Source organism: Syngnathus acus, chromosome 21 (genome assembly GCF_901709675.1).
Source record: "Syngnathus acus chromosome 21, fSynAcu1.2, whole genome shotgun sequence".
In the NCBI taxonomy this organism is placed as follows: Eukaryota; Metazoa; Chordata; class Actinopteri; order Syngnathiformes; family Syngnathidae; genus Syngnathus; species Syngnathus acus.
In genome coordinates, this window is record NC_051105.1 from 12,936,935 (window position 1) to 13,081,113 (window position 144,179).

Here is a 144,179-nt window from a genome sequence, read left to right on the forward strand (position 1 = left end):
TGAATAACTAGTATGTGTGAATAAATTATTCAGAGTATTTACACATTGATTGACATGATAAAATATAGAAATTAAAAGGAATATGTACACATTGGTTGACATAAATATAACAGTATAAAAGTATGAAAAGTATATAAGTTTGTATAAATTAACAAAAATCTGCTGTTGCTCTCTCTTCACTAGTAATATAAATGATGAAATGCCTGCGCCCTGCTGCCCCCTTGACAAACACAGACAGAAATTCAGTTAAAAAAAATTAATCTTTCAATCGTTAGTTGATTGAAGATTCCATTATTTTGCCCAGAAGAATAAGTGTATAATTATTAAAGACAGTAGGATCTCCTTCTTTAAACAGAGGGAGAACAAAAGCAGATTTTCCCACATATGGGAAGATAAAAAATGCATGTCAGGGGTGGAGAACTGATGTCTGCTGCCAGCTTCAAAAAGTATGAATTCAATGTACCAGCAGTTTGAAAATAAAGGCTGTGAGCTTTGCATGAAGAAACTAGAAGTTTGCCCTAATGAAGGCTATTCCTGTAGCCAGATTGGTGGAGGAGTGTCATTTGTTGGATTGAAAGATTAAATTACTAGAGGTTTGCTTTGTTTAAACAGTCAAGCATGTTGGCCCTCTCAGAAAATGTAAAGGAACACTTGTATATTATATTCTAATATTGTGGTGGACCACAGGACCAGGCCTCACACCCAACAGGCCTGCAAGTTAGGGGTGAAGTGAGATGCTTGTCCTTTGTGACGTTATGCTGTCTTTGTTGTTTTGATGATAGCCATGGAATAAAGACGTATTCCTCACATCGGTGCCACATTGGTGAGACGCTGACATAATGTCGGCCCACCACGGTGTAAAGACGACAGATTAATTCCTGCCATTCGCCAAGGATGGCTGCAGCGCACCTTTGCAAGGACCAGCTGCGCAGTTTCCCCACTGGATCCTCTCCCTCCACGGCTGCCTACTCCGCCACGGTCGTCCACTCACAGGGTGACGGTGAGCCAGGCTCAAAACGCCACAAGCATTCCTGCCCGTCCACTCAGCGCCGCCCGGATCCTTCAGCCTGCCAGGGCTGCGCGCTACGGTCAGGACCGTCCCAAGCCAGTCATCCATCCCTTCAACTCTGCGCCACCTGGGCCCTACTGCCTGCACCTCAGTGTGTGCTTCCTGAGCCTGGCCTGAGCCATCAGGATAGCTGCACACCTTGGTCAGGACTGACACAAACCAGCTGTCCTGCTCATCCAGTAAGTGCCGCCTTGGACCCACTGCCCGCATCTCAACCTTCTACAACCCACCGGGCTTTTCTGGCCAGCGCTGCTGCCTGTGTTGGATGCAGGTGATCATCTGGCCGATGTCTGCAGTTCCTCATCGGGTTTTCCGGTCAGCTCTGCCAACATAAATGAACAGTTTTCCCTTGCTTGGACGCAGGTCACCAGAGCCCCCCTCAAATGACCCGTGATGAGAAAAATAAATGGGCTTGGCATTGCCTTGCCACCGGGGCCTCCTTCTGGAGCCAGGCCTGGAGGTGGGGCTTGATGGCGGGCCTGCACCCATGGCCTGGCACAGCCCGAAAAGGCATCGTGGGTCCTCTTCCCATGGGCTCAACACCGGTGGGAAGGGTCAATGGGGTTGGGTGCTTTGTGAGCGGGGCGTCTGCCAAAGGCGGTGTTGACCTTAGTGGTCCGATCCCCAGCTACAGAAGCTAGCTCTAGGGACATGGAATGTCACCTCTCTGGCAAGGAAGGAGCCTGAGTGGGTGTGTGAGGCAGAGCGGTTCTGACTAGACATAGTCGGGTTCGCCCACACACACATCTTGGGCTCTGGTACCAGTCCTCTCGAGAGGGGTTGGACTCTCTTCCACTCTGGAGTTGCCCACAGTAGGAGACTCCAAGTAGGGGTGGGCACACTTTTTACCCCCCCCGGCTGTAAATTGCGGTTCACCCCAGTGGACGGGAGGGTAACTTCCTTCTGCCTTCGGATGGGAAACGGGTCCTTACTGCTAATGCACTAAACAGCAGTTCAGAGTTCCCACAAATTTTGTGTAAGCTTGGAGGGTGTGCTGGAGAGCGCTCCCCCTGGGGACTATAGTTCTGCTCGGAGACTTTAATTCTCACTTGGGTAAAGATCGGAGACCCTTGATCACGCTTTGCAGTTGTCAGGATTTGAGGCCACCTGTTTTAGACACTCAGGTAAAGAAAGGGGCGGAGCTATCAACTAATCACTACCTGGATGTGTGTTGGCTCAGATGGTGGGGGAAGATTATTCAGACCCAAATATATTGTGAGGGTTTATTAGGAACGGCTGGTAGAATCTCCTGTCAGAAAGCGCTTTAACTTCTACCTTTGGCTGAACTGTAGCCACGTCCCGGGGGAGGCGCCGGACATTGAGTCTGAGTGGAACATGTTTCGGCCTCCATTTTTGAGGTGGGCCAGCAGAGCTGTGGCTGTAAGGTGGTCCCTTTGTACCCTTTGTGGCAGCAGTCCCCGAATCCGCCGGTGGACACTAGCGGTAAGGGATGCCGTCAAGCTGAAGAGTCCTATCGGGCCTTTTTGGCCTGTGGGACTCTGGAAGAAATTGACAATCATCGGTTGGCAAACTGGAATGCAGCATCGGTGGTCGCTAAAGCAAAAACACGGTCATAGGAGTAGTTTGGTGAGACCTATGGAAAATGACTTCCAGACAACTTTGAGAAAATTTTGGTTCAACATCCGGCGTCTTATAAAGGAAAACAGTGCCCCATTAACACTATAGTGGAGATGGAGCTCTGCTGACTTCGACTCGGTATGTTGTGAGCCGATGGGGAGAATACTTTGGGAGAAGACGTCACTTCCACCAACACTCCTTCCTTTTAGGAAGGGGGCCTCTGAAGTGGGCTCACCTATCTTTGGTGTTGAAAAGGAAGCTGATTGGATGATGCGAGGCATAGCGCGTCAAACGTTGACTCACTTCATATCTCGCTAAGAGGTAGAATGAGCGTCACCAGGAACACGAGGAAAGAAATTGGGTGTGAAGCACTATAAGTTGCTTGCCACACCTCACTGTGAATAATGGTAACAGTGTTATAACAATTAACATAGTAATTGAGTAGATCATCCGTTTCGGGAAAACTACCGTATTGGCCCGAATATAAGACGATGTTATTTTTGCATTGAAATAAGGCTGAAAAAGTGGGGGTCGTCTTACATTAGGGGTCTAGACATTATACCCATTTTCACTTGTGCGCAGCGGTAAGTTAAAGGTTGCTGGTATCGGTGTTGTCCGATCGCGGTTTGCTTCGTGTGCGCGCCGTTTGATTGACAGCTCCAGCACGCTCATAATCGACTGAGTATGTTGCTGTGATCGTGTGCGTCTTTGACACAAAGTTAGTATATACATTTCATTACTACTGTGCACTGTTGTGCCGTTTGTCCGATCGCGGTTTGCTTCGTGTGCACGCCGTTTGATTGACAGCTCCGGCGCGCTCCTTTAAGTTTGCCTCGCATCGTACGAGTAGCCGTTGCGCAGCGCCACGGCGACTAACGGTCGCCAGCAAATATATTTTGTTGCCTCGATCGATGTTTTGTGTTGCCGAGAGTATTTCATTTATGGTTATTCCTTATTATTTTTTGCCAATAATTCAGTAAAGCAATCAAAACTGAATCACGTCTTCCCTCCTGTGTTCTGACCGACACCCGGGGGCGAAAAGAGCATAACCATCCGAGCCAACCATATACAGTCCTCAGGTTCCCCAACAATAGCGGTAGCAGTTTGCATTATTTTATTGCAATGTTTTTCCTTATCCAGATTTGTTTCAAGACTACAGTTACAGTTAGACTTCACTTTGATGGTTAATGCAGTTATTGCAATTTTGTTGTTTTATCACAGTAGATTGATTTATTTACATTTCAAAAACCAGAAGCCATTCATTTACAAATGTGATTGCACTTTAGTTTACATATTTAAATGTTCAGATATTAAGATGTGATAGACATCCATCCATTTTCTGAACCGCTTAGTCCCCACGGGGGTCGCGGGAGTGCTGGAGCCTATCCCAGCCGTCAACGGGCAGTAGGCGGGGGACACCCTGAACCGGTTGCCAGCCGATCGCAGGGTACACAGAGACAAACAACCATTTGCACTCGCACTCACACCTAGGGACAATTTGGAGTCTTCAATCGGCCTACCAAGCATGTTTTTGGGATGTGGGAGGAAACCGGAGTGCCCGGAGAAAACCCACGCGGGCCCGGGGAGAACATGCAAACTCCACACAGGGAGGGCCGGAGGTGGAATCGAACCCGCACCCTCCTAACTGTGAGGCGGACGTGCTACCCAGTGCGCCACCGAGCCGCCTTATGTGATAGACAGTTTTTGTATAATTTGAATGAGGCTAAACTATCATGCTTTTCAGATGTACTGTAATTATTTTCTGTATAAAAAATTAAATTTGGTGTTCAAAAAGTATTTTTTCAAACTTGAGTCAAAAAGTCATTTTTCAAACTTGAGTCTTGAAAAAGAGGGGGTCGTCTTATAATAGGGGTCGTCTTATATGTTTTCACTGTGCCTGCATGGGTTTTCCTTCGATTGCATAAACTGGTTTCCTCCCACATTCCAAAGACATGCATCATAACTGACCACAATAAATTATAAGTAGGTGTGAGTCTATGTCAGGGGTGTCCAAACGTTTTTGCAAAGCGGGCCAGATTTGGTTAGATGAAAATGTATAGGGGCCGGCCATTCGCACCGACATCCCTTGAACCATTACCATTGTAAATGAACTTGTAAATATGTAACTATATCCTTTGCTGTCTGCAGTTAGGTTGATATTGCAAATGAGAATCTGTTGTCAATTGCACGACTAGAAAAGTTAAAGATTAAAATAATAATAAATTAAATACAAATGAAGAATTTTATGAAATTTGAATGATTTTTTATTAGATGTATTATGTTTGTCTTATTATTGTTATTGTTGTATTAATAAGAAGGGTGATATTGGTCTTTGTGACTGCTGTTAACAGGCCAGGTTTCATCATATCAGATTTTTAATCCAAAGTAAAACATTCTCCATTTTATCTTTTTTATTTCAACTTCATACGCAACAAATTACTTCATAATCACAAAATAATAATCCATAGTCTTTTTGTTGTTTGCGATCACTGTGAGTGGGCGGCGCGGACGCGTAGTAGTGTGTAGAGTTAGTACGAAGTAGACAGCTCTGACCAGTAGTCAGTGTTTTTTTTTTTTTTACCTTTCCCTGTGCAGCGTCACTTGCAGCATCTCTGATTTTAGCATTGCCTTAGTCCTTGGTGTGTGGCCATTTGAATGAGGTAGTGTCTGTGTCACTGATTATCTTGCAAACGGACACTTGTGTGCGCGTGAACTGTCTAGCAACCGATCATGAGCACTCATGTGCGCATTCCTGTTAGGACAAGTTTCATTTCTGTGGCTCGCTCTGGGGCGCGCAGGTCCCCGTGACTTATTATTGATTTTATGACAATGCCGATTCGGCTGGAGTTTGTGACTTCCAATCTGTATATTACGAATTATGAACTGATATTATGATATGAATTATGAGTGGATTACATCACAATTGAAAGCCAAAAGACCCCCCTTACAGTTTTTTGTAACACGTCATGAGTAAAAGAGAGACCATAACATCCGAAATTTTCACAAACACTGATTTGAAGCTTTATCATTCTTATTTAAGGTCGTATGTGGCTTTATTTTAATTCTCTGTCCTTAATAGCGAAGATTTCCATTGAGCAAATGGGGAACTGCCCATTCGGTGTTCCACAGTCATCTTTTGCATTCAGGGTTTTTAGTTCCTCAAGGATTGAAGCCAAAGTTTCCACAATTTTTTTCTGAAACTCTGAGATACACAGAAACAGAAATAACATTAATAAATAAGTTGTATACCCTTCCAGCTGTCAAAGAATGAAACAAAAACAAAGAAATATCAGTAAAAATTTAAAATTTCCTGATTATAAAAAACTGCCTTGTTTGTAAAAGTATGAATCATCCCATTGGTGCCTTTGGATACGTTGTATTTGTATTTGGTAGTTGTACATATCAAATAACATTTTTCAAAGTTAGAAATAGTATTGCATATAAACAACATTGTTCTAGAAGTCGTTCTCAGGATGATCAAAATGCACTGGGTAAACCTGTTTTTTTACACTTTGACTTCTGGCTCGGTTTCTTGAGTGAACGACAAGGCAACAACATGTCATAAATGCAACATCAATATTGAAATACAACCAAACAACCAATAAAATATGACTGTGTGCATGTGTGTGAATGTGAGACCGCACCAAAACGGCTTGCTCTGAGCCTAACTCTAACCCTCAGAACAAGTATAAAAGGGACCTGTGATGCTATTATGTTTAAATGTTTAAGCAGGCGGCCACTTGCAATGATCAGACGGACATAGAGGAGTATACTGACTCTGTTTCCTCTTATATCGCGAAGTGCATTGATGATGTGACCCACTCGAAATACATCGTCACTCGGGCTAACTGGAATCCATGGCTGACAGGGGCTGTCCTCAGGCTGCTGAGGGCCAGGGACAAAGCCTTCAGAGCGGGGGATGAGGCTGGCTTGAGGACAGCGAGGGCCGACCTGTCCTGGGGCATCAAGGAGGCGAAAAGGGCGTTCTCTTGCAAGATTACCGCCCACTTCAAGGACAGCAAGGACGCACGGAGCCTTTGGCAGGGCATTCAGACCATCACGGACTACAAGCCTGCGCTGCAGAGCTGTGAGGGCGACATCCGTCTGCTCAACGATCTCAACCGCTTCTTTGCTCGCTTCGACGCTCAGAACAGCACTTGCCCGCTGAAGACCCCTCCCCCTCCCCAAGAGCAGCCCCTGTGCCTCTCTGCTGATAGCATGAGGAGGGCGCTTGCCGCTATCAACACCCGTAAGGCGGCGGGCCCTGACAACATCCCAGGTCGAGCGCTGAAGGACTGCGCTGGGGAGCTGACGGGTGTCTTCACGGACATCTTTAACATTTCCCTGCAGCAGGCCATCGTCCCTTCGTGTTTCAAGGCTGCCACCATCGTACCTGTGCCGAAGAAACCTACTCCGTCCTGCTTCAATGACTACCGCCCCGTGGCACTGACGCCCATCATCATGAAGTGCTTTGAGCGGCTTGTCAAGGAGCACATCAGATCCATTCTCCCCCCACCATAGACCCCTTCCAGTTTGCGTACCGAGCCAAACGGTCCTCTGAGGATGCCATCTGCTCTGCCCTCCACTCGGCCCTCACCCACCTGGAGAGAAGGGACTCGTATGTGAGATTGCTGTTTGTGGACTTCAGTTCTGCCTTCAACACCATTGTGCCACAACGACTCATCTGCAAACTCGACAAGCTGGGCCTCAGTACCTACCTCTGAAACTGGCTACTAGACTTCCTCTGTCAGAGGCCTCAGGTGGTACATGTTGGCGACAAAATCTCCGCCAGCATCACGCTGAGCACGGGGGCCCCCCAAGGCTGCGTGCTCAGTCCGCTGCTCTTCACCCTGCTGACGCATGACTGCGCTGCAACCTACAGCAACAACCGCATAGTGAAATTTGCTGACACGACTCTGGTGGGTCTCATCACCGAGGGCGACGAGACTCAATACAGGTTGGAGGTTGACCTTCTGACCACGTGGTGCAAGGACAACAACCTCCTGCTGAACGTCAACAAGACCAAGGAGATTGTTGTTGACTTCCGGAAGGGTCACACCCAACACCTGCCGCTGACCATCGACGGTGCTGTGGTGGAGAGAGTTAGCAGCACCAGGTTCCTGGGGGTGCACATCAGTGAGGATCTCTCCTGGTCCACCAACACCGCATCACTGGCGAAGAAGGCCCAGCGCCGCCTGTACTTCCTGCGGAAACTCAGGCGAGCAAGTGCTCCTCCGGCCGTCATGACTACATTTTACCGTGGCACCATTGAGAGCGTCCTCTCCAGTTGTATCACTGTTTGGGGTGGTAGCTGCACTGAATACAACATGAAGGCCCTGCAGCGCATCGTGAACACGGCTGGTAAGGTTATTGGTGCTTCACTCCCCTCCTTGAAGGACATTTACACCTCCCATCTCACCCGCAAGGCGACCACGATTGTGAGTGATGTGAGTCACCCCGCTCACTCTTTGTTCGATCTTCTGCCCTCTGGGAAGAGGTACAGGAGCCTGCGCTCCCGCACCACCAGACTCACCAACAGCTTCATTCTCCAGGCTGTTAGGATCCTGAACTCTCTCCCCCTTCTGCGTAGCGTCCTGTACTTTTGCGCTGTATTCTGACTGTCTGCTGTATGCACACTTGCTCCATTTTTGCTCCTCTTATTTATTGTGTTATTTGTTTATTTATTATTTATTCATCACTCTTATTTATTCATTGTTTGTGCCTTCTTGTTTTTATTTTTTTGTGTTGTTTACTTGTATGTATATTGTGTACTATGTCTTGTCACCGTGGGACAGTGGGAACGTAATTTCGATTTCTTTGTGTCTTGGCATGTGAAGAAATTGACAATAAAGCAGACTTTGACTTTGATTAAAACGAGGAATTCAGACAAAAGCATCGCTGTTCCACTTCATATAGACCGCAACTGAATGATTAAAACGGAAGAATTTACGAACGTGATATGTAAGCTTTAAAGTCACTTAGGGTTGGATGCATCGCCAGAGACTGTTGCTGTCTTTGTTGGGATTAAAAAGTGTAGTTTTCCCAATGCATTTGCATATCCATGTTTTGATTTGGAATATGTGTACAATGTGCATTATTCTCAATGCAATTGCAATGCAATGTATAGAATGATTTTGAGCTGGACTTACTTTATTAAACACACGGCTATTGCTCTGAAAACAACCGAATGTGCATCCTGTTATATTTGACTAATCTAGGATGTTTTGCCCCTTGCCACCTGAGAAAGTCTCTAGCTTTCCTGCAAACCTTAACACAATGAAGGCAGAGGGATGAAAAATAATCCCTTGAATATTTTCAATAAAAAAAGTGTATGGGTTACAAGTTCGTTTATTTTTAAACATGTGTTGCATTCACTACAAACTGTACTCAATTGTAATTGCAAGGATGGTGCTCAGGGGCTAGGAATGCAGACCTTGGGCAGGTTAGGGGATTACACAGCTGTGTGACCAGGCAGAAAAACTCAGCTCAGTGGTGTTTCTCATTTAGTCAGTATTGGATAATGTGGCCACCTGTAGAGCTGGTGCTTTGCCTGGTCTGGCTTTGCGGAAGGTCAGCTTATCCATCCTGGTTGGAGCTTTGTCAACAATTCACTCAAATTCCCTTAGAAAAGATGGAATCCCACGAGTTAAAATTTCTGCACGGGCGCGCATGTGTGTGTGTGTGTGTGTGTGTGTTGGAGCCACTATCTTTGAAGGGAATTTAATTACTGTAAATCACTTATTCTCGCTTATTTTGTCTGTGGAATAAAAGGTAAAACACTTGCTTTAGTGGAAGAGCAGCGGCTATTTTTATTTTTAACTTTTATTTCACTTTATTTTTTGGAATTTCGGGTTCAAATCCCAAAGTTTTTTTTTTAAGTTGTTTTGTGTATTCAAACCAAGGGCGTCACGGTGCAGGTTTGGTTAGCACTTCCTCACAGTTCAAAAGTGCGGGGTTCGATTCCAGCCTATATATATTAATTACATCTCCTAACATTAATTTACTTACACATTTAATTAATAAATGAATAATTTAATCAACAATGGTGCATTTATTTATTTGTTTGATTTAATTAATTAAATGTATTTATTTAATTAATAAAACTTTTATTAATTTTTGACATTTTGAATTAATCATTTCATGATGGCATTGTCGGTCCTCCATAGTTTAATGGGTTCCTCATAAAATTTAAACAGTCCATATTTAAAGCATATTTAAAGGAGCAAGTGCTGAACTGGATGGATACAGTTTTGTGTTGCCTGAAATTGATGCGTCAGAACAGACAGAAAGATATGGCTGCTTCTGGCTGTTAAGGAGACATTTTTAATTAAGGCCACTTTTGTTGTTATTCCACATAACATTTTTGTGGCAATAGTTGAATCATTAAAGATCTTTGCATTTTATTTCTAGTCTGTTCCACTCCCTTTTACACGCTGCCACTGCAATCTTGTCTTCTTCTGGAGAACCTTTATTGGTTAAAAGGTTGTAATGGCTGGCTCTTTTTGCTCGTTTGATACCACAATTTGTTGCATAGTTTTCCAAACCATTTTTTCTCAAAACGTAAGTGTCGTAAAAATGCTCTTCCTGGGTTGGCTATACCCATTCAAACTGTGAAGATTTCGCCCAGCGAGGACTGAAACGAGTATGTACCGTATTGGCCTGAATATTAGACGACCCTGATTATAAGACGACCCCCTCCTTTTCAAGACTCGTTTGAAAAAAGATTTTTTTGAACACCAAATCTAATTTTTATACAGAAAATAATCACAGTACATCTGAAACAAATTATTATAACAACATATTCGAGAGAAAAAGCATGTTATTTTGCCTCATTCAAATCATGCAAAAACTAGCTATCACATCTTAATATCTGAACATTTAATTATGTAAACTAAAGTACAATCGCATTTGTAAATGAATGGCTTCTGGTTTTTGAAATGTAAATAAACCAATCTACTGTGATAAACCAACAAAATTGCAATAACGGCATTAACCATCAAAGTGAAGTCTAACTGTAACTGTAGTCTTGAAACAAATCTGAATAAGGAAAAACATTGCAATAAAATAATGCAAACTGCTACCGCTATTGTTGGGGAGCCTGAGGACTGTATAGGGCAGGGGTGTCCAACTAGTCAGAGACTAAGAGCCACATTTTTACTGTGTTACCGCAAAGAGCCACATCATACACATGAGCACACATGAACATAACCCCATCCCTTCCTCTTACACACACGATGCTTTCTTTTTTTTGGCTCTACTGTTGTTCCCCATCATGGTAATCTACATGCTTTTACCTGTGTTTCCCTGCTCCTCCATAGTGGTCAAGGGTGAAGTAGTATCGTCGGAAGATATTGACTCAGAATCCACATTACAAATCCTGTGGCATGCTAATCCTCTCTGGAATAGACCTTGATGAAAGATTCACGGAATATTAGCCTTCTGTCATCGTAGCGATTCATCGTCTGGCGGCTATCTTTTGGGCTGTTGTAGCTTTTATTAGTGACCTGAAATTCAGACGTAATGGTGTTATGTAGAGTGTGTGTGACAGTGGTACATGCTGCTGCCTCTCGCGCCGATGCATGTTAGCTTCCTGGTCAGTCCCCCAGTAAGCGGAGATTGCCTATTCCTAGGTAGGAAAAAAAGTGTGAGTTGCATTAGGAATGAAAATTATGACTGAAAAATTATGCAAGCAACTGGCTGTTACAGTGGTCTTGTCCAGAGGCGTAGCCAAGCCGGGGCGAGCCGGGGCGGCGCCCCGGTTAGGACTCCCTGCGCCCCGGTTGAAAAAAAAAAAAAAAAAAAATCGACCTTTTTCGATTCTTCATTTTCATGCTGTTTTTTTCTTTCGGTCTTGCGCGAGTGTGCTTGCGCTATTCTATGTGCGCGATGTTATCCATTCACCGTTTGCCTCCCGGACATTTTAGCAATCAGCGAACGGCGTGGGTGATGTTCGATTTTTTTTCCTGTGGGCGTGCGCCCCTACTGGAAAAATTCCTGGCTACGCCTCTGGTCTTGTCTCTGACCAGCTAAAATGTTTCCTAGCTGGAAAGTATACTAGCTCACTTTGAAGGAAAGGATGGGTAATGACAATAGTATGTTCATATTGAGTGATAGAAGTTAAGAGGTGTTTCCACATATCAGATTTCTGAGGTATTTATGGGATTGTTTTTAGTACGTGTATGAGTGTATGTACAAACCGGATTCGGTTGAAAATGGGAAATTGTGTAAAATGTAAATAAAAACAAAATACGACATTTTGAAAATCCTTCTCAACCCATATTCAATTGAATACACTACAAAGACAACATACTTAATGTTCAAACTGATAAACTTAATTGTTTTTTGCCAAATAATAATTAACTTAGAATTTCATGGCTGCAACACGTCCAGTAGAAGTTGGGAAAGGTGGCAAAAAATACTGAGAAAGCTGAGAAAAGCTCATCAAACACCTTTTTGGAACATCCCACATGTGATCAGGCTAATTGGGAACAGGTGGGTGCCATGATTGGGTATAAAAGGAGCCTCCCCTAACATGCTCAGTCATTCACAAGCAAGGATGGGGCGAGGTTCACCACTTTGTCCACAACTGCGTGACAAAATAGTTGAACAGTTTAAGAACAACATTTCTCACAGCAAAATTGCAAGGAATTTAGGGATTTCAACATCTACGGTCCATAATATCATCAAAAGGTTCAGAGAATCTGGTGAAATCACTGCACGTAAGCGCCACGGCCGGAAACCAAGACTGAATGACCGTGACCTTCGATCTCTCAGACGGCACTGCCTTAAAAACTGACATGAGTGTGTAAAGCAGGGGTCACCAACACGGTGCCCGCGGGCACCAGGTCGCCCGTGAGGACCGCATCAGTCGCCTGCAGGACTGTTCTAAAATTAGCTCAAATAGCGGCACTTGTCAGTGAGCTGCATCTATTTATTTTACAGTCAAACCTCGGTTTTCGAACGTCCTGCTTTCTCAAACAAATCGGAATTCGAACAAAAAATTCTAGATTTTTTTGCTTCGGTTGTCGAACACAATTTGGAGGTCGAACCTCGCGAGATGAGCCGGGAGGACCAGAGAAAACCCGACCGCGTGGCCCGGATGCCGACTTACTCCGTTGTTATTGTATTTTCGTTACTTTGAGGATTGTATTAACCCCTATTCATGCCTCCAAAGAAAGCAAGTGGGAGCAGTAAAGCCATCCTGAAACACAAAGACGCTCTTAAAGCAATGCGACAGTGAGCGCGGACCAAATTAAGCTCCCTGTGCACTGAGGTCCACTTAAATTTTGGAAAGTGCATCAGGACTTTAAAGATATTTTCTAAATTTTAGCGACGGCTCTGTCACATTAATGCGACCAGCGCGGTGCAGTTGCGCGGTCGGCGACGCGCTACGGTTGCGCGTTCAACGGTGCGCTGCAGTTGCGTGATCGGACAAAATTAAGCTCCCTGCGCACTTAGGTCCACTTAATTTTTGGAAAGTACATCAGGACTTTAAAAATATTTTCTAAATTTCAGCGACGGCTCTGTCACAATAATGCGACAAGCGCGGTGCAGTTGCGCGGTCGGCGGCGCGCTACGGTTGCGCGTTCGGCGGTGCGCCGCAGTTGCGCGATCGGACAAAAATGCACAAATGAAAAAATGCTTGAAAAAAGGCGTTTTTTTTGCTTGGAACGGAGTAATTTTTTTCCCATTATTTGTAATGGGAAAATATGATTCGGAATTCGAACGATTCACTTCTCGAACAGCCTTCTGGAACGGTTTGTGGTCGAAAACCGAGGCTCCACTGTACTTTTGGTAAACACAGACAGGTGCTGGACATCTGCTGGTGGTGACTCAGCTGAATCCTGTTAAAGCACTTTGGGTGGCAAACACATTGTTTCGTTGCAAAATGTTTACAAGAAAAGGGGAAACTGAGGGGCCTGTGGTGAAAAAGAAGAAACCATGACTGACGTTGGAGCAGATGGCAAAATGAGATGAAGAGCGGGATTGAGTATAGTTGAGTATAGTTGAGTACTATTGAGTATAGTTGGATGGTGTGTGAAACCATAGAATGTTAATGAAAATCAAACGTGGAATACTACAGTTGTACAGGAGAATACTAAATATGTTAGAATCTGTATCATTCAAGCAATCGTCTTTTAACTAAAAAAATCGATTTGTGCACATGGCAGCAAGGTGTGTAGTGACCAAGAACATACAGGTGCGGCTGAGTTAAGTCAAATTAATCACAAAAACCTCTCTGTGTCAGTAGCTGAGAGGTTCCTGTGTGGAGTTTTCAAGTTCTCCCCGTGGCTTTCCTCGGGGTACTCTTGTTTTCTCCCACATTTCCATGGTAGGCCAATTCACCATTCCAAATTGCCAGTAGGTGTGAGTGTGAATGTTCGTCTCTGTGTGCCCTGCGATTGGTTGGCGACCAGCTCAGGGTGTCCCCCCACCCAAGACAGATGGGATAGGCTCCAGCATGCTCGTGACCCCAATGAGGATCAGAAGTTCAGAAAACGGATGGATGAAAGTCTTCCCGTGCCCTCAGTGGATAATATTAAAAAGTAGTGGAAAATATTAACGACATCTCCTGATTTTAACCCCAGGAGGGCAAGGAAAAACTATAAAAAATTGGTAGGGGCCACAAGATCATCATTTTGAGGATTTAACAGAGCTGAGGTGAGCCAGTACACTGGGCAATGGGGCAATGGTTTTCTTCACATTCCAAGGAATTAAACATCACATGCATGGGTAATGCATACGGGGTATATTTATTCAATATTTCACAATGGATTGATGACACGCGAAGATCTCTCTCTCCTTATCTCTCACACGCTCACTTGCTCTCTTAATCGTTCTCTCACATGCTCTCTCGCTCACTCCCAGTTTGCTGTTATGTACAATATTAATTTATTAAATGAAATTTGCTAATTAAAAGAAAAGCAATTGTCCATTTAAATTTTTTTTTTTTTATGAATCCCTGGGATCTGCAAAAATCTGCTTCTCAAAATTTGAGTGTTGCTCCTTAAAATAAATCATTGATTAACAAAACTGCTCTGCAAAGGAGGGGTGTACTTTTGAGCCTTACATTGATACACTACACATGCAATGAACCAAAGTGCACTGCAATGAATGCAAACAGAGCAAGATTCCTGTTTCAACTTTCATTCTTTTATACAAAGGGCTCTGAAGAAAGGGCATACACATTTTTAGGTGCAGGTCTTCTTTCCCCTTATTTACAGTAAGAGTGGGTACTTTTTTGGATTGCTACAAGACACACCCATACATTGTATGAGTATTGAATGTTAGGGAGATTTTCCTTGCACTTTCAGCTGATCTTTTTTTCACCCCAAGGAGTCTGGGAGTTGTAGATGTTTGTTTGGGAAAGTACCCAATGGGAGTGTTCTGAAAGTAATGTGCTCTATGTGTGCTAATAAGAAGTGTATTTCCTGTCAGATTAAGTCAATGGTAATAGGTTAACCTTATCTGAGGTGTTAAAGTAATGAGCCCGACTCCCTTATTGGCACGTGAATCATTGTCTCATAAATACATACATAGTCCCTGCTGTGATAATATAATTGAGGCATGTTAGCCCATGGGAGATTTTTTTCCCCCACACTCACCCTCACAAGCACGAGTGATCAGAAAGTGAACACAAGCACACAGACTGCACTCAGCAAAATAAAAATCTCATTATGCTCATGAACCTGAAGGTATGAGAGCAGTCTCTCATCTCAACCCATGGTCTGGAATATTAAATGGCTTTCTGCTTCTCTGGAACTCCCTGGCTCCCCTCTCTCTCTTCCCCTCTGCATACATATGCCTGCAACCCTCCTTCTCCCCACTCACTTGCCTTTGGGATCAAACACACTCAGCACCCCAGGGGCCCAGGCTGGAAATGAATTGAAATTACAGCACTCGTTTTCCCAGGCATACATTATTATTCCTTTGGTGTCTTTGTTTCGGGGGTGGGGTGGGGGTGTTTTAGTCTCTTTATTGCTGCCTAGCGGTTTCTTCAATAGCCACGTAGATGGTGGACTGCAGTTGACTTGCTCAATGTAACGATGAAAAAATAAACAAATGGACAACAGAGAGAAATACATGAAAGGGATGGGATGCTATGGATTGTAAATTAACATGACAGTATCCTTTTGATTGAGTAGTCTTTTTATTCCAAGAAATGACTCGTTTGTTTCATTATGTGCAAAGATTCTTTCTGTTTTATTCCTTCACATCTTTATAGACAGAAAACCTTTTACTAATTACCCCTCTTTTTCCTATTCATAGCTCCAGACTGTTTAGGCAGCTTTTTTGTTCTTTGCTTCATGGTGCTTATGGAGCACAAACGACATGTTTTTCACTGATAAACTGTAATTTAGCTAACTAATAAATTATAAATTTGATGTTTTTATTCATTAGAATTTGCATCAGTGAACATCAATGAGGTTGGAGTATTGATCTTAAATTATAACAGCCGTGTCTCTGATCTCAGTTGGACCCATTGCTACCCTATTAGCACAATCTGCAGCCATGACCAGTCTCCATGGCAACCAGTGTAGTGTACGCGTTTCATGCTGTGTGTGTAGTATTGGGATAGGGTGGGTCCTGCAATGTGTCTGTGGAGTTATCATAAAACACTCTCCTGGCTGCTCCTCCTTAAACCTTCATCTGCAGCTCTAAATTCTCACCATTGACTATGTAGGCATTTATAAGTCACGGTTCACAGAACTGTTGACTTTGTCCAATTCAAGAAATTTAATTATATAACAGTAAGAAAATATCGTATATATATACACTACCGTTCAAAAGTTTGGGGTCACAAAATTGTTTGGGTGACCCCAAACTTTTGAACGGTAGTGTATATATTTAGATAATTATTTATAGATTATATATATAATCTTCTGTGTAAAAAATCTTATAATATATATGTATACTTATATTCGTAGATTATATATAATCTTATACACATATAAGATATAATTTATAATATTTAATTCATAATATTTTATTATAATAATATTTACACTACCGTTCAAAAGTTTGGGGTCACCCAAACAATTTTGTGACCCCAAACTTTTGAAATAAATAAATAAATATATATATATATATATATATATATACACAGTGGAGCCTCGGTTTTCGAACGTCCCGGTTCTCGAACAAATCGGTATTCGAACAAAAAATTCGAGATTTTTTTTGCTTCGGATGTCGCGAGATGAGCCGAGAGGACCCGCATGCCAACTGACTCCGTTCGTTATTACGTTCTCGTTACTCTGAGGATTGCATCAACTCTATTCATGCCTCCAAAGGAAGCAAGTGGGAGCAGTAAAGCCATCCTAAAACACAAAGACGCTCCTAAAGCAATGCGACAATGAGCACCCGGCGCGCTGCAGTTGCGCAATCGGACCAAATTAAGCTCCCTGCGCACTGAGGTCCATTTAAATTTTGGACAGTACATTAGGACTTTAAAAATATTTTCTAAATTTTAGCGACCGCTCTGTCACAATAATGCGACCAGCGCGGTGCAGTTGCGCGGTCGGCGGCGCGCAACGGTTGCGCGTTCGGCGGTGCGCTGCAGTTGCGCGATCGGACAAAATGAAGCTCCCTGCGCACTGAGGTCCACTTGAATTTTGGAAAGTACAGCAGGACTTTAAAAATATTTTCTAAATTTCAGTGACGGCTCTGTCACAATAATGCGACCAGCGCGGTGCAGTTGCGCGATGCGCTACGGTTGCGCGTTCGGCGGTGCGCTGCAGTTGCGCGATTGGACAAAAATGCGCAAATGAAATTAATGCTTAAAAAAAGGGCGGTTTTTTGTGAGGGGCTTGGAACGGATTAATTTTTTTTCTATTACCGTTTTTTTCCATGTATAATGCGCAAAATTTAACTACTTTATTGCCCTAAAATCTGGGGTGCGCATTATACATGGGTACAATTTTTTTAAATTTCTTATTTTTTTATATATTTTTTTTTTTGTGAAGAAAATCATGGTACAACAATTTTTGAAGAAAATCTTGTCACGGATGGTTCTTTACAACGTCACTTTCCTCTCTTTTCATTTTAACCTAACTGATCGCGGTGGTGCCTTTCTGGGCAGTCGGAGAAATCAACGGCAACAAAAAAAATACATCCAGCCTAGTTAAGAAATCACCAGAAAGATCACCATGACAATTGTGAATAATAAATAAATAATAATTATATATATTATTATTATAATAATAAATAATTGTGATAAATAACTGGAACATCACTCAAATATTGGTGATCCCGTTGAGAGTCTCACATATTTCTTCGCTATCGAGTTTGCTACTGCATGCGCAGTGATACTGACCGGCAGAATAACATCCGGTTGTTCCCAAAGATGATCTTTTTTCTGAAATAATTTTATGTTTACGGACTTAAGTAACCCGGCCGGGTCATACCAAAGACTATAAAAATGGGACCCATTGCCTCCCTGCTTGGCACTCAGCATTAAGGGTTGGAATTGGGGGGTTAGATCACCAAATGATTCCCGAGCGCGGCGCCGCTGCTGCTCACTGCTCCCCTCTCATCCAGGGGATGGATCAAAATCACACGGGGATGGGTCAAATGCAGAGGACAAATTTCACCACACACGCGTGGGATCATTGGGACTTTAAAAAAAAAAAAAAAGTCAAAATTTGGGTGCGTATTATACATGGGTACAGGCTTTTTTCCAGCATCGACATGCCATTTTTAGGGTGCGTATTATACATGGGGGCGCATTATACATGGAAAAAACGGTATTTGTAATGGGAAATATGATTTGGCATTCGAACGATTCACTTCTCGAACAGCCTTCTGGAACGGTTTGTGTTCGAAAACCGAGGCTCCACTGTACAGTCTAAACACAATGTAAAAAGGTTTAACGTTGCTCAATGTTAAACACCACTATAATTTTGGATGTGAGGAACGTTTGCTTTTATTCTAAAGTGAACTCCTTAGAAAAAGGCAAAGTGCAAGTCAAGAATAGCAAAAATTTACTTACCTTATTATTTATCAACAACTAATAAAGATTGAAGTAACCACCGCTCTTTTTTGGCAAGCCTTAGATCATACAGCTGTGTTCTTAGTTTATCCGCTTACATAGGAAGGCTCATTTATAGTGTTTACATTAGTTTTCTCCTGTAAATCTGACAAACCTGGCACTCATGAATGAAAATGAACTTAAAAAAAACATTCAGAGATGCCACAATGAGTATGTTCACCAAAAAGAAAACATCAGGCAGAAATACACTATGTTCAATTCAGGTTCTCCCAAAATATGAATGAGTTAATGAACCTATAAATATAAATGTAAATATGTTCCATGTTTTGGGAATGTGGAAGGAAACGAGTATCTGAAGAAAACCCACGTACACAAACAAAGGATTTAAGACCTCTGAACTGCGAGGCAGGTAACCAGTCGCTAACTGTGACTGCTGTGACTGCGTTCAAATCAAATAACAAAAGAACAGACCTTTTACCCTTGCAGGAGGGCGGGCCAGAGTAGTATAAGAACAGGAACCTTGGTGGTGGACGTTAGACCTTGTTCCGCAATCTCGCAGAGAAGGCTCCACAGCTGCGTATCGATCTTTCTGCCATACATTAAATAGTTAAACTGAGAAGGCTCCTTTTTGGTAATTACTGTTAGCATAGCGAGCATTAAAGATAAAGAACGGGGACAATATCTAACAGGTGTAACATGTCTTTAACGAATACCTTTTACCATTGTCTATTCTTGCCTGATGCACTGTAGCATGAAGTTGGAGCTGAACACATTTGACTGTAGCGTTAATTAGGGAATAAACCCCACACACACCTACACTAAAAGATGCAACATACCGTATTTTCCGGACTATAAATCGCTCCGGAATACAAGTCTCACCAGCCATAAAATGCATAATAAAGAAGAAAAAGACATATATATATATATATATATATATGAGTCACATTTTTGGGGGAAATGTATTTGATAAAATCCAACACCAAGTGTAGACATGTCATCTTGAAAGGCAATTTAAAATAAAAATAGAATAGAGGCAACAGGCTGAATAATTGTACGGTATGCTAATGTTACATGACACATAAACAACAAACTGAGAACGCGCCTGACATAACATATTAAGAGTTTTTCAGATAACTATACTTTAAATAATATGCTAACAAGTTTACCAAACTAGCCGTGTCACTCCAAATCACTAAATCCAATGAAATCTTCATCCTCTGTGTCACTTTTAAACAATGCCGCTAACTCCAGAGGTAGAAGATGCGGTGCTTCACCTGCGGCGCTTCAAATTTAAGGAAAATAGTCTGTTTCGTTTGTGCCATAAAAATTTTCGTTTGTGCTGCAACGGTTTTTTAATTAGGAGAGATTGTATTTGTCTTCTGGGTTAGAGCAACGCTGGCGTCTGGATTGTTGACTGCCACTTCTGTCCCGAACTGCGTCCGCTACTTGTGTGTCCGCTATTTGTTTTGTGTTTCCCGTTTTAAGTGTGCCCGTTTCTTCTTTTATTTTTCTTGTTTTGTCCCCTGTCCACCGCGTATCTCCGCAGCTCTGCTCACACCTCTCTGTTCCCGCTCCCTCGGACTCCGAGCTACGTTAGCCAGCTAGCCAAACCACCACCGGACCCTCCTGCCTCCCGGTTCTGAGCCTGTGGCTGCTCACTCTTGGCTCGGCAAACAGCTTTGACCCAACTCTCTGGCCACTCGGCCGGCGTCCTCGGGGGAGCACCTGCTCGCTGCGAGCTCGCCGGTCGTGGCTCGGCTGTGTGCCGCCATGACATACTGGGGCTTGCCGTTTGTGCGGGTACAGTCGGGATCGACCAACACCACCACTCACTGCACCAACATCACTACTCGGTCCACTGCTCCTTCCATGCATTTCACTGCCTACCAACTTCTTGCCCATTTGTCTACACTGCTGCTGATCTTCATCGCCTCAACTATAATCACCGTCTCCCTGCTGCTGCTGCCTCAGCTGCCAGCAAGGCTGGGATCCTTCGCCATCGCCGCTACATCCACCGTAGCTCTGGACAATCTTTGAACCGACATTTCCCTGATGGCTCACCCATCCCCTCTTTCTGGACTACCTCTCGTCCCCTCGTCACCCCCACCTCCCGTACTGCCAACCTCACCAACCTCCGCTCCCTCCCCCGTTCCTCCATCCATCTCCTTCACGATGCTGAACTGTCGCTCCCTCTCCAACAAATCACCAGTGATTTTTTAACTACTACTGGACCATAACTTGGATCTGCTCCTTCTCTGTGAAACATGGCAACAGCCCCTGGATTTCTTTGCTCTCAACCAAGCCACTCCGTCCAACTACAGCTACATCGCCAAACCCCGCCTCTCTGGGCAAGGGGGTGGCATTGCTGTCCTCCATAAGCAGTCCCTACCCATCACTAAATTGAACCTCAACCTCCCATCTATTTCATCCTTTGAATATCACACTTTTTCCCTCCCTAACTCTACTACTGCTGTTCTCATCTACCGCCCCCCAAATTCACATCCGTCTTTTCTTTCTGAAATCTCCGAACTCCTCACCATCGTATCCTCAGTCTCGTATCGCCTCCTACTTATCGGTGACTTCAACATCCACATCGACCAGCCAACTGCCCCACTGACGTCCGACTTCATCTCTCTTCTGGACTGCTTCCATCTCACCCAGCACATCAACTTCCCCACCCACATCAAAGGCCACACCCTGGATATAGTATGCTCCTCCTTTCCACTCACATCCAACCCCCGTCCTCTCACCTTCCCACTGTCAGATCATCTCTGCATCCTCTTCTCCGCCCCTCCACCCTCACCTCATAATTCTACAAAACGCACCATCTCCTACCACCACATCAAGACTGTAAACCCAATCACGCTTTGCCAGCTCTTATCCTCTGCCCTTCCCTCCGACCCCACCCCTTCCGACCCTGATGACCTCGCCACCATGCTCAACAACATCCTTTCTGACTCCCTTGATTCCCTAGCCCCCTGGAAAACTTCCTCTGTTACATTCACTAACTCTGCCCCCTGGTACACCCCGGAACTCCGCTCCATTAAACAAACTGGTCGTCAACTTGAACGCCTCTACAAAAGAACCCGCCTCACTGTCCATGCTGAAACCTTCAAACAACACATCTCCTCCTACCGTGATGCTCTTCTTGCTGCCAAATCTGCTTACTTATCATCTCTCATTAATGAAACAAACCGGAACCCCCGCATACTGTTCTCCACCGTCAACAAATTGCTCCAGCCACCGGCCACCAACCCACCCTCCTCACCCGCCCTCTGTAACTCCTTCCTTGTCAACTTTAACAACAAAATCGCCCAAATCAACAGTTCTCTGACCGCCACATCAATAACTCCTCCTCCCCCACCTCACCTGCTCTCCTGCCCCCCCCTTCCCGACCCCTCCCCTTCCCCTCTCTCACCTTGTCGACTCCTCCACTATCCTAGACATCATCACCGCATCTAAGATGCGAAGACCTGCGCTCTCGACCCCCTTCCAACGACCTTAAATAAGGCCTGCCTCCCTGTCCTCCTCCCTCACCTCACCACCCCTTTAATCAGTCTCTATCCCTTGGCCACTTTCCCACTGTCTATAAGCTTGCAGCCATCACCCCCGTCCTCAAAAAGCCCACCCTGGACCCAGTCAACCTCTCCAACTACCGTCCCATCTCCAACCTTTCATTGCTTTCCAAAATCCTCGAACGCATTGTCTCCGCCCAACTCCACACCCATCTCCAGTCCAACAACCTCTATGAACCCTTCCAGTCTGGATTCCGCCCACTTCACAGCACCGAAACAGCTCTTGTTAAAGTCACCAATGATCTCCTCACTTCTGCAGACTCTGGTGCCCTCAACATCCTGTTACTACTCGACCTTAGCGCAGCCTTTGACACTGTGAACCACTCCATCCTCCTTCAAAGGCTGCGCCAACTAGGTGCTGAGAACACTGCACTCGACTGGCTCACCTCCTATCTCGCCAACAGAAACCAGTTCATCTCTCTCTCCGGCCACACATCCATCCTCTCCCCAGTTACACAAGGGGTACCCCAAGCCTCAGTTCTTGGCCCCTATTCATCTCTTACCTCTTTCCCCTTGGTAATGTCATCCGCAAACTCAATCTGGACTTCCACTGCTACGCTGATGACACCCAGATCTATATATGCACCACACCAACCCAAAACCCTCCCCTCACCCACTTTGAAACCTGCATCTCTACAATAAAAACATGGCTGACCCACAACTTTCTCAAACTCAACAGCGGCAAAACAGAGCTCCTCCTCATAGGCACTAAATCCCCCCTCAATAAAACTGGATCCATCACATTCACCATTGACTCCTCAACCATCACTCCCTCCCCTCTGGCACGCAACCTTGGCATTATTTTCAACCCTACACTGTCCTTCCACCCTCATGTTAGCTCAGTTGTCAAGACCTCCTGCTTCCACCTCTGACGCATCGCCAAAATCTGACACTGCCTCTCTCTCCCTGCCGCTGAATCCCTCATCCACGCCTTCATCTCATCCCGGCTTGACTACTGCAACTCCCTTCTCACTGGAATCACTGCTCACTCACTCCATAGACTTCAACTAGTCCAAAACTCTGCTGCCCGCCTCCTTACCCACACCCGGTCCTGCGAACACATCACTCCTGTTCTCCACTCTCTTCACTGGCTCCCCATCAAGGAGTGTATCATCTTCAAGATACTCCTCCTCACCTTCAAAGCCCTTCACCACCTGGCTCCCACTTACCTATCCGACCTCCTTATCCCAACCGCCCCCTCCGATCCTCCAATACTTCACGTCTGACAGTCCCGAAATCTAAACTCAAATCCGGTGACAAAACGGTGACAGAGCCTTCTCCTGCACAGCAGCCCGACTCTGGAACTCTCTCCCTCATTCTGTCTGTGACTCACCCACACTCCCCATATTTAAAATGTACCTCTTTTCTCAAGCCTATGACCTCCCCTACCCATAACTGGTGTCCTTAACTTTATCCCATTGTCTCTTCCCCGTCCCCCTCCCCCCTGTATGTCTGCCTTGTTCCCTGTAAGCGTCTTTGGGTTTTTGAAAAGCGCTATTCAAATTTAATGAATTATTATTATTATTATTTTATAGGTCATCCAGAGTTCACCCAGCCCCCCATCTGCTCCAAATGAACCCAAAACGGTACCGTTTGTTTGTGCTTCGTTTGTGCAGGTTTGTGCTGCAAAAACTTTCATTTGTGCTGCTACGGTTTCATAGATATTACACATTTAATTTCTAGATATAACGTCACCCAGCCCCCCATTTATTGTCAAATGGACCCAAAATGGTACCGTTCGGTTGTGCTTCGTTTGTGCTGGTTAATGCGACAAAAACTTCCATTTGTGCTGCTCCGGTTTTGTATATATTACGCTTTTAGAGCTTTGGAATGCCCTACCAATGGAGGACTGCTACCTCAGTAGAAACATTTAAGACACGTTTAAAGACACATTTCTATGACATGGCCTTTAACTAACCTGTAGTGGCCGATTCGGCCGGAGTTTGTTTTCTCCCCCCCACCCCCTCCCCGGCCGGGGAGGTGGTTAGGTGGCACCCAAGCTGACAGCGGCTATCTGGATTCTCGTGGGCCAATTCAGGTTGGGGGAACTGCAGCTCAACCTCCTCGAAGACACTGCCAGGATAATAGAGGGCTCCTCCGGCAGCCCCTCGCTCTGACTTGGACATCCACTTTTTTTTCATTGATTTTCATATTATGTATTATTTGTGCCCTCTCTGCATCCATTTCAACCTGGTGATCCTGAAAGGGGGATCCTTCCATCTGTGGTCCCTTCTCAAGGTTTCTCATCTTCCCCTGGCAGGGTTTTTTGAGTTTTTCCTTGCCCTTTTGGGAGCTTAAGATCAGGGGATGCTTGGAGAATAATTGTCAATTTTTTGTCTATGTGAAACCCTTTGAGACTGCTTGTGATTTAGGGCTATACAAATAAACTTGACTTGACTTTAATTTCGAGTGATGACGTCATCGTATTTCGTTGCGTATTTAAAGCTCCTAGAATCCCACTGATGCAGGACAAACTTTAGGTAATGTTTTGCTCGGCAGCCTGCCCGGCGTAGAGTGGACTGTTTCTCTAATATGGCGGCTTAATAAAGTCACCTGGTGAAATAATAATAATAATTGTGGCCAAAAAAGGATTTCCATCCATAGGCAAGCAATCTGGCTATCCACTAACTTAGGGTGAGATTGCCCTGTCAATGTCTTGACATCACCCGTTCCAACATGGCGCTGTGCATTACAGGTAGCTAGGGGGATTATTTTGGCAAATACAAGCCTTGACACAAAAATGGGGACACCAGATATTGAACAAACTTACATTATTGCTCCCTTTCCCCAGCAAGACCTCAATGTGGGAACTCCACAGATCCACTTTAATTCCACATTAACAAAAACATATTTTTTTGGGAAGGGTGGTTAATCTGTTTCATTTGTGCTGGTTTGTTCAGTAAAAGAATAAATTTGTTCTGGTCGTTTATTGGCGTGATTAGAGATTATTTAGGTCATTCAGAGTTCACCGAGTCCCACCATCTTCTCCAAATAGACCTGAAATAGTACCATTTGATTGTGCTACAGTTCAGTTTATATATATTTCCCCCCCCAACTTTCACTCAAAGAAAAGTTGTTGCTTTGAGTAGGTGCATGATGTCAAAGTTCAAAAGAAAGGGCAGGGCAGTGGGCGATAGAAGACTGCCGGAAGCACAAAAGCTCTCTCCAGCTCAATGCTCAATTTACTGCTTACACACACTACACATTCTGAACGTGACCCGTTCGTACATCTACACTGGCATTTTTCTCAGTAACATTCCTGCACGTCAATATTAATAGTTTTTCTGCAGAATAATTGCATGTGCCAGCATTGATCATTCTCATTTCCTACACCAATACATGTTTTTGAGCAGTTTATTTGCTGTATCAGTCACGTGACAGTTGCAGTGGAAGCAGGTAGCCATTATACTGAAATTACTTCAATTTAACAATAAGGACAACCAGCCCTAATGAATGACCCTTACTTTCAGTAGTGTGTTAAATCGAGGTTCCACTGTGTATGTCTGTGTGTATATATATATACATACATACATACATACATACATACGTATATATATATATATATATATATATATATATATTAGGGGTGTAAATCGCGGGTTTTGTCACGATACGATATCATATCGATACAAAGAAACACGATACGATATTTGCCAATATCTTAAAGCCTGCTGTGATTCATTCACGATACATCACGATATAGTGCTCTACGATCGATATAGAACAATATCCTGATTTATAACAATTCATACGCAAAATCAACAAGGTACTGCAAACTCTTTATTTAGGAAATTACAAAGTGCTTCCAAACGAATGACTTGAAGCCCAAAGGGGAGCGAATTTCCTCGTCTTCTTGGACACTAGCCATAGCACCAGCCCAGGAGCCGCGTAGTTGTCGGCTCCCCTTTCACGTGCCTGCTCTGCTCACAACACAACACGCCGCGCACTGCTCCCGGAAAGAGGAAGCAAGCAACAATGAACTGGATTTCAAAATAAAGTCGCGTCTAATGTCCGAGGTCAAAAACGGGCGATATAGATCGATGTTTACGTTTAGCATCGATGCCAACAAATCGTAGAGCATTATATCGATTAATCGATGTGTATCGATGAATCGTTACACCCCTAATATATATATATACATATCCTGAAGAAAAGCAGACTAAGGATATGGGTTACTGGAACCATGTCCTGTGGTCTGATGAGACCAAGATAAACATATTTGGTTCAGATGGTGTCCAGCGTGTGTGGCGGCAACCAGGTGAAGAGTACAAAGACAAGTGTGTCTTGCCTACAGTCGAGCATGGTGGTGGGAGCGTCATGGTCTGGGGCTGTATGAATGCTGCTGGCACTGGGGAGCTACAGTTCATTGAGGGAACAATGAATGCCAACATGTACTGTGGAATACTGAAGCAGAGCATGAGCCCCTCCCTCTGTACACTGGGCCGCGGAGCAGTATTCCAACACGATAACGACCCCAAACACACCTCCAAGACGACCACTGCCTTGCTAAAGAAGCTGAGGGTGAAGGTGATGGACTGGCCAAGCATGTCCCCAGACCTAAACCCTATTAAACATCTGCGGGGCATCCTCTAACAGAAGGTGGAGGAGTGCAAGGTCCCCAACATCCACCAGCTCCGTGATGTCATCATGGAAGAGTGGACGAGGATTCTAGCGGCGACCTGTGAAGCTCTGGTGAACTCCATGCCTAAAAGGGTTACGGCAGTGCTGGAAAATAATGGTGGCCACACAAAATATTGACATTTGTGTCCAATTTTGACATTTTCAGTTGGGGTGTTCTCACTTTTGTTGCCAGCATTTTACACATTCATCATTGTATTTTGAGTTACTTTGAAGTAACAATAAATTTACTTTGCTATCCAAGCTCTACAGGGACTACTTAACATTGACTCAAAGTGTCATTTCTTCAGTGTTGTCCCATGACAAGATATAATTAAAACATTGCAGAAATGAGAGGGGTGTACTCACTTTTGTGAGATACTGTATACCAGGGGTCTCAAACTCCAGTCCTCGGGGGCCGCATTCCTACATGTTTTCCAAGTTTCCCTCATTAATCACACCTGATTCAAATGATCAGTTCATCCTCACGTTCTGCAGGAGCCTGATAATTGAATCAGGTGTGTTTAACGAGGGAAACTTGGAAAACATGTAGGAATACGGCCCCCCAGGACTGGAGTTTGAGACCCCTGCTGTATACTTTATGACTCATGGATGACTACCGTTTTTTTCCATGTATAATGCGCCCCCATGTATAATACGCACCCTAAAAATGGCATGTCGATGCTGGAAAAAAGCCTGTACCCATGTATAATACGCACCCAAATTTTGACTTTTTTTTTTTTTTTTTTTTTTTTTTTTTTTTTTTAAAGTCCCAATGGTTGTCACACACGCGTCTGGGTGTGGTGAAATTTGTCCTCTGCATTTGACCCATCCCCATGTGATTTTGATCCATCCCCTCGGGGAGAGGGGAGCAGTGAGCAGCAGCGGCGCCGCGCTCGGGAATCATTTGGTGATCTAACCCCCCAATTCCAACCCTTAATGCTGAGTGCCAAGCAGGGAGGCAATGGGTCCCATTTTTATAGTCTTTGGTATGACCCGGCCGGGTTACTTAAGTCCGTAAACGTAAAATTATTTCAGAAAAAAGATCATCTTTGGGAACAACCGGATGTTATTCTGCCGGTCAGTATCACTGCGCATGCAGTAGCAAACTCGATAGCGAAGAAATATGTGAGACTCTCAACGGGATCACCAATATTTGAGTGATGTTCCAGTTATTTATCACAATTATTTATTATTATAATAATAATATATATAATATATATAATAATTATTTATTTATTATTCACAATTGTCATGGTGATCTTTCTGGTGATTTCTTAACTAGGCTGGATGTATTTTTTTTGTTGGCGTTGATTTCTCCGACTGCCCAGAAAGGCACCACCGCGATCAGTTAGGTTAAAATGAAAAGAGAGGAAAGTGACGTTGTAAAGAACCATCCGTGACAAGATTTTCTTCAAAAATTGTTGTACCATGATTTTCTTCACAAAAAAAAAAATAATAAAAATAAATAAATTTAAAAAAATTGTACCCATGTATAATGCGCACCCCAGATTTTAGGACAATAAATTAGTTAAATTTTGCGCATTATACATGGGAAAAAACGGTAATTTTTCACATTATGTCCCTCACTACAATCACTGTTTTCAATTTATGTACAGAATGTCCATCAATGTAAACAATGAATCCAAGATAATGCACATGCAACAATGAAGGTCTCATATAAAGCCTAATATTGTTGGAAAGGGGTTATGGTATTGAAGAAACAATGGAGAAGTTTTGAAAATACTAAGGTAGAATATTTAATGCATTTATTTCTGAATAGTAGAAGATTAAATGCATTTTGCTCAACAGAAAAGGGTGTCATTTGTGCAAAGTGGAAGAAGGAGACATAAAATGAGTGAGCTCTTAGGGCAGTTCAAAGACATTTGTAATAGATTGAGAGATAGCCAGGCAATATCATAAAAGTAATAAAATCACATATAGAATTCATTGCTCAAGTATACAGCCAGCAAAGAACAAAAAACAACACCCACAAAAAAACAAAAAACAATTTCATGATTGCATTGCTTTTTTAGAGTATGACTTTTGGTTTTGATATGGAGCAAATGTTATTTATAGATCATTTCCATTTGATTTCATTGCTTTGGATGCTTTTTCATCAATCTAAATGCCACGATTACAATAGTTCTAAATAAAATAATGGAAGACGATAATTTGAAGAAAATATGTTTATAAGCAAGAGAAACTTGACTTGGTGACGTTCAAGAATAACTTTTGCAATCTAGGTCATATGATGCCATACTACTGATGTTTAGAAGTTCAAAGAATAGGAAAAAAGTCCCCAGCTACTATCAGTCATTGGACTGGAACTAACAGCCCAAAGGGTGAGCTATTTCTGGATGTTCTAACAGGGAAAGTTGCCATCTTGATCTGCATATGTTTGGGAGAGGGGTGGAACATTAAGAAGGCCCGAAGAAACATCTCATCTGCTGGACTGAGGCTTGTTTAAATGGTAAATACCGTATTGGCCCGAATATAAGATGACCCTGATTAAAGGACGACCCCTACTTTTTCAAGACTCAAGCTTGAAAAAAGACTTTTTGAACACCAAATTTAATTTTAATACAGAAAATAATTACAGTACATCTGAAACAAATGATTATAACAATATATTCGAGAGGAAAAGCATGTTAATTTGCCTCATTCAAATCATGCAAAAACTGTCTATCACATCTGAACATTTGAACATGTAATCACACCCAGTTTCACCGTTTGTTCTTTTATTTGCACACACTCCGACAACCATTCCATCTTAAAAGAACCGCGGCATCCCTTATTTACTTTGGCTTGGCGAGTGGATGTGTCGCTGCTCGTTCGTTTCGCCATGATAAGGGGTTAGCTAACTTAGCATTTGCATCTGTTGACTCCGCCGCAGTGTTGTTAGCTAGCTAACCTGCACGGCACGGATGGGCAGGACACATTTTCAGGCACTGTCAACGCTATGATTGGCTTTGCAGCGTAAGTGAACCATAGCATATCATTGGCTGGACACCTGTCAATCACTGGTTTACACTATAAAAAGGCACAGAAAGAAAATCATTGGTCCACTTTGTTAGATTAGATTATGTCTAACATTAGATATTAACCAATCAGTGTATGCTGAATTTTATTTTGTGTGCAGCATGGAGTTTCTTGTGCGCAGAGACTTCACGAGCAGTGCGCAATTGCGCAGCTGCGCAGCTTAGAGGGAACACTGGGTGTGTGTAGTGTACATGGATGAGTCTTTGGGTGTGTGAATGTGATTCTTGTGTGTGTGATTATTGTATGAAGCGTGTGAAGGGTGTGTGGGGTGTGTGTGTGTGTGATGTGTGTGTGTGTGTGTGTGTGTGTGTGCGTGTGTGTGCGTGTGTGTGTGTGGTTCTGTAACAGACAGAAATACAGCACGTAAGTCAACGCTCAACTTCTGACAGTTCCGCTATACTAAATAACAATAAATGAAATACTCTCGGCAACACACCAAACATAAGTCATCGAGACAACAAAATACATTTGCTTACGACCGTTAGTCGCCGTGCCGCTGCGTAATGGCTACTCGTACGATGCGAGGCAAACTTACAGGGGGGCGCTGAAGATATCAATCAAACGGCGCACACAGAAACAAACCGCGATCAGACAAACGGCACAACAGTAGACATTAGTATCAATGAAATGTATATACTCACTTTGTGTCAAAGAAGCACACAATCACAGCAACATACTCAGTCGATACCACCAACCTTTAACTTACCACTGCGCACAAGTGAATGGGTATAATGTCTAGACCCCGAATGTAAGACGACCCCCACTTTTTCAGTCTTATTTCAATGCAAAAAACATCATTTTATATTCGGGCCAATACGGTAATCATAATTTTAAAAATGGTTACTAAAATAAAAAAAACTTAGTTGACTAAAAGGGACCCTTGTTACGTTCACCCTGGTTCCGTCCAAGTCTTAAGATGTATCTGAGTATACTGTGATGTTTGTTTATTGATCGCTTCATAATTTATTTTTCTATGTGTGTTTTGATTTTCATATTTAAAAATTAATTAAAAATTGATCATCAGACGTTGTCAAGTTCTGTTTCTTAGCAAACTTTCCAACGATACTAATCTTCTAATAATTGAATGGTGCACACGTCCTGAATCCGCCGGTGATTTTGCAAATATCCTTAACTTGTGCGCAGAATGCTTTTACTTCAGATGGTTAAATAAAGGTATAAAAAGGATTAAGTTGATGAGAACAGGACTGTTATTATAGAAATGATGCCTGTGCCTCTGGCAACATTAAAGCTTATAGAACATCATAAAAATCAAAACATCATAAAAACCAAATATTAAAAAATGCATTTCAGAGGAGCAGCTCAGGTGGTACAAAGTTTGGAGACAAAATCAGAGAGACGAGATTGAGTTGGTTTGGATATGTGCTGAGGAGGGACCCAGGTGATATAGGGAGAAGGGTGCTGAAGATGGAGCCAACAGGTAAGAGGAGAAGAGGGAGGCCAAAGAGGAAGTTTAAGGATGTGTTGCGGGAGAACACGCAGGTGGTTGGTGAGACAAAGGAAGGTACAGAGGACAGAGTGAGTTCTACTGTGGCGACCCCTAATGGGAGCGGCCGAAGGAAGAAGCTTAAAAATGTATTTTCTGTATTGATAGAATACACATTGGCTTGGACAAGAAAGTAAGCTTCAGCAAAATCAGTTGAAAATTGAGCATATTATAACTTATTTTCAACATATTTGCATTGTCTTTGAAGGAAGGGTTAGGGCACCATGTGTTGCTGAGCTGGGCTGCGACTGTGTGTCATATCACAGTAGTTGACAGGTGTGTGCTTTTGTAACAAGTCAAAAGCTTGCCGATCATTGACATGATAGACCGTGGCTTACAAAAGCATCTACAGTGCCTTGCGAAAGTATTCGGCCCCCTTGAACCTTTCAACATTTCGCGACATTTCAGGCTTCAAACATAAAGATAAAATTAAAATTTTTTGTCAGGAATCAACAACAAGTGGGACACAATCGTGAAGTGGAACGAAATTTATTGGATAATTTAAACTTTTTTAACAAATAAAAAACTGAAAAGTGGGGCGTGCAATATTATTCGGCCCCTTTACTTTCAGTGCAGCAAACTCACTCCAGAAGTTCAGTGAGGATCTTTGAATGATCCAATGTTGTCCTAAATGACTGATGATGATAAATAGAATGCTCCTGTGTGTAATCAAGTCTCCGTATAAATGCACCTGCTCTTTGATAGTCTCAGGGTTCTGTTTAAAGCGCAGAGAGAACCATGAAGACAAAGGAACACACCAGGCAGGTCCGAGATACTGTTGTGGAGAAGTTTAAAGCCGGATTTGGCTACAAAAAGATTTCCTAAGCTTTAAACATCTCAAGGAGCACTGTGCAAGCAATTATATTGAAATGGAAGGAGTATCAGACCACTGCAAACCTACCAAGACCCGGCCGTCCCTCCAAACTTTCATCTCAAACAAGGAGAAGACTGATCAGAGATGCAGCCAAGAGGCCCATGATCACTCTGGATGAACTGCAGATAACTACAGCTGAGGTGGGAGAGTCTGTCCATAGGACAACAATCAGTCGTGCACTGCACAAATCTGGCCTTTATGGAAGAGTGGCAAGAAGAAAGCCATTTCTCAAAGATATCCATAAAAGGTCTCGTTTAAAGTTTGCCACAAGCCACCTGGGAGACACACCAAACATGTGGAAGAAGGTGCTCTGGTCAGGTGAAACCAAAATCGAACTTTTTGGCCACAATGCAAAACGATATGTTTGGCATAAAAGCAACACAGCTCATCACAATGAACAAACCATCCCCACTGTCAAACATGGTGGTGGCAGCATCATGGTTTGGGCCTGCTTTTCTTCAGCAGGGACAGGGAAGATGGCTAAAATTGATGGGAAGATGGATGGAGCCAAATACAGGACCATTCTGGAAGAAAACCTGTTGGAGTCTGCAAAAGACCTGAGACTGGGACGGAGATTTATCTTCCAACAGGACAATGATCCAAAACATAAAGCCAAATCCCTTGCCAAATCCCTTGCTACATCGCGGTTCGTTTATCGCGGTTTCACGTTGTTTTTTTTGTTTTTTTTTAATTTTGAAAATTTGTGAAGAATTTCACATATAAGTCGCTCCTCAGTATAAGTCGTCCCCCCACCCAAACTATGAAAAAAACCACGACTTATAGTCCGAAAAAAATCGGTAAGTTTTTTTTATGTACATTACATGGCTGCCAACCAGTGCTCAAACTGAGACACCAAGGTGAATTAAACGGTCTCAAACTCTTCTTGCCAAAATTAAAAATGGTAGGTGAATATTACTTGAAGCACAGTTGTATTTATCCATCCATCCATCCATCTTCTTCCGCTTATCCGGGGTCGGGTCGTGGGGGCAGCAGCTTCAGGAGGGACTCCCAGACTTCCCTCTCCCCAGCCACTTCATCTAGCTCATCCCGGGGGATCCCAAGGCGTTCCCAGGCCAGCCGAGAGACATAGTCTCTCCAGCGCGTCCTGGGTCGTCCCCGGGGTCTCCTACCGGTGGGACATGCCCGGAACACCTCCCCAGGGAGGCGTCCAGGAGGCATCCTGATGAGATGCCCGAGCCACCTCATCTGGCTCCTCTCAACGTGGAGGAGCAGCGACTCTACTCCGAGTCTCTCCCGGATGACCGAACTTCTCCCCCTATCTCTAAGGGAGAGCCCGGACATCCTGCGGAGAAAACTCATTTCGGCCGCTTGTATCCGGGATCTCGTTCTTTCGGTCACGACCCATAGCTCGTGACCATAGGTGAGGGTAGGAGCGTAAATCGACCGGTAAATTGAGAGCTTTGCCTTTTGGCTCAGCTCTCTCTTTACCACGACGGACCGGTACAGAGTCCGCATTACTGCCGACGCTGCACCGATCCGCCTGTCGATCTCGCGCTCCATCCTCCCCTCACTCGTGAACAAGACCCCAAGATACTTAAACTCCTCCACTTGGGGCAGGATCTCATCCCCGATCCGGAGAGGGCATTCCACCCTTTTCCGATCGAGGACCATGGACTCGGATTTGGAGGTGCTGACCCTCATCCCGACCGCTTCACACTCGGCTGCGAACTGCTCCAGTGAGAGCTGGAGATCACGGCCTGAAGAAGCCAACAGCACCACGTCGTCTGCAAAAAGCAGAGACGCGATGCTGAGGTCCCCAAACCAGACACCCTCAACGCCTCGGCTGCGCCTAGAAATTCTGTCCATAAAAATTAATAACAGAATCGGTGACAAAGGGCAGCCTTGGCGGAGTCCAACCCTCACTGGGAACGAATCCGACTTACTGCCGGAAATGCGGACCAAACTCTGGCATCGGTGATACAGGGACCGAACTGCCCTTATCAGTTGGCTCGGTGCCCCGTACTCCCGAAGCACCCCCCACAGAACCTCCCGAGGGACACGGTCGAACGCCTTCTCCAAGTCCACAAAACACATGTGGACTGGTTGGGCGAACTCCCATGCACCCTCGAGGATCCTGCTGAGGGTGAAGAGCTGGTCCACTGTTCCACGGCCAGGACGAAAGCCACACTGTTCCTCCTGAATCCGAGGTTCGACCTCCCGACGGACCCTCCTCTCCAGCACCCCTGAATAGACCTTACCAGGGAGGCTGAGGAGTGTAATTCCCTTGTAATTGGAACACACCCTCCGGTCCCCCTTCTTAAAGGGGGAACCACCACCCCAGTCTGCCAATCCAGAGGCACTGTCCCCGATGTCCACGCGATGCTGTAGAGACGTGTCAGCCATGACAGCCCCACAACATCCAGAGCCCTTAAGAAATCCGGGCGAATCTCATCCACCCCCGGGGCCCTGCCACCGAGGAGTTTTTTAACTACCTCAGTGACTTCGACCCCAGAGATTGGAGAGTCCGCCTCATAGTCCCCAGGCCCTGCTTCCACAATGGAAGGCATGTCGGTGGAATTGAGGAGGTCTTCGAAGTATTCTCCCCACCGACACACGACGTCCCGAGTCGAGGTCAGCAGCACGCCATCTCCACTTAAAACAGTGTTGACGTTGCACTGCTTCCCCCTCCTGAGACACCGGATGGTGGACCAGAATTTCCTCGAAGCCGTCCGGAAGTCATTCTCCATGGCCTCGCCAAACTCCTCCCACGTCCGGGTTTTTGCCTCAGCAACCGCCAAAGCCGCGTTCCGCTTGGCCATCCGGTACCTGTCAGCTGCCTCCGGAGTCCCGCAGGCCAAAACGGCCCGATAGGACTCCTTCAGCTTGACGGCATCCCTTACCGCCGGTGTCCACCAGCGGGTTCGGGGATTGCCGCCACGACAGGCACCAATGACCTTACGGCCACAGCTCCGGTCGGCCGCCTCAACAATGGAGGCGCGGAACAAGGTCCACTCGGACTCAATGTCCCCCGCCTCCCCCGGGACGTGGGAAAAGCTCTGCCGGAGGTGGGAGTTGAAGCTCTTCCTGACAGGGGATTCCGCCAGACGTTCCCAGCAGACCCTCACAGAGCGTTTGGGTCTGCCAGGTCGGACCGGCATCTTCCCCCACCATCGGAGCCAACCCACCACCAGGTGGTGATCAGTTGACCGCTCCGCCCCTCTCTTCGCCCGAGTGTCCAAAACATGCGGCCGCAAATCCGATGACACGACTACAAAGTCGATCATCGAACTGCGGCCTAGGATGTCCTGGTGCCAAGTGCACACATGGACACCCTTATGTTTGAACATGGTGTTCATTATAGAAAATCCGTGTCGAGCACAGAAATCCAATAATAGAACACCGCTCGGGTTCAGATCGGGGGGGCCGTTCCTCCCAATCACGCCCTTCCAGGTCTCACTGTCATTGCCCACGTGAGCATTGAAGTCACCCAGTAGAACGATGGAGTCCCCAGAAGGAGCGCTCTCCAGCACTTCCTCCAGGGACTCCAAGAAGGGTGGGTACTCTGAGCTGCCGTTTGGTGCATGGACACAAACAACAGTCAGGACCCGTCCCCCCACCCGAAGGCGGAGGGAGGCTACCCTCTCGTTCACCGGGGTGAACCCCAATGTGCAGGCGCCCAGCCGGGGGGCAATAAGTATACCCACACCTGCTCGACGCCTCTCACCGTGGGCAACTCCAGAGTGGAAGAGAGTCCAGCCCCTCTCGAGAGGGCTTGAACCGGAACCCAAACTGTGCGTGGAGGCAAGTCCGACTATATCTAGTCGGAACTTTTCTGCCTCGCACACCAGCTCGGGCTCCTTTCCAGCCAGAGAGGTGACATTCCATGTCCCAAGAGCCAGCTTCTGCAGCGGGGGATCAGACCGCCAAGGTCCCTGCCTTTGGCCGCCGCCCAGCTTGCACTGCACCCGACCCCTTTGGCCCCTCCCACAGGTGGTGAGCCCATGGGAACAGTTGTATTTAATTAAATTAATTCCACTCCACAGTATTAATTGAAAAAACTTGTGAAAGTACATATTTTGATTGAGACTTTGTCTTTGCACCAGAAAATGTAATTTTATGTGTTCATTTTATTATTTTTATTTATTTATCATTTTATTTATTTAATATTAATATTTATTTACTATATACATTTATTATTTTATATGTGCAATCTTGATGCCTCGGTGAGTCGCTCTCTGCTACTTTGTCTTATTTTGTGTGTTTTCTGTGTCTTCTGCTGTCCATCCCAGATCACTTTTACAAGAGAAGAACTGTTACACATCGGACAGTCTTCTCCTGGTATTTTCTCTCCAGTTTTCTCTGATCCAGAATGTTTGACGGAGATTTTAGCCGGAGCGGCGGTGCTATACAAGCTAGCATGCCAAAGCTTAGGCAGAGAGGGTTCCGTTCTCCCCTACCATCAATTCATCTGGCGAATGTCTGCTCCCTGGCGAACAAAATGGACGAACTGCTGTTTCTCACTTCAAGGAACACGGACTTCAGCAGATCTGCCAGGCTGTGCTTTGTTGAAACGTGGCTTGACGGACGCACCCCCCACCACGCCGTGGAGCTAGCTGGGTTTCGGCTAATGTGGGCAGACCGCAGCGCGGAGCTCACCGGAAAATCAAATGGGGGTGGTCTATATTTCTATATTAATGAACGTTGGTGTACTGATGTCACGGTGTTGTCTTGCAGCCCTCTCCTAGAAACACTTTTCATAAACTGCCGCGAGGAGGAGGTGTGTCAGATGTTCCGGAGACAAAAGGTCAGGAAGGCACCGGGCCCAGACGGGGTGTCCCCTTCCTGCTTGAAAGTCTGTGCTGAACAACTGGCACCCACCTTTGCATGGATCTTCAACCGTTCCCTGGAGCTGTGTAAGGTGCCCTCGTGCTTCAAGATCTCCACCATCGTACCGGTAGCCAAGAAGCCCACCATCACAGGTTTGAATGACTATAGACCTGTCGCCCTGACATCTGTGGTCATGAAATCTTGCGAGAGGTTAGTGTTGAACCACCTGAAGGACGTCACGGGCCCCCTGCTTGACCCCCTGCAGTTTGCCTACCGGGCAAACAGGTCGGTGGAAGATGCGGTCAACATGGGACTGCACTACATCCTGCACCACCTGGACACTCCAGGAACGTACGCCAGGATCCTGTTTGTGGACTTCAGCTCGGCATTCAACACCATCGCTCCTGACATGCTCCAACAGAAGCTCATCCAGCTCGCGGTGCCCGCCTCCACCTGTCAGTGGATCACCAGCTACCTGACCAACAGGAGACAGCATGTGAGGCTGGGGACCATCACATCTGACACCCGGATCACCAATACTGGCGCCCCCCAGGGGTGCGTCCTCTCCCCACTGCTCTTCTCTCACTACACTAACGATTGCTCCTCAGGCGACTCTTCTGTGAAGCTCCTGAAGTATGCAGACGACACCACTCTCATCGGACTGATCCGGGACAGTGACGAGACTGCGTACAGACAGGAAGTGGAGGGGCTGGTCCACTGGTGCAGCCAAAACCACCTGGAGCTGAACCCGCTCAAGACCGTACAGATGACAGTGGACTTCAGGCGAGACCCTTCACCACTTTCACCCCTCACTATCCACGGTAATACTATTCTCTCCACAGACTCAAGTTCCTGGGATCCACAATCTCTCGGGACCTGAAATGGACCAGCCACATAGACTCTGTCCGGAAGAAGGCCCAGCAGAGGCTGTACTTTCTGAGACAGCTCAGGACGTTCAACCTGCCACAGAAGCTGCTGAAGACCTTCTATACTGCCATCATCCAGTCTATCCTCTGCACCTCCATCACTGTCTGGTTTGGATCGGCCTCCAAACAAGACAAGCACAGACTGCAACGGACAATCAGGACTGCAGAAAAGATAATTGGGGCAACACGCCGTTCCCCATATCACACCGCCCAGGCTTACATCCCACCACCCCAACACCCCCACACAACTACATAATTGAACCCACTACCTGGAGAGGCCTTCGGCGTCGATACAACACGGGGAGTACCAGTTACCGGCAAAAAGCTAGCGCTCAATTGGTGTAGAGCACGGCGTACCTCCTGACGACGGGAGAGAGTCTCGGATCTCAATAGACAGCTACCACCCACCTTAAGTAGGGTTCAGTCAGTAAGTTGCTGTCCCGTCACGGTTTGCTTTCTTCATTGGGTGCATGGAGATCAGGAATTGTCCAAACGGCAGACCGCAACTATCGCACCAGGCATCAAAAGAACACAACATAAAAGACCAAGCCTTAAACTGGGAAATTGGAACGTCTTAACAATGCTGACCGGCTTTTGTGAAAACATACATGACATCAGCACCAGAAAAATGGCTGTCATTAACAACGAGCTCAAGAGACTGAACGTGGATATTCATAGCTTCCCTTCACAAAACATGGCTAGCCGCCTCCGGCACGCTGAAGGAGAAAGATTATACTTACCACTGGCAGGGAAAGAGCTCTGACGAACACAGAGTTCATGGAGTAGGCTTCACAGTGAAGAACAGCCTGCTGAGCACGGTAGAACTAGGCAGCGGCTCAGAGCGACTTCTGACTCTCCGCCTCGATACCGCCGATGACCCTTCACCCTCGTCAACGCTGACCTCCACTCCAGATGCAAAGGACTAGTTTGACGAGAATTTCGCATCCACTATCAGGAACATCTCCAGCCCTGAGGAACTTGTTCTCCTAGGCAACTTAAACGCCAGAGTGGGTGCAGACCACAACTCGTGGCCTTCATGCCTCGGCCAGTTTGTGGGCAAAATGAAAGTGAATGGACAGCGTTTGCTGGAGATGTGCACTTACATCATGCATCACAAACTCCTGCTTCAAAACCAAGCTGTAGGACCCAAAAATACTTTATTTTTTTGCTTTTCATTATTGAGTCAAATCTTCGGATATTGGTTTGTCCGTTTGTTAGCATGTCCGCCTCACAGTTAGGAGGGTGCCAGTTTGATTCAACCTCCAACCCTCCCTGTGTGGAATTTGCATGTTCTCCCCGTCTCCGCATGGGTTTTCTCCGGGCAATCAGGTTTCCTCCCACATCCCAAAAACATGCTTGGTAGGCCAATTGAGCACTCCAAATTGCCCCTAGCTGTGAGTGCGAGTGCGGATGGTTGTTCTTCTCTGTGTGCCCTGCGATCGGCTGACAACTGGTTCAGGGTGTCCCCCTCCTACTGCCCGATGACTGCTGGGATAGGCTCCAGCACATCCGCGACCCCCGTGGGGACAAGCAGTGTAGAAAATGGATGAATGGTTTATTTTACTTTCTGTTTTTATTTTATTGGATACTGGTGGACATGGGTACAGTGCTGGGCGTGGGCGGTGCACAAGAGGAGCCTTAATTAGTCTCACTTGACACCTGTGCTCCTGTTCCGTTTGGCGTGAGCACAGGGAAGGCTACACTTATGTGCACCGCACCAACCCCACACATACGCACAACGCACATGGCATGTTTATCGCCACTTGGGATCCTTTTGCTCTGCGCCGCGAATCAACTGTTGGTGGATCGGAATAGAGAGAGCAATAAAATGCCTAAACTGTAGTGATCGTGTGGACATTGCATCCTTAAGTGCGAGGATTACAACTGTTTTCCCCAGCTTGGCCCACCGCGGCTTCTGAACATTTTTTGGGATTTGGTAGCCACAATACAAGCCACAACACAAAGTTTCCTAGAGGCACTCACACTCCAAGCACTGGCATCAACTGGATCTTATCCTGGTCAGATGTACCACCATCAAGAAAGTTCTCCACATACGCTCCTACCACAGCGCGGACTGCGACACAGACCATTTCTTGATGTGTTGCAAGCTAAAGATGCGACTGAAGAGGTTTCACCACACCAAGAAATGGGAAAACCCTTGCACTTCAGCAAGCCGTCTCAGCCGGACCTAGTAGAACTGTTTGCTGAAGCCTTCGAGCAAAAGATCAGCGCTTCACAGCCAGGAGACTCTGGCACGGAGAACTGGGAAGCCCTGCAAGACACCATGCGCCGCACAGCCTTGGCCACCTTTGGAAATAAAACCTCCAAGAAACACAAGACTGGATTGAGGCCAAGTCGACAGAACGCATTGCTCTTGCGAAATACAAGCAGTCACCCAGGGAAAAAAACCTGCATATTCTCAGGAATGCAAGAAGCGGGGTCCAGTAGACTGCCAGGCGCTGTGCCAACGAGTACTGGATTCAACTGAGCGTGAAAATCCAAACAGCTGCTGCAACAGGAAACATCCGGGGAATGTACGATGGCATCAAGAAGGCCCGTCCAGTCCAGAGCCAGACGGCCCCTCTCAAATCCTCCATTGGGGAAGTGATCATGGACAAAGGCCAGCAGATGGAGAGATGGGTGGAGCACTACTCCAATCGCTACTCCATGGAGAACACTTTTGCCCCGTTGGCCCTTGATGCGATCGAATGTCTCCCAGCCATAAAAGAACTAGATGCAGAGCCGACTGTAGAAGAGTTCAGCGGGTCCATCGACAGCCTGGCCATAGGCAAAGCCCCAGGCAACGATGGGATACCCCCGGACCTAGTCAAGCACCGCCCGCCTCAGAGCCAAGACCAAGGTTCGGGAAGTCCTCATCAGACACTTGTTTGCTGATGAAACAGCAGTTACCACCCATACCCAGCTGGAATTGCAATCGCAGATTTTTCAGATTTTCCCAGGCCTGCTATGACTTTGGGTTGACCATCAGTCTGAAGAAGACCAACATCCTAGGACAGGATAGAGCAGCACCGCCTATCATCACCATCAACGACTACAAACTCGACGTCGTCTGTCAGTTCACCTACATTGACTTCCCCATCCTCTCCCTGGACACTGAGATTGATAAGAGAATCAGGAAGGCAGCTACAACATTTGCACGCCTCACGACCAGCGTGTGGACAAACCCCAAGCTAACCGTGAAGACCAAGATGGCAGTGTACAACGCCTGCGCTATCAGTACACTTCTTTTCGGCAGCGAGACATGGACCACATACGCCAAGGCAGGAGAAAAGACTCTATACCTTCCACCGCCGTATCCTGAAATATTGTGGCAAGAGAAAGTAGCCAACACAGAGGTGTTGCCCACTGCTCACATTCCCAAAATGTAAACCCTCCTCAGGCAATGCAGACTACGCTGGCTTGGCCACGTGCACCGCATGGAGGATGGCTGCATCCCTAAAGACATCTACGGAGAACTGATAACCGGGAGGAGAAGCACCGGCCACCCATATCTGCGATTCTATGTCTGCAAGAGAGACTTGAGAGCCTTCAGCACTGAGTACTGGGAGGGTCTGAGAGATGCCGTGCATAAACACCTGAAGTCAGGGGAGGAGAAACTGTTAAACAAAGTGGCTAACAGGCGAGCATGCAGAAAGGAGCGCAACGTTTCCAACGGGCCAGTAGACCACCCACAAATGCGACCGCTGCGACAGGGACTGTCACTCCCACATTGGTCTCTACAGTCAGAAAAGACGCTGCTCTAGGCGATCAGACAGCCAAGCCTAGGATGAATCCATGGTCAACCCTGACCGACGGAGGCGTTGTGCGTGAGGTGCCTTCAATGACCACTCACACAATCCGAAAACTCGTGAATTGCACCAAAAAGCAATGAGTACATGAGCACATTGCAAGGAGTACGTGGAAGCATACATTAATCTATTACTCTGACATTTTCACATAGTCATAGGCTTTTTGAGCATTGGCGGTTTATTGGTTTTGTGCTGGAGTCTCACAAAGTCCTCAGAGGGAAGTATGGTAAAACCCTGAAAAAAGCATGACAAAAGAAACATAAAACATATGTGGCCCCTTATCAAAGTTTTCTGCACCAGCCAGTCAATGAATAAATTCCATTTTAACATTCCTAATGGTCATGCAAGTGAAAAAAAGAAGTTAAAAATGTTCCCACAAAAACAAAACAAAAATGATAAGAGAAAGTGATACTTTTCCAAAACACAAAACCTTTTAGTCTCTGCTACACTTTCATAATGGAGACAGATGTATGGTATTACTGTGAATGACAATCATATATCTTCATGACAAAATTAACTTCTGAATATAATTACAATCTTAACTAAACAGGCAACTATCAAATGTTATAACAAGGGGTGCAAATTTAGATTTTTGAGATACCACTACTTTGCTGAAGACAGCGGTTGTCCTTTTAATCCTGTATGCCTTAAGAAAAAAGCCACAAGATCACAAACATCTTAGGATGCCACTGAAGAATGCCAATAGTTCATATTTTTGAGCAAGTCTCAATTATAGCTAATCGAATGAGACACAAACACATATACATCATTTACCCCATCATCAAAAGAAAGACCCCTACTCCTTTACTAACCATGTCCCTGTGCAGCGAAACAAGTTCTGGCTCTTGTTAGTGGGTCTGGAGTCACTTTGTTTCGCTTGGTTAGAGACGCGGAAGGCTTTTCATGCTCCAGGGGGCTGCAGCAGATCAGCTTACAGGTTCAGACAAACATTTTGGCTCAGAAAGGGGACCATTGTTTAGAGGTCATCTTATCTGTTCACCACAATAAACTTAGTCCTGTGACACAGAACCACTCGTATTAAACATCACTATACACTTTACAGCATACATAAACATGGATTGTCCAGAGTGATGAAGCATATACTCAATCAGAAAGTCACACGCTCCAGTAGCAAGCTTCAATCTTGCTTATTCCTGGATAGTTATTTGGCATAGGCATGAAGACTGCGATGTGCTATGTATACATATGCAGCTCTTTGGCAAGATATAAAGATGTTGCTCTACCTATGTAGAAGAAAATGCCGGTGCAAAGCATATGGTCACACTGTGCTCATAATAAATCCTCTTTAAAGTTCATCTGCCTGCTTACATTTACATACACCCACACAAACCTACATCCTTAGGTACATATACATATATGTTTGGTAAGCAATTAGCATCTGCAGTAAAAGTGCATATACTAATTTGCAACTTTATTTTGTTAATTCTTTTAGACCACCAGGATGTGCTAATTTAGGGCGGTTTGACAGAACTAGATTTTGGCTTGATTCCTTGTTATCGTTGTACAACAATTTTTTTGATAACTGCATATGTTTGCTGATCATTTAGTAAAAGTGACAGTAAAAGTGCATACATTCATTTGCAATTTTATTTAGTTAATTCTTTATGATCACCAAGATATGTTAATATAGGGCAGCTTGACAGAAATAGATTTAGTCCTGATGCCCTGTTATAGTTGTCGAACAAATGTTTTTGTATTAAACATATTTTCAAAATTCCGTGTATAACATTGATTGACCGACCTACCTCCCTACCGTGACATAATACAATAGAACCCCAGAACTCGACGCTAATTCGTGTCACGGGCGGATGGAGCAAGGCGACCAAGTGCAGCTTGGACCAGGGTTTATTGGAGAACTCAAAAGGCAAACTGACACGACTTAACAAAACAATAACTTGAGTGACTGACCGGGACGTGAAACAAGAAGACAGCAGGACATGACGACAGCAAGACCGTACGACAACAGGAACCAAAAAGACATCAAGACAACAACAATGATCCGACAGGGAGTGACACACAGACAGGACTTAAATACAAGACAGGTAACAAGAGGCAGGTGAGAATGATCACACTAATCATGGGCACACAGGAGGGGAGGGGCGAGCACACAGACACACGGACAGAAACTATGGACATGATCGGGGACGAGTCCTGACAAATTCGTTCCGCAAGCAGCGTTGAGTAAAACCGTCGAGTTCCACAGCAATTTGTCTAGTTTGGGCTAAAACAGTACTTAAAACCACAAAAAAAAAAAAATGAAAATACAGTACAGCGAAAACTTGGAGCACAGCCTTACGTGGTCCGTATTCAGCGCTTGACACGAGCCGGACATTTAAAAGACAAACAATGAGCTTGAAATAAATTGAACATGACAAAATAACACTATTTAAACACAAAACTTACTTACCCATGGTAGAAGAGCAAAACTCCCGGAAATAATGTAAAATCTACGGAAGTACAAATCAATATGAACAAAAGGATGACTATTGTTGACAAATACAGTAGCTCTCTTTTTACACAGTTGTTATCGCGTGAACTCAAGTCTTCAGCATAAACCCCGTAAGCCAGTGCACCTTTCCAGAAGCGCATCGCACACTACCACAGTCGAGCGTGACAATGGTTTAAAACCCGCTAAACCAAAGTCCGGCCCGCGGGCCAAATCTGGCCACCGGTCAGATTTCATACGGCCCGCAGCTACGGTCTTATAATGTATTATTTATGGCCCGCCTGCACTGTCAAATTGAATACAAAAAAATCATGAAACTGTAATTCCTCCTATTACCAAAGGTTGGCAGCACCACCCCTCTCCGCTCATTTCTGCCATGGCGACTGCAAAGAAAACGAGTCAAGTTGATATTGAAGGCCGTCGCTTTCAAGAGAAATGGGAATTACAATACTTCTTCACTGAAAATCAAGGCAATTGTGTTTGTCTAATTTGTAAAGAGACAGTTGTCTTGTTTAAGGATTTCAACCTAAAGAGACACTATAGTCTAATATATTAGACTAAACATGCTAACACATACGACAAGCTAACAGGGAGTGACCGAGCTGATAAAGTGAAGCAGCTCCAAGCTGAACTGGCATCACAACAGCGATTCTTCATGCGGGGCTGTGAGTCAAAAGTAAATCAAAAGTGAATATTACTTAATATTAAATAATTCGAAGTGGCCATGGTACTGTTGATGTTATGAAACTGTAGACGTGACAAACTATTACTTTCTGAAAGATATTGTAAATGACAAGAGCAAAATTCACTTATTTTAAGTTTTAATAATAACAGACAACTTTGCATTACTTATAACTCCTGTTTAAAATGTTCATGAGGCAAAAATAATTTTAAACTCATGTAAATTTAAGGTATTTCATACAGTTTGTTCAATGTTATCTGACTCTTCAGATATGAATGAAAGGCAGAATTTGTGTTTTTAGAGTTGTTCACATCTGCCGAGTGGCTTATATTTGGTTATTTTGTCATTTGAAAAATAAAGACAATTGGGACAGTGAAATTTGTTTTATAACAGTGTGCATTTCCATGAAATGTTTGTAGTTAAGAAATGTCCGAAAAAACTATTGGCCCCCGGAACCCCTTCACTTTATCAAATCTGGCCCTCCTTGCAAAATGTTTGGACACCCCTGCGCTAAACGATGCCAACTAATGTTGGATTCAGAAGCTTTGTTCGAGATCACAGGCAAAGGTTTCCTGTCATTTTGCATCGAGTCCCGAGGTCGTCAAGTTCCGATGTTCTACTGTAAAATGATGAGCTTTAAGTCTTAGCATCACAACAAAACAGTTCAGTTTTATGGTCAAATTCTGAAAATGTGAAAGTCAATGGTTGGCAGGATATCTACCGTATTGGCCCGAATATAAGACAACCCTGATTATAGGACGACCCCCTCTTTTTCAAGACTCAAGTTTGAAAAGAGACTTTTTGAACACCAAATTTAATTTTTATACAGAAAATTATTACATCTGAAACAAATGATTATAACAATATATTCAAGAGAAAAAGCATGTTATTTTGCATCATTCAAATCATGCAAAAACTGTCTATCACATCTTAATATCTGAACATTTAAATATGTAAACTAAAGTGCAATCACATTTGTAAATGAATGGCTTCTGGTTTTTGAAATGAAAATAAACCAATCTACTGTGATAAAACAACAAAATTGCAATAACGGCATTAACCATCAAAGTGAAGTCTAACTGTAACTGTAGTCTTGAAACAAATCTGAATAAGGAAAAACATTGCAATAAAATAATGCAAACTGCTACCGCTATTGTTGGGGAGCCTGAGGACTGTATAGGGGGTTCGATCGGATAGTTATGCTCTTTCCGCCCCCGGGTGTCGGTCAGAACACAGGAGGGAAGACGTGGTTCGGTTTTGATTGAATTAATGGCAAAAAGGTAAAAGGCACTGTGGCTCATAGGGGCATACAGGCAAACTGGCACACGTTTGGTCGTAAGAATATGTGAGCAGGTGTGTGTAGTGTACATGGGTGAGTCTTTGGGTGTGTGAATGTGATTCTTGTGTGTGTGATTATTGTATGAAGCGTGTGAAGGGTGTGTGTGGTGTGTGTGGGGTGTGTGTGTGTGCGTGTGTGTGCGGGGTGTGTATGGTTCTGCAACAGACAGAAATACAGCACGTAAGTCAACGCTCAACTTCTGACGTCACACAACACGACGGCACACATTACATAATTAACTGCGCGTAACGGTTCCGCTATACTAAATAACCATGAATGAAATACTCTCGGCAACACACCAAACATAAGTCATCGAGACAACAAAATTAATTTGCTGGCGACCGTTAGTCGCCGTGCTGCTGCGTAACGGCTACTCGTACGATGCGAGGCAAACTTAAAGGAAACTATCAATCAAACGGCGCACACACGAAACAAACCGCGATCAGACAAACGGCACAACAGTAGACATTAGTATTAATGAAATGTATATACTCACTTTGTGTCAAAGACGCACACGATCACAGCAACATACTCAGTCGATACCAGCAACCTTTAACTTACCGCTGCGCACATGTGAGTGGAAATAATGTCTAGACCCCGAATGTAAGACAACCCCCATTTTTCAGTCTTATTTCAATGCAAAAAAACATCATCTTATATTCGGGACAATACGGTAATCAACCAGCTATTTAACAAACCGATAATAAAGCACCAGGGGCATTTATAATGCCGGGTATTTGCACTCTTCCCAATTCTTTTTCCACAGTTTTATTTATTTATTTAAGATTGTCAAAGAAATGCAAATGTCAGACATGTGAATACAAAATGCATCTTTTTAAAAGTTGATTTCGTTTAAGGAAAAAAATAATACAGATAACTGGCCCTGCATGAAAAAGTATTTGCCTCCTTGTTAAATCATAAATTAACTGTAGCTAATCACATTAAATTGGAAAGGCGAAATCATTTTCTCTAAAAACAAGCTTGATTATGTCCTGAGCTGTTCTATTCAATCTTAGAAATCACTTCATTAATCTGTCTGACAAAATGAAGTTGGCCACAAGTACTCAAAAAGCTGCAACAAAATGTCATGATCCAAAGTACAAATGAGAGATAATTGATCAGTCTAGAAAGTCTTACAAAGTCATTTCTAAACCTGTATGACTCAAGTGAACCACATTGAGATCTATTACCCACAGGAGTGGCCTGCCTACAGAAATTAACCCAAGAGCACGACAACAACCCAACCAGGAGGTCACACGGAGCAACGTGTAAAAAACTGTAGCCCTTCATTGCCTCAGTTAAGGTCAGTCATGATCAACAAATCAACAATGAGGAAGCTACTAGGTAAAAAGTCCTGAAACCACTGCTGACCAAAATCTCAAGTGGGGCGTGATGATTTGTGATGTCTGATGAAGACTTTGTATGAGCAGTTAAATATAATTATCCCAAGGACAATTCTGTCTAGTAAGGGCCTACAGATTACCTCAGGAGTCCAATTTAATGACACAAACACTTTCTTGTGATTTGTTCTTATTTAGAGGTGCTACAGCTTTTTTTTTTTGGTCATGTAACCTCGATAGAATATTTGCTCATCTCGACTCACACTGTAAACAACGTGTGTGTGTGTGCGTGTGTGTGTGCGCGCGTGCGTGCGTGTGTAGGTGTGTGTGCGTGTGTGTGTGCGTGTGTGTGTGCGTGTGCGCGCGTGCGTGTGTGTGTAGGTGTGTGTGCGTGCGTGCGTGCGTGCATGCTTGTGTGTCCATTCAATAAACCTTACCTCCAGCCAATCATACGCATCAGTGCAGATATGGTAAAGTGTGAGCAAAGAAAGGGAAGCAGTTTTTGGCCTGATTTTTTCATTTCATGTGCCCACCACAGTGCATTAAACCGGAGCACAGTTGGAGCCAGAAGAGCTCATTTGACAATTTATATGTATATATGCAAAATCCCATCCTGTCTGCCATTACAACAGTACTCATAAAACTAGTCTGCGTGAATAGTCTTTCTTTTGTCTATACATCGTCACGCACCAGTAAACATCAGGTTATCTTGTTTTAGGTTAGTCTTTTGTATTTTGTTTGCAAACTATGCACGCCATCTTGAGCTGAGGACAAGATTACAAAACTATTCAAATTGTGTATCAGAGGCACGGCCATCTATCCCTGAAACAAATACTTAAACTCTGGTTTCATATGATTAAAATGTACTCAACTCTAAAATATTCAAATTATTTATTAGTTTGTAACCTAGTATATGTCCGAATCAAGTAAATCTAAATGGAACCAAATGATGTTTTTCACCCCAATTTATGATTCAAGATTCAAGAGATTCAAAGCGTTTATTGTCATATGTACAAAAGGAAAGCACTTTTTCTTTGTGCAATGAAATTATTTCGCTGTCCGTTAAAGTGCCAGACAAGGTAAGGAGATTAAAAGAAGGTTAAATAGTAAAAAAAACACAAAATATAAAAACCACAATATATACACAGCATATACAACTACGAAGGTGAGGGATGTCCAATATAGGCTAGTGCAAAAATGGCATTGTGCAACAGTTGTGAGAGTTATAGTGAATGTACTGTTAAACTGGGGAGAATGCAGTGCAAAACAAAGTGAGTGTAAACAGTGTACAGTAAAGTACAGATCAGTGACTGAGGTAGTGATCTGGTCAGCTGTTTAAGAGTCTAATGGCCGTGGGGAAGAAAGAGTTCTTGAAACGGGAGATTTTACATTATACACTTCTGTACCTCCGGCCTGAGGGGAGAAGTGTGAACAGTCCATGTTGGGGGTGGGGTCTTTAACGATGGACGCCACTCTCCTGTGGACCCTACGGTGGTGGATACTCTGCAGAGAGGGCAGCGGAGTCCGGGTGATTTTCTCTGCCGTCCTCACCACTCTCTGCAGTCGCTTGCGGTCCACAACAGTACAGCTGCCGTACCGCGCGGAGATGCAGCTGGTCATGATGCTCTGGATGCAGCAGCTGTAGAAGTTGCTGAGGATCTTGGGGGACATTTCGAACTTCCTCAGCCTCCTTAGGAAATACAGCCGCTGTTGAGCATTTTTGACCAGCTGTGTGGTGTTGAGTGTCCAGGTGAGGTCGTCACTGAGATGGACACCCAGGTATTTGAAGCTGCTCACCCTCTCAATTTCAAGCTGTCAAATGAAAAGTGGCTGGTGAGGTCCCCTTTTCTTCCTCACGTCCACTATTATCTCCTTCGTTTTGTCCGTATTGAGGGTGAGGTTTTTTTCTTCACACCATGACACTAGGCTGTCCACCTCCCTCCTGTAGCCCGCCTCATCTCTGCCAGTGATGATGTTTGTTATGATGTTTTATATTAGCATTAGTTCCTCCAGGTCCAGAAACATTGGACGATGACTCACTTCCATTTGCTCTGCTCTCTGGCGATCTATCTCGCTCCACTATAATCCAGCAACAAATAAACTGTATTAACAATGCAAACTGCCCTCCACTAGTTATAATTATGACAGGATTACAGTAAGGACTCTGAATTTTGACTCGACACAGCTCAAACAATCCAACAACCTTATTCTGCGGATAAGTTCTCCTTCAGCAATCAAAAAGGTGCCCCATTAGTAAAGCTGAATTCATGGTAAATTATTAGTTTCTCAGTATCATAGCTGAGCCGATACAAAGAATCAACGTGTAATTTTGAATGGTAAACTAAAGAAAGTCAGTTGTTTTGACAAACAAAAACTGGCTTTGGAATATGGCTGGAGGTAGAGAAGACACTACAAAATGATATACGTGATGAGGATAAAGGGTTGAAAAAATGTCCCAAACATAACTCAGTGGTAAACTTCTCAACCTCTTCAAAACGAAACACCCATTAAAAAGCAAAAAACGCCTCGTTGCCTCAAAACACCATTCCACATACAAGGCATGAAAGCAGACAAGATAAAACAGAAGTGTTAATAAGAAAAACATCAAAAAGTTGTCTTTCCCTACATCTCCTATTCCTCATCAAAGTGGGTGAGCAAGATGTGGGAAGATGATGTACTGCCGTGAGAGAGTCACAATTTGTTTTCTCATTTTTTATCTTGTCAGGCTTTTTTCCCTGCTTTTTTTTAATACACAGCTAAGTATTGATATGTTGTACAGTGGTGATTTTACCATTTTCAGCTTCTGCCTAAGAAACAAAACAGCGTTAAGGCAATGTGCTTTCAAATTTTTAAGTAGTTAATGATTTTACTGGAACCGGTTCAGACCTCCATGGGGCCCTGTGCAAAAATATGTCAAGGTGCCCCCCTAACGAAGGGTGTATTCAGACCCGACTATTTGGTCCGCTTGAAACGGACCAGGCTTCGATTGTAATGTTAGTCCGGACCTTTTGTGCAGGTGTGAATACACACAAAATGAATCCTGGTGTGGATTAAAGAAACGGACCGAGACCCACTTTTCAAGTGGTCTCGGTTAGCTTCCAAACAAACTCTGGTGCGGTTTGCTTCAGGTGTGAATACAAACAGCGAAGATCAGCACCAACAGCACAAATGTGCAGGGAAGGAACGCAGCGCGTAGGACTCGCATGTTTTCCTCCATTTTCGGGTCTGTGCTCTGTGCGCTGCCCTGGTCATTGCTGTCCAATGGGAGCACAGATCATCACAAGCTTGGATGTGAATACTTCACTTGCAAAATGTACAGTCTGAATAGGAACTGCACTAAACGAAAAAAATTAAGTCTGCTTTGGGTCCGGACCAAACAAGCGGACTAAAGGACTTTTCTGGTCTGAACACACCCTAAAGTCGTCAAGACTGTCACAAGTTCAGTTATTAGGCCTACTTATTTCCCTTGGGTTAACGTTGAATGGAACATTCATATCTGTAGCTAGTTTCATAGACATTGGCCATTTGCTATCCATGCATCCATCCATCAACAGAAAGCAAAATAAACCATCCATCCATTTTCTATACTGCAATACTGTCGCGGACGTGCTGGAGCCTATCCCAGCAGTCATCGGGCAGTAGGCGGGGGACACCCTGAACCGGTTGGCAGCCGATCGCAGGGCACACAGAGAAGAACAACCATTCATGCTCGCACTCACAGCTAGGGGCATTTTGGAGTGTTCAATTGGCCTACCAAGCATGTTTTTGGGATGAGGAAAGAAACCAGAGTGCCCGGAGAAAACCCACGCAGACACGGGGAGAACATGCAAATTCCACAGGGGAGGGCCGGAGGTGGAATCGAACCCGCACCCTCCTAACTGTGAGGCGGACGTGCTACCCAGTGTTCCACTGAGCCGCCGGCCATCTGCCTAAGAAACAAAACAGCGTTAAGGCAATGTGCTTTCAAATTTTTAAGTAGTTAATGATTTTACTGGAACCGGTTCAGACCTCCATGGGGCCCTGTGCAAAAATATGTCAAGGTGCCCCCCTAACGAAGGGTGTATTCAGACCCGACTATTTGGTCCGCTTGAAACGGACCAGGCTTCGATTGTAATGTTAGTCCGGACCTTTTGTGCAGGTGTGAATACACACAAAATGAATCCTGGTGTGGATTAAAGAAACGGACCGAGACCCACTTTTCAAGTGGTCTCGGTTAGCTTCCAAACAAACTCTGGTGCGGTTTGCTTCAGGTGTGAATACAAACAGCGAAGATCAGCACCAACAGCACAAATGTGCAGGGAAGGAACGCAGCGCGTAGGACTCGCATGTTTTCCTCCATTTTCGGGTCTGTGCTCTGTGCGCTGCCCTGGTCATTGCTGTCCAATGGGAGCACAGATCATCACAAGCTTGGATGTGAATACTTCACTTGCAAAATGTACAGTCTGAATAGGAACTGCACTAAACGAAAAAAATTAAGTCTGCTTTGGGTCCGGACCAAACAAGCGGACTAAAGGACTTTTCTGGTCTGAACACACCCTAAAGTCGTCAAGACTGTCACAAGTTCAGTTATTAGGCCTACTTATTTCCCTTGGGTTAACGTTGAATGGAACATTCATATCTGTAGCTAGTTTCATAGACATTGGCCATTTGCTATCCATGCATCCATCCATCAACAGAAAGCAAAATAAACCATCCATCCATTTTCTATACTGCAATACTGTCGCGGACGTGCTGGAGCCTATCCCAGCAGTCATCGGGCAGTAGGCGGGGGACACCCTGAACCGGTTGGCAGCCGATCGCAGGGCACACAGAGAAGAACAACCATTCATGCTCGCACTCACAGCTAGGGGCATTTTGGAGTGTTCAATTGGCCTACCAAGCATGTTTTTGGGATGAGGAAAGAAACCAGAGTGCCCGGAGAAAACCCACGCAGACACGGGGAGAACATGCAAATTCCACAGGGGAGGGCCGGAGGTGGAATCGAACCCGCACCCTCCTAACTGTGAGGCGGACGTGCTACCCAGTGTTCCACTGAGCCGCCGGCCATTTGCTAGTGCAACTATATTTTGTGACAACTGTATTTTGTGTCATAAAGTGTGCCAAGTATAGAATTCGGGGCAGTTACCAAGGAGCTAATCGTTCCTCCTTCCTTGAAAGACAAAATAATGTCATTTATGACATTTATTACATCTTTATTATTATTTATTAAATTATTCCTTACATTATTATATTTACATCAATGACATTTATCATGTAAAGGCTTGTTTAGTTATTCACGGAGGAATGCTTTGTATGAGAGTTATACAGTGAACCCTCGCTACTTCGCATTTCGTTTATCGCGGATTTACTACATCGCGGATTTTTTTTCCAAATTAAAAAAACATTTAAAAGTCAAAATAAAACTTCTAAATTGAGGAACATGTGTCTAACCTTTAGGACATTGTCGTATTGCTCCAAATGTTAGTTTACATTCCTTGAGAAGTCCGTTTTCGCGTGTTAGCACGATCGCGAATTAGCACCTTTCCGGTAACTCGTTAGCCTTCCCGGTAATTCTTGTTGGTGACCGTACTTCGCAGATTTTACTTACCGCGGATGGTTTTTGGAACCAATGATCCGCGATAAACGAGGGATTACTGTATTGTGGGTGTATCGAGCTCAATTGCGATTGTAATTATGGGGGCTCTTTTGAAATATTTTGCAGCATATACTGTTCTAATATAAAATGTCTGTGCAAATGAATTGTTTTTTCTTTTTTTTTACGGGGGGAGCTCGGAAGTACCGTATTTTTCTGACTAAAAGTCGCTCCGGAGTACAAGTCGCATCAGCCATAAAATGCACAATAAAGGGGGAAAAACATATATAAATCGCACCGGGGTTTAAGTGGCATTTTGGGGGAAATTTATTTGACAAAATCCAACACCAAGTACAGACATGAACCAGCAAAAACAGGCTAAACGATACAGTATGCTAACGTGACATAAACACAAAGGAGGAGCTGAGAACGGGCCTGACATAACATTAACAGTTATTCAAATAACTATAACATAAATAATACATTCATCAAACCATCTGTGTCACTCCAAATCATTGAATCCATCGATCGAATTCTTCGTCCTTTCTGTAAACAACGCCGCGTGCGCGGCGCGCCGCTGACGTCGGACTCGTCGTCAGTTGCAGTTCAAATTAGTCCACAGGCCCATATAACGATGTATAAACTATATATCTAATAACTATAATATAAACAACAATTTTATCAAACCATCTGTGTAACTCCAAATCATTAAATCCATCGATTGAATTCTTCGTCCTTTATGTAAACAACGGCGTGTGTGGAGCACCGCTGACGTCGGACTCGTCGTCAGTTGCAGTTCAAATTATTCCACAGGCCCATATAACAATATATAAACTATATATCAAATAACAATAATATAATCAACAATTTTATCGAACCATCCGTGTCACTCCAAATCATTAAATCCATCGGAATCTTCGTCTTGTGTCACTTAAAAAAAACAACACACAGCTGTTGACTCCGGAGCTACGTGCGCCGCTGACGTCAGACTAGATATATCAAATAAATGTAATATAAGCAACAATTTTAACGAACCATCCGTGTCACTCCAAATTATTAAATCCATAGGAATCTTCATCCGCTGTGTCACTTAAAAAAACAAAAAAAAAACAGTTGTTGACTCCGGAACTATGTGCGCCGCTGATGTCAGACTCGTCGTCAGTTGCGGCTCCAATTATTCCACAGATCTACGTACATGTATATACCGTATTTATTCTAATTATCGACAAGGGCGATAATTAGAGAAGGTTTATGTCCAACAGGGGTGTGGGTGATTAAGAGAGAACACTTTTTGTCCGATCGCCAAGGGGCACTGAAATGCGATAATAGGGCGATAATATGTATATTTTCCTTATGTAGTATGCAATACCTGCCTCTCACTGGTGTTCTTAACACTAGAACAGCGGCTGTTTTGCTCTACCTCTAACAGCGGGGTGCGTCAATTGACGCTCCATCGATGCGACACGTTACCGTCGCACATCACATGTTGCGCACGTCATGTTATCACGATCGTCTTGTTCGAGCGCACGCCCCGATAACGTAATTGCGTGAGGATATTGTAGCGGAGTGACGAGTGTAATTGTATCATAATATAGAGATGAAGAGAACAAAATCCAAGTCGCATCAGCCTTCAAAAGAAAGAAAGCAGGCTGAAGCGCCAGACCCGCCCGCGTACATCACAACTTCAACAACAAAGAACAAACGACATTATATTCTTTAGAAGCTGCATTAATAGAAGTTGCATCGGCAGCAGCCACAATTGCAAGCTTCTCTTTAATGGTATATTTTCTATATTTTGGCAATTTTTCAGTCGATCATTCAAATCCGTCTGAAATCAAATATTTCCAGGGAAGATTCTCGTGGTTTCGTTCGACGTGCTGTCAAATCAGTCATATTTAAACTTGCGCAATGAGGTCGGCATGCGGTCGCGGAGGAAAACGTAAGTTTTGGGGGGAATTTTTAGCGGCATGGGCGATAGTAGAGGTATCACTGTTTTTTATTTATGTCATCGCTAACACACACTGGGCAATTATTAGAATATGGGCGATAATTAGAATAAATATGGTAACTATATTGTAGCGTTACCAAAGTACCAGGCAAGACGTGTGTCTGGTAACCGTCTCTTTATTTCACAAAACAAGAGCTCAGCATATGAGCCAACACAGTGCTATATGCAAGCGCCCTGGATCACTCTACCCCCCCCCCCCCTTGCTGCCTTCATGGCCTTGCTAGACAATCAGAAACTACTGAAGTCTAACAACATAAGACGTTGCTACTTTAAATAAACTATAAATCAAATAACTACAACATAAATAACAAGTTTATCGAACCATTTGTGTCACTCCAAATCATTACATCTCCTGACTCCGGAAGTCAGTGAAGGGAACTCATTGTCAGTGAGGCTCCAATTATTCCACAGCCATAGTGCGCCCTCATGCGGTTTATAGTCTGAAAAATACGGTAGTTTCGCCCAGGAAGTAATTCAATGCAGAACCACCACAGTGTCAGTGGGAGTTGTCAGTCTTTTGTTCACAAACTAGATATTAAGTTAGAATACATAACATACATACAAAGGAGTCAAATTGGGGAAAAAAATCCCTATTAGTCTATAAAAAAAATCACAACCAGAGTGCTTGTCCATAGGAAAGACTTTTTTTTTTATTGAAAAACTGTATTTTGTAACAGACTGGTGGAATGTGTCATATATGCTCACTGTTTTTTTTTCTTCAGATTTTCAACATTAAAATCAGTTTTTCACAACTTCTTTAACTCATTCTTGACAAGAAAGGAGAAAAGGGGTACAGTCACCTAGTAATCATGACAGGACAACAAAAAATCAAGGTTGAAAGAACAAAAAAGCAATTCACATATAATACTGTGTTACTGACAAACTGGACTGAAATAAAATAAAACAAATGCTCCCCTCCCAAAAAAAAAAAAAATTAACTCAATAAATATTTATGGGACACACTTATGGCACAAATATGCAGCAGTCAGTTTGGCAAATATTTGCTAAATTTTTTTCCCAAACCAAATTACTATGGAAACAGTGCAAAAGGGAAGGGCGTGGGGAGGACACTTTCCATTGAGCGCTAGCTAAAATACATAGCAAAAAATTCAAATTTTATACAAAAGCTTTTACTTTAAGAGTTTATAAAAATGTCTTCTTCTGTTCTCGTCAATATTTACATAAGCTATTTACCAAAAAGTAGTATGCTCTTTTGTACTGAAGTTTATTCCATTTTTTTCTGAAAGTTTTTGTATTTAATTTCCTAAAAAGGTGAATAAGGCTATTGTAACAACCCAGGATCCATATACAATACAAACAATAATGTATTTACAGTTTCTTACCTACAGAAGAGTGGTGCAAAATTTCTGAGTCAAGTGACCAAGGGGTGATCAAACGAGCAAGGCATTTTACAGGAACATAACGTGCTTTTCCTCTCCGACTTAATAAGACTCTCTGACAGCCCATCTATGACATTTAATCACATTCATACCAAATCTGGTCAATGTTCGGAGAGTGTTATTCAAGTGAAGGCCAAGAAAAAGACGGCAGATAAAAAAAAACAAAAAACTAATAAGATTGTCATATTCTGCTGCAGGTGCACAGAAACTTAAGACATTTTTTGTTATGTCTTTTTTCATCTTTTACAAAATATCTGTTCAGATGTCATACAATTTTAATTGTTAATTTTTTTCACAGCTAAACAGTTGCACAACAATAAAACAAAAAAAGAGTTGAAATAATATGCGGGGAATAAAACTAACAGCAGGCTTGTTGACACTGTTGTTTTACAGTATGCCATTTGAAACGTCTTTCAGTGGTTAAGAACACTTCCCATAGGTGTTTTCATAGTGTGTGTGAGTGTGCGTGCGTGCGTGCGTGTGTGTGTGTGTATATATATATATATGTGTGTGTCAGAATTGATTACAAAAATAAATAACAGTTGCATATTCGCTGATTTTGTAGCCTCTTAGAGGCACAAACCTCATTATACTAGGCTTGGCTTTTCGGTGAAATTTTATGTGATTCATGAGGAAGATGGGGCGCTATACACTTCGAAAAGAGATATGATTGTGAGCTGAAGATTTGTGGAATCACTGAAACATGAATAATTGAATAGTCACACACGTACACATGCAAAGATGAGATGAAGGATGTGTGTGCGGAAATTAGGGGCACTGGGTGTTCATGACATACAGTATATGCTACGCTGAGCGAGTAAGAGAGACAGCTACTCTGCTCTATAAGAGCCAAGGGTCCCAATTCCCTCACATGGCCCTGCTTCCCCTGGAGATCTTAAGAAATTGCAGGACTTGAAGCATAATCAAATAATAAAATATCTAGGTTGCATAATGTGCACGTATACCTTAATACAGTATATTATTACCTCTTGCCATACCAACATCAGTCTGTGCTCTATGTGTCTATAATAAATAAAATCTCATCTATATTTTTCATGATGTATACTTTGTAAAACTTAATTTTAAAGCCCTAAGACATGGAAATTACGATGACGAAAGAACAGTGACAATGGATGAGTATGTCCCTGCTTTAAAAAAAACGTGAGCACTGGCCAAACTTAATTGGGCTCGAGATGCCCTGTCTTCAGATGTTTAGAGTAAACGTTACAGTACCTAGAGCTGTTTTACGCAGCTAAGCTAACCTCTGCTGTATCTTGACCTTTCTTCACCTGATCCAAAAAAAAAAAAAATTAAATAAAAACGACACTAAGGCAAATTGGATTTCTTATTGCCCTAAACAATTTCCCATTTAAAGCTCAGGTTTCGGGGAGCTGAGGTGAGTAGTTACTATTAACACTGCCAGGATACAGCTTATCTCAAATCTCTCTTTTTCATTGTCCATCTCTGGACTGCTATGAAGAGTGCAGGTACCAAAACAGGCTTAAAAGTGCTGCTCTTTTTTTTTTTTTACAAAGTCCTCCACTCTTCAGGCATGTCTTTTAATAGACTTGTCACACAATCATCCTCAATATCATCCTATCATCTTGAACACACACTTGCTACTCCACTTGTCTTTGAATATTACAAAAAAAAACTATGTGCTGAGAAAGGATGAATTAAACTCCTATTTGCACAAAGCTACACCAGGATATCAAAGCCACACGTAATCAAATCAAATGTACATAGGATACACACTGGATACAACCTTCAAGTAACATGAAAGAAGAATTTGGTGAGAACGCATCTATGAATTGGGACAAATGGTGTATCCACAAAAGAAAAATGTTGAAATTGACAGATGTGCGTAGTAGTGGGTGGGCTGACAGGGTGTTTGGGTGATATCTGCAAGTCAGTCAGCAAAGTCCCAGAGAGGATGGTTATAAAATATTTCCCCCTTTCCTTGTTCGCCTGGGGAATCAAATTGTCATTCAACCCAGCGAACATCAAGGGTGGGCAGCCACTTTGTAAGTTCATGGTCAGCCTAATTCTTCTCTGTTACCTTTCTTCCAGGCTCAAATCTTTCCAGCTAATTTTATTTTTCCAACCGACATTCTCTATGATGAATCTTTCACATCCATTTAGTCGTCTCTCCTTTCCATGACAGCAAAATAAAAATAACACTTGCATCTCTCAAACCTCTTGGACCTAACATATCAAGCTCCCGAACATGCAAGCCACTTGTGCACAAACCAGAAAAGGGAGAAAGTTTGGACAAAGATACACTCCATTTTTCCTTTTCCTATTGCCCAAAGCCACGAAGTAGCAGCAGCAGCAGCAATTTCTCAGGTCTCTGCCAATCCCAGTCAAACTCGCTGTGAACATATCAGAGGAAGTAGGTATAATCTAAATTTGACAATGAAAATATTACTGACAAAGTATCATAGGAGAGGACTTGGCAGAATGAAAGAAGAAGGGTGAGGGAGTTTGTTTGCAGGCATGGGGGCTGTGCTAGCTGAAACCATGAACGCGCCAATCTCTACAGTGATCCAGTAAGTCTCGTGTTTTTCAACGTTCCTCTTCAAACTTTATAATATATGTTGGCAGGGCTCTGCGGTGGCATCTCTTGAACTATGTAGACCGGGTGGCCATAATCGCCACTGACCTTCTCGTAGTGGGGGCAAAAGACACTGTCTGCAGTCCTGAGCGGGATGATGATGTCGCTGGGCTCGGAGCCATTATTGTTTCCACCACTGCCACTTCGCTTAGGCGTGGCCAGCGTGCTCAGAGACAATGTAGCTGCATGCTGTGGAGAGTGCTTGCGGTGACGCCGCCGGTATTTGAGAAGCAGCAGCACCAGCATGATGATGATGATGATAAAGATGACACTGCCTGAGGCAATGCTGACAAAGATGGCCACCCCAGAACCGATGATATTGGATGACTTCCCGCCTGTGTTGTTTGCATCGCTTTCTCTGGATGCTGCACCTGCCAAACATAAAAAAAAAGTCATGAGGGTCTAAATGACAAAAACAATTATTCATCCATTCAAAATATGTGTCCATCATATGTTACTTATGCGGCTATTTTGAGAAGCTTTGTGTTTTAATGTAAAATGCAAACGTGCCATTGCAAAGGACAAAGATGAAAACTGTTGAAACTGAGATGAACTATAAGAACAATAAAGACACTGCATTCGTGTACCAACATTAATAGAATTCTGAATAGTGTTACTTGGTTGTGTTTGCAATTCCCAAAATTTAGACGTAGCGAATGCTTTCACTGAAAAAAACAGGGAGAGGAGCCCTCATTTTCAACATTATTTTCATAATGTATCCTCCAAAGAGATAAATGACAGCACAGTGACGAGAGTACAAGAAAAGGAGTAAGTAATAAGACTTATATTGAAGGCTTTTCTATGAAGATTAAATTCAATTAGTCATCATTTGCATACAATCTATGTAGACGGTTACCTTAAAACTAGGACAAAAAATGGCACTAAGATGTGCATAATTTTAAACTAACACCTCAGGGGGTAAAAAATTAAAAAAAGATCCCCTTCTTGTTTTTTTATGAACTTCTAAATGGAAATGGTTTACGTCCATTACTGAAGTGATGATGTTCTCAGGTGCTACCTGGCTATCTATGCTTTCTGCTGATCTTTTGAGGCCTAAAAGTAATACATCAGCGGTCGCACTGAGGTAAGAGCTGATACAAGATGGCAGGCATCCCAAAGCAAGGACCCTTGTGCTGTTGTACAAGGAGATTATACTACCTCATACACTGCTCTAATGCCCATATGCTCATTGTAGCACCTGACACGAAACGGGATTTTTTTATGATACCACAGAATATATTATGCAGGGGAATAAACTAGTTAAAGCAAAGCATTCTCCTAGAATTTTTAAATGAAATTCAAAAGAAATTTCTGATGCGTTGCATGTGGATATGTGCAGCTTGCTTTTGTTCAAAAAATTGTTTTATGAGAATGGAGCTGGGTTAAAAAGATGGCACACGATCATTTTCCTGAAAATGCCACTCCAATGATGGATTAAATGGAGTGGACCAGCATAATGATGACTTTGAAGCCCTTGAGAGTGGAGAGGCCAGAGATGCCTATCACGTTAATGGCTAACATTCAATTACAGACTGATTAATTGGTGTCCTTTCTTTCCAGGGCTTCCTCTGTAAGGCCAAATTGTTTCAATAAATCCTCCACTCAGTTACCACTTTCGCAGCATTTAAAATGACAGCATATGATCTCACCTGGCTTCTCTAGCACTTCATTATTTTTGTGGGTGTCCTTGCTGTCTGGGTGCTTAGGAGAGTATGGAACCCTGGTGGGTTTGTCTTTGGATGTAACAGGGTCAGTAGGATCTGAGAAAACACAAGATAACATTTTTGAATTGTAAGGACACAGTTTTCAAGTTAAACAAGTATTTCCATCTAAGTCAAAATCACATCAACAAAAAATTATGATAAAAAAAATCATATTACAATAGTACTGTAGATCACAATAAGGAGGGATGAAAACCACCACCGTGGTTTTAAGGATCTACGTAGCACAGCAATGTAATTCAGGATTCCGCTCACGAACAAGTAAGTTAGATTGTAAAAGATTCATAGGTGTGAATAATTGTTTGGCAAAATGTATATTACGATTGGCTAGCGGCACAGACAATTGCTGATCTTTTAGCATAGGTTAGTGATAGAGGCTAATTGGGTGTTGTAGGAATGGAACTCCATAAGTTCAGCATAAAACCCTCATAAAACCTTAAGCTATGTATATACAACACGGAACCTTAAGCTATTTTCATTACGGAACCTGAAGAAACTGTCAGCCTCAGGAAATTGCAACACTAGAAGTCACCTAAGCAACTGATTCATGAATAATTACTGTATTGATTCAGAATAGAACTTCGTTTTATAGTTGTGCTATCTTGTGTGGTGCTTGTGATAACAGTTTGTGTGCATCTACGTGAGAATTAGTTACGTGTGCTCAAAAGTGCAGATGTTTTCACTGGATGTAAGCTTGCTCAATTGTTTGAATGTGTGTAAAACCTTGTCTTCGTTATATCCCTTCCTCCCAACCCAGATGTCACAAAGACAATGACCCTCCACTGTTTCTTGTGACCTTATCAAGACATTACATTTGTTGGATGTTGCACGAATTTTCACATTGCATGAGCACTGTGTTGTGACTGCTCATTCCTTACTCTTGCTCTAATTTACTTATACTCACTTTGTCCCACTCTCATGATCATCTTCATGGACTTGGTCTTGCATACTCCCCCCTCTTGGTTGTCGATGCCTTCCATTGTGCCATTTGATGTTGCTACAGCACAAAGAGAGACACAGGAAATAGTGACAATTGTCACTGCAATCATCTGGTTGGGAAAAACCTATTCTGGTGGCCTGTAGACATTATGGTCTATGCCTCGGGCTTACTTTTTGGGGGAAACAATCAGTTCAGAAAGACAATAGAAGGTGTAAAATCTTTCCGTTAAGGTACAAAATTATTCAATTAACTTCAGTAATTGTGCCTTGTCAAGTATAGTTTTGCTTATCTTACACACTTCCCAAAATCACACAAACAGACACACACCCGCACGCACGCACACACACGCACACACACACACACACGCACACACACACAAACACAAGCGCCTCCCCCAACAAATACACACATACACACATTCATACAATACGAAACTTATAAGAATATTGACAACAGGCTGGGTTCAGAGAGGAAACGTGATCATAGGAAGGACTCATAGGAGCCATGTGCATCGAGACCAGCACATCACCCACAGACCCCAGGGCGCCGCCAAGGTGCCGAGAGAAGGTGTGGGGCAAAAATCCAACCCACACCGGCTCACACAGGGCAACGCCAAGGCAGCCACAGGCAACCGCCGCTTCCGGGGCAGCAGACTCCTTTAGAGGAACAATGGAAGAAGAAAGCTTGATAAAAGTGGATAAATAAATAATACTAGTTGTACAATACTAAACTACTACAATACTAAATAAATCTTTGCTAGGAATAAAATTTGTGGGTGGATTGATAGATTGTCACCTGCCACCCATCCGCCCATTTCTATTGACGTCAACCGGTCACAGCCAGGCTCACACACTCAAGTCAGTCACCTGCACCTGTCTTCGCTCGTTTAGGAACATTACTTAAACCCTGAGCCCTCCACACTCAGGGTCAGTCTGTCTTGTGATGCCACTTGTTTGCTCACTGCGCTTTACCCGTCTGACTCCTGTTGCCAACCTTGCCCGTTTACTGGCCCATCTGCCGCCCGCCCTGACCACTTGCCCGTTTATGACGTTCTGATCGCCGCCCGTCCCGACTACCTGCTTGGCCCTGACCACGATTATCAAATGCGCTCTGCTCTGCTGCGTATTTGCTCTGCTGTTACCCCCGCTAGGTTGGTTCCAGCTATCGGCCAGCTGGTCACGCCGTGGAGAGCGGCCCGTCCGGCACTGCCGCCCTTGCCCACCAGTCGCATTCCAACAACGTTGTCGCATCATCCCAGCCAGACCTCCAGCACTCCCCTTTCCCACACAACAATAAAGTCTGCATCGTACTGCATTTGGCTGTCCCGTCTGATCTGTCGGATGGATAAAAACATTAGTATCTACTAAAGCTAAACTAAACAGGTAGATGTTGAGCCTGCTCTTCAAAACATGAACATTGTCGTTCGGCAAACTGTTTCAGAGGTGGGGGACACAGTGATAGAAAAACACCTCGCCAACACCAGTCCATGACTTGGAACACTCTGCAGGAGGATCGCAGGGACAGCGAGAGTTCATAAAGTACAAGCAATTCTGAAAGATAAGAAGGTCCAAGACCATCAAGACAAACAATTCGAAGAAAAATTGTACTTGGGAAGTTGATTTGCAATAAAACAACCCAACAAGTTGGGTCAATTTTGGACCGATTAAATTTATTGAGATTGATGCCCATTGCAATATTTGGCAGAATATAATTTGGTTATTTAATTAATCAGCTGATTAAAATATATATAATTAATCAAAACTTTCCTTTTGGTCCATTTATGCTACAAAGAAAAATTAGCCATTTTTTTTTTAATATTTTTTTTTCTGCCAGCATGAGGGGGTTTGCATGGCTATCTCTGTCTTATGTTGTAATGTGTCAATATGTAATGTGTAAACGACCAGCGGAACAATTGCTTTGGCTTTAATCACTATGATGGTTTCAAGACCCTAAAGTTCATGGTCTGTTTACTTTTATCTAGTATGCTGGCTCTAGCAGCTGCTAAGTAGGACTGCAGTTGCTTCGTGTTTTGAGTGAAATGGGGAAGAAGGAGGAAGGGGAGAACAGGGGGTGGGGAGTAGGGCTCATGGTCTATCAGGTCAGTAACATAGAGGCTAACGAGCTGCCAGGGCTTAGTGTCTTGGCTTCCTGCCAAGGCGCAGTTGCCCGCATTCACTACATCTGCCTCCACCAGACTCGGGAGGACCCAACCCCTCCCACACCAATGCCTTCTAGTGCAAGATGACATTTTCTTTCCCCTCCTCTGAACACCTTAACGAAGCCTTACGAAGCCGTCAGCTCACCCCTCCCTATCACCCCACAAATTATAATCCCATTTCTACCATTTTCCTACAAGAGCATTACACGGCAGATTCTTAAGAAAGATGCTGATCCAGACTGATTTTAAAAATCAAACTGTTTTCTGTCTCCATTTGCCTTTGTTTTTCTTCTCACATCTACTATTTTGATCTGACTGTGATGGGAGGAGACACAAAGATGATGTTAACAAGGACTCCCTCACTCCTTCCATTCTCCCCTTCCATTCTCCCTCCTCTTACCCCATGCCTTTCTCACGAGCTGAACTCTGGCTTTCCCGTAGTGGCCATAAAGCACATTACAGACAAAGCTCCGTGATCGCTCGTGATCGTGTGTGTGCATCTGTGTGTGTGTGTGTGTGCGTGCGTGTGTGTGTGTGCGTGTGTGCGTTTGTGCGCGTGTGCGGCCGCGCGTGTGTGCGTGCATGTGTGTTTGTGTGTGTGTGTGAGTGCGACTGTGTATTATGTATTATAAAAGCAACACTGCTGACTTGTGAGTGACTAACACAGACAGCAAACTACGGCCCACGGGCCGGATTCGGCCCGCAGGACCGTTTAATCCGGCCCGCTAAACCTGAATAAATTGTATTATTATACATTGTTTTGGGTCATTTTCCCTTCAATGACTGCCTTTCCCCAGTAGATAGAGAAACGCCCGCCCACGCATTTACTCCCGGAAGCCGTGTCTGCGCACTCACAATTGCGTGTACGTACTAAGTAGTAGGGACCACTGGACTAACACCATGAGGGCATGTTTTTACAGTTGTGTTTATAGCATGGTACATTGGTGGAGACAGGTGTTTGGCAATAACTGAGAAGAGAAAGACTATTTATGGTTTAACCAAAAGAAGGCCAAAAATGTTGTTCTAATTTGATTTGCAACACATGGCAGGGAAAATGTCTTCAATTTGTGGGAATTTGAAACTTTTCTGGTCCTGTTACACGCAGAGTAATTGTGTTGTGCCAGGCAAGCCAGAGTAGGATTATAGCATAATTGTGGGGTTTCCATCAAAATGTTTCCAAATTTTAAGTAAATTTAGAGAAAATGCGCAAAATGAACATGTGACTTATTCAGGTTTCCATTTGTTATTATTTTGTGAATGTTGAGAGGAGCCGGCGCCATGAGATGATGTCATATGAGAGCTGCCATAATAATAATAATAATGATAATATTAATAATAATAATTATTATTATTAGTAGTATTAGTATTAGTAGTAGTTGTACTAGGTTCATCTTGTTTTTTCTTTTTCAATTACTTCACTGGTTCTTCTATATCAAACAATTTGTTTTAGGTTCATTTACCTGACATGTTTCGGCGGCCAGTAGTCAGAACACTATACGAACGCACAACAATAATCACGGATCCAGAGGACATAACACAGGAAGAAAAATACATACAACACGCACTCAAAAAATGTCAGTATCCACAATGGGCAATAACCAAAGGTGCAGAACAGGTAAAAAACAAAAAATACAAAACACAGGAGCAAAGAAAGAAACAAACACGGAAACAAGAACCCAGCGGAATGGTGACGTTGCCGTATGTAAGAGGAATTACGGAACGCATCAAAAGAGCCATGATAAAATACAACATAAGCACGCCTATCAAACCACATACAACACTCCGTCAGATACTGGTCCACCCAAAAGACAGAGTTAATCCGGAAAATAAATGCAATTCCATATACGAGATTCCATGCAAATCATGCAATAAATCATATATCGGGGAGACAGGGAGGAACTTCATCACAAGAAAAACGGAACACAAGAAGGAATGTGAGAAGGAGACAGCAACAAGACAAACAAGAGCAATAAAACTACAAGCAGAACAGGAACACTACAAGTCAGCCATCACCGACCACTGTAAAAGAGAAAACCACATCATGGACTGGGAAAAGGCCAGAGTCATCCGCACTGAAGACAACAAACATCAGCGTTGGATCAGGGAGGCCATTGAGATCCGCAAGCGGGGCCCGAGGACCATCAACAGGGACGAGGGAGCCTACATGCTCTCTACAACCTGGAACAGCATTTTGGAGAGGTGAACGGACAGCAGAGGGCATGGCTCACCTGTCAAATCTGAAACCCGCCGAAACATGTCAGGTAAATGAACCTAAAACAAATTGTTTGATATAGAAGAACCAGTGAAGTAAGTAAGTATTAGTAGTAGTAGTAGTTGTAGTAGTAGTATAATAATAATAATAATTGTTATCATTATTATTATGATTATTATCATTTTTGTGTCCTTAATTAGCAATTTAACATGATTTTTGAGATGATGGGTTGGTGTTGATATTTGTGGCAAACTGTTTGCAGAGATGGGGATTCTGTCGCAGAGACGGAACGGTCTGTACTAACGCCCATTCAGTGGTCGAAGAATGAGAAAGTCAAAAAAAGGACAGACTGATGATGAACGAAAGTGTTTTTTCATCCATCCGTCTAATTGTCCCTATCCACGTCAGGCACCAACTAACCCTCTTAAATTAGTTAACCCATAAAATTGGTTTAAAATGGTTTAATCTGAAGTCATTTGGATGATTGTTTGACCAGGAAGAATTTGGTTCGACATTGGCTTGTTGACCAACAATTCGACCAACCGCAAAAGCAGACGTATGCCCTAATTTATTAAAACTTTCAATTTGGTTGGAAGTTTAGAGGTTGGAAATTATTCACGTTTTTGCATGCACACAGAATGGTGAAAAAAGCTGTTGCTACAAAAAGATGGCATCAGGAAAAGTACCACAGCAGCTCTGAACAGGTAATGTTAAGTGACTTAAGTGCTCTCTTGGTATGTTATGCGGCCATAACACCACCAACAGCAACATGCAGTACAACCATATATACACTTATTATTAGTTGCACATTAACACGTCTACCAAATTTAATGTAATTACTATTCTCTCTTTCATGCTGTTGAATATTATCCAATTTATTCTTTTATTGGTGTTATTGTTCCCTGTGACTGATTGGTTGGTGAACAGTCCAGACTATGGTCTGCCTTTCACCCAAATTCAGTTGAGATGACTTCAACTCATCTCTGACTCTGAAAAAAATATTTGGTAATTTGTTTGCTGGATGGATGAATGGATGGATCTACCATATTTTTCAGACTAAAAGTCGCTCCGGAGTACAAGTCGAATCAGCCATTTAATGCACAATAAAGAGGAAAAAAACATATATAAGTCGCACTGGAGTTTAAGTCGCATTTTGGGGGAAATTTATTTGACAAAATCCAACACCAGGAACAGACATGAACCAGCAACAACAGGCTAAACGATGCGGTATGCTAACATGACATAAACACAAACGAGGAGCTGAGAACGGGCCTGACGTAAAATTAACAGTGATTCAAATAACTATAACACGTTTATCAAACCATCTGTCACTCCAAATCATTAAATCCATCGAATTCTTCGTCTTTGTGTAAACAACGCCGCGTGTGAGGCGCACTGCTGACATCGGACCCGTCGTCAGTTGCAGTTTATATTATTCCACAGGCCTATTTAACTAGATATAAACTATATATCAAATAACAGTAATACAAACAACAACTTTATCAAACCATCCGTGTCACTCCAAATCATAAAATTCATTGGAATCTCCGTCCTTTGTGTAAACACCGGCGCTTCTAACCCCGGAAGTGTGCGCCGCTGACGTCAGTTGCAGTTCAACTTATTCCACAGGCCCATATAACTATATATAAACTACCGTTTTTTTCCATGTATAATGCGCAACATTTAACTAATTTATTGGCCTAAAATCTGGGGTGCGCATTATACATGGGTACAATTTTTTTTTCTTTTTTCTTTTTTCCTTTTTTTTTTTGTGAAGAAAATCATGGTACAACAATTTTTGAAGAAAATCTTGTCACAGATGGTTCTTTACAACGTCACTTTCCTCTCTTTTCATTTTAACCTAACTAATCGCGGTGGTGCCTTTCTGGGCAGTCGGAGAAATCAACGGCAACAAAAAAAATACATCCAGCCTAGTTAAGAAATCACCAGAAAGATCACCATGACAATTGTGAATAATAAATAAATAATTATTATATATATTATATATATTATTATTATAATAATAAATAATTGTGATAAATAACTGGAACATCACTCAAATATTGGTGATCCCGTTGAGAGTCTCACATATTTCTTCGCTATTGAGTTTGCTACTGCATGCGCAGTGATACTGACCGGCAGAATAACATCCGGTTGTTCCCAAAGATGATCTTTTTTCTGAAATAATTTTATGTTTACGGACTTAAGTAACCCGGCCGGGTCATACCAAAGACTATAAAAATGGGACCCATTGCCTCCCTGCTTGGCACTCAGCATTAAGGGTTGGAATTGGGGGGTTAGATCACCAAATGATTCCCGAGCGCGGCGCCGCTGCTGCTCACTGCTCCCCTCTCCCCCAGGGGATGGATCAAAATCACACGGGGATGGGTCAAATGCAGAGGACAAATTTCACCACACCCAGACGCGTGTGTGACGATCATTGGGACTTTAAAAAAAAAAAAAAAAGTCAAAATTTGGGTGCGTATTATACATGGGTACAGGCTTTTTTCCAGCATCGACATGCCATTTTTAGGGTGCGTATTATACATGGGGGCGCATTATACATGGAAAAAAACGGTATATATCAAACTATAATATAAACCAGGGGTCCCCAACCCCCGGTCCGTGGACCGGAACCGGTCCGTGGGTCACTTGGTACCAGGCCGCCAAGCCGCACAGAAAAAATATATATATATTTTATCGACGATCAATTAATTCAGGTCAAAACGCTCGTCCCGGTCATGTGACATGTTTCCCCAGTCGAGCCTGCAAAGCTAGCAAAAATGAGTAAAAATTTATTTTGAAAAATATAAAAACATTTGTGATTCTCTCCCAATTACATCCGTCAGTTCAGGTCAAGACGCTCGTCTCGGTCTCGTGACATGCCACCTCAGTCGAGCCCGCGAAGCAAGCAAATATGAACAAGAAACAGAGATGTTTGGAAAGCTTCTTCGGAAATGGAAAAAAGCCCAATGAGGAGACGGAAGAAGAAGAGGCTACGACTTCTAAGAAACGGAAAGCTGCATTTAAATAAAATACTTCCTGGGTACTGATTAAGGCAAAGAGCTACCAGTTTGACACACACTTCTGAAATAGCCAATTTGCTCAATTTGGCTTTCACTATGTGTTATTATTGTCATTTCCAGTTCACATGTAAGTGTGATTTTAACAAGAATAGCAAAAATACAGTCAAACCTTGGTTTTTGACCACAATCCGTTCCAGAAGGCGGTTCGAGAAGTGAATCGGTCGAATTCCGAATCTATTTTTCCCAATACAAATAATGGAAAAAATAATTTGTTCGTTTTGAGACATTTTTTTCATTTGCGCATATTTGTCCGATCGCGCAACTGTAGCGCACCGCCGAACGCGCAACCGTAGCGTGTCGCCCACCGCGCAACTGCACCGCGCAACTGCACCGCGCTGGTCGCATTATTGTGACAGAGCCGTCACTGAAATTTAGAAAATATTTTTAAAGTCCTGATGTACTTTCCAAAATCTAAGGGGACCTAAGTGCGCAGGGAGCTTAATTTTGTCCGATCGCGCAACTGAAGCGCACCGCCGAACGCGCAACCGTAGCGCGTCGCCCACCGCGCAACTGCACCGCGCTGGTCGCATTATTGTGACAGAGCCGTTGCTGAAATTTAGAAAATATTTTTAAAGTCCTGATGTACTTTCCAAAATTTAAGTGGACCTCAATGCGCAGGCAGCTTAATTTGGTCCGATCGCGCAACCGCAGCGCGCCGGGCGCTCACTGTCGCATTGCAGAGCGTCTTTGTGTTTTAGGATGGCTTTACTTCTCCCACTTGCTTTCTTTGGAAGCATGATTAGGGGTTAATACAATCCTCAAAGTAACGAAAATACAATAACAACGGAGTCAGTCGGCATCCGGGCCGCACGGTCGGGTTTTCTCGGGTCCTCCCGGCTCATCTCGCGAGGTTCGACCTCCGAATTTTGTTGGCCAACCGAAGCAAAAAATTCTCGAATTTTTTGTTCAAATTCCGATTTGTTCGAGAACCAGGACGTTCGAAAACCGAGGTTTGACTGTAAAATAAATAGATGCACCTCACTGACAAGTGCCGCTATTTGAGCTAATTTTAGAACAGTCCTGCGGGCGACTCATGCGGTCCTCACTGGCGACCTGGTGCCCGCGGGCACTGTGTTGTTGACCCCTGCAGTACGTCATCAAAACTTCAACTCCTTTCTCATTTGACTTGCCCAGACAACTTTCTTGGGCTCACACAAGTCTCACCACATCAATGGTCTAAAAAAAAAAAAAAAGATAAAGGTGTATTTTCTCCTCCTGTAACTAACGAGAGCATTCAATGAACATGAGTGTGGTGTGGCTCAGTGGTAGAGTGGGCGTCTCCCAACCCAGAGGTTGGGGATTTGTTCCCCAGCCACTTGAGCAAGACACTGTACTGCCAGTTACTCCAGATGGTATGCCATCAGTATGTGAATGAGTAAGCAGTGTGAAGCGCTTTGAGTGCCAAAGGTGGAAAAGCGCAATACAGTCCATTTTAAAACCCTCCACATCTTAAATGCACTCGCTGCATTTGTTCCTCTGATTTTTGCATTAGTTATATTGAGGGCAGCTCGGTGGGGCACTGGTTAGCACATCCGCCTCACAGTTAGGAAGATGCGGGTTCGATTCTACCTCCTTTGCATGTTCTCCCCGTGCCCACGTGGGTTCTCTCCGGGCACTCCAGTTTCCCCTGCATCCCAAAAACATGCTTGGTCGGCCGATTGAACACTCTAAATTGTCCCGTGGTGTGAGTGCGAATGGTTGTTCGTCTCTGTGTGCCCTGCTGGCAACCAGTTCAGGGTGTCCCCCGCCTAATGCCCACTGATTGCTGGGATAGGCTCCAGCACGCCCGCGACCCCCTTGGGTACAAGTGGTCTAGAAAATGGATGGATAGATAGTTAAATTGAAAGAGTGGAAATGCAGTGTGTTTACCGAGACAGTCAATTTCCAATGGATGGAATTTCAAATGCCTAATGTGAAAAACATCCAATGTTGCAGTTAGTTTGGAGTGTTTACTGCCAGAGCTAATTGAGAATTTACTTCACATTGAACAGAAACTCACAATCACCACCGTAAATTCTACCTTGTTCTACAAATAGTTTAATCCTGTGGGTTACAGGCAAGTCTTTTTCTGAACAATGATATTTATACTTTGCGTTCATTGTTGAATTTTGTGGGTTTCATTAATGTGTCATAATGTAAGACAATGAATGTAGTGCTATGAGACTAAAGCGATTAAAAAAATACAGATAATCAGAAAGACAATTTGTGTTGTACACAGAGAGAGACGAAGCACTAGACAAGAATATGATGATGTGTTACAGGGAGACAAACCCAAGCATGACAAATAAAGCTATGATCTAAATACTAAGCGTAATTGCTATGCATAGGGTCTCTATGGAGCGTGAGGCCATCATCTCAGTGCTGGAGTTGTAGCCAGATTAATGCCGTCACAGCTCTTTGCCAAATCACTTGACAGGGGGCGTCTTAGCACTCAGGGATCCCAATGACCCTTAGAGAAAGGCCAGACCGAAAATGGGTCACCCCAAATATCAAAGCTGACTAATGACAACCACGACCAATCACCTCAAAAGGTATTTAAAGGTCTACATTTGTCAGTTGCTGTATATGCTAATAATCACATAATCACAGTCTCAAATCCAATCATTTGAGATTTTTTCCACAGATCCACCATCCATCCATCCATCCATCCATCTTCTTCCGCTTATCCGGGGTCGGGTCGCGGGGGCAGCAGCATCAGGAGGGACTCCCAGACTTCTTCTCCCCAGCCACTTCATCCAGCTCATCCGGAGGGATCCCAAGGCGTTCCCAGGCCAGCTGAGAGACATAGTCTCTCCAGCACGTCCTGGGTCGTCCCCGGGGTCTCCTACCGGTGGGACATGCCCGGAACACCTCCCCAGGGAGGCGTCCAGGAGGCATCCTGATGAGATGCCCGAGCCACCTCATCTGGCTCCTCTCAACGTGGAGGAGTAGCGACTCTACTCCGAGTCTCTCCCGGATGACCGAGCTTCTCACCCTATCTCTAAGGGAGAGCCCGGACATCCTGCGGAGAAAACCCATTTCGGCCGCTTGTATCCGGGATCTCGTTCTTTCGGTCACGACCCATAGCTCGTGACCATAGGTGAGGGTAGGAGCGTAAATCGACCGGTAAATTGAGAGCTTTGCCTTTTGGCTCAGCTCTCTCTTTACCACGACGGACCGGTACAGCGTCCGCATTACTGCCGACGCTGCACCGATCCGCCTGTCGATCTCGTGCTCCATCCTCCCCTCACTCGTGAACAAGACCCCAAGATACTTGAACTCCTCCACTTGGGGCAGGATCTCATCCCCAATCCGGAGAGGGCATTCCACCCTTTTCCGATCGAGGACCATGGACTCGGATTTGGAGGTGCTGACCCTCATCCCGACCGCTTCACACTCGGCTGCGAACCGCTCCAGTGAGAGCTGGAGATCACGGCCTGAAGAAGCCAACAGCACCACGTCGTCTGCAAAAAGTAGAGACGCGATGCTGAGGTCCCCAAACTGGACCCCCTCAACGCCTCGGCTGCGCCTAGAAATTCTGTCCATAGAAATTATGAACAGAATCGGTGACAAAGGGCAGGTCCAACCCTCACCGGGAACGGATCCGACTTACTGCCGGAAATGCGGACAAACTCTGGCATCGGCGATACAGGGACCGAACAGCCCTTATCAGTTTGCTCGGCACCCCGTACTCCCGAAGCACCCTCCACAGAACCTCCCGAGGGACACGGTCAAACACCTTCTCCAAGTCCATAAAACACATGTGGACTGGTTGGGCGAACTCCCATGCACCCTCGAGGATCCTGCTGAGGGTGTAGAGCTGGTCCACTGTTCCACGGCCAGGACGAAAGCCACACTGCTCCTCCTGAATCCGAGGTTCGACCTCCCGACAGACCCTCCTCTCCAGCACCCCTGAATAGACCTTACCAGGGAGGCTGAGGAGTGTGATTCCCCTGTAATTGGAACACACTTCTTAAAGAGGGGAACCACCACCCCAGTCTGCCAATCCAGAGGCACTGTCCCCGATGTCCACGCAATGTTGTAGAGGCGTGTCAGCCATGACAGCCCCACAACATCCAGAGCCCTTAAGAACTCCGGGCGGATCTCATCCACCCCCGGGGCCTTGCCACCGAGGAGTTTTTTAACGACCTCAGTGACTTCGACCCCAGAGATTGGAGAGTCCGCCTCAGAGTCTCCAGGCCCTGCTTCCACAATGGAAGGCATGTAGGTGGAATTGAGGAGGTCTTCGAAGTATTCTCCCCACCGACTCACGACGTCCCGAGTCGAGGTCAGCAGCACGCCATCCCCACTGTAAACAGTGTTGACGTTGCACTGCTTCCCCCCCTGAGACGCCGGATGGTGGACCAGAATTTCCTCGAAGCCGTCCGGAAGTCATTCTCCATGGCCTCACCAAACTCCTCCCACGCCTGGGTTTTTGCCTCAGCAACCGCCGAAGCCGCGTTCCGCTTGGCCATCCGGTACCTGTCAGCTGCCTCCGGAGTCCCGCAGGCCAAAACGGCCGGATAGGACTCCTTCAGCTTGACGGCATCCCTTACCGCCGGAGCCATACAAAAATCATCGCCGACGAAGTTTAATCATATTTTAATTTAGATTTAACATTACACAAATACTAACAAACATGCCAGGATATTCCTGGTCCACCACCAAATAAAATTTTGTTTAGATTGTTTAAGCCTGTATGTAGTTTGATAGTTTGATTTCCTTTCACTGCTATGCGGATGACAGATCTATGCAAAAAGGACATGTTCTCTGACATGGGAGGAATCAAAGCCTGGATGTCACTGAATTTCCTAAATTTCAATGAAGTTAAAACAGCAATTACGGTTTTCGGTCCCAGTGGCCGATGTACATCCCACCCTGTTGACCTGGGCTGCCTGGAGACTTATCTTAAGCCATTAGTCTCGAATTTTGGTTTTAAATTGGACAATAATTTTAAATTGGAATGCCAAATCACTGCTGTTGTCAAATCCATCTTATTTCATGTTAGGCGGTTGGCTAAGCCACCTTCTTTCTCAACAGCACTCAGAAATAGTGATCCATGCCTTCGTTATATCTCGACTTGACTGCACTCTAATGCACTCGACTTCGGAGTCAGCCAGTCATCCCTCAAGCGTCTCCAGTTTGTCCAAAATGCTGCCACTCGCCTGATAACTGGAGCTCGTAGGAGGGAGCACATAACCCCAATTCTGGCCTCCCTCACTGGCTCCCAATAAATTTTAGAGTGCATGTTATGATACCGCCATTTGGTTTCAAATCGTTAAATAGCCTTGCCCCAGCTAACCTCTCTAAGCTCCTCCACCCCTACCACCAACTAAGGGCTGCAGACCAGATGCTCCTGCAAGTGCTGAAGACTAAGCGGAGCCTCAGAGGGGATCGAGCCTTTTCTGGTGCCGGTCCTTCCCTCCGGAATGACCTCCACTTGTATGTTAGATAAGCCCCCTCAATGTTCAACTTGTTTGAAGAGCCATTTTTATTATTAGGCTTTTGACTGACTTACTATTCTGCTAGTATATATTAATTTGTGTTTAATTGACTGTTTTCACTGTCTTTGTGATTGTCCCATTGCTATATGTGAAGTGCTTTGTTACAGCTTCAGCTGTGGCAAAATGCGCAGTACAAAAAAAGTTGCATTGTATTGATGATGAAACATTTAATTAGTGGAAATTCACCCGTGTGTGTTTCAATCAAACAATTATTTTTACTGGAATATGTTAACAGTTTATTTCTGTCTGAAAAATACTGGATTCGCTGTCTATTGTTTTCTTTTTTGATGTTTTTAACCTCTGTCAATCGACTTCACTGTCTATTTCTCTTCACTGTCTATGTCTTTCACCTCTATCTCTATCATTCGCCTTTTTTGCTCATGTAGCGTCATCTTGCATACAAGGCTCTGATCTTCAGGCGATGCTGCCACAAACTATCACATCAAATTCATTTGCTCCTAACTGGAGCAGCAAGCACAGCCACTTAAAGACACATTCACGGACACAGCCATGCATGAAAGCACATCGTGCACACTTGTAGGCACAGTGACAGAAATATCTGCAGACATAATGCTGCCTGTTGGACAGATGCAACACTACACGTGTCAAGCAGACGGCTCACACACACGCACGCATACACGCCACGCTCGCACGCACACACAAACACAAAAGACTCGATTTATTTTTAGCACAGGAAATAGACTTGAATGTCTGTCAAAAACAGTGTGGATGTACTTGAATCAAATTGTTTGAATTGATTGTGTATCTTATCCATGTATTATAATTCTAGCCTTTGCACAGTTTATCAACATAAAGCAGCACTAATCCAATTGGTTGAGATCCAGATCTTTTGATTTGATGTGAGTTCCTTGGCAATTGAGAGAGGACATGGAGGATTAAACGCTGGTTAATTAATTATGTATCAAGTGCTCTCTCCTAAAGCCTAATCAAATCCTTGCAGTAAATCTTGAGTGTGAGCTAATGAGAATGGACATCACCAGTTCCCATCATGGTGCCGTACACTAAACGGAAACCAGGCAGAATATTTTGGCAAATACAAGGCTAGGCACAAAAATGGGAACACTAGCTATTCATCACACTTTACAATATTGTTCCCTTTCCCCATTAAGACCTCAATGTGGGATCTCCTGAGGTACACCTCAAGCTACGTCTTTGCGTGTTGAGTAATGACTGTTGATAGGGAGATGTTTGCATGGAATATAAAACCTGTTATTGAGAACCCTTTGTTTCACATTCAAACTGACCGATGCAGTTGGCAGATGTATTTTGTGTGACGCTCGTGGAAATTGAAAATTATTCTTTGTTTATGCTGTGATAAAGCTGAGAAATATTATCTATGGCGAGGTAGAGCCAAGGGGATGTTTGTTGTTGCCATACTAAGCATACATCTGAACAGTGTGCACAGAGAAGCTGCTCCAAACTGCACCCTAAGCATTGGGATGATATTCACCAACGCCTCACATCTGTTACGCTTCTACGTATACATGTGACACATCTTTATCACTTACTCATTCAAATTCACCTTTATCTAAATTTAAACCTGCTATGTCATCTCTAATCCTAAACTGATAGAATTTTGTGGCAGAAATCCAGGCAGATCATTCTCGGAGAAGTATCAGACCTAAACGGCAATATTGACGCATCAATGTTTAACCTCAACGTTTGGGTGAAGCAAGCTTGGGAGGAGGTAAGAAATGGGTAATTGAGCTTGTGGTCCTCTTAAATCTTTGAGCACACACACACACACACACACACACGTGCGCACACACACGCGCACTCAGACACACACCATTTTAGTTCAGCATCAGACATGATTGAATTGAGATTGTGTCTGTGAAAACTGACCGACAATGTCTCTAACTCTCACTTGCAAAACCATGAAAGCTTAAGGCTAGATTTCATGAAGTTTGATGTATGTGACAATACAAATAGCACAACAAGGGACACTTGTTTGTTTTAAAGAAGCTTGCCAAAATTTGCACCTGGAGGAAATAGGTGCAAGCATTAGCCAGTTACTGCATGAGGTTTCGAAACTCACTTCTAGTTTAAATTGCACATTATAATTGGACACTGTTTGGATTATGTAGTATTTCCAGCAATTGTTTCCCTATCTGAACACAACATTTCTGATTCCCCTTCCTTCTGGAGAGTAAGAAGTATTGCCTTCCTCAACAGTGACAGCACACAGATGGCAGTGGTACAGCTTCACAGATGGTCTTATCTTCAATACACCCCCATTTGCACCACACAGATGGTTCAGTCCACCTCCCATATTACAACCCAGGAGGCCTTCACTAAACTCTGTCAAAATTTCCCTGAGGATGTTAGTACATCGCAGGTAATCAGCACTGTGGACTGGCCCTAAATACGTATAATGTGGAACTATCAAGTAAATTACACACCCAAACAAACTGGATGAGACACTGTCGCTAAACTAATCTTAAGGGCACCGTTAACATGAACAAACATTTAAAGGGACAGCAGAGATCACACTGCATATATTACTGATACTTACAGATGATGTAATAGTCTTTTCCCCTGAAGAACTCCAAACCCCAAAGGTTGGGACTGAACTCCTGAAACTTGAGGGTGAACTTTACGTCCTGGTCAGGTTTGACACAGTTGAGCAGCGGTGTGTCAGCCTTGGTGATGGTGCAACTCTCTAGCTGCTCCCTGGGCACCATATATACCTTGTAATACTCCACTCCCTCACCGACCCCACCATCCACTCGAGGGCACACAATGTCCAATTTATCCCCAATCTGAGGGTAAAGTACCACACCTTGTCCTGGCACAAATCTGAAAGAATAAAGAAAGGACAGAACCTCAGTATTTCACATCACCAGACATACATTGTGTATAGTATTTTGCAGTGTTTGTTGGACTTAAATTGTAAAAATCATCACCGTCAAATACCAGTATTGTAATTAGTAACTATGTCCTGAATTTTCAATGACAAAGCATTATGGCAAAGGTTCTGGTAGGATTGGGCAAATGTGCAAGTGCAAATAAATTCACCCTCATTCATCCCTCATAAATGTAAGCAAATATGCATTTTATTCAACATTGTGGAAATGTACGTGGACTAAACTAATTAAGTAAATAAGTGACAAGAAAGGCATATAAAAACCACATAAGTAATGGGAGGCAGGCACCAACAAAACTGAAAAAAAAGAAAAGCCTTGGTATGTGAGACAACATTTCAACAAATGCAACAGTCGCAGGAACTCATCGGCAGGAAGCCTGGAGGGCTTTGTCTGAGAGTGTAATTGAATTTCCCTAAATATTTCCCAAAAGTAAAATAATAGCGCCATTTAGTCCAGAGTATGAAGAAGCCCTACAGCATTCCAACAATACACATTGTCACGACTCGTCCCCGGTTGTTTTGTTATGTGTATGTTGCCGTGGTTTCTGTTTGCATCGCCCCTCCCCTCCTGTGTTACCTCAATCAATGTAACCACAGTCACCTGCCTCTTGTTACCTGTTTTGTATTTAAGTCCTGTCTGCCCCTCACTCCCTTGTCGGATCATTGATGTCTCCTGTCTCACGTCGCTGTCGGTCAGTTCTGTTTCAGTTATCCAGTCTGTCGGTCAGTCCAGTTATTATGTTGTTGGTTGTGTTAGGTCGTTATGTTCGTTTGTCCGTCTGTTCCCCCTCATCCTCCCTTCCAACTACCTTTTCCCTCACTAAACCCTGGTCCAAGCTGTATTTGGTTGCCCTGCTCCATTCCGATCTGTGACACACATATTCTCGTCCACGTTATAAAATTCAGCTTGAATTGACAGAGTCTTTATTTGCTGTGTCCTCAGGTTAAATCAATCTAATCGGGAATGTTACCCACACATGCTGCTCTAAACAACTAAATGCACACATGCAAAAAATACATTTAAATAAATGATTGTCCTGTAAACATATTTATGGCCTCAAACACATTTTCAGCCGTTTGCGTTAAAAGATGTATATGCGTCAGTCATTTTGCAGAATTAAATCAGCACACATAAGGAGATAATAGAACAGAATAGAATAGATCTTTATTGTCATTGTCACATGTACAACGAAATTTAAAAAGTGCCAACCGATCCGCGCATGCGATAAAAAATATATAGAATAAATAGAATAAAAAGATAAAAAAACCAAGCTAAAAACCCACAGAAGAACATACACAGACATAATCATTTACGTTTAGCTGCATTCAATGTGACTACCGCTGTAGGGTAAAAACTGTTGGCGAATCTGCTAGTCCTCGACCTAATTAATCTGCAGCGTCTGCCTGATGGCAACAGTTCGAAATGATGACATTAGACCAGTGGTTCTTAACCTTGTTGGAGGTACCAAACCCTGCCAGTTTCATATCCGCATTCACCAAACCCCTCTTTAGTGAAAAATAAATAAATAAATTTCAAATTCAAGACATAGATGTTTTTTACGGATTTACAAAATAAACATCACCTTGTTCAAAGAACAAAGCCAACACAATGCATGAATTCACCACAAAGATTTCTGCTGTTGCCTTTGCGAGACCAGTTCAGTTATGCATCATCACAAATTTACACAATAAATCTGGTGTGTTCGGACCTCCACAGTGGAGGCTCTGCCGAAACCCTGAGACCGATTCACCGAACCCCAAGGGTTCGATCGAACCCAGGTTAAGGACCACTGCATTAGACATTAGGGCTGCTCAATTAATCAAATTTTAATCATAAACACGATTTTGGCTCCAGACGATCTCATTCATCATCAACTCAATTCATATAATTGAGAACAAACGACTATAGGGGATATGCACGTGACGTCACAGACCGGCTGACGGTTTGTTTGGGTGGCAAAAAGCGGCGGACGCTGGGTGGCGCGAATAGGGCCAAGGCTGGACTGAGCTTTAGAGATACGTGTACTGGGGCATTTTTTTAGCATTTTATCGGTGGCAGATCGTGGCAGAGTTGTTACGGTGCAACTTTGACCATGGTGAAGAGTTGTTGTGCCATAGGATGTGCCTATCGCTTCCAAAAAGGCGTTACCAAGAAGCTGTATCGGTTCCCTGCGGACCAGACCAGAAAGGATAGCTGGGTGGCAGCGCTTCGTAGGGCGGAACATGGCCGCAACAGCTCCAAGCTTTGGAAGCCAACTATCCATTCTTACATCTGCTCAGATCACTTTGCGGGAGGTACGTAATTTTGTTTTATTGACGTCAACATTCATCTGTGAGGTGTTGCTTAGATATTCCCTTTTTCTTGCTGCTACTCGGCCATGACCTAAGGAATGCATAATTACACAGCTTCATTACATTATGTTTGTCCAATTGCTAGTTTCTAATAATTAGATTGTTCACATATCTACAATTATAAGTCAGAATCATCTATTGTCACTGGCGGATACACCCAAAGATCAGTTCGGCCCCACCTGAAACACCAAACTGGATCCGCCAGTTTCCATTTTTATATCAAGCTTGTCTGAAAAACACGAATGTTATATTTTTTCAACTTTTCAATGTATCTCTTGCTGCTTTCTTGGTCCAACTGGACGAAATAATCACTCATGACACCCACCCAGGCTGCCATCCTCACGAGTCCAGTGGCAGCGGACGAGGCTTTTTGCCACCCAAACAAAAATGGCCGTCTCTCGATCTGTGACGTGCATGCGCAACTCAACCGCGGTGCCCCCGCGTGTGTGGAGAGTGGAGATCCAGGCCATATTTAATAGGCGGTGTTGTCTCAACGCGTTCAATGAACGGAGGTTCATGAACTCGTTCATATTTTGGATGAACGTGAACTGAACGTAGCGCATTTTTGCTCCGTGGACGTTTATGTGAACGCCCTCATTTTGGGGCCATTGAATAGTTTTGAAAGGCAATTTACAGTTCAACGATGCCAGGTTTTCGCTTCTTAGACTTCAAAATAAAGCCCAGCTAAACACACTGTAAACGAGGCTAAAATAGGCGGGGGAAAAGGCTTTGGTAACCCCGGCCACAACACCGGTCGCGATGAGACGTGCCGCCATTTGATGAAAACTCATGTTGCGCGACAAACATTTTTGTAAAATATGGAATTCACCAAAATGTGACTGGGTTTCGGCCTGATGCCAGCAAGATAGGTATCAAGCACAAAAATATTCCTGCCGAAAACATTACTGCATGTGTTTTCATGTTTTTTTCAAATGATGAGTATATATTATTATTTGCCTTAAAGTTGGAATGGAATATAGAGACTTAAACTGTAACCATAAATATACCTTGCCGAAGGTCATGAATGGATCATTTGATGCATTTAAACAAGAAAAAAGAATAATAATTGTCTACAGCAAAAAGATTGCAGATTATTTCTATTTGTCTGTATTTGTAAACAGTTTTGTGAAATTGTAGTCATCCATCCATCTTCTTCCGCTTTTCCGGGGTCGGGTCGCGGGGGCAGCAGCTTTAGGAGGGACTCCCAGACTTCCCTGTCCCCAGCCACTTCGTCCAGCTCATCCCGGGGGATCCCAAGGCGTTCCCAGGCCAGCTGAGAGACATAGTCTCTCCAGCGCATCCTGGGTCGTCCACGGGGTCTCCTGCCGGTGGGACATGCCTGGAACACCTCCCCAGGGAGGCGTCCAGGAGGCATCCTGGTGAGATGCCAGAGCCACCTCATCTGGCTTATCTCTACGTGGAGGAGCAGCGGCTCTACTCCGAGTCTCTCCCGGATGACCGAGCTTCTCACCGGAGAGCCCGGACACCCTGCGGAGGAAACTCATTTCGGCCGCTTGTATCCGGGATCTTGTTCTTTCAGTCACGACCTATAGCTCGTGAGCATAGGTGAGGGTATATTGAGAGCTTTTTCTTTTGGCTCAGCTCTCTCTTCACGACGACGGACCGACTTACTGCCAGAAATGCGGACCAAACTCTGGCATCGATGATACAGGAACCGAACCACCCCTATCAGTTGTCTCGGCACCCCGTACTCCCGAAGCACCCTCCACAAAACCTCCCGAGGGACATGGTCGAACGCCTGCTCCAAGTCCACAAAACACATATGGACTGGTTGAGCGAACTCCCACGCACCCTTGAGGATCCTGCTGAGGGTATAGTATAAATTGTAAATTGTAGTCATTGTTGTCTTAATCTATGCGTCTGTATGTTTTTTAATATTAAATAAAATTTAAAGTGCTGGGATGACCTTGCATATATCTTTGAACTTTGAATTAACTTCCTGAAAGAAAGAAATTTCCTCAACTCCCAGACTGAACAGCAAAGCTTATCCTTTTTTTTTTCTCCTACAAAAGCAGCCCCTGCAATGCAGCAGTCATCACGCATGGGACATGTGACAAGGCACAGACAATTCATAATTAAAAACCAACACATAATTAAATTGAGGGGGGGTGAATCAATGCAGAATAATATGAAATACAAATTGTGATTCTTGCAATAGCACTTGTTTTCCACACCTCTTCAGCACTGACATATCTGTCACTTACAAAAGAACAGATGCACAACTTACATTATTTTCTCCTTCCCTCTCTAAAGTATACATCATCTTTTTGTGGCTTCTGGCAATCGCATGGGCACGAGTACACATGTGCTTGCATGCTACATACACATGAAGAACGAATACAGTTAAGCACAACAGCTAAGTAGGCCGAGTGGATATTTTTCCTACCCCTGAGGACACACTCAGTGGCAAAGTAGTGATGGACACAAGAGGACAAAAAGAAGCAGTATAGTGGTATAAAAAAAAAAAAAATCCTACAGCTTAGATCTATGAACTCATAGACGTGTGAAGGCTTTAACAAACATTTTTGAAAATCACAACATTCTCACATTACAGACCTGAATATTAATCAACATCCCATCCTGTGTACATGCACGAAGGGAAATGTCAAGATCTGTCACAGTTTGTTTCCTTGTTTTAATGTCAAAGTTTTGGTTCGCGTGTCTGCGTGCTCGCCCCTCCCCTCCTGTGCTCACAATCTATGTAATCGCCATCACCTGCCTCTCGTTACCTGTCATGTATTTAAGTCCTGTCTGTGTGTCAGTCCCTGTCGGATTGTTCTCGTCTCCAGTCTCATGTTAACTCGTCAACAAGAAGTTGTTTCTAGTCTCCAGTCTGTTCTGTTATTCACGTTCCTAGTCGAGCAACTATAGTTTGTCTTTTAAATTTGTCCAATAAACCCTGGTCCAAGCTGCATTTGGTCGCCCAGCTCCAATCGCTTCATGACAGGAAAAGGTCATTGCTGATAAGACATTTCATTGCAAACTTTCCGACAATCATTGGTGCTGTCAGACTCTTGCCCAATTAGCATGAATGCTATCCTGGCAGGAAATGGGCAACATGCAAGAGACCAAACATTTCCAATGATAACGGAGAGAAGCTTAACACGCACACAGCAGACATAAAAGTGCCAAAGAAAACTTCATTGTCTCATGCGCCCGTCTCTTTTTTTATCCTGTTTTTGTCATAGTCAAACAGGCTATTTCCTGTGTTATCTGAACAGCCCAAATATAAAAAACATTTCATAAACTTACAGAAAGATATAATGTGCAGCATTATACAAATATTCACAATGAAATAGTTAATAAGATTTTTCGGGGAGGGCAAAAAAGTCAATATATAACAACAATAAACAATGTAAAATTGTGAGAATGTGAGGTGTCACCAGTGATTCATTTGTTATGCACCTCCCTTATTGTGCAGCTGCTCCACCTGCCTGTTTTCTAAAACGTACCATTACTTCTCCATTATCTCATTTTTAACTCTTCCATACATTCACTTAGTTCTATTTCTAGGATTATTTCTGACTGCAGTCAGATATACATACCCCCAAGTCAAAATAAGCTGTTTTTCAGGCTTGCAGAGGAACTATTTAAAACTTATATTGGTTGATGACAATTAACAACTGTTAGAAATTGAAGACGATAGGTATAGAATAATAATACTTCAACAACCACTTAGAGGTAGAAGTAATAGATTATGTTATGATTGAAACAGGTCATGTAAGTCACTTGATTTTGCTTGCCATGCAGGCAGTGTTCTTTTCCGTAGGTCTTCTCACTAGCACTGGTTGCCGGACAGAGACTTTGTTAGACACTTGCATCCAGCATGCCAAAACAAATTTTTGAGTAACGGTAGAGCTACACAGTGAGTCAGATTTTGACACTTTAATTTCTGCCAAGGAGATTTCTGGGGGGTGGGGCATGTTGGAGCCGTGGTTTTAATCTTTTGATCAGCTGATCAACAGCCTTCTTCAGGTAAATTGTTGTTTTCAATAAATTGGATGCTCACACTTTTTAGTCTCTTGTTCCCATTTTTTCTGGATGCATTCTGAACCTTTACTTAGAATCTTTTTAGGATCCAAAAGTGCAAAATGCAAATTCACACAATTTTTAACTGGTCTTGAAATTTTATTCAGGAGTGTATTAAGCAGTCAGGCAGCTGCCAGCATAAGCATCAATGCATTGTCATTTTACTGTGATGGTTCATTGTTAAAGCCCCAGTTATAAAATGACACATGTGGCTTGTATCATAGCAAAGCAATCTGCCTTAAAATCACAAAAAAAATCAATAGGTTTTAAGAAATGAAACCAAACAAACACTAGCGGTTGTATACCTATGGTATTCTTCTTTGCCTTCTTCTCCTTTGTTTTCTTCTTCCTTCTGAATCATAATCGCATTGAATCATGGACGTGGCAAGCGATTCCCCCCCAAGCAACACAGATCAAAATTTTGAAGTTGGTGAAGAGGATGTAGAGCACAGTAAAACATACTCTTGTGTCTTTAATCCCGCCATCTTTCAAGTCAACAGAGGAGTCATACTGCTCTTGTTTCTGTACACAGGCATCAACAACTTGAAGGGAAATTGAGAACATCTATAGGTGTCTCCAAGTAATTTCCTTTGTCAGGAAAAAGAAGGTTGAATAATACTGAGAAGGTTGCCAGTCTATTGACAAAATCACTTGCAAATCTTCAAATCTTACAGCATTTGGCACAATATATTATAAGCCATTCTGTTGCTTAGATTACATCTGCCAAATGGTCGCAATCCCTGCTAGTTTACGTTAACATTTGAGTGACACTGGAGACATGAAAGAGCATTTGCTTGGGTGTCCTGTTTGTTTTAGCACCTTTTCACCCCCAGGTTTGATGTGTATGTGTTAAAATGTTTTTGGGAGGTGGTGGGAAGTGAAGTACCTTATCAAGCAATCAATTTAAAACAATGGATTGCTGTGTTACAAAAAACAACACCCACCCTTGTGTAATCCTTTTTCGAAATCTCCCCTCCATTCTCTTCCTATGGCCTCAAAGAGAAGATGGTGACTATTTTCCACTGCTCAAGAGCAACTGTTTGACTCTGAATCGCAGCTGCAATGCAAGGTTTCATTCAGGCAATGGACAAAGAGGGCAAGCTAAGGTATAGCGAAGGTTAATCCACCCTCAATTATTTGCAGCACTGCAGCTTTCGCCCTCTGTTGGCCAAAGGGACAGAGGTCTTTATGCTGACTGTCACCCTATCCCCATCTTGTCCTCTCTGGCTCTGTCTGCACTCACTGCACCTTTCATCCAGTAATCCAGGCCTACGGGATCAGAGCAGCCCTAGACATAATTACCCTCCTCTTCCCAAGGGGCCCCAATGCTTTCTTGTCTTGCTCTGTTTCATTTTGCTTTGGTTTTCTTTGTTCTAATATATGATCCTGGTGATTATGTCTAACTGACATCATAAAACAGCCACGTATATTGCATTTACAATCCTTACACTCCGTCAAACACCACATGGTTTAATTAACTGACCTTTTACTTTCTCCCATAGCAAATATTTACCATTACTGCTGGCCAGTGTGGCTAAATAAAAATAGCAGATCCTTCTCCCTATCAGTTGCTGGGAGAAAGGGAAACTAAAAAGGATAAATTTTTGGAGTTAAGGACTTTTTGGAAGGAAAGGTCAATGAAGGAAGGGGTTATCATTACAACTTTCAGAACCAAGGCCCTTTACACTCATTTGTGACGGACCTGCATCTCTAAGCAGAAGTCCGACCCCCCAAAACAACAAAGGAACCCACAGAGGTGCCCCCGTCACTGCCTGGTCACAAAGGGCCTTAGTCGTAATCTCTTAATGAACTGCAGAGGAAAAGAGGGAGCTCTTTTTTTACATAAACCATGTAAAGGAGGCCTTGCTTTTGTTTCACCCTCCCAACTACAAAATGGATTAGAAGGTGCGTGCGTGCGTGCATGTGTGTGTGTTAGGAAGACGTGAAGAATGTGGAGGTTGGGTGTTTTCTGTTTTTCTTTGGAGGTTCATGCATAAGGGCAGTACACATAACAATAGGATTTCATCGACATAGCCGTGGGCCTTGTGGATGGACTTTTTTTCCATAGATGCACACATGTAGCATGCATGCAGAAAGCGATAGGGCCGGCCTTGAGTTTCCTTTATCCACTACTCCACCTACACACAAAGTCATTAGACTGGCCTAGAGACTTCACATTTGAAACGTTCATCCTTCTTGAAGAGTCAAAGAGGCAGATCAAGACAAACTGAATGAGAGACAAAGTGAAAGCCACAAAGGTCTGTGGAGCATAATGCTGAGATGCTAAATAGAGATATCCAAGAGGCATGAGGTCTTTCCATAATCTTCAGAATTAAATAAGGAATTGGCCATTAGTTGTATTTTTTTTCTACTATCATATCTCCATACGTCAAAATGGTCGCAACAATGACCGTGTGTGTGCATGCGTGCGTGCGTGCGTGTGTGCGCGTGTGCGTGAGGGGGAGTAATCTTACTCAATAAATTATCTTAAACCAAGTTAAATGTTTTAGCCTCTGGCCATTGTTAGTGTTTATTTCAACTTATGAATTTAAAATTCAAGGCAGTACTCTCATTCTGTCTCTATTACTTATAATGAAAATATAATTTTTATTTTATATATATCTCTCTATATATATATAAAATAAATATTAAAAAAAAATATATATATATATATAATGAGACCCCAAAACGTAATTCAATTAATGATATCACAGTCTGACCTTTTACCCCTGAACTACACACAAAACAAAAAGAATGTGCACATGCACACACTAATTCAGCGGAATGTTTGCTGGTTAGTGGCAGTCGGGGGAGCTAAAATTCCAAGGTCAGACAAGCATCACGTTTTCAAAACAAAAGCTGCAAACCACAAAATTATTATTGTAAAAAGTATTGGAAATAGACTCACATTGATTTCTGTTAGTTTATTGCTTATTGTCTGCGGCTTCAAAAGGAAGCTAGTAGATCATATACCAAACAATTACATGCTTCTAAACACTACATATTAACAAATAACATGTGAATAGTAATGAATAAAAACTAAAAGGGCTATGATGCATAAACATAAAGTGAGTGAACGGTGCTTGAATCAATAACTGACAAGCCTCTTTATCTCTAGAGGTGTTGGGACACAGTTGGCTGTGGCAGTTGAGAAAGAGGCCGGAGGTAGCTGCTTGCAGAGCGCAAAGCTCTGCCCATTCCTTACACGAAGAAAATACTTTCTATGCACCCCACCCAAAACATCAAACAATGTGTCTGTACATTTTACAATTTGCTGCCAAATCATTCTCATCTATAGTCACTGGAAATATAGGAGCATTGTCCTTTGAATATCTGAATGGCAAAGGAAGGAACTGTGATCTGTTGTGGTTTCATCTGGAGTTATAAGTGATCAAAAAAATAAGCAAGCACAACAATCAATAACAAAAACTTGTTTGTTGTGTTTAAAAATCATTTTGATTTGCTTGAATAATCTTAATATGAAATGTTCAGAGCAGGCAGACATTTTTTACTGGTAATTTATTAAATGGGCATCACAAGAAATTGTAGGACACAATGTTTAGCGAAAAAAGTGCATACAAACTCTCTGGGCGAATAAATCGATAAATAAAATCGAAAAGTACACACAGCACGTAGAAAACCCAACATACAGCCTACTGCTAAAGGTTTTGGCAGTAGGCTAATTAGATTTTTTAATTCTCAATGAAAATGCTTTTTCATACGTGTGTGTGTGTGTGTGTGTGTGTGTGTGTGTGTGTGTGTGTGTGTGTGTGTGTGTGTGTGTGTGTGTGTGTGTGTGTGCGTGCGTGTGTTATAAATGTAATGGTCCTGAACGATATTATGGTGGCTCTTGTGGATCACGAGCGAAAGCATCTGAAAAAAGCGACGCAAACTTTATAGCTGCCTGCAATGTTTTCTATCGCCCTAGATTTAGCTCATCTGGTCCCAAAAAAAAGTTTGATTCTAGCCAAGTATAAATGAATTGAAAGCTATCATCAAATTAAGTCACTTTCAAGCCAGCAATGCGAGCATCTATGCAGTTGGAATAATTGTTTGGAGTGACGTTTTCTACCTCATCCAGGGTCGGCCAAAAAATTATAATAGGTAATTAAACACAACTACAACTTGCCATGTATACCGCAGTTTATGTCGCTTTGTCTGCTGCATGGTACAAACTAAAGCACGGCACTTCGTGCCAAAGCCGTCGACCGCTGCAAATAGCCTAAATATCAACCACTAGGAGAATGAGATAATGTGACGGGCGCTATCATGTCCCTGAAATTTGTATTTACGTTACGTCACTTATCCACAATATAATGCGCACATCTATATTGGGATGTCGTTTACGTTGAGACAAGTGATAAACCGGATGGGAATGAAATAGTATTTATGTACTCCTGAATTGTCATTTTTGCACCGGGTATTTTATTTTTTAATCTATCGATCCATCTAACAATATTTACTTATTTACGTTAGCTGCATGAGCAACATTGTATGATGATCTTTATAAGGAAGCCCGCCGGACCGTCGCTCCTACGACGCAGCGCAGTACTGGCGACTGTTCGGCGTGTGTGCGCGCGCGTGCGTACTTACTTGGTATTTGTTGTGTTCCAATAAATGGACTCCAAGATGAGCGCCCGACACAAGTGTACTTTGAAGACAAAAAAGAGAACTCCAAAATAATATCTCCACATCGAGTCCCCCATGTTTTGACTGTTTGGTGTGCCTCCGGGGAGAAGCACGCTTTTTGTCAAAATAAATACACTTGTCCCAAAAATATATTCGAACGACAAGCTCTCCCGAACGAAAAAGGTAGTTTCTTCGTTTTGTATCCCAATCCAATGGGGATGCACGCGGACCACAGACCCCGACGCGGTCTACAGCATCGTCAGGAAGAGACCCGCTCCACAAAGCCAAGGCGCATAGTTTATTCACAGGCGCTGCGTATATTCTCCTTTGCTCAGAGCGCGCTCTCAAAGCCGTCGCGATACATTCCTCAGAGTAAACAAGTGTTGATTGTAGAAAGAAAAAAATAAATCCCCTTTGTCTGAGTCCAGATATTTGCATCAAATCCAAAGCAGCAGCAGCAGAGTAAGCGGGACCAATGACTAGCGGTGGAATGGAAAGATTTCCCTTTTCAGGTGACGCTGGTGGTGATAAGCAACAAATTGAGGCTAACAGCAGTAGAAAAAATGAAAAGGACAAAAATAATTATCGTCGTAAATAAAGGAAATGGTTAAACATGAGAATGAAATAAATCAAAAGAGCTGATGGGAAAGTTTTCATAATAGAGGTCCACAAAAAAGCTGCAGCGTCCAAATGTTGCAGATCTGTTCCAAACGACTGCGGACGACGGGGAGATCACGATTCTGCTCAGCTCCGAAACCTGGATAGAAAGTAAGTAGGAAAGACGGCGACTGGATGGATACATTAGGTGGAGTCGGGTTAACCACGACCCCGCCCATAGACGCTGCTGATTGGTTCCTGGGCGGGCAAATCAACCCAAATCTCCTGTCAGTCATGCAGGGCACTGGGGAGACGAGAACGGACGATTTTACTCAACACGTATGTAAAGTAAATTATTTTCATGGTTAACATATGTACAAGATGTATCAGGGACAAAGACACACATTTATAGCCAAAATAAATCAACGTGACGTCACATCAAGTTTTCACAGCTAAAATATATTTACGTGGCTTTTGATCACATAATCAGCACCACGGGCGAACATTTACTCACGAGTCGGGACCGTGAACACTACGATGCAAAGTACCTCCCATGAGCGCAACTGAGAGAAAGAGTGGGGGGAAAAAAGACAGTGCTGATGAAGGCAGATCGAGTTTTTCCAAAAGGCAAGAGCACCCACTAGCGGAATTGCCACACTGAATAAAAGCATAGAGTGGAGTACAGTAATGCCTCGCTCCATCGCGGTTCGTTTATCGCGGTTTAAGCACCGCGTATTTTTTTCCAAAAAAAAAAAAAAAAAAAAATCAAAAATTCACAAATTCAAAATAAACCTTCTAAATTGAGAAATGATGGTACGAAAGTTGCCCACACGCCACCAGAAGGCAGGGATTGTCCACACAATTGGAGTACATACACTTGTACCTTTTTATAAAAAAAAGTTTTAATAATAATGAGTTCTAAAACATATTTACAGTATTGTACCTTATAATTTTTTATAATAAGAGTTCTAAAAAACATATTTACAGTATGTACACTTGTACCTTGTTATAAAAATTTAATAAAGTTATAAGAGTTCTAAAAACATACTTACAGTATGTAAACTTTAGCTACATATAGTACATGTCACACACACACACACACACACACACACACACACACACACACACACACACACACACACACACACACACACACACACACACACACACACACACACACACACACACACACACACACACACACACACACACACACACACACACACACACACACACACACACACACACACACACACACACACACACACACACACACACATTATTTTCTGTCATTTATACTACGTATTAATATAGTATTTACATGTTTGAAACTATTATTTAATGTTCTAATGATAACATAATGCACTTATATGGTTTAGTATACACTTATTGATACACGAAAAATGTATGTATGTTAAAAATGAGAGGGTGACTACTTCGCGGATTTTCACATATCCCGGGTGGTCTTGGAACCAATTATCCCTGATAAACGAGGGAATACTGTATATACAGTATACATTTTTAGTTTGCATATGTGTATGGAGCTTTATTAAATTGAACTAAAATTGATGTACAGTATTTTTGTTGAAAATTAACAGTTGATTGGACAAGACCACGAGTTACACACAACATGCAAGTCCTTTAAAGACTAAAGATTCAACCAGGCCATGTCAACACCATATCTTACTTAGTCTGTCCCTGTTGATTGTCGTCCATTAGATAGCAGCTCATCAATCCCAACGTGTGAAGATCTGGCACTTTTCAACAACTTAATTTGATCAGGGCCATTAAAGGGCAGCCGCTGTGGATTGCGTTTGTTTGCTCAGGCACTCATCATGTTGATGTAACACCAGGGAGATAATTTAGGAGGCAGACGCCACTTGTACTGGCTTGGAATAAACACAAACTCAGCCACGGGCCTAATTATTTTACTCAATTATTTAAACAATTAAAACTTGTTTATTGCATACACTTGCTTGACCTACCAGTGAATTAAAGTATCAACTAATAAAGTCAATGTCACAAACTGCATGTTGAACACATCATTAACCCATATTTGTGACAAATACTTTGTCCCGGGTACAAAGACTCTGAAGGACATGCAAATATTGCAGAATTATTATTATCAATAGTACAGTGATCCCTCGCCACTTAGTGCTTCACCTTTTGTGAATGCGCTACTTCGCGGGTTTATAAGTGATGGGAGAACGGTATTTAAATACACATTGATAGTGCGTAGTGTGTCTCTGAGCAATGTACGTCACTGCGGACAAGCGCGGGAGAAACTTGTCATGAACGAGGTAGTGCAACATGGACTGTTTATTTAGGGAATGCGAAAAGAGGAAAAGGGGTTAAGGGAGGCTGGAACACCAGCAGAACTACACATTTTCAGTTTTCGACGCAAAATGTTGGGAAATCCGTCTCTGTTCTCGGACAAAGCTTCGGAAACCGATCCGACCCACACTTCTATTGTAAAAAATAAATAGTTTGTTCCACCTGCTGCTAGTCGGCATTGGTTGGCGGATTGTAGACCACTATAAGTACTGGACTGTACCAGAGAAAAACCATGGGTCCCAAGTAAGACGCAGGAGAAAAGCAGAAGAGGAAAGTGGCGATAACGATAGAGCTGAAAATGGCGATCATAGACAAGTATGAAAGAGGTGTTTGTGATGGACTTGGCATTAGAATTTAAAGTGCAGAGATTGACCACAAGTTCATTTTTGAGGAATCGAGAGGCAATAAGTGTTGCTAGGGGGTTACCAGCCAGGTCCCAGTGGAAAACAATGAAGAAAGGAAAACTGACAAAATGCAGCAATCAATTTTTCTCATGGGAGGGGATTCCTCTTCCAAACAATGTTGAATCTTACCTAATATGAAATGTGCGCTTTAAACACCAGCTTTGTTGATAATCTCAGTCCAATTCTTTCGCCTAATCGTGTTCAATCAAAGCTGTTTGTAACGTCTTTGAATGGCAGAGGGTGGGATGGGACAGAATTTCAAGTTTTTTGTGTGATGCAGCACAGTGAAGCAGTGGTGAGTGCGTCAGTGCGTCCACCTCACAGTTCAGACGTGTAGGGTTTGATTCTGGCTCCCCGTGCCTTGTATGGGTTTCCTCTAGGTCAGTGGTTCTTAACCTTGTTGGAGGTACCAAACCCCACCAGTTTCATACGCGCATTCACCGAACCACTCTATAGTGAAAAATAAAATATTTTTTTTCAAATTCAAGACTTACTGTTGATTTTCTTACTGGTGCACAAAATGAGCCGTGCATGAATGTCACCTTGTTCAAACAACAAAACTAACAATGTATGAACTCGCAACAAATTACATTCCTGCAAATCAGTGTGACTTCTGCTGTTGCCTTTGTGAGACCAGTTCAGATATGCATCATTATGAATTTACACGATAAATCAGGTGTGTTCGGACCTCCGCAGTGGAGGCTCTGCCGAACCCCTGAGACCGACTCACCGAACCACTAGGGTTCGATCGAACCCAGGTTAAGAACCACTGCTCTAGGTACTCTGGTTTCCTCCCACATTCCAAATAAAACATGCATGGTAAGCTGTAAAATAACTGACCACGATTACTCAGACTTTACTCGACCGAGCATGAAAGAGCAGAAGTGGCTTTGTAGAACGTCCGAAGGAATGGGAGCATCCGCCAGGCTGTTTTTTTCCTTCTCCAGTTGAATGTTCAAGGGCGTAACCGAATGAACTGGGTGTAAAAATGTGTGAATTTAGGTTTCATTGGTTAACAAAAGTTCATCAGCAGAAGTGGCAGTGGGATGGTTGTTTCCGTTTGTCCAGCCATGAAGCAGTGGATGTGGCTTTCAACACGGCTCCGGACACTGCGTGGCCTGGCCTTACTTCAAATAACTCAAGTCGCACCCTTACTGTAATTTATAACAATAGTTTACCGACGTTTTTTATAAAAGTTCAAATGCAGTGCACACCTGATTTCTAATGGGTGTGTAAAATCCCATCTTTCAAGGTTTCATTTGAGGGGAAAAAAAACTTTCAAAACTTACCTTGCACTGAATTGACACCATCCAACCAGCACTGTGTTGTTATGGAAAAGGAAACAATTGGAAAATTAAGACATTTTGCGTGCCGGTACATTGACATTTAGAGTTGAATGGACTGACGACAACCTGGGCAGTGATGTTATTGAAACCACACATATTGGCTCATATACAATGCAATTAGTGAATATTGCAATAACGAAAATTCTGATGTCTCAATGGATTTATTAGTTAAGTCTTGTGACAACTGAAAAAGCTACACGAGGAAACTCACATAAATCAATATACCCACATGAGGTCAGCTCGTCACGCGCGCACACAAACACACACACAAGCGCACACGCATGCACACAAACACACACAGCACTCACTGACCTCAATCCATATCTTACCTGGATTTGGCCATCCTCTACCTTTCCAGACTTACCAAGGGATGCATCTTGTCACATTAATTTACAATTACAGGGCTAAAGAACATATGATAGATACAGTTTGACATTTCTGAACAAGCCCCCACCCTTAAAAAAAACACATTTGCAGTTATTACTGGGATCTGTTCGATGATTGCGGATTGTTATAAAACCTGAAAGGTTCAGTAGAAGTCAGTACATCACAGCAAGGATTCACAATGTGACATCATACAGAACAGTCCATTCTCCACTGATCATAGTCCTTACATAAGAGAGGAAAGAGATAAAATCCGCCATTGGTTCTAAGGGTTGGTCACGGACAGCTCAGGAAAAAGGCTTCATTTTACCTGTACCGAATGAAATCCAATGAGGTTGCTCTCAACCAACATCCATGCGTGTACTACAACAAACAAGACCAGTGTTAACTTGACATGGACAAACCAAATGTATACAGAAAATAGTGAAGGCAGGAAACAAAATAACTATGTTTTTCAAGGCTATGCTGTGATTTGTTGCCAAAGTACATTTTTAAGGTTAAAACAAAAATGGAAAACCTAAGTCCAGGTCACAAACTGCACGTGACATTTTTTGTAATCTGAATTTGACCTCAATTATTATTCTTCATCGGGGACTCACTTGCATTGTACTCCATTCACTGCCAATGTAGATGTGAGGAGTACTGGTTTTCATTACACTGAGTTAAGACTTATTTTACAGCAAGGGTTAAAGCATTCTATATCGAAAGTTGATATTCCCTAAAAGACTGAAATAAAAGTGACAAAAGCACAAATTTTAGTTTGAAGTGTATCAGGAAAGAAAAGAATGGAGTGAGACAGGGTGTAGTCAGGTCCATCAAGGTCTAATTTTTCTTCCTTGCAAGGAGGGAAAATCCAGACCTTCATTGGGTTTGCAAGTTTAAACACTGGGTTGCACCACTTTTTCATATCCTTTGTTCAGCACTTCCAAAATGAAGCGAGCAGCCGACACAGGAGTGGAGTTGATGAGGAGCCGAGCAGGATAGGGATGAAGGGGAGCATTCCTTCATTCAGTGGCCTTGAGGGTAAAGGACAGCTTCGGTCTGGACTTGCCCTTGCCAAGGATGATTTTCTGCTCCTCCTTCTGCTGCCTCTGTCGGTCCTGCTCCAGTTTCATGCGTTCTTCATGAATTTTCCTCTGCTCTTCCACTATGCGCAACTGATCTTCAGCCTGACAGAAAATGTAGTCACAACTTAGGAATCACACAACCACAGAACACAAAAATACTGCATATATAGTTGAAATCGCAAGTTTATATAGACTATATAAAATGTGTACTTTTTACCTGCCTGACATGAAATCACACTAAGATGTTCCTATTGGAGAGCAATTAGCAGGGATGAGAACGGCAAATGTGAAAAACCACTGAAAAGTAGCCTGGGTCTGGGAGCCGCATGCCCCCATTGGGGGCCGCAGGGGGCCCGGGGCCACAGGACCCCATTGGGGGCTGCAGGGAGCCAGAGGCAACGCCCCGGAGGGGGCCCAGGGTTTACCCCCTGGAAACTCCTGGATTTTGGCAGTATAGCAACCCCAAAATCATTAATTTTGTTTTGTTAAAAACATATTCCTGCTTGGTGGGCTACCAAGATTTATATTACAGTGGAGCCTCAGTTTTCGAACTCCCGGTTCTCGAACAAATCAGTATTCGAACAAAAAATTCGAGATTTGTTTGCTTCAGATGCCGGACGAAATTTCGGTTGTCGAACCTCGCGAGATGAGCCGAGAGGACCCGCATGCCAACTGACTCCGTTCGTTATTACATTCTCGTTACTCTGAGGATTGCATCAACTCTAATCATGCCTCCAAGGGAAGCAAGTGGGAGCAGTAAAGCCATCCTAAAACACAAAGACGGTCTTAAAGTTATGTGACAGTGAGCGTCCGGCGCGCTGCGGCTGCGCGATCAGACAAAATTAAGCTCCCTGAGCACCGAGGTCCACTTAAATTTTGGAAAGTACATCAGGACTTTAAAAATATTTTCTAAATAATTTCAGCGACGGCTCTGTCACAATAATGCGACCAGCGCGGTGCAGTTGCGCGGTCGGCGACGCGCTACGGTTGCGCGTTCGGCAGTGCGCTGCAGTTGCGCGATCTGACAAAAATGCGCAAATGAAAAAATGCTTAAAAAAGGCGGGGTTTTTTGTCTTGGAACGGATAAAATTTTTTTCCATTATTTGTCATGGGAAAAATAGATTCGGAATTCAACTGATTCGCTTCTTGAACCGCCTTCTGGAACGGATTGTGGGTCGAAAACCGAGGTTTACTGTACATCAAAATGGCACAATCAATACTGGAGTTTTTCCTTTTAATGAAAACTGTTAATTTTTTGCAACATATATCTCCAACCACATATCTTATCAAAGAACACTCATAATACCTAATTTTTGGAAATTAATTGTGAAAGATAAATTACAGTGCCTTGCGAAAGTATTCGGCCCCCTTGAACCTTTCAACATTTCGCCACATTTCAGGCTTCAAACATAAAGATATAAAATTTTAATTTTTTGTCAAGAATCAACAACAAGTGGGTCACAATCGTGAAGTGGAACGAAATTTATTGGATAATTTAAACTTTCTTAACAAATAAAAAACTGATAAGTGGGGCGTGCAATATTATTCGGCCCCTTTACTTTCAGTGAAGCAAACTCACTCCAGAAGTTCAGTGAGGATCTTTGAATGATCCAATGTTGTCCTAAATGACTGATGATGATAAATAGAATGCACCTGTGTATAATCAAGTCTCCGTATAAATGCACCTGCTCTTTGATAGTCTCAGGGTTCTGTTTAAAGCGCAGAGAGAACCATTTTATTTTATTTTTTTTTCTTCCCTTGCACTATTTTTTTATCTAATATTTTTTTTATCTCCACTGCATATTGTGTATTGTGTATTTTGTATATACTGTCCATATTTTTTAATTATATATACCTTCTACTTTTTTAAATCTTTTACCCCCTTCCCCGCATGCGTGTGTGTGCGTGTATATGTTAAGTGTACTGCTGCTAACATAGGAGTTTCCCCATTGAGGGAATAATAAAGGATTATCCTATCTTATGAAGACAAAAGGAACACACCAGGCAGGTCCGAGATACTGTTGTGGAGAAGTTTAAAGCCGGATTTGGATACAAAAAGATTTCCCAAGCTTTAAACATCTCAAGGAGCACTATGCAAGCAATTATATTGAAATGGAAGGAGTATCAGACCACTGCAAATCTACCAAGACCCGGCCGTCCCTCCAAACTTTCATCTCAAACAAGGAGAAGACTGATCAGAGATGCAGCCAAGAGGCCCATGATCACTCTGGATGAACTGCAGATAACTGCAGCTGAGGTGGGAGAGTCTGTCCATTGGACAACAATCAGTCGTGCACTGCACAAATCTGGCCTTTATGGAAGAGTGGCAAGAAGAAAGCCATTTCTCAAAGATATCCAAAAAAAGTCTCGTTTAAGGTTTGCCACAAGCCACCTGGGAGACACACCAAACATGTGGAAGAAGGTGCTCTGGTCAGATGAAACCAAAATCGAACTTTTTGGCCACAATGCAAAACGATATGTTTGGCGTAAAAGCAACACAGCTCATCACCCTGAACACACCATCCCCACTGTCAAACATGGTGGTGGCAGTATCATGGTTTGGGCCTGCTTTTCTTCAGCAGGGACAGGGAAGATGGCTAGAATTGATGGGAAGATGGATGGAGCCAAATACAGGACCATTCTGGAAGAAAACCTGTTGGAGTCTGCAAAAGACCTGAGACTGGGACGGAGATTTATCTTCCAACAGGACAATGACCCAAAACATAAAGCCAAATCTACAATGGAATGGTTCACAAATAGACGTATCCAGGTGTTAGAATGGCCAAGTCAAAGTCCAGACCTGAATCCAATCGAGAATCTGTGGAAAGAGCTGAAGACTGCTGTTCACAAACGCTCTCCATCCAACCTCACTGAGCTCGAGCTTTTTTGCAAGGAAGAATGGGCAAGAATTCCAGTCTCTCGATGTGCAAAACTGATAGAGACATACCCCAAGAGACTTGCAGCTGTAATTGCAGCAAAAGGTGGCGCTACAAAGTATTAGCGCAAGGGGGCCGAATAATATTGCACGCCCCACATTTCAGTTTTTTATTTGTTAAAAAAGTTTAAATTATCCAATAAATTTCGTTCCACTTCACGATTGTGTCCCACTTGTTGTTGATTCTTGACAAAAAATTAAACTTTTATATCTTTATGTTTGAAGCCTGAAATGTCGCGAAATGTTGAAAGGTTCAAGGGGGCCGAATACTTTCGCAAGGCACTGTATAAAGATATAGTCAGCATATAAATCAAAACATATGACAAATATATAAACAGGGATGAGAATGACAAATGTGGAAAAAACATATATACACTGCTCAGAAACATTAAAGGAACAGTTTTTTATCAGGGTATGGCATGAATTCAATTACACTTTTCTGATAAGGGTTTGGTCAGGTACGTGGCAGAGGGGGTTGTTAATCAGTTTCAGCTGGCTTGGTGTTAATGAAATTAACAACAGGTGCACTAGAGGGGCAACAATGAGATGGTCCCCAAAACAGGATTGGTTTTTCAGGTGGAGGCCATTTCAAGTTCCTCACTCTTGATATTTTTTAACTGTTTTTCCACAAGTGTTGGCTTTAGCTAGAGTCGTTATAACGACTGGGAGCATGAGGCGATTTCTTAACCCTCCTGAAGTTGCAAGAAGATTTGATGTGTCTGCCAGTACAATCTCCAGAGCATGGAGGAGATTCCAGGAGACAGGCAGTTTACTCTAGGAGAGCTGGACAGGGCCGTAGACGGTCCTCATCCCATCAGCAGGACCGATATCTGCTGCTTTGTGCAAGGAGGAACAGGTTGAGCACTGCCCGAGCCCTAAAGAACGACCTCCAACGAGCTACTGGTGTGAATGTCTCTGCCCAAACAAACAGACTTCACGAGGGTGGCCTCAGGGCACGACATCCTGTAGTGTGCCCTGTGCTCAATGCTCAGCTCGATTGGCATTTGCCATAGAACACCAGAATTGGCAAATCCGCCACTGAGAGCAGGTTTACCTTGAGCACCTGTGATAGACGTGAAAGGGTCTGGAGAAGCCAAGGAGAGTGCTATGCTGCCTGCAACATCATAGAGACAAAGCTATGATCTAAATACTCAGCGTAATTGCTATGCCTAGGATCTCTATGGAGCGTGAGGCCATCATCTCAGTGCTGGAGTTGTAGCCAGATTAATGCCGTCACAGCTCTTTGCCAAATCACTTGTGACAGGGGGCGTCTTAGCACTCAGGGATCCCAATGACCCTTAGAGAAAGGCCAGATCACCCCAAATATCAAAGCTGTCTAATGACAACCACTACCAATCACCTCAAAAGGTATTTAAAGGTCTACATTTGTCAGTTGCTGTATATGCTAATAATCACAATCACAGTCTCAAATCCAATCATTTGAGATTTTTTCCACAGATCCACCATCCATCTTCTTCTGCTTATCCGGGGTCGGGTCGCGGGGGCAGCAGCATCAGGAGGGACTCCCAGACTTCCCTCTCCCCAGCCACTTCATCCAGCTCATCCCGGGGGGTCCTTAGGCGTTCCCAGGCCAGCTGAGAGACAGTCTCTCCAGAGCGTCCTGGGTCGTCCCCGGGGTCTCCTACCGGTGGGACATGCCCGGAACACATCCCCAGGGAGGCGTCCAGGAGGCATCCTGATGAGATGCCCGAGCCACCTCATCTGGCTCCTCTTAACGTGGAGGAGTAGCGACTCTACTTCGAGTCTCTCCCGGATGACCGAGCTTCTCACCCTATCTCTAAGGGAGAGCCCGGACATCCTGCGGAGAAAACTCATTTCGGCCGCTTGTATCCGGGATCTCGTTCTTTCGGTCACAACCCATAGCTCGTGACCATAGGTGAGGGTAGGAGCGTAAATTGACCGGTAAATTGAGAGCTTTGCCTTTTGGCTCAGCTCTCTCTTTACCACGACGGACCGGTACAGCGTCCGCATTACTGCCGACGCTGCACCGATCCGCCTGTCGATCTCGTGCTCCATCCTCCCCTCACTCGTGAACAAGACCCCAAGATACTTGAACTCCTCCACTTGGGGCAGGATCTCATCCCCGAACCGGAGAGGGCATTCCACCCTTTTCCGACCGAGGACCATGGACTCGGATTTGGAGGTGCTGACCCTCATCCCGACCGCTTCACACTCTGCTGCGATTCGCTCCAGTCAGAGCTGGAGATCACGGCTTGAAGAAGCCAACAGCACCACGTCGTGTGCAAAAAGCAGAGACGCGAAGCTGAGGTCCCCAAACCGGACACTCTCAACGCCTCGGCTGCGCCTAGAAATTCTGTCCATAAAAATTATGAACAGAATCAGTGTCAAAGGGCAGCCTCGGTGGAGTCCAACCCTCACTGGGAACTAATCTGACTTACTGCCGGAAATGCGGACCCAACTCTGGCATCGGTGATACAGGGACCAAACCGCCCTTATCAGTTGGCTCGGCACCCCGTACTCCCGAAGCACCCTCCACAGAACCTCCCGAGGGACACGGTCGAACGCCTTCTCCAAGTCCACAAAACACATGTGGACTGGTTGGGCGAACTCCCATGCACCCTCGAGGATCCTGCTGAGGGTGTAGAGCTGGTCCACTGTTCCACGGCCAGGACGAAAGCCACACTGCTCCTCCTGAATCCGAGGTTCGACCTCCCGACGGACCCTCCTCTCCAGCACCCCTGAATAGATCTTACCAGGGAGGCTGAGGAGTTTTTTAACTACCTCAGTGACTTAGACCCCAGAGATTGGAGAGTCCGCCTCAGAGTCTCCAGGCCCTGCTTCCACAATGGAAGGCGTGTCGGTGGAATTGAGGAGGTCTTCGAAGTATTCTCCCCACGACTCACGACGTCCCGAGTCGAGGTCAGCAGCACGCCATCTCCACTGTAAACAGTGTTGACGGTGCACCGCTTCCCCCTCCTGAGACGCCGGATGGTGGACCAGAATTTCCTCGAAGCCGTCCGGAAGTCATTCTGCATGGCCTCGCCAAACTCCTCCCATGCCCGGGTTTTTGCCTCAGCAACCGCCGAAGCCGCGTTCCGCTTGGCCATCCAGTACCTGTCAGCTGCCTCCGGAGTCCCGCAGGCCAAAACGGCCTGATAAGATTCCTTCTTCAGCTTGACGGCATCCCTTATCACCGGTGTCCATCAGCGGGTTCGGGGATTGCCGCCACGACAGGCACCAACCACCTTACGGCCACAGCTCCGGTCGGCTGCCTCAACAATGGAGGTGCGGAACATGGTCCACTCGGACTCAATGTCCCCCGCCTCCCCCGGGACATGGGAAAAGCTCTGCCGAAGGTGGGAGTTGAAGCTCTTCCTGACAGGGGATTCTGCCAGACGTTCCCAGCCCACCCTCAAAAAGCGTTTGGGTCTGCCTGGTCGGACCGGCATCTTCCCCTACAATCGGAGCCAACCCACCACCAGGTGGTGATCAGTTGACAGCTCCGCCCCTCTCTTCACCCGAGTGTCCAAAACATGCAGCCGCAAATCCGATGACACGACTATAAAGTCTATCATCGAACTGCGGCCTAGGGTGTCCTGATGCCAAGTGCACACATGGACACCCTTATGCTTGAACATGGTGTTCATTATTGACAATCCATGTCGAGCACAGAATTCTGATAATAGAACACTGCTCGGGTTCAGATCGGGGGGGGCCGTTCCTCCCAATCACGCCCTTCCAGGTCTCACTGTTATTGCCCAGGTGAGCATTGAAGTCACCCAGTAGAACAATGGAGTCCCCAGAAGGAGCGCCCTCCAGCACTTCCTCCAGGCACTCCAAGAAGGGTGGGTACTCTGAGCTGCCGTTTGGTGCATAGACACAAAAAACAGTCAGGACCCGTCCCCACACACGAAGGCGGAGTGAGGCTACCCTCTCGTTCACTGGGGTGAACCCCAATGTGCAGGCGCCCAGCTGGGGGGCAATAAGTATACCCACACCTGTTTGACGCCTCTCACCGTTGGCAACTCCAGAGTGGAAGAGAGTCCAGCCCCTCTCGAGAGGGCTTGTACCGGAACCCAAACTGTGTGTGGAGGCAAGTTCGACTAGGTCTAGTTGGAACTTTTCTGCCTCGCACACCAGCTCGGGCTCCTTTCCAGCCAGAGGTGACAATCCATGTCCCAAGAGACAGCTTCTGCAGCCGGGTATTGGACCACCAAGGTCTCCGCCTTTGGCCGCCGCCCAGCTCACTTTGCACCCGACCCCTTTGGCCCCTCCCACAGGTGGTGAGCCCATGGGAAAGGGAACCCACGTTTCCTTTTCGGGCTGTGTCCGGCCGGGCCCCATGGGCGAAGGCTCGGCCACCATACGCTCGCCTTCGAGCCCCACCTCCAGGCCTGGCTCCAGAGGGGGGCCCCGGTGACCCGCGTCCAGGCGAGGGAAATCTGAGTCCATATGTCTTTTGGCTATTTTTCCCATTACAAAAAATTGAATTTTTTTAAATTCGTTCCAAGACTTTAAGCATTTTTTCATTTGTGCATTTTTGTCTGATCGCGCAACTGCAGCGCACCGCCGAACGCGCAACCGTAGTGCGTCGCTGACCGCGCTGGTGGCAGTATTGTGACAAAACCGTCGCTGAAATTTAGAAAATATTTTTAGACTCCTGATGTAAAATTCAAGTGGACCTAAGTGCGCAGGGAGCTTAATTTCGTCCGATCGCGCAACTGCAGCGCACCGCCGAACGCGCAAACGTAGCGCGTCGCCGACCGCGCAACTGCACCGCGCTGATCGCATTATTGTGACAGAGCCATCGCTGAAATTTAGAAAATATTTTAAAAGTCCTGATGAACTTTCCAAAATTTAAGTGGACCTTAGTGTGCAGGGAGCTTAATTCAGTCCGATCGCGCAACCGCAGCGCACCGGGCGCTGACTGTCGCATTGCTTTAAGAGCATCTTTGTGTTCCGAGTTGTAAGATGACGCTGCTCTCGAGCCATGCCCATTTGAAGCAGTTCCTGATCCCGTACTACTTGTCCCCCCCACCCATATAAAAACAATTTTCTCAACGGACCTACACGATTCACGAAAATGATACTCCCAACGGAAAAAAACACGGAAATGCGCGGATCCGCGGAAGATTCTCATCCCTGATCCACGGAGGTGAAAGAGAGCTCCGTAGAGTAGGACCGGGCGTGCGTAAAAGCCATGTGCGAGCCCCATCCACCGTACCCGGACAGCCACCCGACCGAGCACCGGCCCCCGACTTCCATCCACGGAGGTGAAAGAGAGCTCCGTAGAGTAGGACCGGGCATGCGTAAAAGCCATAATAGTTTTTCAAACCTTCTGTGTCACTCCAAATCATTAAATCCTTCAAACTCTTCGTCCTCCGTGTCACAAACAAAGCCACTAATGATGCCGGTAGTACGTGGGGCCCTTCGTCATTTTCGTCATCCCGTGATCGAATCTTTGTTCTTTATGTAAACATTTACCGCGCCGCTGACCGGATTAAAAGGCGCATAAAATGGAAGCTATACTGCAACAAACTGAGGTTGACTAGGGTTGCGGTATGCATCCACTAGCCAATAATCAATGAGCCCTGAGTAAACAATCGCGTTTCTCAAACTCTCTCCTATAAAAGTGATCGGAACCGACTAAAGTTCGATCTAACACATTGGTTGTTTCCCTTCCATATTGATCCGTAAATTTACTCGAAACATTAACAGAGCAGCCTATTTTGAAATGAAATAGCCTCGTGCGTATAGCAGCTATCATTATAGCATTAGTCACCCGCAAAGTCCCATGAGCCTCAGCTCGCAGACTCCCATGAGCCTCAGCAAAGTCATGGCGGCCCCCTGTAAACAATCACGTTTCTCGAACTCTCTCCCATAAAAGTGATCAGAACCAACTAAAGACTGATTTAACACATTGGTGCTGCTTATTTATGATTCCGTTGAATATTGATAGGTAACCGTACTCGAAAACATTAACGGAACAGCCTATTTTGAAATGAAATAGCCTCGCGGGTACAACAGCTATTCAGTGACGCCCCCTGACCACGGTTGCCGTAATGCTGGGAAGCGATGCGACCTTGTAATTTACTAGTCGTACTAAAACGTACTGAAACATTTTGGCAGAGAGCTGTGTACAACCAGTATGGATCAACAAATTCATCAATTGATCCATATATAAGGCGCTCTCAATTATAAGGCGCACTGTGGCTTTTTGAGAACATTTTAAGTTTTTAAGTGCGCCAAATAGTGCGGGAAATATGGTATATAAAAAAATTCTCAAGTGGAATTTAATACTTTTTAATACCATCTCAATATTTTTTTAATACCAACACGACTTTGAGCCGCAACTATGATAACCTTTCAAACTTCAGTGCTTGGGGTAACTAATAAAGTTACAGATTACTGTCATTTTCTCAACTGAACTTTCTGAGTGGGTAAGTGCAATGAAACGACAAAATGTTTTTTCATTGTGATGTGTAGAAAGAGCACACACATCACTTTTGCAGCGCTACACTCGCTTTCACAATCATTCTATCTTTTTGAGGATTCAACCATAGCCTTCAACTATGGCATTACATTTTACTTGAGTACATCAGAGATGGTGGAGAGCTGTGGAGGTTTCAAAAGCAGAAGAATTTTTTAAATTATATCTTACCAGTTTTGCCTGAGCCTCTGCAATCTTACGGTTATTCTCCTCCAAAATTTTTTCAAGCTCCTCCCGCTTTGATTTTTCTTCCTCCTAGACGGATGACACGATGTCATGTTAGTGCACAAGCAGGCTATAGGTGCACCTTGCACACACTCATATGTCACATTCATGCACACACATTTGACCTATTACACCACAGAGAAGTTGTTTATTTTTTTAAGTCTCTTGCACATGACCACAGTGTGGTACTGTTTGTAGCCACCCCAAAGTATTTTAAATTTGGAGTGGGGTCTCAAAGAGATCCTTTCTCCTCCCACTCGAGCTGTTTTCTAGAAAATTTGCCACATCAGAGGCATTCTGTAGTATTTTGAAATAATTAAATTAAAAAAAACTTCAGTGGGAAACCACTCATCACACTCAAAGAACATGTATCAATGACAAGACAATCTAGAAGAGTATTCAGTCAATGTCCTAAGCAAGAAAAATACACAAATAATATAGGGAATAGTTTTGGCTCACCAATGCATGAATACCTACGTATTTTCCTTGCCTGTGTACCTACACAACTGGTGAAAGCATTCCGCATAAAACAGTTGTATATTTACTGTCTCGTCCGGACTGTGTGGCCCCTGCAGAGAGAGAAACGCTCCTGGGGTAGGTGTGTAGGTAGGTAGGTATGGGTAACTCTGCCAGACCGCACCCGCGGTACTCCTCTTTATAACTGATTCCTGCACTGCTGAGCCTGCAGCCACAGCTCGTAATTCATGTACCGTTTTTCCATTTCTGTGCAGTGGCACAGCCCCCGGATGATAGCAGAGTGAAGTAGAGTACAGCACATCAGAGGTGTTTGTATGTGTTCAAGAAGAACCGGGCCACGGCAACACTTACAGTACAGGACAAGTCACAGCTGAGCTGAAAGGCTGCAGGCCAGCTCAGGTCAAGTGCTAGTTAAGAAGGTGGTTATACAAATAACAATATCAATCTTTACAATCAATCTTTGAAACAACCCTACTATAGAGGAAGCAAGTTCATGAGTAAGACAGTACATTTGTTCTTAAAATTAAATACTCATCTGTGTTATAAACAAGTAAACGTAAATCTAAATGTTAACTGTATACAGAAAACCATTTATTGGTATCAAATAGAATACAAGTTTTAAGAAGGACTTGGAATTAAATCAAGCTTGTCAAGAAGACCTGGATAGAACAAGTGTTCTGTTGAAAGAGAAACGGAAAAAAAACAATAACAACAAATGAATACGTGTCAGTACGGTGATGGGAAATCTGGACACTCAGACTGACCTTATTATAGTTCAATAGGTTACGTGTGCATTTGTATTTAAGGTATGTTATTAAGTCCAAGTTGGGAAGCTGGTGCTTAGACTACAGCTCTCACCCAAGATGTAGCCAATCACTCTGCTCCCTGTGCAAGATGGGCTCATTAGACTCATCTCCATAATAATATTGCATGTGGTGGTTGGACAGAGTAAGAAATATAACTCTCTGCGTAAACTTAAAAAAAAAAAAATTAAGATCTATATCATTATATCGATTTTATGACTTTCTACTTTCTAATCATATACAGTATTGTTATCCCTATGGATATGGATTTTATAACATGTATTACATTTCAAAAGGGTTGAAATCATTTAGGGGAAAAAGATTACATTCATGCTGTTGAAGACGACAGACCTGATGAGCTGTTCCATCAAGTATAAATAAACTGTGATATTTGAATGATTTAAAAGGTTTAGTTATCCAGGTATTTAAACTGCAAAATTTATCTGGAAATCGTCGCATATCATATATAACATTTTTGCTATGATTTTGAAGGCAAGGTGTTGAAATTTGAAAGTTAATGGTGTCTCACTGTAGGATGCCACTTCAATGGAGTTGTGTCATGTTTCCAAAAAGCAGCTAAGCTTGCCAGTGTGGTACACAAAAGAAACCCTGATTCAAACTCTGCCGTTTGTTGATGGTTGGTCATAGCTGTGATAAATAAATAGCATTATTACTAGCGGTGTGGCATAGTGTAACACACCAGTGAATTCTACGCAAAGAATAATCAATACAAGAGAAAATGATTTTCTTTGCAGTCTCTCACTCCCAATTTGGATTGTTGGTTGATATTCACCATCTATAGTATAACGCCTGCATTTGTACCCAAGCAGCAGGGTGCAATAAAATTCACCAGTAGACAGCCTTCACAACTTTTGACATCAGAAGACAATGGAAGTGCAAGTTATCAAACTGATCCACAATGTGCAGCTTGTTGGAAACGGCTCAACAATCCCATTGGCAGACACTGTCTTAACATATAGGTCAGTTATATGCTGAACTGGGCACCAGAGGAGGGGGCGTCCAAATACACATTCTCCACCAAGTCTTAGCTAAAGAGGGTGACTGAAGGTTAAATGGTTTGGGTAGTACAGAGAGAACGGACGATCTGCGTTCCAAACGACCGAGCGTTACCTCTCTAGCCTTTTGTGCTGCCAACTCAGCATGTCGCTGTCTTTCCAGCTCCTCCAGCAGCTGTCGTTCCATGATGCGCTTCGCCTCCTCGACGCGACGCAACACCTCCCGCTCGATCTCATCCTTACGCTTCTCCAGTTCCTCTTCCACCCGCTTGGCCACCAGCTCTTCTACGCGCCGAGCTGTTTCTTCTTCTATAAGTTTTTCTTCAATCTCCTGCTGGCGACTAGTAGACAGAGAAGCACTGGTGAACATTATCAATGACTAGCTAAAATGAAACTATTTTTGTCAGAGGAAATCACATGAATAGAAATAACTAGGGGTGTAACGGTTCACCATACCCATGGTTCGATTCAAATTTAGATTTTTAAGTGACGGTTTGGTTCAAACTTTGGTTCGGTTTGAAGATAAAAAAAAAAAAAAGAAAACCTCCAGACAAAATGTCTTGATTTTATTGTAATACTAAGAACATGTACATGACTCAGTTATACATGTTATAATAACATCTCTTTAGACCAGTCCTCAATAATAAGGTCCGTCCGTCCGTCCATCCCTTTTCTGTACCGCTTGTCCCCACGGGGGTCGCGGGCGTGCTGGAGCCTATCCCAGCTGTTATCGGGCAGTAGGCGGGGGGATACCCTGAACTGGTTGCCAGCCAATCGCAGGGCACACTAAGACAAACAACCATCTGCACTCGCATTTACGGGCAATTTGGAGGGTGCAGTCAACCTACAATGCATGTTTTTTGGATGTGGGAGGAAACTGGAGTGCCTGGAGAAAAGCCACACAGGCACGGGGAGAACATGCAAACTCCACCCACCGCAACGGATCAAGAATACTAAAATAAACATTTGTACTATGATCAGTCTTTCAGCCAGTACTTTGTCATAATAAAATACCGTATTTTTCTGACTATAAGTCGCGGTTTTTTCATAGTTTGGGTGGGGGCCAACTTATACTCAGGGGCGACTTATATGTGAAATTATTCACAAATTTTCAAAATTCACAAATCTGCGATGTAGTGAAACCGCGATAAACGAACCGCGATGTAGCAAGGGATTACTGTAATTTGAACTGCAACTGATGTCAGCAGCGCGGCGCACACGCGGCGGTTGTTTACATAAAAGACAAAGGATTCGATCACGGGATTTAATGACTTGGAGTGACAGAGATTGTTTGATAAAATTCTTGTTTATAATTATATGCGCCTGAGGAATAATTTGAACCGCTTCGACGTCAGCGGCGCAGCGCACACGCAGCGTTGATTCCATAAAGGACGATCTGGATTTAATGATTTGCAGTGACACCGATGGTTTGATAATATTGTTGTTTACATAATAGGAATTTGATATATACTTTATATATCATTATATGGGCCTGTGGAATGATTTGAACTGCTCCAACGTCAGCGGTGCCGCGCACACACGGCGTTGATTCCATAAAGGACGATCAATGGATTTAATGATTTGCAGTGACACCGATGGTTTGATAATATTGTTGTTTATTAGGGGTGTAAATCACGGGTTTTGTCACGATACGATATCATATCGATACAAAGAACCACGATAGGATATTTGCCGATATCTTAAAGCCTGCTGTGATTCATTCACGATACATCACGATATAGTGCTCTACGATCGATATAGAACAATATCCTGATTTATAACAATTCATACGCAAAATCAACAAGGTACTGCAAACTCTTAATTTAGGAAATTACAAGAGTATTGTAGTATACAAAGTGCTTATTTTAACACTGAACTTTAACAAATTCCTATATTTTTTCTCATATAAGTAAAGAAAAATGAATATTCTTTCTTTTTTTGTAATACCATTAACTTTAAAGTGCATTACTGAACTATTTAATTACAAAACAAAAATAAGTTCTTTATAATGAATGTAGTAAACATTACACCTTGACCATATGTTCTAATCCAAATGCAAAAAAAAAAACATTCTCTTGCAATATCAGAGAACTATACACTAACTTCTTGGACACTAGCCATAGCACCAGCCCAGGAGCCGCGTAGTTGTCGGCTCCCCTTTCACGTGCCTGCTCTGCTCACAACACAACACGCCGCGCACTGCTCCCGGAAAGAGGATGCAAGCAACAATGAACTGGATTTCAAAATAAAGTCGCGTCTAATGTCCGAGGTCAAAAACGGGCGATATAGATCGATGTTTACGTTTAGCATCGATGCCAACAAATCGTAGAGCATTATATCGATTAATCGATGTGTATCGATGAATCGTTACACCCCTATTGTTTATATAATAGGAATTTTCAGGGCTGTGGACTCGGACTCGGGGACTCGGACTCGGTCGGACTCGGTCATTTTTGCCGGACTCGGACTCGGTGCTGATTTTGACCGAGTCCACCGAGTCCGACAATAAAAAAAATACGTTCAATTTTATTTTCATCATGCTGCTGAGAATGCGCGTAGGAATACTGTCCACAGCCCTGCTTGCTTGTTATGAAGACAAATTTAGTTGTTGCGTGCGCCCGCGCCTGCCTGCGTGCGTGCACGTACAAGACCCACAATGCCCCGCGCGCAGCCAAGATGGAAGAACCCGGGAGCAGCGAGTGAACAATGTTTTGCCTCTAGATTTGGGGGGGAAACGGAGCGTAAGTTACGATCAATGCGGCCACGTTGAGTTGCACTTAGGCTAATGTTTACATTATGTACCAATGTCAAGGACGATTATGTCACCCAGCTTATATCATTGATGTGTTTCGATAGTTGTGGGGTCGTCACTAATTATTTGTGTTTAGATAAATGTCTGAGCTATAATGGTGTAATTAATGATTAAAACTTGAAAGTATCTGTTTATTGTATTCGTTTATATGTTTAATAAAGACAAAGCCATCACAAAACTGTTGTAATTATTTAGATTTTGATCTAAATTAGCCTTGAATAAAGACTAAGCAGTCACATGAATTAACAGAAAAAATGGACAGCCGGACTCGGACTCGTGGTCAAGAGGCCGGACTCGGACTCAGTGCAAAAATCCGACCGAGTCCACAGCCCTGCTTTATATATCGTTATATGGGCCTGTGGAATAATTTGAACTGCTTCGACGTCAGCGGCGCGGCACACACGCGACGTTGATTCCATAAAGGACGATCGATGGATTTAATGATTTGCAGTGACACAGATGGTTTGATAATATTGTTGTTTATATAATAGTTATTTGATATATAATTTATATATCGTTATATGGGCCTGTGGAATAATTTGAACTGCAACTGACGTCAAGTCCGACGGCGCGGCACACACGCGACAAAGGACGATCGATGGATTTAATGATTTGGAGTGACACAGATGGTTTGATAAAGGTGTTATTTATGTTAGTTATTTGGATAACTGTTAATGTTACGTCAGGCCCGTTTTCAGCTCTTCGTTTGTGTTTGTCACGTTAGCATACCGTATCATATAGCCTGTTGTTGCTCATTCATGTCTGTTCTTGGTGTTGGATTTTGTCGAATAAATTTCCCCCAAAATTCGACTTACACTCTAGTGTGACATATATATGTGTTTTTTCACTTTATCGTGCATTTTATGGCTGACATATATTCCGGAGCGACTTATAGTCCGAAAAATACGGTAAGTGAAACTGTCTGAGGTATAACAAAAAAAACACTTCACTTATGAGCAGTCAACATGAGCAGCCAACATTGTTAAATGATAATAAATAAGATATAAATGAAAAACCTCTGTTGCTCAGAGGTAGAAAAAGGATTAATAAAAATAAATTCTTTGAAGACCAGTTTATATTGTAAGTAAAGCAAAATAAAAATCTGACACTGGTCTGAAGTAGAAAAAGGATGGATAAAAATCAATATCCATCCAATATCCTTAAATACAAGCTTAAATATCACAAATAAATTCTACTGTTTGACGTTTTACTCATTCAGTTGTGGTCTATATAAAGTGGAACAGCAATGCTTTTGTCTGAGTTCCTCGTTTTGATTGCATCACAGGTCCCTCTTTTCTACTTGTTCTAAGGTGCGGCTTAGAGCAAGCCGTTTTGATGCGGTCTCTTAAAATGTAAACGATATACTTCACACCCCAATCCCTCCAGGCCGCAAGATGTGCGCCTCCCTTTCCAGTTGACGTATTTGTAGTTTTTTAGCCGAGGTAGCGTTTACTTGCGCCGCAAACTTTTTGATTGATTAAAAGATGTCAACGGCAGAAAACTTGTCCATACATACATAAAACGTAACAAAATAAATCCCCTCACAATATTTATGAACACTTCTTGTAAACAAGCATTGCAGTCAAGTTAACCCGTAAGCAAATGCAAGGGCAGGGGTGTCAAACTCTTTTTTTTCGCAGGCCGCATTGTAGTCATAGCTTCTTTCGGAGGGCCATTATGACTGTCAACCCAAATAAATGTATGAGCACCTCATAATATATACAGTAAAAGCTACAAAACGGACAAATAATTCATTTTCAAATCAGACGAGTAAAAACTGGTCAAATATTTAAAGAAAAGATATTATTAAAAGTGAAGACAATTTGCAATACTAGCAATGACACACGAATGTGATGCACAATTTGTCTTCACGGGCCACATAAAATGATGTGGCGGGCCGTATCTGGCCCCCAGGCCGTGAGTTTGACACCTGTGCATTAAACAAGTCACGTCAGTACAAATAATTCACAGCCAGGAAGACAGGTAAGATTCTACAGATACGATTAATCTAATATCGAAATATATGACTGAAATACGTTTTAATCTTCACAGCGACGTGTGGATGACACCATGCAGTTGAGGCCTTGGCTTGTCAAGTCCTATGCTAAAGGCTAGCTAGTGTTGTCAAAAGCAAAAAAGCTAAGTTAGCATGTCATCTTAGCATGTAGCAGAGAACGTAAGTGACGTCTTAGTATTTAATTTCTTGTACAATATATTCACATTTTTCTTTGCCGTTCCATTTCAGCTTTTCTTTCCTCCTCCTCCTTCCTCTGCTTTTCGTCTAGGGCATTCCTCTTGCTCAATGTCCTTCCAAAAATGTCGATACGCTCCGGCGGGGATGCCGCTCTCTCCCTGCGAGATGAGGTTGTGGCAGAACGGGAACGAGAACGAGAATCCCTGCGCCTGTTCCTCTTAGATTCTCTTGACTTGGAGCGCTTCTTTGGCCTCTCTCTGTCTCTGGACCGTGACCGACTCCTTTTCTTACTGTGTTTGCTGCTTTTAGAGTGTTTGGAGCGGGATGAACTTCGGCTTCGAGAACGGCCCATGTTAACCACTCCACTCGTCGAGCACTAACCAGCTAGTAACAATTATGCGTGGGCAGTATCTGGAATTGTGCACCGAACGCCCTTTCGTGAGTTATTGTTGATAAAAATTAACAAAGGTAGCAACTTAAACGGTTGTGATTTTATAGTAATTATCACTCGAAAGCTGTTGTTTGCTGTTTGCTAGCTTGTATCACGCAATGATGGCGAACTGACGAATATTTCCCATCATGCAAATCGGTGTTGGTCTGGATTCGGCTTTTCTCGGGATTTCTTAACCAATGAACTGCCAGTGGTTCCGAACCCAGGATGTAACGTTTGGTGGCACTTAATTTGCAACCGCGTCGGCTTCTTTCATTTTTTGCAGACATTGGCCAATGAACCTGCTACCGTTAGCTTGAAATATGTTATAATACTCATTCCTAGCAAACAATTGACAGACCGTCGATGGAAGAAATGTTTCATTATTGCAGAATATATTATATATCTTTTTAAAATCCTTCATGATCCTGAACTCTCTCCCCCCTTCTGCGTAGCGTCCTGTACTTTTGCGCTATATTCAGACTGTCTGCTGTATGCACACTTGCTCCATTTTTGCTCCTCTTATTTATTATGTTATTTGTTTATTTATTATTTATTCATCACTCTTATTTATTCATTGTTTGTGCCATCTTGTTTTTACTTTTTGTGTTGTTTACGTGTGTGTATATTGTGTACTATGTCTTGTCACCGTGGGATAGTGGGAACGTAATTTCTATCTCTTTGTGTGTCTTGACATGTGAAGAAATTGACAATAAAGCAGACTTTGACTTTGATTGTTTGCTGGAGGTCATATGTGTTTTGATGAACCCAAACAAAAAATAAACGATCAGAATCACTCATCTTTGTAATTTACATTCCCCTCGAGCACTTAGAGGTCACAACTGCGGGATAAATCCGACTTATCACTTTCCTGGAATTCTGCGTTATTGACCCAACCAGCGACTGGAAGTGGTCCTCTTTGTATTTTATATGAAGGTGTTCCCTCACTTTTCGCAGGAGATACATTACATTATTATTACATTACTTCCATTCTTCTGGCGAATGTTCGATCGCTGGACAACAAAATGGATTACATACGACTGCTAAGATCTACGAACCGGACAGTGAGTAACTGCTGTGTGCTCGTGTTCACTGAGACTTGGTTAAATGTCAACATTCCGGACTCTGCTGTACAACTGGGGCAGCTAGCATGCTATCGAGCGGACCGGGCCATTGTAAAGGGTGGAAAATCACGAGGAGGAGTGAAGGAATGGGGTCGAAATACAAAAAGTCCTGCCTAGCTACAAAAACAGATATGCTCAAACCTCATTGAATAAAGTTCATAAGCAGACAAGTATATTCACATATTAAATCAATAAAAAACATTTTAAGCATATAATTATACCTACACACCAAATCAATAAAGAAGACATAACTAGTGAAGGAATGGATTCGAAATACAAAAAGTCCTGCCTAGCTACAAAAACAGATATGCTCAAACCTCATTGAATAAAGTACATAAGCAGACAAGTATATTCACATATTAAAGCAATAAAAGAAATATTTTAAGCATATAATTATACCTACACACCAAATCAATAAAGAAGACATAACTAGACATTTTTGATAGGTGGTTTTCTTAACTTTATGATCTGAGATGTATTTCTGAGCACTTTGAAATAACATGTTTTTTGATATATTACCTGAATAGCTTAATGACCCTTAAGGAACTCTTTAATGCATGCCTGATGATTTTCTAAATCACGGACACTGCCAAAGTCGTCTAAAAATGTTCAGTACTTGATTATATCTTATGTTTTGACTAATGCTAGACGCCAGTTTTCGATCACTACTGAACGTTCTGGACAGAGGGAAATATTTTGCCTAACAAAGAAAATATATGGTTGGAAGCATGATTAAACCAAGAATATGATGAAGTAAGCAAGTACATGGAGAATCAAAAGACCAAACAAACAAAAACATGGTAATTGGTGAGTACAAACTTTGCATAGTCAGGGAACATTAATAGATTGATGATGTCACAGCCAAAAGCTCACATAATTCCGTACAAAATGACAAAATTGAAAGAATGATGAATGGGCGGTGTGCGACAGTGGGCGAAGTGGATGTATGTGCAAGAATGGTTTACAGGAAGGACACTTGGAGATAAAACCGGTAGAGGTGCCAGAGGGAGATAAGCCAAGAACCCGGCCAAAGATGATCGTCAAGGCTGAAAGACGGAAAAGAAAACAACAGCCCCCACACACATCGAATCGCCCATAATCAGCACCCAACCCCACTGAACCAGCTCTCACCGAACCAGCACCCACTCCCATGGAATCAAACTCTCCTGCGAACTTGCCCCACCCCAAAGACTCATCACCCATCAAACTTGGCCCACACCGGCATGTGCAACTGAATATAAGCTGAGCAAAGAACCTTGAACGTTGCCTTTTCTGAATGGAGACTTTCTGCTCTTGAGCATGGTCGTACGAAAGGCCCAGCGTTGTATTGTACTTTCCTGAAAACAGAGCTTTCTTAACAAGAATTGTGATTGAACTCAACCAACCTATGTAAGTCTAATTTCTGCTTCAGTGTCTTAGCATTTTCCTAAATCTGAAGAAATCAAACGAGCACGCAGTGAGTAAATTGGATAACAGGTGATTGGCAATGGCTTTTGCCGTGAGGCGCAGATAGCGCGCTTCCCAAATTGTGGACCAAATCCAACAGTAATCTATCCCTCCAGGTGTTGCAGAGATATGCTTATGATCTGTTTGGGGGCTATTTTTTACTCTGTTTAGTTTTCTCCATTTTCTATTACGTATTTTTATCTATTACGTCACATCCTTTGGGGCGGGACTACCAAACAATGGGTGTGGCCCAACAGTTTCGCAACTCCCCCATCTCTATTACTCAGAGAGACTTTTGGAGTCCAAACAACTCAAGGATGCCGAAGTGGAGAGATCAAAATGTTTCGTTGTTGGATGCATCAATCCACACAACTCATTGCATCGTTTCCCAGCAACAGAACCTCAAAGAAGTTCCTGGTCAAATTTCATTTTTCAAGCAGTGTTCCTACATCTATGGGCAAAGTCCTGCTTGTTCAAGGAAGAGTGTTTCATAAATCTTTTGTCTGCATAGAGAATGATTCGCCGAAAGACTTCGTTTCGGTTCAATTCCTTTAATCTATGAAAACGACAAACACTACTGTGTAGTAGCGGTAAGCTTGAGATAATAATAAACTGTATTTCACTTTGTCTGTGCACTCGTTCTCATAGCATTTGTGTCAGTCTTTCTGCTGATTTTAGAGCTGTGCGCTCTATGTTTTCACTTCTTGTGGGTGTATTTTGAGTAGTTGTATCAGATGAATTGCATCATAGGTGCTGTATTATTCTTGGTGAACACAATAATGCATTAAATGCATTTGTTAGCTTCTCGTTAACCAGAGGCGTAGCCAGGAATTTTTCCAGTAGGGGCGCACGCCCACAGGAAAAAAAATCGAACATCACCCACGCCGTTCGCTGATCGCTAAAACGTCCGGGAGGCAAACGGTGAATGGATAACATCGCGCACATAGAATAGCACACTCGCGCAAGACCGAAAGAAAAAAACGGCATGAAAATGAAGAATCAAAAAAGCTCGATTTTCATTTTTTTTTTTTTTTTTTTTTTTTTCAACCGGGGCGCATGGAGTCCTAACCGGGGCGCCGCCCCGGCTCGCCCCGGCTTGGCTACGCCTCTGTCGTTAACATTAGCATTAGCTTACTGGTTAACTTGACTGCATAGCTTGTTTACAAGACATGTTTGATTGATTGATTGATTGATTGATTGATTGATTGATTGATTGATTGATTGATATCTTTATTTCGAACATCCAAAACAAAAAAGAAAAAAACAAAAAAAACACTCTAGGGGATCGGTACATTATTGCGGGAGAGCGCAAAAGACCGAGAGAAAAGGAACAAGCTGTCACACAAAACAAAATCCAATCCCGAATAAGTTAAAGTTCTCATTGACAATATTTTTTTTATTTATCTATTTATTCATTTATTCGTTTATTCATTCATTTACTTATTTATTTAATCGGGTGTTGCACACAGTGGTCCACAGTGTGCACAGGGAGCTTGCGTGTTTGCACAGACACTTGAAAAATTAGAGGGAACATTGCTCTCTGGTATTGTTCAGGGGGCCGGACCAAATGTGGAGGTGGGCCGTATTCGGCCCGCGGGCCGTAGTTTGGGGACCTCTGGCCTAGGCTATAAGAAGATTGCCAACACCCTGAAACTGAGCTGTAGCACGGTGGCTAAGACCATACAGCGGTTTAAGAGGACAAGTTCCATTCAAAACAGGCCTCGCCATGGTCGACCAAAGAATTGAGTGCGCGCGCTCAGCATCATATTCAGAGGTTGGCTCTGAAAAACAGGCGTATGAGTGCTGCCAGCATTCCTGTAGAGGTTGAAGGGGTGGGGGGTCAGTCTGTCAGTGCTCAGACCATACGACGCACACTGCATTCAATTGGTCTGCATGGCCGTTATCCCAGGAAAAAGCCTCTTCTAAAAAAGATGCACAAGGAAGCTCGCAAAAGGTTTGCTGAAGACAAGCAGTCTAAAGATATGGGTTACTGGAACCATGTCCTGTGGTCTGATGAGACCAAGATTAACTTATTTGGTTCAGATGGTGTCCAGCGTGTGTGGCAGCAACCAGGAGAAGAGTACAAAGACAAGTGTGTCTTGCCTACAGTCAAGCATGGTGGTGGGAGCGTCATGGTCTGGGGCTGTATGAGTGGTGCTGACACTGGGGAGCTACAGTTCATTGAGGGAACAATGAATGCCAACATGTACTGTGGAATACTGAAGCAGAGCATGATCCCCTCCCTCCGTAAACTGGGCCGCGGAGCAGTATTCCAACACGATAACGACCCCAAACACAACTCCAAGACGACCACTGCCTTCCTAAAGAAGCTGAGGGTGAAGGTGATGGACTGGCCAAGCATGTCCCCGGTCCTAAACCCTATTGAACATCTGTGGGGCATCCTCAAACGGAAGGTGGAGGAGCGCAAGGTCTCCAACATCCACCAGCTCCGTGATGTCATCATGGAAGCATGGAAGAGGATTCCAGCTGCGACCTGTGAAGCTCTGGTTAACTCCATGCCTAAAAGGGTTACGGCGGTGCTGGAAAATAATCGTGGCCACACAAAATATTGACATTTGGGTCCAATTTTGACATTTTCAGTTGGGGTGTACTCACTTTTGTTGCCAGCACTTTACACATTCATTGTTGTATTTTGAGTTACCGTAATTTTCGGACTATAAGTCGCGTTTTTTTTCATAGTTTGGGTGGGGGGGCGACTTATACTCAGGAGCGACTTATATGTGGTTTTTTTTCAAATATTTTCAAAAAATAAAAATAAAAATAAAAAATGAAACCGCGATAAACGAACCGCAATGTAGCAAGGGATTACTGTAATTTGAATTTGAAGTGACGTCAGCAGCGCGACGTCGCGGTCAGCAGCGCGACGTCAGCAGCGCGACGTCAGCAGCGCGACGCGGCGTTGTTTACAAAAAGGACAAAGATTGACTCGACGGAGCTCTCTTTCACTTCCGTGGATTGAAGTCGGGGGCCGGCGCTCGGCCGGGTGGCTGTCCAGGGACGGTGGATGGGGCTCGGACAATGCTTTTACGCACGCCCGGTCCTACTCTACCGAGTTGTCTTTCAGCTCCGTGGATGGAAGTCGAGGGCCGGCGCTCAGCCGGGTGGCTGTCCGGGGACGGTGGATGGGGCTCGGTCATGGCTTTTACGCACGCCCGGTCCTATTGTATGGAGCTCTCTTCCACTTCCGTGGCTGGAAGTCCACGCCGCCACACGCCTGGAAGTTTGTTTTGTTAAATAAAGAGCCGTTTACCAAACCCACGTCTTTCCTTGAACTTTGTTAACGCTACAATATAGTTATATAGTAGATCTGTGGAATAACGACGAGGCTGACGTCAGGGCGCACGCACGCGCGGCGTTGTTGGCAAAGGACGAGGAAATTGATCGATGGATTTAATGATTTAGAGTGCACAGATGGTTTGATAACATTATTGCTTATATAATAGTTATTTGATATATAATTTATATATCGTTATATGGGCCTGTGGAATATTTTGAAGTGCAAGAGCCGTCAGCGGCGCGCACGCATTGTTGACAAAGGACGATTGATGGATTTAATGAATTGGAGTGACACAGATGGTTTTATTAACGTGTTATTTATGTAATAGTTTTTTGAATAACTCTGAATTTTACGTCAGGGCCGTTCTCAGCTCTTAGTTTGTGTTTATGTCACGTTAGCATACCTATCGTTTTGCCTGTTGTTGCTCGTTCATGACTGTTCTTGGTGTTGGATTTTGTCGAATAAATTGCCCCCCAAAATGCGACTTATACTCCGGAGCGACTTATATATGTTTTTTTTCACTTTTTTGGGCATTTTATGGCTGGTGCGACTTATACTCCGGTGCGATTTATAGTCCGAAAATTACGGTACTTTGAAGTAACAATAAATTTACTTATATACTTAATAAAGCTCTACAGTGACTACTTAACATTGTATCAAAGTGTCATTTCTTCAGTGTTGTCCCATGACAAGATATAATTAAAATATTGCAGAAATGAGAGGGGTGTACTCACTTTTGTGAGACACTGTATGTATGAGTTAGCTTAAACTGAAATTAGAAAATAGGTCTGATATCTTTGTATGCTTGGTACGTCTTCTGTTCCTCTCATTGACTTGGCGGCACTTGTGACACAAAAGTTGTCTCTCAATTGTTGTATTGTAAGTTTACTCACATATTCACTCAAATGATTGCTTTTGATGTTTATGCCTCCAGCTAATCAACAGCCCATAAATGACATCACATTGTTTACAAACGTTGGGGTCTTCGCAGGAGTCTATAGCGATCTGGACGCAGACCATGCCTCTTACCCAGCAGTCATGGGGATTAAAGATGTGATTCTGACTTCTGCCAAATTGGTGACTCCTGCCGTAAGTCGACACGACTCGATGTGAGGCCGACAACTACTACTTGCCTTTTGCCAAGGCTGGCTGCTCCCTTGTGCTCGGCCCTCCGGCGTGCCTCGCCCCTCCTCCTTGCCAGTCGTGGTCACTGTGAGAGATCCACTCCTTCGTCCTTGTCAGACCCAGCTTGTGGGTGACCTCCGGCGTACCTCGCCCCTCCTCCTCGCCATTTGTGCACGCATCTGACAGACACAGGTCACCTGGGCAACCTTGTTAGGTACTGCCCTCTGGTGTGGATGCGCATCAACAACCGTCCCGCTCGGGTACCCTGCACGCTGAAAACATGTACACCTATTTTTGTAAAAATTGACACTCTATCAGCTCGCGCCGGTGACTGCAACTCGCACTGGACAGGTCACCCGTCCTCTGTGCTGATTCGTAGACACTTTGTTAGACGTAAAGAAGTTTCAAGGACTCTAACTGCATGGGGGACTCTCTGATGTCTTTTATTTATTTCTTATGTCTTTCTCCTACTGTTGTCTCTCTTTGGTCTCCTGCCCGACAGGTTTCACCTGTGCCTCCAGGGGATGGACTAGAGTGAGGGGGTGGCGGACATAAGGACCATGCCTCTCAACCAGCAGGCTTGCAGTTGGTGAGTTTATACGTATGTATTTTATCCTTCTTACTTCTGCCACAATTTACATATCTCTATGTTCAACTGGAAACAATGGGTCATTTTCTACAAAACAACCTGAAAAGTGAAATAAAGTTGGGTCAAATTGAAATCATTTCTGACCCAAATTGGTTTACTTTGACCCAGCTGTTTTTAGTGTGAAGGAAAAGTAAAAGGGGTTCTCCAAAATCCCAGCAAACAACCCCTCTCCTACAATTTCAGCCCCCCCCTTCACCTCTCCAGTCTACAGCCTGAAGTAAAAACATTTCTTTTTCAGGGAAGTGTGTGTGTGGGGGTGACTCTTAGGTCCGCTTACTCAATAGTATTTATGCCATTGCCAAGACCCCTGGACTATCAACATGACAATGTGACAATGGCAGCACTTTTCTAAAGAGATCCTGTGTTTGTTAAGTGTTTCCTGCTGAAGAACAACCGCAGGTCATGGCAAGTGACAATGGCAAGAAGAGGATCAACTTAGATCACATATGTGACCGAAATGGATTTTATTTAACTTGAGCGATAACTTGAGCGAGAAGATATTGTGTTTCTTAGGATTTGAGTGGAGGAATTGGAAGCACAATTATAATTATACATTAATTCTACATTATATATATTATATATATATATATATATATATATATATATATATATATATATATATATATATATATATATAATATATATATAGGCGGCCATCGGCGGCGCCATCCATATATATATATATATATACAGTGGAGCCTCGGTTTTCGAACGTCCCGGTTCTCGAACAAATCGGTATTCGAACAAAAAATTCGAGATTCTTTTGCTTCAGATGTCGGACGAAATTCGGTTGTGGAAGCTCGCGAGATGAGCCGAGAGGACCCGCATGCCAACTGACTCCGTTCGTTATTACATTCTCGTTACTCTGAGGATTGCATCAACTCTGATCATGCCTCCAAAGGAAGCAAGTGGAAGCAGTAAAGCCATCCTAAAACACAGAGACGCTCCTAAAGCAATGCAGTGAGCGCCCGGCGCGCTGCGGTTGCGCGATCGGACCAAATTAAGCTCCCTGCGCACTGAGGTCCATTTAAATTTTGGAAAGTCCATTCGGAAAATATTTTCTACATTTTAGCGACGGCTCTGTCACAATAATGCGACCAGCGCGGTGTAGTTGCACGGTCGGCGGCGCGCTACAGTTGCGCGTTCGACGGTGCGCTGCAGTTGCACGATCGGACAAAATTAAGCTCCCTGCGCACTGAGGTCCACTTAAATTTTGGAAAGTACATCAGGGCTTTAAAAATATTTTCTAAATTTCAGCGACTGCTCTGTCACAATAAAACGACCAGCGCGGTGCAGTTGCGCGGTCGGCGACGCGCTACGGTTGCACGTTCGGCGGTGCGCTCCGTCGTCCGAGCATGTTCCAGCGCCATGGGCTTCGCGGCCGCCATCGGACTTCGCTCCCGCGACGCCGGACCCTCAGCCGCCATCGGACTGCTTCTGGCGCCAGCGGCTCCGCGGCCGCCGTCGGACTTCACTCCAGCGACGTCGGACCCGCGGCCGCCATCGGAGTGCCTCCCGGCGCCATCAGACTCGCGGCCGCCATTGGGCTCCACCCAAGCGTCGCAGGACCCGCGGGCGTCGCCAGACTTCAAGCCAGCTGCGCCGGACCCGCGATGGTCACTGGCCCCGCTCCCACTGCTGCGGCGCGTGGTGGCTCTTGCCACTGCGCACTGCTCCGCCTTCCGAATGCCGCTGATCGCCGTCCGGACTTCCAAACGCCGCCGATTGCGGCTCCGACTTTTCGTATGCCGCCGATTGCGGTTCATGTCCCCAAGTTGCCGCCAATTGCGGTTCATGTCCCCGAGTTGCCGCCGATTGCGGTTCATGTCCCCAGTTGCCGCCGATTGCGTTTCGTGTCCCCAGAGTTGACGCCGATTGCGGTTCGTGTCCCCAGAGTTGCCGCCGATTGCGGTTCGTGTCCTTAGAGTTACCGCCAATTGCGTTTCGTGTCCCTAGAGTTGCTACCGATTGCAGTTCATGTTCCAAGAGTTGCCGCCGATTGCCGTTCGTGTCCCCAGAGTTGCCGCCGATTGCGGTTCGTGTCCCCAGAGTTGCCGCCGATTGCGGTTCGTGTCCCCAGAGTTGCTGCCGATTGCGGTTCATGTCCCGAGAGTTGCCGCCGATTGTGGTTCATGTCCCCAGAGTTGCCGTCGTTTGCGGTGCATGTCCCCAGAGTTGCCGCCGAGCGCGGTTAGGACTTTGCCATGTCTTTTGAGTCCCTTCAATAAACCCTGGTCCAAGCTGCATTTGGTCGCCTTGCTCCATCCGTTCCCTGACATATATATCCATCCATTTTCTTTTCTATACCGCTTGTCCCCACGGGGGTCGCGGGCGTGCTGGAGCCTATCCCAGCAGTCATCGGACAGTAGGCGGGGGACACACACCTACGGGTAATTTGGAGTGCTCTTTCGGCCCACCATACATGTTTTTGGGATGTGGGAGGAAACCGGAGTACCCGGAAAAACCCCACGCAGACACCGGGAGAACTTGCAAACTCCACACAGGAAGGGCTGAGGGTGGGATTGAATCCACAAGCTCTGAACTGTGAGGCGGACGTGCTAACCAGTGCGTCACTGTGCCACCCTGATTATTTATTTATTCATTTGCTTGTTTTTTGTTTGTTTGTTTATTTACTTATTTACCTATAGATAAATATATTGGACACATTGGAAAATTTACTGCGAGCCCGCACTCGTTCAAGTGTGACCGTTCTGAAATTCAGTGCATTGCTCGATTTTGCCGTTCGTGAATTCAAAGAGAAATTAAAAAATGGAGCACAAGTGTACGCTCCAACTGGGGGTTACCGTGTGCCAGTGTGTCCGGAATGAGATGGAAACACAATACCGGCGTGCATTCGGAAATTAAGGGGAGCTGAGCGCACTCTGCGTCTCCGAATATGCCTACTCAAAGGTTAGTGCACGGGCGTCAGTGTGACTTTGTTAGAGCAGCAGAAACTAAATGAAAACTTGAACATACAAGTGAAGTTTATGTACAGTATACTATAGCACTTTATTACAGAAACGTCTCAAAGGGCCTGACATGCCCACAGTTGACAAATATTAATGATATCTGATCAGGATCATAACCGCCAGGAGGGCAAGAAAGATGCCCTCAGTCATCATGGCAGCACCTGCAAAGAGGTGGTCCAACTCAGATCTTATCCCGGTCAGTCGGTGTAGAATCCAGACAGCAACTTTCAGTTTGGTCGTCACCTAGATCCTCCCAAGGAGGAGGGGGCCGGAGAGAAAGTAGAATGACCATAAAATGATCACAGTGATTTTGGAACCTGCAATTTTATCCTAAAAAGCTTTCTAGTTGTGTCTTTTGTTTTGACCAAATCTGCTGGAAGTTTTTTAAGCACTTTCAGTTTTTTTTCTACATTTTCATCTCGTCTTCTAAAGTACGCACACAGGAAAGCATGGTAATGTGGTGTGAAATTCACAGCATGGGAAAAAAGAGCACTCCTGAGAACCTACAAACAGGAAGAGAAACATATCTATCACTGGCAAACACACCCCTTCTGCTGCCGGCAAATACACACACAGTTCACAATCAACATCATTTGTTTGCCCCTGTTCTGCGCTCCAACAATGGATGCTTCCTGATGACTGGGTTCACAGTGACGTTGTGAGCGATGAGCCACTTCTGTGTGTAAGCTCAAACTAGTGAATAGGAAGGAGCCATGTCTTCAACACTCAAAAATCACTCAAGGGAATTTTCTGAAAGCGGTTACAAACCCAATGGCTGATTTATATTCATACATGACTTCCTGCATTATTTCCTGTCATTGCAAAGAGGACTATTTGTCAGTTCACTTTTGCAAGAAGGTGACTTGAATGTGGCACAAATATACAGCACCTTGTTAATGTATTGCTGATGCTTGCATGCCAGCTGTACTGTGACTATAATGGATGACCATAGCATATGCCAGGTTTACTTGACAGGGTAATCTCGTCCTGTGTGCAGTGCTCAGTAGTTTTGTGAGGTTGTTTTGGAGAAAAAAGGGAAAACAACTAAAGATTTTGACATACATGTACACCACCTCATATGCCCTTAGATGGATGCAAGTGAGTGAATACACACGAGGCAATGACTATTATTAATGGGTGGATGGAAATATAACTATAATATAATTGCCCTCCCAAATGAAAAAACAGATCAAAATTGTTAACGGGGCTGTGTTGTAATAAACATTTTCATTATTGGTTAAAGGTGGTAATACAAAGCTTCAAGCGCTAGGCTTGCCTTCTTCCATTCAACCCCCCATTCAATTTACCCATCATCTGCTTTGGTGACTGATGAATTGATTAAACCCAGAGAAAGTGATTGATCCAGCTTATCCATCACTCGGCTGTCTGGAGCACAGTATGGTGTCATCCTTACTTGATGCATTGTAATGTAACGCACAACACTAAGGCAAACACATTCACAGCCACATTCATGACAACTCTTGATAACAAAAACACTTTAGGACTAGAAACCTTTGTATATACATAACATAAAACACGGGACATAGAACATGATATTGATTTTTTTTGGGTATGGCACCGTGAGTGGCAGCCTCCCAGCAGTGTTCTCTCTTTTCCTCTTTATTTCTTTCTTTTTGTCATGAACGGAATGGAGCAGGGCGACCAAATGCAGCTTGGACCAGGGTTTATTGAAGAACTCAAAAGACAAACTATAGATGCTCGACTAGGGACGTGAATAACTGAACAGAAAGATCAGAACAGAACAGACTGGAGACTAGAAACAAGAAGACATGAGACGAGAGACGAGAACAGGATGGCTGCGCACATGGGTCAGGACCGGCGTGACTCTACGACAGCTTCCTGCTCATCCAGCCAGTGCTGACCGGGTCCCTCGCCTTGGCCTCGCAGCCGCGACCCCTGTGGGGAGTCCGCTCCCTCGTGCTCGTCGGAACCAACGACCTTCGCCGTGCCAGCCCCATGGTGACCATCTGCACGTGCCCCGACTGGGTGCCCAGGGCGCTGCTCACACGTTTGCCTGTTTTGTGGTGTTTTCACCGATTCATGACCACGGTCCATTGGGCGCCGTTGAACTGGACTGCCCTTACACCTGTTTATGGACCCCGTGGAGGCTATTTTGTGTTTTGGGGTGTTCTGGTATTGAGGTTGGCCGCTGTTACTTTTTTTTCCTTTGTCTTGTTGCTTTGCTTTGATGGCTTTTAACTTTCGCACTTACCGTATTTTTCGGACTAAAAGTTGCTCTGGAATATACGTCGCATTAGCCATAAAATGCACAATAAAGTGAAAAAAAACATATATTAGTCGCTCCGGAGTATAAGTCGCATTTTGGGAGAAATTTATTCGACAAAATCCAACACCAAGAACAGACATGAACAAGCAACAGGCTAAATGATAGGTATGCTAACGTGACAAACACAAACAAAGAGCTGAGAACGGGCCTGACGTAACATTCAGAGTTATTCAAATAACTATTACATAAATAACACGTTTATAAAACCATCTGTGTCACTCCAATTCATTAAATCCATCGATCGTCCTTTATGTAAACGATGCCGCCTATGCGCCGCCCCGCTGACGTCGGACTCGTCGTGAGTTGCAGTTCTAAATATTCCACAGACACATATAACGATATATAACGTATATATCAAATACCTATCATGTAAACAACAATATTATCAAACCATCTGTGTCACTTCAAATCATTAAATCCATCGATCAAAATCCTCGTCCTTTGTCAACAACGCCGCGCGTGCGCCGCTGATGTCAGCCTTGTCGTTATTCCACAGATCTAATATATAACTATATTGTAGCGTTAACAAAGTACCAGGAAAGACGTGGGTTTAGTAAACGTCTCTTTATTTGCACAGGGAGTCCCTCAAGGATCAGTTCTGGGCCCCATTCTTTTCACTCTGTACATGCTTCCCATTGGACACATCATCCGCCGCCATGGTTTCAACTTCCACTGTTACGCTGACAATACTCAACTCTACATCTCCACCAAAACCATCTCCCCTGTCATTCTCTCCACCCTCACTCGCTGCCTTACAGACATTAAAGACTGGATGACCAAAATCTTTCTCAAACTAAACAGTAACAAAACGGAATTCATCATCTTCGGTCCTAAATCCAGCCTCCCCACCTACCACAACTTCACACTCTGCATTGATGGCAACTCTGTCACTCCCTCTCCTCTAGTCAGAAATCTTGGACTTTCTATGGATCCCACACTCTCCTTCAAACCACATATCAACCACGTCACCAAAACATCGTTCTTCCATCTACGAAACATTGCACGCCTACGTCCCTTTCTCTCCACCCCTGCAGCAGAGACATTAGTTCATGCATTTATTACCTCCAGACTGGATTACTGCAACAGCATCCTGTACGGTCTCCCTTCAACTGTCCTTCACAAACTGCAATATGTTCAAAACTCTGCTGCCCGACTGCCCACCCGCTCACCAAGCAGACAGCACATCACCCCTGTCCTCCGTCATATTCACTGGCTCCCCATAAAACAGCGCATACATTTCAAGATCCTTGTCACCACATACAGTGCCTTGCGAAAGTATTCGGCCCCCTTGAACCTTTCAACATTTCGCCACATTTCAGGCTTCAAACATAAAGATATAAAATTTTAATTTTTTGTCAAGAATCAACAACAAGTGGGACACAATCGTGAAGTGGAACGAAATTTATTGGATAATTTAAACTTTTTTAACAAATAAAAAACTGAAAAGTGGGGCGTGCAATATTATTCGGCCCCTTTACTTTCAGTGCAGCAAACTCACTCCAGAAGTTCAGTGAGGATCTTTGAATGATCCAATGTTGTCCTAAATGACTGATGATGATAAATAGAATGCACCTGTGTGTAATCAAGTCTCCGTATAAATGCACCTGCTCTTTGATAGTCTCAGGGTTCTGTTTAAAGCGCAGAGAGAACCATGAAGACAAAGGAACACACCAGGCAGGTCCGAGATACTGTTGTGGAGAAGTTTAAAGCCGGATTTGGATACAAAAAGATTTCCCAAGCTTTAAACATCTCAAGGAGCACTGTGCAAGCAATTATATTGAAATGGAAGGAGTATCAGACCACTGCAAACCTACCAAGACCCGGCCGTCCCTCCAAACTTCCATCTCAAACAAGGAGAAGACTGATCAGAGATGCAGCCAAGAGGCCCATGATCACTCTGGATGAACTGCAGATAACTACAGCTGAGGTGGGAGAGTCTGTCCATAGGACAACAATCCGTCGTGCACTGCACAAATCTGGCCTTTATGGAAGAGTGCCAAGAAGAAAGCCCTTTCTCAAAGATATCCATAAAAAGTCTCGTTTAAAGTTTGCCACAAGCCACCTGGGAGACACACCAAACGTGGAAAAAGGTGCTCTGGTCAGATGAAACCAAAATCGAACTTTTTGGTTCGGACCGGACAGTGCGTGACTGCTGTGCATCTGGAGCGGATGGCGTGCTATCGGGCGGACCGGGCCATTGTACGAGGGGGAACATCGCGAGGAGGTGGACTGTGCGTCTACATCCGTGACGAATGGTGCCGGGACTCTGTTGTGGGATGCCAGCACTGCACCACTGGCGAAGTTTGTGATCTCCAGGCTGTTGGGGTCCTGAACTCTCTCCCCCGTTGTTTTACTTGTGTGTTGATCGTGTGCTGTGTCTCGTCACCGTGGGATAGGGGGAACGACAATAAAGCTGACTCTGACTCTGACAATGCAAAACGATATGTTTGGCGTAAAAGCTTTGGGCCTGCTTTTCTTCAGCAGGGACAGGGAAGATGGCTAAAATTGATGGGAAGATGGATGGAGCCAAATACAGGACCATTCTGGAAGAAAACCTGTTGGAGTCTGCAAAAGACCTGAGATTGGGACGGAGATTTATCTTCCAACAGGACAATGATCCAAAACATAAAGCCAAATCTACAATGGAATGGTTCACAAATAGACGTATCCAGGTGTTAGAATGGCCAAGTCAAAGTCCAGACCTGAATCCAATCGAGAATCTGTGGAAAGAGCTGAAGACTGCTGTTCACAAACGCTCTCCATCCAACCTCACTGAGCTCGAGCTCTTTTGCAAGGAAGAATGGGCAAGAATTCCAGTCTCTCGATGTGCAAAACTGATAGAGACATACCCCAAGAGACTTGCAGCTGTAATTGCAGCAAAAGGTGGCGCTACAAAGTATTAGCGCAAGGGGGCCGAATAATATTGCACGCCCCACTTTTCAGTTTTTTATTTGTTAAAAAAGTTTTAATTATCCAATAAATTTCGTTCCACTTCACAATTGTGTCCCACTTGTTGTTGATTCTTGACAAAAAATTAAAATTTTATATCTTTATGTTTGAAGCCTGAAATGTGGCGAAATGTTGAAAGGTTCAAGAGGGCCGACAGGACATGCAGACAGGACTTAAATACGAGACAGGTAATGAGAGGCAGGTGAGAATGATCACACTGATCATGGGCACACAGGAGGGGAGGGGCGAGCACACAGACACACGGACAGAAACTATGGCAATATGGACATGATCTGGGACGAGTCGTGACAGGATGGAAAACATGTTTCCTAGATCATTGCAGAAGTCTGTTTATCTGTGGGGATTTTAACATCGATTTATTAAATCCAAAAAAGCATAAAATGACAAAAAATGTCATATATACAATGTACAGTGTGGATTTATACCCCAAAATCACCAAACCTAGTAGAATTACTTCTCATTGTGCCACCTTAATAGATAATATATTTACAAACAGTATGGAAAACAATACAGTAAGTGGGCTTTTATATAATGACATCAGTGACCATTTGCCTGTATTTATCGCCTTCACTGTAACTACTGGAAACCCAAGGACACTAATACACTGAAATACAAACGTATAAGATCGGACGAAAACATACAAACTTTTAAAAGTGAATAGTTGAAACAGGACTGGAAAATCGTTTTTAGGAGGAAGGCGATATTGAAATAGCATACAGTGGATTTCTAAATATCTTTGAAACATTACATGATAAAACCTGTCCTGTTAAGAGATTTTGGACAAAAAAAGGCAAACAGTCCATGGGTCATTTAAGGATTAAAAATACCTGCAAAAAGAACACTCATCGTTTTGGCGATTGATTTGACCCACATGCAGGAAACCAACTCAGAAGTTCAGAATGAGTGGTGAGTGTTTCTTGGAGGAGATGCGGTGTAGGTAGAGCGAGAAGATCTGAGCCAGGAGCAAGGAGCGGGAGCAGCAACAGCGGAGCGTGTGGAGTTCAGCCAGACGGGGTGGATCTTGGCAGTGAGCCGTGGAGGGATTCTGCGAGCAAAATACACAAGACTTGGTCAGAGGATTCGACGTGGCTGTGGCGGAGATCTTACTGCAGACCGGAGGATCAGGAGAACGTGGCGTCGATGAGCAAGAGTGTATCGAGGAGCTAGAGGCACAACCGTGGAGGTGATCACAACAGGTAGGACACTCAGGCGACGAGCTGTTGACAGCGTGCTCCTTAAGAGCCCTCCTTTAACGAACCTGATGAGCCTCACCTGGGCCCTCTGCCACTCTGCCACTCTGCTCACGGTTGCTCCCTGTGGAAAAAAGAGGTACACCACCCCTGACAAACACGCTGTATAAACAATTAATTAAAAAAAACACGAGCTACAGAGGCAGAATTTAAATATTAAAAAAATACAAGAATAAATTAACCAGCATTATGAGGACATGTAAGAAGGAATATTAGAAAAAAACATTCGATAGTAATGAAAATAATATGAAGGGGATGTGGAAGGTATTAAACAGTGTTATTAGGAATGGACCTAAAAACAAAACACAAGCTACCCTGGTTATTACATTGAAAATGACCGATCAATACACAATATAAAAGAGGTGGTAAATGGATTGAATAAATTCTTTGTAAATATGGGACCAGAGCTGGCAGGAAAGATACAGGATCCAGACAGACCCATCGGAATGGAGGCTGCTCAATGGGAGAAAACCACTAAATCTATATTTCCTGGGCAGAACCATTTACTCACATAAGTAATATGTCTTTTATATCTGGTAAATTTCCAAATTACATAAAAATAGCTAAAGTTATACCTTTATATAAATGTGGGGATAGACACCATTACACAAATTACAGGCCAGTATCTCTACTCTCTCAGTTCTCCAAGGTCCTTGAAAAACTGTTTACAGAAAAATGAGACAACTTCATTGAAAAAAAACAAGCTTTTAGCTGACAGTCAATATGGATTCCGGAAGGACAGATCTCTAATTTGGTGCCCAAGTTTCTAAATGTTTACTGGTCTTAAAGTTATCCTTTTCTGTTTTCCTTATCACCTATTTTACAGACAGAGGGTTAAATAGTAGTCTCCCTGAGCACCCCGATAGGGCACTCACTTAACAGTAGGAGGCCCTGCCAACTGTATGGAGGCCTTGTCTGAGAGACAAAGCTTATTCACGGTTGGGTTAACTTGTTGAAGACACCTCATCGCTGCAGGCGGGGGTTGGCCTCTGCATAGAGATAACTTGAGCTACTGTGACTCTTGCCAATTTGTTTTTGAAATATGTTATATGTACTTAAAATGCTTTTCACACCAAATAATTGGAAAGCTTTTTTTAAAAGGTTTCTTTGGATTATCCGTGCGGTTTTACCTTCATACATGAGCCAGGTTTCTTCAAACACCTATATTAAATAGGCTGACAACATGGCAGAAGTGACTTCTCTACACCAATCATAACCTAGGCACTTGCGAAAAAAATACTGTCATTTTTGGAAGATAACACTTTTTTTGTACCCCAAAATCATCCGAAATCAAGGGTAGTATTATGATTGATTGATTGATTCATTCATTGATTCATTGAACATATGTATAAACACATCGCACGAAAAGCCAAAATCTATCAGTACCACACCCTTGTTTTCTATCATATTTGGCAGATAGAATATTACATTGGGAGGTTATTAATGTACAAAATGAATATTAAAGCAAAAGCAGACAGAAAAGATGCTTCGATTAACATAAGTATAGCCGTGGCTTGTCAACTATTTCAAATAAACATACCGTATTTTCCGGACTATAAGGCGCACCTAAAAACCTCAAATTTTCTCAAAAGCCGACAGTGCGCCTTATAGTCCGGTGCGCCTTATATATGGACCAAATTCCTAAATTTAAACTGGCCCGAAGCATTGTGTCATGAAATCAATCATAAGTGGCCCGCTGAAAACTATGAATCATGAATCAAAAAGACTATGGATCATTATTTTGTGATTATAAAGTAATTTGTTGCGTCTGAAGTTGAAATAAAAAACGGAGAATGGAGAATGATTAAAAATCTGACATGATGCATTAATGGTGCGCCTTATAGTCTGGTGCGCCTTATATAAGGACAAAGTTTTAAAATGGGCCATTCATTGAAGGTGCGCCTTATAGTCCGGTGCGCCTTATAGTCCGGAAAATACGGTAATATAAATGTGAACAAAAACAAAAAATTGGTTGTTCCTCCCTATGTGTTTTGCGACTGGCTGGCCACCAGTCAGGGTGTCGTATTCCTTTCGTCTGATGTCAGCGAACATAGGCTCCAGCAATCTTGCGCCCCTGGACAGGATAAGCGGTGTTGAAAATGGATGGATGGATTTGAAAGTTTTGTTTTACGTACCGTAATTTTCGGAGTATAAGTCGCACCGGAGTATAAGTCGCACCAGCCATAAAATGCCCAAAAATGTGAAAAAAAACATATATAAGTCGCTCCGGAGTATAAGTCGCATTTTGGGGGGCAATTTATTCGACAAAAACCAACACCAAGAACAGACATGAACGAGCAACAACAGGCTAAACGATACGGTATGGTAACGTGACAAACACAAACGAGGAGCTGAGAACGGGCCTGACGTAACATTCAGTTATTTAAAAAAAACTATTACATAAATAACACGTTTATAAAACCATCTGTGTCACTCCAATTCATTAAATCCATCGATCGTCCTTTGTCAACAATGCCGTGTGCCGCGCCGCAGTTCAAATTATTCCACAGGCCCATACAACGATATATAAACTATATTTTAAATAACTATCACATAAACAACAATATTATCAAACCATTTGTGTCACTCCAAATCATTAAATCCATCGATCAAATTTCTCGTCTTTTATCGATCGTCCTTTGTCAACAATGCCGTGTGCCGCGCCGCAGTTCAAATTATTCCACAGGCCCATACAACGATATATAAACTATATTTTAAATAACTATCACATAAACAACAATATTATCAAACCATTTGTGTCACTCCAAATCATTAAATCCATCGATCAAATTTCTCGTCCTTTATGTCATCCTGGTGACAGAGGACATGTCCAGAGGATATGGCGCTTTAAAGTGTCTCTCTATTTTTCATGTTTTGAATATGTTCAAGATAAAGATATCAAAGCATGTGAAGTGATCAACTGTACTAAAAATAACATGTGAAGTGGTCAACTATACTTGTAAGTAAGTGATGTGTTAATGATCAAGTACAAATTTGTGAAAAAAAAACATATATAAGTCGCTCCTGAGTATAAGTCGCCCCCCCACCCAAACTATGAAAAAAACCGCGACTTATAGTCCGAAAATTACGGTATAAAGTTGCCGACTTTTCTGTCTATGTTGGTAACAATTTCTTCAACCAGTTCCATTACTGCCATAGACTTGGATCTTTTTTTCTCTAAAACGGTACTGGTTTTTGCTTAAAATATGGTGCTTCACAGTCAACTTGTCTCATCTTTGTGAAAACAGTTTTTCTAGATTTCTTTAGGTCAATGATATTGGTCTAAAAAAATTGAATTGATGTATAGCTCCAGTTATATAATTTGGAATAACTTTAATTGATGCCAAAATGCCAGTTTTAAGGGACAAGTTACAAATGTGCGTGAAAAGAAAACCTTACTAGTTTGTGCTTTACCTTTGGCGAATGCACCACTTCACAGGTTCATAAGTGACAGGAGAACAGAATAATAATAATAATAATTCATTCAATTTATATAGCGCTTTTCAATAACCCAAAGACGCTTTACATGGAATAAAAAAAAAAAACGAGTGGGGGGGGGGAGACAGTAGGTTATAGTTAACAGGACATCGGTCAGCAGTGCGAAGGAGATGGATGGAGGAGCAGGAGGGGCGGGAGCGGAGGTTGTTGAGGTTGCCAGTACGGGAGGTGGGGGTGACGGGGGGTTGGTAGTCCAGAAAGAAGAGATGGGTGAGCCATCGGGGAAAAGCCGGTCAGATGTAGCGGCGACGGCGAAGGATCCCAGCCTCGTGCGGAAGCAGCAGCGGACCAGGCGGTGATGCCGGTCGACCTCGACTGCACCCGTTCGAACGGCGGGCCCCAACGCACCACGGCGGCACACAGCAGAGCCACGGTTGGCGAGCCCGGAAGGCCAGAGAGCCGGGCCAGAGCCGCCGTCGAGTCCACAGCAGGCGGCCACAGGCTCCGAGTCGGGAGGCAGGAGGGTCCGGTGGTGGTTTTGGCCAGTTGGCTGTTGGCTAGCTGGCTAACGTAGTTGGTAGTCCGAGGGAGAGGAAACAGATAGGTGAGAGCGGAGCTGCGGGGATGCGAGGTGGACGGAAGACAACACGAGAAAAATAAAAGAAGAGACGGGTGCACTGAAAACGGGAAAACAAAAAACAAGTAACGGACACGGTCCGGGACAGAAGCGGCAGTCAACAAATCTGACGCCAGCGTGCTCTGACCCGGAAGACAACAGACGGTGGGGGGGGAGGATTGTGATAGCTGTCAGGTGGTACGCGTGCGTGTGTGAAGGCAGACAACCAGCCAGGTGTACCGCTACACAGCGGATCATGCAAACGGGCATCAGGTTGCAGGTGTGCTTGTGTCAATGCAGACGAAACGACGAGGACTGACTGCCAAATGGGACAGGTTGTGGCGATCAGCGTCGACTAGCTTGCGCAGTTTCGTATTGGCGATGCGCGCCCTCTGCGCTAGACCTTGGGGCGCGTCAGAGCGGAGACGTGACTGCCACGCACGAAGGAAAAATGCACCGTCGCACAGAAAGAGTCAGGACAGGGGCAATGAGCGCTCATAGAGCGGGGTGTGCCTCTAAGCAATGTACTTCACTGAGAAAAACCACGGGATGCACAGCTGGCTGCCGCGCACGTAGGGAAAAATCACTGCAGTCCAGGAGTCGGGACAGCGGCAATGCCCTGATCGAATGTGTGTCACTGCGGACTTGACTGAGTTCAAACGCAGGAGGCCGCAGCCGGCCACGCGCGAGGGAAGACGCACCGACCGCTGCAGAAGGAGTCGGGACGTGACAATATCACGTGTTCTTTCATTTAGTGTACAATACATCCACAGAACAGTCTGGGAATAGTTATTCAAGGAATGAGAAAGGTTTATGTAGCGTAAAAGTATTGGGTAGCGTTTAAAAAGCTTGAATATTGTGTATTGGACCACAATGCAACAGGAAATTCATGCGCAACCGACTCACGTTGGTTTCGTTATGCATGATTCAAGATTCAAGAGTTTTTATTCGCCATGTTTGAGCGTGCCAAACAAGGAATTTGACTTCGGTAAATCACAGCCTCTGTTCAACATTTAGGTGACTAACAACATTCAGGACATGTGAAAAATGGCAAATATTCTCAAACATCCCCTGATCTTAAACTCCCAAGAGGGCAAGGAAGAACTCAAAACTCCAGCTAGGGGAACTGAGAAACCTTGAGAAGAGACCACAGGGGAAGGTCCCTTATCCAGGATGACCAGGCTGCAATGGATGCAGAGAGGACACATAATAGGACACATAGTACACAGTGTAGAGAAATTCAAAAAACGTGTGGAGAGCAGGATGTTATTGCACAGTAATGACTCTGAGACTCTAAGAGTGGTGTGAGTTCATCAGAGCAACAGCCTGGGGGAAGAAGCTGTCTCTGTGTCTGCTGGTTTTGGCGTACCGAGCTCTATAACGCCGTCCGGAGGGGAGTAGTTCAAACAGACTGCAACCTGGGTGAGAAGGGTCTGTAGAGATGTTCCTTGCACGTTTCCTGGTCCTGGAGAGGTACAAGTCTTGGATAGATGGGAGGTTGATTCCAATTATCTTTTCTGCAGTCCTGATTGTCCGTTGCAGTCTGTGCTTGTCTTGTTTGGAGGCCGATCCAAACTGTCCCCCCAGGTTAGAATAGTGTGGTAATTTGGAAGGTTAGCAGATTGCATTGCTTGGCAAGAAGAACCACCCTTCTTGCATTACACCTATAGCCCCTAGCGGCCAACTAGAAACACTACGTGTTGGAAATTTCAATACAATGTGCTAAAACCTTTAAATAGTATATATGTATACCGTTTCTACTTCGCAGGTGTTCACTTTTTGCAGGTGGTTCTGGAACCCATCTCCCGTGAAAATCAAGGGATCACTGTACAACACATTCCATAATATATATATATATCCATCCATCCATCCATCCATCCATCCGTCCATCCATCCACTCCACACGCACGCGCGCACACACATGCGCACACACATGCGCACACACGCACGAACACACACACACGCACGCACACACACGCGCACAAACACACGCACACGCACGCACATGCACACACGCACACGCACACACACACACACACACACACACACCCACACACACACACACACACACACACACACACACACACGCACAAAGAGAGTCGCAGGGTTGATCCTTGTCCTAAACAATAGATATAAATATAGCAGTCTCTGGGAAAAAGAATACAAATGGCTGGTCCATCCCCGCGTCAAGGATCAACGCCCAGTCCAGTGTTTCCTGCTTTCAGAAGCCTATGTGGAGACAAATCTAGACATGAGACACAAGTCCATAGCCAGAGATGTCAGACTAATTGTACAACCACACAGCTTTTATCAACAAATAAATGACGAAATCATCAATGATATACACTGTAATTAATTACTGACTGATGAGCATCCCATTCAAATTTGACAGTACAGTAGCTCAATGTTTTCTGTTTTTTGCTGTTTTGCCAGAAAATACTTTAGCATCCAGTTAACCCCTTGAATTCACAATACTAAAATACATATACCATATATCAATAGTAGAGAATCAGCATATGAAGCTGACAGGAATTTCTGGATTTTATGAATCTGAATCTTTCAAATTTTGAATAGAAAAAAAACGAACAGAGGGGAAAAAAAGTTATTTTACTTATGTTTTATTGCAAAGGTTCAAGATTTCATACTGCTCCCATGTGGTTGCATTGTTTCCCTAACGCAGTGCTTCTCAATAATTTTCTGTGATGCCCCCCCTAGGGAGAAGAAAACATTTCGCGCCCGCCCCATGTTATTAACATTAAAGAAAACAAAATATAAATAAAAAAGAAAGATCAACTTACAATAAAGAATAACTATTAATAACATTGTTTTTTAGTCTGTAACAGAACAGATTCAATGTGCATCACTTTGCCTGAAATTAAAAATAAATTATAATTATTTAAACTATAAACATTCTTGACCAACTGCCATTTTATGCTGGAAAAAATACAATAAAATAATAATAAACATACATAATATTAAATTAAATAACAGCAATAAATAATATTCATTTCAAAGTAATCAGCAACATTAACTCAGGAGCACAATATATAAAACATTTTAACCTACAAAACAAAAATGAATAAAACAATTTGTGCTCAAAATACGGCAGCATGACGGAGACCATATCCACGGCTGCAGGTAGTATTAGCTCTTCTGCAATGGTGTTTTTTTTTTCTTGCACTGAGAAATTTGGTACGCTGCTTTATATGATGCTTACAGTGCTTGCTGATTGACTGAAGTAGCATTCACAAAGTGAGATGATTGTTGGCAATATTCAGTCCGTTTTCGCTGAAAAACCTCACGCATCATATCAGCGTGATTGGGGTGCAATGACTTTATAAGTTATTTATTTAATTTATTTGACTTCATACTGTCCGCTGCCAACATTGTAAGGCACAGTAAACACACCGGTCTTTCCTCGTCTACCATCGTGGTCGCACTGAAGCCGAGCTATGTACGCTTTGTCATATTTCCTTGTCTTAGCTTTCGTGTGACTCTCAATTCTCTTATCTCCATCTCTCTCCGCCGTTCTTTTCAACCATGTTCAATATTTTTCCATGGTGTCCCACTGCACTTTTTATCGCCTGCTCTGTGCTGTGGGTACGTACAGTATGTTCCGTGCGCTCTACACTGTAGAGCGACTACTCCTTGTGCACACTCTTCCAGTGATACCGCCACTCCCACCTACTGCAGTGGATGTCTAATTACCCTTTAATCTAGTACAGCCAAAAGAAAAGCATGTTCCCTGGTGTCACACGCGCCCCCCTTGGTATCGCACCGCGCCCCCCCAGTGGTCAGTGATCGGATGTTTGGTCAGGGTTGGCTGCGTTCGGGCTTGGTTGTTGGACGGGCGCTTGGTCAGGGCTGGCACCGTTCGGGCTTGGTCGGTCAGTACCCAGAAACAGGTCGGCAACTGGGAGGCAACAAGAGCAACAAGGCACAGAGGGATGTTGTTGGGCTGTCCTGGTTACAACACTTTTATAAAAATAAAAAAAAAGAAACAGCTCAGTGACCTAGTGGTAGAGTGTCCGCTCTGAGACTAGAAGGTTGTGGGTTCAAACCCCGGCCGGGTCATACCAAAGACTATAAAAATGAGACCCATTGCCTCCCTGCTTGGCACTCAGCATCAAGGGTTGGAATTGGGGTGTTAGATCACCAAATTATTCCTGAGCACGGCACCCCTGCTGCTCACTGCTCCCCTCTCCCCCAGGGCATGGATCAAAATCACACAGGGATGGGTTAAATGCAGAGGACAAATTTCACCACACCCAGATGTGTGTGTGACGATCATTGGGACTTTAACTTAACTTTTAGCTTTAATACTGGGACGAACTGACAAGGGAGTGACTGATGTATGGTGTTTAAGATCTGGTTGATGAGCAGGAACATGTGTGGGTGATTGACTAAATGGCAGGGGCGTGGCCGTGAATGGTATCCATGGTGATTGAGTGACAGACTGTACCGGCTGGTGACACGTGGCGTGGCACGTGACACCTAAACTATGAAAAGCACAAGTACATTTTTCATTGACACTATTTATAATGGCAGTGAACAGTATTTCTTCTTCTTGGGGGTGGGGGCGTAAAATAAATTAAATAATAGTGAGGCACTGCCTAATTTTAATGCCTCGTTCACACCAAATTTGTTGCTAGCGTTTCTGGCGACGTGATTCAATCACTGTCAAGGGAGTTCGTGCATGAGGGCATGTGTGAGTGCAGAGCGGTTCGTTTGGGTATGGGACGTGGGGACGCTCAATGCAAAAACACTTATTCTGCCCCTCCGCGGGATATAAAGTGAAGTTAACTTTTGACGCGCTAAGCCTCGCATCAGCGAATCAGCTTCGGGAACGTACCATGTGACGCACTGCATCATGTACCAACAAATTGTGTGGAGAAGGAAAGAACCAAATGCAGGAAAAAAATGATAATATTGAGAACTACAACGCACCCATGTAACAATACCGGAATAAAAGTAAACGGTAGGTGGCTTGGAGAACTGTGAGCGAAGAACTTGGGATTTATTGGAAATGTTTTTACCATTTTTTCCCCGACTGTTGAATTGTACCAAGACAGCACCATCATTTACATGACAGTACAGTGGAGCCTCGGTTTTCGACCACAATCCGTTCCAGAAGGCTGTTCGAGAAGTGAATCGTTCGAATTCCCAATCATGTTTTCCCATTACAAATAATGGGAAAAAAAAAATCCGTTCCAAGCAAAAAAACACCCTTTTTATGCATTTTTTCATTTGCGCATTTTTGTCCGATCGTGCAACTGCAGCGCACCGCCGAACGCGCAACCCTAGCGCGTCGCTGACCGCACAACTGCAACGCGCTGGTCGTTTTATTGTGACAGAGCCGTCGCTGAAATTTAGAAAATATTTTTAAAGACCTGATGTACTTTCCAAAATTTAAGTGGACCTCAGTGTGCAGGGAGCTTAATTTTGTCCGATCGTGCAACTGCAGCGCACCGTCGAACGCGCAACCGTAGCGTGTCGCCGACCGCGCAACTACACCATGCTGGTCGCATTATTGTGACAAAGCCATCGCTAAAATTTAGAAAATATTTTTAAAGTCCTAATGGACTTTCCGAAATTTAAGTGGACCTCAGTGCGCAGGGAGCTTAATTTGGTCCGATCGCGCAACCGGAAGGGCGCCGTCTTTGTGTTTTAGGATGGCTTTACCGCTTCTACTTGCTTCCTTTGGAGGCATAATCAGAGTTGATGCAATCCTCAGAGTAACGAGAATGTAATAACGAACGGAGTCAGTTGGCATGCGGCTCCTCTCGGCTCATCTCGGGACGTTCGAAAACCGAGGCTCCACTGTATTAGCACAGTGTGGCCACTCGTTATATCGCCCCCTTTTTATCAGCTTGATTCTAATTCACCATTTTTAATTCGATTTCCCACATATGACAGTGTGAATGTGTGAGTGACAGTGTGAATGTATGTGAGTGACAAAAAATAAAGGACGTACGTTAACCCGGACACTCTAAAATAACCTGATCAGGGGTTCACTCGGATTACTGTTGATTTATTCAATATATTGTTGGATTTTGTCCACAATTTAGGGAACGCGCTATCTGCGCCTCATGGCAAAAGCCATTGCCAATCACCTGTTATCCAATTTACTCACTGCGTGCTCGTTTGATTTCTTCAGATTTAGGAAAATGCTAAGACACTGAATCAGAAATTAGACTTACACAGGTTGGTTGAGTTCAATCACAATTCTTGTTAAGAAAGCTCTGTTTTCAGGAAAGTACAATACAGCGCTGGGCCTTTCGTGCGACCATGCTCAAGAGCAGAAAGTCTCCATTCAGAAAAGGCAACGTTCAAGGTTCGTTGGTCAGCTTATATTCTTTTGCACATGCCAGTGTGGGCCGAGTTTGATGGGTGATGAGTCAGGGGTGTGTGGCAAGTTCGCAGGAGATTTTGATTCCATGGGAGTGGGTGCTGGTTCGGTGAGAGCTGGTTCCGTGGTGGTGGGTGCTGATTATGGGCATCTGACTTCATAAGACCAAGTCGGGTTGTTATGATGCGTCTAGTGTGTTGGTGGAGTGCCCAGTGCATGTCACTTCTCACTGTCAACCCTCACCGCTGGCTAGCAGTATGCGAACGGGAGAGCCGAGTGCGTAAGTCTCTCCCTGCCAGTACAAAGCCTCTCTAACAGCAAGCCCTATGTAGTGCCTCCACGCGGCGACACATGGTAACTGGGTACAACACGGACCCAGGCTAAACTACAAGGGACTCGGAGGAGGTTTGGCCCCTAGACGTGCGGCACGCAGGCCCACCGGTGTGTGGACACGCTCTGGTGCCCACGAACCAGCCCCCAACTATGGGTTAAATAGTACCACTGCCCAGTGGGCTCCTCGGGAGAGGAATGGGCTAAGGGAGTTAACCCCTACAGAAAATCAATTTCCCCTTGGGTTGGTGTCAGGAAGGGCATCCGGCTGTAAAAAGTTTTGCTCCAAATATTTTCTCGGTATAGGACTCTCAACCACGAGATGGCCATGGACTGTCCCCGGTGGAAGAAAGCCATACTGAGAATCCAGTCCAACCCAGCGGCGCCTGGAACATGGACTTTAAACCGATGATGATGATGATGATGATGATGGGTGCTGATTATGGGCGATTCGGTGTGTGTGGGGGCTATTGTCTTCCATCCCGTCTTTTGGCCTTGGCGATCACCTTTGGCCGGGTTCTTGGTTGTTTTTCCTCCTGCCGCTCTTCCTCTGGCACCTCTACCGGTTTTATCTCCAAGTGTCCTTCCTGTAAACCATTCTTGCACATACATCCACTTCGCCCACTGTCGCACACCGCCCATTCATCATTCTTTCAATTTTGTCATTTTGTACGGAATTATGTGAGCTTTTGGCTGTGACATCATCAATTTATTAATGTCCCCTGACTATGCAAAGTTTGTACTCACCACTTACCATGTTTTTGTTTGTTTGTTCTTTTGATACTCCATGTACTTGCTTACGTCATCATATTCTTAGTTTAATCATGCTTCCAACCATATATTTTCTTTGTTAGGCAAAATATTTCCCTCTGTCCAGAACGTTCAGTAGTAATCGAAAACTGGTGTCTACCATTCGTCAAAACATCAGATATAATCAAGTACTGAACATTTTTAGACGACTTTGGCAGTGTCCGTGATTTAGAAAATCAGCAAAACAATGCAGTACACCTGGACAAGATGCAAGTGGATGGATTGCTGATTGGAGACCAGGAGTAAGCCAAACGCAAGATGACAAAGATAAGATGTGAACCAGAAAGAGGAAGTAATGTGGGAAAAACACAGGAAAGAATCCGAGCTAAAATCTAAACATAATATAATTCAGTTATCCTCAAACACCAGGCCACGGGCCACTTTGGACTGGGCGGCAGGCAAAGAAAAGAAAGAAAAAAAGAATACAGTACCTCTGTTTTGTTTATAGCTGGGCAGATTTTTTTTAATTGTATTTTGAAAAGTGACCAGGCGTGGCTCAGGCAGTAGAGCGGGTCGTTCAGTAATTGGAGGGTCGGCGGTTCGAACTCAGCTCTGTCCAAGTCACGTGTCGTTGTGTTCTTGGGCAACACACCACAAACCTTGCCTCCAGTGCCACTCACATTGGGTACGAATGTTTGGTGGTAGTCAGAGCGGGCCTAGGCGCTCACTGGCAGCCACACCTCTGTCAGCCTGCCTCAGGCCAGCTGTGGCTACACTTGTAGCTTACCACCACCTGTGTGAATTGGTGTCTGAGTCCTTTGAGTACAATTGTGAAGCATCCAAAAAAGTGCTGTATAAGTTCAATGTATTTTTTTTTCATTTTGAAAGTACTCTAAAATTAAAAACAATTGAGTGTCCCTACCATTTATCCCTCAAATGAATACAGTATAGACACAAGTCTGATTTAAATTTCTGTTAACTAACAGAAACGAGAACTACAGAATCACACTCTGTCTGTTGATTGTGTCAACAAACAACAGTGGGTTGTTCTGGAACTGATGGATTTTGATTTCTACGCACGGGCATTTTGAGTTCCTGCCAGATACTACTATTTCTGTTGATTTTGTCAGTTAAATCCAAAGTTCCATTAATTCAAGTTTCCAATGTACCTCTTATATAAAAGGAATGTATGCCCAACGTTTGGAGAAAATTATGATATTGGATAGAACAGGTGCTGTAGTAAAACAATCTTCAATAACTTGCCCAGAGTTCAAATGTTTAAGTTACCCTTAACAGGCTTAGGCTTTAGCTCATCTTTTCCCTCCTGGTTGGGTCGAGTACCCCTTTGTCACTATTGGAGGAAGATCATTGTCGTCTAAAATAACCCTTTTCCCGGGGAGAGAAAGTGATACTATGGTGGATGGGACTGAGAACAGAGTGAGGTCATGAGGATGAGAAATGACCTACGAATCAATCTCACACTAAGATTCCCGCTGGTTTACATAAAGCGAGGCCATGTCGGCAGGTCAATAATGGGTGGTAAAAAGCACCACCTGACTGTGGTCACCAAATCACTTTCCATGAAGACAAAAAAGTTCAGTAAAAATAATAATAGTTAGTAATGGGCAAATGGAGCCTCCTGAAGCATTGACACCTTATTCGCAATTTTGTCTCAAATGGTTCGAAGTGTCTGAGGCCTTAGAAAACACTGACCTCTAATGGACAAATTTAGCCATTGCAAATGAGCACACAATCCGTCATTTGGGAACCCTAAACTCTATTTGTCATCGAAAATTAAACAAATGTCAAGTCACCAAAATCACCACTAACGTCACACAATACTCATCACACACATTTTTTAAGAAATATTGATGCATCTTTTATTTTATACTGTGGCAGTTTAGCTTGTCAAACTACAAAGTGTGCTGAACGTCCTGAAGTACTCTGAACCAATCGCAGAGTGGAACATTCACTGAGCCAATGAAAGGCTTTGATACACTGAAGCAATTGATACGCAGAGCAAAGCAGTAGGGGGAGGGACCAACACATCATGTGAGCGGTTGCTGCGAGACAAGCTTTGAGGCAGTACTCTGACTCATTTACCTATCACTATTAACAGTAATATCCATCCAATGTCTAAACCTCTTGTCCTCAAGAGAGCCCTGGGCGTGCTGGTGCCTATCACAGCGGATGGGCAGTAGGCGGGAACACCCTGTACTGATTGTCAGCCAACAATGCATGATTTTGGAATGTGGGAGGAAACCAGAGTTCCTGGAGAAAACCCACGCAGACACGGGGAGAACATGAAAACCACACAGGAAGGCCGAGACCCAAATCAAACCCACAACCTCTGCACTGTGAGGCAGATGTGATAACCAGTGCGTCACCAAGCAACCTGTAATAGTAGAGAAGTAAGAGGTAATGATGAGTAAAGTTGCTTTATTTTCATGATACATTTCTGGATTGGGGCGTACAAATGTTTACCCATTAACTCTTGTTAAAAGATTGTCATGCGCATTCTTCAATTTGACCAACATTAAATCCAACTGTCATGACTTGGTCTCAGGTGAAAGTCTTATAAGTCGGATATTGACTCCACATCGTGGATTTTCACCTATTGGGGGTCTTGGAACCACTTTTTAGCAATAAATGAGGGGTCACTGTAATCGTCGCCAACCGGTCGACTGAAAAAAAACCACCCCAGGCTGTCTTGCGTGTGTAAACTGCCAATTCAGACTGAATATAAAATATCACGGTGCACCGCTTGTTAAAGTTAAAGTTAAGTTAAAGTCCCAATGATCGTCACACACACACCTGGGTGTGGTGAAATTTGTCCTCTGCATTTAACCCATCCCCGTGTGATTTTAATCCATCCCCTGGGGGAGAGGGGAGCAGTGAGCAGCAGCGGTGCCGCGCTCGGGAATCAGTTGGTGATCTAACCCCCCAATTCCAACCCTTAATGCTGAGTGCCAAGCAGGGAGGCAATGGGTCCCATTTTTATAGTCTTTGGTATGACCCGGCCGGGGTTTGAACCCACAACCTTCCAGTCTCAGGGCGGACACTCTACCACCCCAATCACGCTGATAAGATGCTTGAGGTTTTTCAGCGAAAACGGGCTGAATATTGCCAACAATCATCCCACTTTGTGAATGCTACTTCAGTCAATCAGCAAGCACTGTAAGCATCATATAAAGCAGCGTACCAAATTGCTCAGTGCAAGAAAAAAAAAACACCATTGCAGAAGACCTGATACTACCTGCAGCTGTGGATATGGTCTCCGTCATGCTGCCTCATTTTGAGCACAAATTGTTTTATTCATTTTTGTTTTGTAGGTTAAAATGTTTTATATAT

At 43.8% G+C, this 144,179-nt stretch overlaps 2 protein-coding genes and 2 long non-coding RNA genes across 5 annotated transcripts in view; 2 read left to right on the top strand and 2 right to left on the bottom strand.

The window, feature by feature from the left end:
• Nucleotides 1–55,806: 55,806 nt before the first annotated feature.
• Nucleotides 55,807–89,724, bottom strand: efnb2a (ephrin-B2a). Its single transcript, XM_037280674.1, has 5 exons — nt 88,675–89,724; nt 77,329–77,612; nt 61,818–61,910; nt 60,842–60,952; nt 55,807–59,563 (listed from the first exon to the last, which is right to left on the bottom strand). Exons 1-5 carry the CDS (start codon nt 88,785–88,787, stop codon nt 59,157–59,159), a joined length of 1,008 nt encoding a protein of 335 aa, XP_037136569.1. The 5' UTR covers nt 88,788–89,724; the 3' UTR covers nt 55,807–59,156.
• Nucleotides 89,725–93,533: 3,809 nt separating this feature from the next.
• LOC119139713 (arginine and glutamate-rich protein 1-B) lies at nt 93,534–112,365 on the bottom strand. 2 transcript variants are annotated; one of them, XM_037280683.1, is made up of 5 exons: nt 111,803–112,365; nt 106,886–107,111; nt 104,952–105,043; nt 104,421–104,504; nt 94,888–94,944 (listed from the first exon to the last, which is right to left on the bottom strand). In XM_037280683.1, exons 1-5 carry the CDS (start codon nt 112,126–112,128, stop codon nt 94,923–94,925), a joined length of 750 nt encoding a protein of 249 aa, XP_037136578.1. In that variant the 5' UTR covers nt 112,129–112,365; the 3' UTR covers nt 94,888–94,922. The 2 variants fall into 2 exon arrangements, with proteins under 2 accessions (XP_037136577.1, XP_037136578.1); XM_037280682.1 differs by lacking the exon at nt 104,952–105,043 and having other exon boundaries at nt 93,534–94,944.
• Nucleotides 111,469–114,340, top strand: LOC119139734. The gene is made up of 3 exons (XR_005101433.1): nt 111,469–111,565; nt 111,635–111,758; nt 114,298–114,340. It is a non-coding gene; the product is annotated as an uncharacterized LOC119139734 (long non-coding RNA).
• Nucleotides 114,341–136,757: 22,417 nt separating this feature from the next.
• Nucleotides 136,758–144,179, top strand: part of LOC119139730 — a 12,517-nt gene continuing 5,095 nt past the window's right edge. Inside the window, exons 1-2 of the long non-coding RNA XR_005101429.1 lie at nt 136,758–136,995; nt 142,060–142,064. This is a non-coding gene — a long non-coding RNA (uncharacterized LOC119139730). The remainder of the gene's footprint in view (nt 136,996–142,059; nt 142,065–144,179) is intronic.

What these genes read in the sequence shown, in the direction of transcription:
- efnb2a (XM_037280674.1), bottom strand. Translation starts at nt 88,787, where the DNA reads ATGGGGGACTCGATGTGGAGATATTATTTTGGAGTTCTCTTTTTTGTC. An exon ending in AAAAGACTATTACATCATCT is followed by an intron (nt 61,911 to 77,328) that starts GTAAGTATCAGT and finishes TTTGTGCTGTAG; the next exon opens with CAACATCAAATGGCACAATG. An exon ending in GATCATGAGAGTGGGACAAA is followed by an intron (nt 60,953 to 61,817) that starts GTGAGTATAAGT and finishes GTGTTTTCTCAG; the next exon opens with ATCCTACTGACCCTGTTACA.
- LOC119139713 (XM_037280682.1), bottom strand. Translation starts at nt 112,128, where the DNA reads ATGGGCCGTTCTCGAAGCCGAAGTTCATCCCGCTCCAAACACTCTAAA. An exon ending in ATGGAACGGCAAAGAAAAAT is followed by an intron (nt 107,112 to 111,802) that starts GTGAATATATTG and finishes TCTGTCTACTAG; the next exon opens with TCGCCAGCAGGAGATTGAAG. An exon ending in CAGAGGCTCAGGCAAAACTG is followed by an intron (nt 94,945 to 104,420) that starts GTAAGATATAAT and finishes ATTTTCTGTCAG; the next exon opens with GCTGAAGATCAGTTGCGCAT.